Source organism: Anabrus simplex, chromosome 8, assembly GCF_040414725.1.
Source record: "Anabrus simplex isolate iqAnaSimp1 chromosome 8, ASM4041472v1, whole genome shotgun sequence".
NCBI classification, from domain to species: Eukaryota; Metazoa; Arthropoda; class Insecta; order Orthoptera; family Tettigoniidae; genus Anabrus; species Anabrus simplex.
The window spans coordinates 109,841,071-109,985,249 of NC_090272.1; the positions used below are offsets into that span (position 1 = coordinate 109,841,071).

The following is a 144,179-nucleotide window of genomic DNA, read 5'->3' on the forward strand; positions in this document are numbered from 1 at the left end:
AATGGATCATCGGTAATGGCAGCTTCTACTTAGCATTTTCCCGTTCGTACAGATTCCACTTGATAAGCTACTTCATATGCTCAACTGTATCGTCCACGTGCCCTTGTACCCTCCGCACTATCTATATTTATTCTTAGTAATTAAGACAAACGTAGTCGTAAACTGACAGTGTGACCCATATATTTAGTACCATCTGCAGTATTCGTTCATCGCTATGTACGAAAAATGAAGAACGAAGAAAAATGTTTAACTTTTGTGATTTGAGTGTCATCGATGAGCGATGTGGGTTCAGGCTACCACAGACGTGTATAACACGACTAAGGGTGGAATTCATAGACAGCACTTATACATAAGTGCCCCTTATAAGCCAGGTTTCATTTTATATTACCTACTTAAGTGTACCACTTATTGCTATAAGTGGACCTCCCACACACACCTAAGTGACTCACTTATGTTGCAGAAAGATGGAGGATGATTTTGCTGAATATGTTGCATTTCATTCACAGAATACTTTCCGTGCACACCGTAGAGATGGAAAATCCTGTCGAAATGTAATGTGACCAACAATTTAAAGAAGGTTTCGTTTTAGTAAAGTGAGAGTTATGAATATTCTTGTTCTTTGATTCAGATAGTGAACATAACCTCTAGAGGACTCACTATCTCACCATTAATGAAGATTTTGTTTTGAGATTTTATGCCACCTCTTAATTTCAGGTTATTATTATTATTATTATTATTAATAATATCATCACCATCATCATTACCGATATTTCGCTTAATTTACTGGAAATGAGTTACAAGTTGATAAGTTACCAAGACTGTAGGCCTATGGAATAGTAAAGAACTATACTGAGTTATAAGAAAAATGAACGTGTTGCACTACTACCATTTATTTTAAGATTGATTTGTGCTAATTATATCAGGTTGGTTAACCAATCGTTTGCCGGTATATATCAGAAGTTTCTGAAATTATGGCATCGCACATCAAAACATACTAATTACATTTTATTGGGGAAGTAATTAGGCCTATTACAACGTAACGGCTATGGATATATTTGTCAAATCATTAAAAGCGTTGTATGGCTAGATATTATACATTTGGATGAATATTTGTATAGGTTCTAGTGCCTGTATAACTATAAACACATTATATTAAGAAGAAAATTATATCTATCTATCTTAATCTGTTTTCCCTCCAGGGTTGGCTTTTCCCTCGGACTCAGCGAGGGATCCCACCTCTACCGCCTCAAGGGCAGTGTCCTGGAGCTTCAGACTTTTGGTCGCTGGATACAACTGGGGAGAATGACCAGTACCTCGCCCAGGCGGCCTCACCTGCCATGCTGAGCAGGGGCCTTGCGGGGGGATGGGAAGATTGGAAGGGATAGACAAGGAAGAGGAAAGGAAGCGGCCGTGGCCTTAAGTGAGGTACCATACCGGCATTCGCCTGGAGGAGAAGTGGGAAACCACGGAAAACCACTTCCAGGATGGCTGAGGTGGGAATCGAACTCACCTCTACTCAGTTGACCTCCCGAGGCTGAGTGGACCCCGTTCCAGCCCTCGTACCACTTTCCAAATTTCGTGGCAGAGCCGGGAATCGAACCCGGACCTCCGGGGGTGGCAGCTAATCACGCTAACCACTACACCACAGAGGCGGCTTAGAAAATTATATTCTGGGCATTTTCGTAGTTTGCATTGTCCACAACAAGTTTTTCTCACGTCATTCATATTCTGATGAGAAACTGCGTCGGTCTACTTGTTCTATATTACGTGCATGTACTGTACTTCTTGCAGGTGCCATCTCAGCTCGCTGTTTTGTTATCCATTTTATCATCAAATCCAATATAGACGATCTTTTAACCTCAAAAATTTCGCGCGCGTACGCACGATGTCCTTCGATAAACAAAACACGATAGATCATCCCACTATTCGGTAGCCAGAACTGCACGATCCAGGAAGCATGGGCGTAATACACAGCATTGCCATATCTCCGGTGATACTGTATCAATGAGTGTGCTCTATAAATGCTGTCTATGAAATGTAAACTCATGTAAGTAAGTGATCCCTTATTACTTAAGGATTACACTTATATATAAGTGCTGACTATGAATTCGGCCCTGAACGTCCTCTCCATAGAAACTCCAACAATAATGGCGCTTCTCAACATTACTGATAATGACGAACAATGGGACGGCAATCACATCATTCTGCTGCAAAATTGGTTAATGAAATAGACGACTCGACATGTTTCTTTATGAAAGGTGCTGGTGATTATTCTTTTAAGAGGAAGTACAACTGGGCAACCATCCTCTATTATTTATCACTAATCAGAGGGAAAAAATTGGAAGGGATCCACACTTCAAGAATGAAGGTATCGGCAAAAAAAGACGAAGACCATGAAGGGCGTGAAAATGAAAGACTCCTTAGGCCTTTAATGCTCTAATACCGACGGGGTCAGAAAATAACAAGAGTTGACCAAGAGAGGTCGGTTAAGATAGGTGAAAGTTATGAGCCTGGTACATGTAAGTGGAAACAATGCCAGTGCTCAGCTAAGAGCCCTGTGGACCCCAACACACGCTCCTGAAGTGCCGCCGTCTTTATGACATGTTTGTTATATCTCATATAATTTCAGAAATCCTTTACTCACAGTTCTATAGGTGAAATTAATATGTACAGCGACATTGTTTTATCTACGACGGGGATTGTCACTTGCCTAGTCACCAGCGCTGCGAGCTTGTCTCCCGCCAAGCACTTTGCCGTAATGCGCTTCTCGGCGCTGCAAGTTCCCTTTCTTTGCAGTCTGCTGAGAACTTTGTCACCCTAAGGTTCAGTTTATTCAAGTTTTCGCGTGTTTAGTGCTCAATGTGTTTTTTCGATGCCATTTTCATTACGCGAGCGACAATCCCCGTCATAGAAAGAACAATGTCCCTGTAAAATCAGTGATTATTCTTCTTAAAACAAATATCACAAGTACCACCAACCATGAAATGTCTGTTCACGTATTACAGGCCTCTGGGAATCAGTGATTATTCCTTTTAAAACAAATATCATCACAAGTAACACCAACCATGAAATGGCTATCTACACATTACAGGCCTCTGAGTCCGCCTCCGTACCGTAAGGGTTAGTGTTATTAGCTGCCGTCCTCGGAGGCCCGGGTTCGATTACTAGTCCTGCCAGAAATTTAAGAATGGCAGGAGGGCTGGTATGTGGTTAAAATGGCAATGCAGCTCACCTCCATTGGGGGTGTGCCCTAAAAGAGCTGCACCACCTCGGGATGAGGACACGAGGTTTTCTTACAGGCCTATGTAAAATAAGCGGAGTAAAAACATAATGAACGCCAGTATTAACATCCACCATACAAATTCCGTTGACATCACTTCATTGCTGTTTTCGGCATCGAAAGTGTTGGGGTTAAATGTACGTGATCCGAGTGGAAGTTGGTTGAAAGCTTTGAAAATTTCCACGTTGATAAGTTACGGTGTCCGCCTCTGTGGTGTAGTGGTTAGTGTGATTAGCTGCCACCCCCACAGGCCTGGGTTCGATTCCCGGCTCTGCCACGAAATTTGAAAAGTGGTACGAGAGCTGGAACGGGGTCCACTCAGCCTCGTGAGGTCAACTGAGTAGAGGTGGGTTCGATTCCCAACTCAGCCATCCTGGAAGTGGTTTTACGTGGTTTCCCATTTCTCCTCCAGGCAAATGCCGGGATGGCTCCTAACTTATGGCCACGGCCGCTTCCTTCTCTCTTCCTTGTCTATCCCTTCCAATCTTCGCATCACCCGCAAGGCCCCTGTTCAGCATAGCAGGTGAGGCCGCCTGGGCGAGGTACTGGTCATCCTCCCCAGTTGTACCCCAGACCCAGAGTAAGAAGCTCCAGGATACTGCCCTTGAGGTAGTAGAGGTGGGATCCCTCGCTGACTGCGAGGGAAAAACCGACTCTGGAGGGTAAACAGATAAAGAAGAGGAATGAGATGAAGAAGATAAGTTACGGTAGATGAAAATCGGCTCCAAGACTTTGACAAACCTTTCAAATCATCCTGCCTGAAGAACGTAATGAAAATACAACGTATTAAGTACTAAAACATGAGCTCTCACTCCGTCCTTGAATGTGTACGGCGGGCCTCTTAGGCCAAAGAGATCTGGATTGGTGAAGGAGATGTGCTGTGAAGGTAACGGGGTTGACCGTGGCCTGTACTAGGTGCTGTCTCGGCATTCGCCTTAGAACAGGGGAGAGAAAAACCACGTAAAACCATTTTCAGGTCAGCGGACGGTTGGGAGCAGCCCCTCACCGTCTCCCGAATACAGAGGTGTACAGCCATAGTAGATCCGTGGTCACCTCCTGTCTCTGTACCTGCCGACCTTGCCGACTATGTTCCATGATGACGGGTAGATAAGTTGCTTGCTTTAAATGAATGATGAAAATTCATCGTAGGTGTAGAAATGTCATTATAACGTTATATAGTTCTAATCATCAGGTGCTACGTGGGAGGGTAGGAGGTGCGACTTGCATGTGGTGTGTTTGAAATGTGGTTGCGGCTATCAGGAGTTTGAATTACCAAATGATTGGTGCGAGGTTTTAAGAGGATGTGGCTATTGAAAATACACCTGGAAGGAACCTGCCATGCGTACTGTCCCGCTTATTAGGGCCACAAGTGACTTGGTGGAATGTCGGGCGTTAGTATGGGGATGGAGTGTTTGGCGCAGCAGCACGGGTAAACTAGTAATAATAATAATAATCATCATTAGCCTAATAATAATAATAATAATAATAATAATAATAATAATAATAATAATAATAATAATAATAATACCTGTGGATGGCTATAAATACAGCAGATCTCGTGCTTTTTTTCTGGAGACTTCTGGCACTATCCTGCAAAGACATTTCTGTGATCCTTCTTCGAGACAAACATTTGTATCATACTTTGTAGTTTTTTAGGAATAGGCCATGATTTCCCAAATGTGAATGCACTGACCAGAAAGATCTGTTAGTTGCTTCCTATTGTGCATCGCGGAAATTGTCTAGGAATCAAGTTTCATTGCTTCTAACACTTAAATATTACCTACTTGCAATAGTTTAATTTTAAAATGTAAGTACCGGCATGTATAACAAAAGCAAAATGTAGAGCCTAATAGAAGGTTAGGTTTTATAAACTACATTTAGTTGTACACTTTTAGACAGGGGTTTGCTTTTACATTTTGGTGAGAAAAGGCAGCGCATTCTGAACATTAACTCGCCCTAAAAGAACACGTCAGTTCCACGTGGTTAATGATCACATGTTATTTTCATGCGTCTTCTGTATCAACAATAAGACAATTTTACTATAAATCTGTATAACAAGAAGAATGTCAAGAGCAAAACTCACCATCAGCTCGGGAAAATGAGCGAAACATACACCTGTATTCTTCGAACCTAATACATTTTTCGCTTAGGATTTTCGTCTCCCAGAAAAGTATCCTGTCCTCATTCGAAGGAAATGAAAATGTTTGTGTATAGCTGTATTTTCGACGTAGTACGCACAACTTCTTAGCATTGTGGCTTTATTTCCATAAAAACGTGTTATGCGGTAACAGTTCAGTTAATAAATTCCATGGCAAGTACTATGTCCCTTGAAATTACAATACTCATCACTTGAATATAGCATACCTACTAATCTAAATTATGAGGTCTCGTTATCTTAACAACAACAGTTTACGTACATCCTGGTGTGATTAATTACGAGAATAAGCATGCAATATACTTACAAATAAAGGTCTGTCTTCCAATAGTCACAATTATACAAAGAATGCTCCCCATTGTTGTCATTACATTCACAAGTACAGTACAACTCATAACTCTCGCTTAGCTCGCCTTAATCGATCAGCTGATGGGCTTGGCACGCTTTCTGCAGTACGGCCTGTATATTCCGAAGGCAGTGGTTTTGTTTAAGAAATTAAAAAGGAAATGGAATTACAAAGTATAAACTAGCACGTACCGAAAGTATTGGCATTTCCTTTCTTTGGAACGACGAACTGCGAAGACATCTACTTTTCGTTAGTCATGAATGTAATGAAGTACAGCACAGAAATGAAAACACACTTAGGCTACATGAATAGTAAACTAATAGTCAAGTAGGTTATATAGCAATAAAGTTGTTAAGAAACATATTAACTATCAAAAAACACAATGGCAGCTTAAGTTAACTTCACTCCTATTGAACAATGCTTCTGCTCACTTTCTTACAGCTTATACGCCGTTTATTCTTTGATAAATGGGTAAGTGACAAGTGACCATGATTATGTCTGTCAAAACATGTCCAATGAAATAAACTCTGGAATATGAAGCAACAAGTAGGATGGATTAAGGAAATGAGAGAGGATATGGATGGACTAGAAATAACTCTGAACTATTTGCAAAACCAAACAGAAAATGTAAATAAACTTAAAAACATAAAAAGAAAATTAAACCAATAATAGACAAACGACATACAATGAAAATGGTATTTACAAAAATGAAATTGCATATGGCTTTTAGTCCCGGGAGTGCCTTAGGACATGTTCGGTTCGCCAGGTGCAGGTCTTTGAATTTGACACCCGTAGGTGACATGCACGTCTTAATGAAATGATGATGAGGACGACACATATACCCAGCCACCGTGCCACTGAATAATTAACTAATGATGGTTAAAATTCTCGACCCTGCCGGGAATCGAACCCAGGACCCCTGTGACCAAAGGCTAGCACGCTAACCATTTAGCCATGGAGCCGAGCAGGGTATTTACAGATGAGGAACGACATAAAAGATCCGAACGAATGAAAATGATTGAATGAAAGGTCCAATGAGGCCTTAAAAGCAGCAGCAGCAGCAGCAGAATGAGAAGAAGAAGAAAAGAAAAGAAAGAAAGAAAGAAAGAAAGAAAGAAAGAAAGAAAGAAAGAAAGGGCTCGCGCCATTACTGGTATGCTACGATATTCTGACAACACAACACTTAAACATTCTCGACTGCTTGAAAAATAAAACACACACTAACTAGATTGCACTACATTAAATATCATTTCTCAACTTCGTATAAGAGTAAGAAATTACCTTTGTAGATGAGTTGAACATCACACCTCCACAGAGGAGTCATAGTACTTGTGATCAGTTTTATGACCGATGCCAGGTTGGTCATTGTGTTAAACGGGACAGATCACTAATCGAATTCTGCAAAATTTAACTCAACATGTGACATTATGTAGCACCATTGCTACGTTCCTCTCAGTAAAATGGCCATTGCCATAGTAATTAACATACGTATTGTTGGTTTGTGATTGTTCTGTACGTCGCTTGTTGATCTTCAATAGGCTATGCAGATTGTAGAAGCATAACTTAAATACGCACAGTTTTCGCTATAGACTTATACACATTACAGTAAGTTTTGGAGTAAACTCCAAAATTTGGAAGGGTTTCAAGTCGTAAGAACTATGAAGACTGGAAGGGCGAGGGTGGAAAAGCGAAGGTAGCAGATCAGCGAACGTATGAAGGAGTGCTGAAGACAGAGGAAACTCCAGAAAAAGAACACCAAATAAAGTTGAAGGTAATTCTAAGCGGCCAATTCGCAAATAGAAATTTATGCGTTAACTTATGATATTTATGTACAAAGTTGTGAATAGTATCCTTGGTAATTCGTATTTTCTTTCATATTCAACATCCCGCAGGCGAAAACACGAGTTTCACTTACTACAAAAATGGAAAAAAAAAAAAAAAAAAATTAAAAAAAAAATAAGGGCAGGTACAGTAACTCACCACTTCAAAGAATACAGAGCTAGTTGGCCGTGCGGTTAGGGTAGCTCAGCTGTGAACTTGAATTCGGGAGATAGTGGCTTCGAACCCCACTCTCGGCAGCCTTGAAGATGGTTTTCCGTGGTTTCCTATTTTCACACCAGGCAAATGATGGGGCTATACATTAAGTCAGGCTACGGTCGCTTCTTTGCCACTCTTAGCCTTCTCCTATCCCATCGTCGCCATAAGATAAGACCTATCTGTGTCGGTGCGATGTAAAGCAAATTGAACAAAAATCGCTATAGGCCTATACGCACTAAGTGTAATAGCATGACCGTGAGCAGTATGAAAGTATTTTTTTTTCTTTGAAGAAGTGCACTGTATCTCTAGCGGTGGGTCCAGTGAACATGCAGACACTGTCGCAACTGACAGGAAGAGAGACATCGGCGTTGTTATTGATCTAGCAATAAGGTTTGAGAGTAACAGTTCACAGGCCAAAGAAGTTGATTCTGAAAAGAAGAGACTACGAACCCTATTTTAACCCTAGAACTCCTAACGGGAGTCTCTCACCGTAGGCAACGCTCTCACACTCACTTCGTCGTATTCTGTACTGTTTACTCTTTCCTTTTCTTTGCAGGAACTTCTCCTTTTATTTATGCTCATGAATACCGTACCATGTTTTTATAATATAATGGCTTCGTTCATTATTTTATTAGTCATTAATTTCACATTGTTACGTTGACACCCAGGCTGAGTCTAATGAACTGGCAAGTATTGTCTGGCCCATAGCCGACTACTGTCTGGCCCATCTACCTATAGTGTATATCGGCACTATTCTGTTGGCTGTTCTGTTGCGACAATGTGCTAGTTTCTATTGTAACAGTACCCAAGTAATAACTGGCTCTTACAAGTAACCGTTCATTCAAAATGAGTAAGAGGAAGCTGACAGGATCTGAAATCGGTGTGATTTTAGATAGTAAGAGTGGTTCGAATGAAGTTGTTTTCAGTGAAGATGAATCGGACGATACACCAGAAAGTGATGAAAATAGCAGTGAGGAGGAGGGTCATGTCAGTGTAGTGAGTGAAATAAATGATGTGAGTGCAGTTGTTGATACGGATCGTATTGATACTGCCAGTACATTTCAACGAACTGCTTCATTTGGAATGTACACCCTCCAGAACAAATCAAGGTAAGGAAGTATAACATCCTCAAATCTCAGAGTAGAATTTTGTCAAGCTGCCACTTTTGAAAACAATCGTACTCCTATAGACACTTTAGACTTATACTTCACATCGGACATACTTGAAAACATTGTCCTTCACACCAACACAGAAGCTGAGCATGTTTACAGTGAAAGAGGAAATAAAAAATGCTGGAAAAAATGTGACAGTGTTGAACTGAGATCATTGGATGGACTTCTCATCATTGCAGGTCATTTGAAAAGCAACCTGTCTAACATCAGAACATTATGGAGCAAAAAGGATAGAGCACTAGTGTTTCGTACAACAATGAGTCGTCAGAGATTTGAGGAATTGTTGATGTTCTTGAGTTTTGATGACAAGTCTTCAAGAAGTGAAAGAAGAAAGGACAAATTTGCTTCTCTTAGGGACATATGGGAAGCCATAAATCACAATCTTGGGAAATATTACCTTCCAGGCGAGAATCATACAGTGGATGAACAGTTAGTTCCTTTCAGACGACGTTGTAGATTTCGGCATCATATGAGCTCAAAGCCGGATAAATACGGAATCAATTTTTTTGGATTTGAGACTCTAAAAATTTCTATCCATTGAGAGGATTGTCATTCTTGGGAAAAGAAGGGGACAAGAGAAGTACAAATGTTGGTTTTAGTGTTGTCTCATAACTTAGTTCAGGCCTTTTTGGAAGTCACAGGAATATTACACTGGATAATTCTTTACATAAATGGATATGGCAGAATATTTACTCCACAATGGTCCAACAATTGTGGTTACCGTTAGGCAGAACAAGGCCTTCATGCCCAAAGAATGTTTTGCCAAATAAGATTCGGGAGGAAGAAAGTTCCGTGTTTGGATTCACTAATAATCATTCTTTGGTATTATATATACCTAAGAAAGGAAAATGCGTTGTACTTCTTTCAACAATGCATCACACACCAGATGCCTTTATTGAAGAAGATGAAAAGCCTGTCATGATTCTAAACTGTAATGAGACTGAATGGGGCGTGGACTCGCTCGATCAGATGTCACATACATACACGTGCAAGAGAAAAACCCGAAGGTGGCCTCTCGCATTGTTTATGAATTGTATGAATGTGTGTAGAATTGCAGCATATGTACTTTTCTTGGAGAAAAATCTCACCTGTAATATCAAGAAGAAGAAATGCAGACGTCAGGTATTTCTTGCTGAGCTAGCAGAGAATTTTTAATGGAACCCCATATCAGCAGACGGCTGAAATTAGGACTCCGTAAATCTACAATTCATTGCATTCAAAGTATTGCAAATGACACTCAAAGTTAAGTTTCTGTGATGTCAACAGACGCAAAGAAGAAACGATGCCACCTATGTGGCCGAAAACACTGTGTTGCAAATGTGGACGAAATGTATGTGGTGAACATTCAAAGCCCACCACAAAACGTGTCAAATGCATCCACTGGTATTATCTTTTATGCCTGAGATTTTGTCAACTGTAGTGTAAATAGATAAGATTTTCTTATTCTAGGTCTGTATTTCAACACTGATAATGCAAAAATAGGTTTAATTTGAATAAATTCTGTGTTTTGTAGAAGTAACTCTTAGTTATGCTACTGCATGAGCAGTGAAACTGAATTGTACCAATCTTAAAACAATACGAGTCCAAAAGACTCTTCTTAGGAGTTAACATTCATAAAATGGCTAAGGAGTTCTAGGGTTAAGTACTCTGAACTCTGACCGGCCAACCGAGCAGAGGAGAGGTGGATACGGCTCTACCGTGGCTCTACGCCTCTGCATTCGGGAGACGGGACAGGGGCACAGGGCTGGATTTCACGCCTGGCCCCACCCGTTGGCTGTCTTGAGAATGGTTTACCTTTCTCCTGCACTAAGGCGAATGCCGGGACAGTTCGTAGTGTAGGCCACGGCCGACCACCCCCTCACCATCTCCGCACATCTCCTTCACCGTAACACATCTCCCGGCCTGAGAGACGGCTTAACCGTCCAAGAGGCCCGCCTCCCCCTTCAGGGGAGGAATGAAAACGTTTAGTAGTAGTAGAAGTACTTTGAAGAAAAGTATCACATACCCGCCGGTTGGTGGGAGTTAATTAGGTTACTCTTCGGTGCGCGAGGATCTGTCACAAAATTTTCAGTTAATTTTTATCTTCGTTTTGGTATTCCTGTTCCATTTCTAAAAGATATTTGTTTAGATGTTTTACGTGATTCATTGTCAATGGCAAATCATCATTTATACGGTATATGTAATGAAAAATAAAGTTTTCCTGATCGGGGATAGCTGAACAACAGGGGAATTTTAAAAATTCAAGATTTATGCTGGACAAAGCGGAGGTGGGACAGGTTTTTCTTCGGGTACCTACTCCGGTTTTCCCTGTCATATTTAATTCCATCAACACTCTCCAATATCATTTAATTTCACGTGTCATTCATTAATCATTGCCCCAGAGGAGTGCGAAAGGCTTCGGCAGCCGGCACAATTCCTAACCTTGCCGCTAGATGGGGTTTCATTTATTCCATTTCTGACCCAGTCGAAGGACTGGAAACAAGCTGTGGATTTTCATTTTCATAAGCTAATTTTATCCTAATATAAATAGTGCGAAAATTATTATCTATATGATGCTGTTACCGTACGTTACCAGTAGTATAAAGGGACAGTTCTGCCGCCTCCTCCGCCGCCCGCCTCCTCCTCCTCCTCCCTCCTCCTCCTCCCGCGGGAAATTTGAATTTTGGCGCGAGATTTGAATTTGTAAATAAAGCCACGTGCTTTTTGACAGACAACAACGCATCGCTAACCTCACTGCTGCCATCTTGACGGGCCTAAACCTCACTAGTACCAACTTAACCTAACTAGCATGAGGTAAACAAAGCCACGTGTTTTTTGACAGCCACGTGCTTTTTGACAGACAACAACGCATCGCTAACCTCACTGCTGCCATCTTGACGGGCCTAAACCTCAGTAGTGCCAACTTAACCTCACTAGCGCGTGGTAAACAAAGCCACGTGCTTTTTGACAGCCACGTGCTTTTTGACAGACAACAACGCATCGCTAACCTCAGTACTGCCATCTTGACGGGCCTAAACCTTAGTAGTGCCAACTTAACCTAACTAGCGCGAGATAAACAAATCCACGTGCTTTTTGACAGCCACGTGCTTTTTGACAGATTTGTAAACAAAGCCACGTGCTTTTTGACAGACAACAACGCATCGCTAACCTCAGTACTGCCATCTTGACGGGCCTAAACCTCAGTAGTGCCAACTTAACCTAACTAGTGCGAGGTAAACAAAGCCACGTGTTTTTTTTGACAGCCACGTGCTTTTTTTGACAGCTGTCATCCGCCATCTTTAAACCACAAAGCAATGTGCTGCCCTCTTGCGTCACCTGTCATCCGCAGTGCTGCCATCTTGACGGGTCTAAACCTTAGTGCTACCAACTTAACCCAACTAGCGCGAGGTAAACAAGGCCACGTGCAGCTGTCATCCGCCATCTTTAATCACAGTGCTACCCTCTTTAGCTACTTACCTTTGAAATGTGGTGGCGGATAATTTGAAAAATGCTTTTTGACAGCAGCCATCTTTGTGCACCATGCTGCCCTCTTTAGCTAGATACCTGTGGTGGCAGGCAATTCCACATGACAGCAACCATCTTTAATCAAGAGAGCACTGTGCTGCCATCTTTAGCTAGATAGCTTTGAAATGTGGTGGCGGCAAATTGAAAAATTTCACGTGCTCTTGTTTGGAAACAAACTCACGTGCTTTTTTTGACAGCTACCATCCGCCATCTTTAATCAACAGAGCATAGTGCTGCCCTCTATGTGGTGGCGGCAAATTCCACGTGCTCTTGTTTGGAAACAAAGCCATGTGCAGCTGTCATCCGCCATCTTTAATCAACAGAGCACCGTGCTGCGGGCAATTTCGTCAGCTGTCATCCGCCATCTTTAAACACCGTGCTGCCCTCTTTATGGCTACTACCTTAAGCACGTAGAAGCGGGTAATTTGAAAAGTTCTGTTAGCTATCATCCGCCATCTTTGAGCACCGTGCTGCCACCTTTAGCTAGATACCTTTGAAATGTGGTGGCGGCAAATTGAAAAATTTCACGTGCTCTTGTTTGGAAACAAACTCACGTGCTTTTTTTGACAGCTACCATCCGCCATCTTTAATCAACAGAGCATAGTGCTGCCCTCTATGTGGTGGCGGCAAATTCCACGTGCTCTTGTTTGGAAACAAAGCCATGTGCAGCTGTCATCCGCCATCTTTGAGCACCGTGCTGCCCTCTTTAGATGTAAATTCGTCACCTGTCATCCGCAGTGTTGCCATCTTTAGCTAGATACCTTTGAAATGTGGTGGTGGATAATTTAAAAAGAGAAATTCTACAGCAGCCCTCTCTCGACGCTAATTGCGTAAGATGGCGGATATACATGACTCCTTAAGGGTGCTTACGCAAGATGGCTGCTATACACAGACGCCCTTGGGATGCTTGCGCAAGATGGCAGTTATACATGGCTCCTTATGAGATGCCCTAGGGATGCTTGCTCAAGATAGCGACTGCTCTTATGGGACGGCTTAAGTGTCCTTGCACAAGATGGCTTGAGACGCCCTAAGGATGCTTGCGCAAGATGGCGGACACAAGATGGCGGCTATACACAACTCCTTATGAGACGCTTTAAGGGTGCTTGCGCAAGATGGTTGCTACTCTTAGCTTAGAGGCTAACGTGTCGTGCTAGTTCGATTAATTAAATTTAGGGCTTAAATGCGAAATGTTAAATATATCGAAAACGGTGCACCGTAGAGCAAAACGGACAAAATTTTTCTGCCTAATACCTAGGTTCGCAGTATGAGGAACAAGAAAACCATAGTCTAATGATGGGATCAACGGTTCGGTTCCTACTTAGGCCCTTTGATATTTGCTCTGTTTTAGCTTGTATTGAAGCGAGTCTTCGTAACATGATCAGGTCTAACTATGGTAGAGAGTATAACGTACCGTGCTGGTTCGATTCATTAAATTTGGAGGCTTAAATGCAAAATGTTAAATATCTCGAAAACGGTGCATCGTAGAGCAAAACGGACAAAATTTTTCCGCCTAATACGTAGGTTCGTAGTATCAGGAACAAGAAAAAACATAGTCTAATGATGAGATCAACGGTTCGATTCTTACTTAAGCCCTTTGGCATTGGCAGCTATCTATTTCTACAAGATGGTGGCTGCTCTTATGAGACACAAGATGGCTTGAGACGTCCTAGGGATGCTTACGCAAGATGGCGGACACAAAATGGTGACTATACATAGCTCCTTATGAGACAGCCTAGGGGTGCTCGCACAAGATGGCAGCTATCCTTATGAAGAAAGCTAGCTTAGAGGCTACTGCGCAAGATAACAGCTGCTGTTATGCATGTGGTGGAGGGCAATTTGAAATTCTATGTGCTTAATCAACAGAGCACCCTGCTACCCTCTTTAGCTGAAATGTGGTGGTGGATAATTTGAAAAATTCTTTTGACAGCTATCATCTTTAAACATTAAGGCCTTATCATTCTCCTCCTCCTCCTCCTCCTCCTTCTCTACCTCCTCCTCCGCCTCTTATGTCAAGGCATAGCTTTATATCGAACAAGTTTAAACCTGCATCGCGAAGGCAAGCGTGTGCAGCGATAACATTATTATGCATGTTTAGCTGTACTCGATACGACATGTGATCAGAACATTGATTGATGCGTTCAGAAAACAAAATAAGTGATCAAGACTAGAATCGAACACTGTACTCAATACATCATGTGTTTAGAATATGTCAGGGGATACCCTTGTTGTAAGAAGATAAGATTGAAACATAACAAGACTAGAATAGAACACTGTAATCGATGTTGCTAACTTCAACATGTGATCAGAACATTGATTGATGTGTTCAGAACACAAAATAAGTGATCATGACTAGAATCGAACACTGTACTCGATACAACATGTGATCAGAACATTGATCGATGTGTTCAGAACACAAAATAAGTGATCAAGACTAGAATCGAACATTGTACTCAATACAACATGTGTTTAGAACATGTTAGGGGGTACCCTTGTTCTAAGAAGATCAGAATGAAACATAACAAGACTAGAATCGAACACTGTAATCGATGTTGTTAACCTCAACATATGATCAGAACATTGTTTGATGTGTTCAGAGCAAAAGTACAATTTTGATGATTTGCTTAGTGTAAAATCAAAAACTATGGAAACACACTGTGCACATATCGCATAGCTAACTCGCTCAGTAAGCAATATTGCAAAACTACAACTTCAATGATTTACCTAGTGTAAAAATCAAAAACACACTGTACCCATACTGCGCAGCTAACTCGCTCGGTAAACGATATAGCCGAAGTATAACTTCAAATTATTTACCTTCCATCATTCGTCTTGTGTGTGAAAATCAGTCGAACAAGTTATCGCATAAACATGTAACATGAAATATCAGTCAATCTGTTGGCATGGGTTACAAGCATGTAGCTTATGCGGGAAGTAAAATTAAACAGAACGCTAGTGCTATAAGAAATACTCTGCTTACATTTAAGTCCCTAGCTGTTGAACAAGTTATTACATAAATATGTAACATGAAATATCGGTTCGGAAACATATTGTTTCAAGGATGAAAGGACTCTTCCTCCTCCTTACCGCACATTCCTTGTAGGGCTAAGGGGCTAATGGGCTAAAGGGCTAATGGGCAAAAGGGCTAAAGGGCTAATGGGCTAAAGGGCTAAAGGGCTGAAGGAGCAACAACCTCATCGATCGCTATCAGCAAGAACGCTTGTACTTTGTTAAGTGTAGAAAATTAATCTTTATTTGTAAATGGTTTCATGTTCAGAACAAGGAATGGAACCTAGGGGTTACGTCTTACCTAATAAAATCCCCGAGGTGCGATGAGTTACGTTTTTCGAACTAGTGTTTGGAACACTGAACTTTTCAAGATGATAGCAATGTTCTGTTGTTGGATTATAAATTCCGCGCTACAACATGCATAAGGTGGCAGCCTTGAGGTTTACTGCCGTAAAGATGACAAGAGTGAGGTTAACAATGTTCCGTTGCTGGATTTTAAATTCCGCGCTATAACATGCATAAGGTGGCAGCCTTGAGGTTTACCGCCGTAAAGATGGCAGCAGTGAGGTTAGCGACGCTCTATTGTCCTTCAAAGTGAGGTTAGGGTTCGTCAAGAAGACAGCTGTCAAAAAAGCACGTGGCTATGTTTACCAAACAAGAGCACGTGGTCGTGACGTCACGGTCACGTAATCAATCCTTAGCTCGACGTCGTTAAGAGCAGCATTAGGATTAGCTATGCTCAAAAGTCTTGGGGACAGAGCAGCAGTATGAATTGCCATGTTTCAAAGTGTGTACACATCACCTATCGATTTTACATGCATCGACCATCGAACTAAACTTCATCCGCTAGATCGTGCTGCTATCTTAGCATAACCTATACACATAAAATTAAAGTACAATGAATAGCCATGTTTCAAAGCGTGTACACATTACCTATCGATTTTGCACGCATCGACTCTCGTACTAAACTTCCTCCGCTAGATTGTGCTGCTATCTTAGCATAACCTATACCCATGAACTTAAAGTACAATTAATAGTCATGTTTCAAAGCGTGTACACATCAACTATCGAATTTGCATGTATCGACTCTCGTACTAAACTTCTGCAGGTAGATTGTGCTGCTATCTCAGCATAACTAAGACGCATGAACTTAAAGTACAAAGAATAGCTATGTCTCAAAGCGTGTACACATTACCTATCGATTTTGCAAGCATCGACTCTCGTACTAAACTTCTTCCGCTAGATTGTGCTGCTATCTTAGCGTAACCTATACGCATGACCTTAAGGTACAAAGAATAGCCATGTTTCAAAGCGTGTACACATTACCTATCGACTTTGCATACAACAAATATCGTACTAAACTTCTTCCGCTAGGTTGTGCTGCTATCTTAGCATAACTTATACACATGAACTTAAAGTACAAAGAATAGCCATGTTTCAAAGCGTGTACACATTACTTATTGATTTTGTATTCATCGAATCTCGTACTGAACTTCTTCCGCTAGATTGTGCTGGTATCTTAGCATAACTTATACACATGAACTTAAAAGTACAAAGAATAGCCATGTTTCAAAGCGTGTACACATTACCTATCGATTTTGCATGCATTGACTCTCGTACTAAACTCCTTCCGCTAGATTGTGCTGCTATCTTAGCACAACCTATACGCATGACCTTAAAGTACAATGAATAGCCATGTTTCAAAGCGTGTACACATTACCTATCGACTTTGCAACAACAAATATCGTACTAAACTTCTTCCGCTAGGTTGTGCTGCTATCTTAGCATAACTTATACACATGAACTTAAAGTACAAAGAATAGCCATGTTTCAAAGCGTGTACACATTACTTATTGATTTTGCATGCATCAAATATCGTACTAAATTTCTTCCGCTAGATTGTGCTGCTATCTTAGCATAACCTATACCCATGAACTTAAAGTACAATGAATAGTCATGTTTCAAAGCGTGTACACATCAACTATCGATTTTACATGTCTCGTACTAAACTTCTTCCGCTAGATTGTGCAGCTATCTTAGCATAAGCTATACGTATTAACTTACAGTACAAAGAATAGCCATGTTTCAAAGCGTGTACACATTACCTATCGATTTTGCAAGCATCGACTCTCGTACTAAACTTCTTACGCTAGACTGTGCTGCTATCTTAGCCTAACCTATACGCATGAACTTAAAGTACAAAGAATAGCCTTGTTTCAAAGCGTGTACACATTACTTAATGATTATGCATGAAACGACTATCATACTAAACTTTTTCCACTAGATTGTGCTAAAATCGTGTAAGTGTGCTGCTATCTTAGCATAACCTATCGATTTTACATGCATCGACTATCGTACTAGACTTCTTCCGCTAGAGCATGTAGCAATCGCTTTTGTGTATCCCTAACCCATGTGCATGAACTTAAAGCATAAAGAAGAGCTATGTTCTAAAGCGTGTACACATCACCTATCGATAATGTATGTATCGAATATCGTACTAAACTTCTCCTGCCAGAGCGTACGACTATCGCTTGTGTGTGCACGAACTTGAAGCATAAAGAATAGCAATGTATAAAAATCTTGTAAACAAAGCAGCAGCATTAAGTATAGCCATGTTTAAATGCGTGTACACATCATGTATCCATGATGCACGCAGTACTAAACTTATTCCATTAGAATGTACAAAGTTTGCATGTGTTTGTGCTGCTATCTTAGCATAGCCTATGTGCATGAACTTAAAGCATAAAGAATAGTTATGTGTAAAAAATCTTGTGAACATAGCAGAATGTTTACTACGTAGGTGTAGACATTGAACATTGCATGCTAAGGCAGCATACTATGCGACCGTGACGTCACGACCACGTGCTCTTGTTTGGTAAACATAGCCGCGTGCTTTTTTGACAGCTGTCTTCTTGACGAACCCTAACCTCACTTTGAAGGACAATAGAGCGTCGCTAACCTCACTGCTGCCATCTTTACGGCGGTAAACCTCAAGGCTGCCACCTTATGCATGTTATAGCGCGGAATTTAAAATCCAACAACGGAACATTGTTAACCTCACTCTTGTCATCTTTACGGCAGTAAACCTCAAGGCTGCCACCTTATGCATGTTGTAGCGCGGAATTTATAATCCAACAACAGAACATTGCTATCATCTTGAAAAGTTCAGTGTTCCAAACACTAGTTCGAAAAACGTAACTCATCGCACCTCGGGGATTTTATTAGGTAAGACGTAACCCCTAGGTTCCATTCCTTGTTCTGAACATGAAACCATTTACAAATAAAGATTAATTTTCTACACTTAACAAAGTACAAGCGTTCTTGCTGATAGCGATCGATGAGGTTGTTGCTCCTTCAGCCCTTTAGCCCTTTAGCCCATTAGCCCTTTAGCCCTTTTGCCCATTAGCCCTTTAGCCCATTAGCCCCTTAGCCCTACAAGGAATGTGCGGTAAGGAGGAGGAAGAGTCCTTTCATCCTTGAAACAATATGTTTCCGAACCGATATTTCATGTTACATATTTATGTAATAACTTGTTCAACAGCTAGGGACTTAAATGTAAGCAGAGTATTTCTTATAGCACTAGCGTTCTGTTTAATTTTACTTCCCGCATAAGCTACATGCTTGTAACCCATGCCAACAGATTGACTGATATTTCATGTTACATGTTTATGCGATAACTTGTTCGACTGATTTTCACACACAAGACGAATGATGGAAGGTAAATAATTTGAAGTTATACTTCGGCTATATCGTTTACCGAGCGAGTTAGCTGCGCAGTATGGGTACAGTGTGTTTTTGATTTTTACACTAGGTAAATCATTGAAGTTGTAGTTTTGCAATATTGCTTACTGAGCGAGTTAGCTATGCGATATGTGCACAGTGTGTTTCCATAGTTTTTGATTTTACACTAAGCAAATCATCAAAATTGTACTTTTGCTCTGAACACATCAAACAATGTTCTGATCATATGTTGAGGTTAACAACATCGATTACAGTGTTCGATTCTAGTCTTGTTATGTTTCATTCTGATCTTCTTAGAACAAGGGTACCCCCTAACATGTTCTAAACACATGTTGTATTGAGTACAGTGTTCGATTCTAGTCTTGATCACTTATTTTGTGTTCTGAACACATCGATCAATGTTCTGATCACATGTTGTATCGAGTACAGTGTTCGATTCTAGTCATGATCACTTATTTTGTGTTCTGAACACATCAATCAATGTTCTGATCACATGTTGAAGTTAGCAACATCGATTACAGTGTTCTATTCTAGTCTTGTTATGTTTCAATCTTATCTTCTTACAACAAGGGTATCCCCTGACATATTCTAAACACATGATGTATTGAGTACAGTGTTCGATTCTAGTCTTGATCACTTATTTTGTTTTCTGAACGCATCAATCAATGTTCTGATCACATGTCGTATCGAGTACAGCTAAACATGCATAATAATGTTATCGCTGCACACGCTTGCCTTCGCGATGCAGGTTTAAACTTGTTCGATATAAAGCTATGCCTTGACATAAGAGGCGGAGGAGGAGGTAGAGAAGGAGGAGGAGGAGGAGGAGGAGAATGATAAGGCCTTAATGTTTAAAGATGATAGCTGTCAAAAGAATTTTTCAAATTATCCACCACCACATTTCAGCTAAAGAGGGTAGCAGGGTGCTCTGTTGATTAAGCACATAGAATTTCAAATTGCCCTCCACCACATGCATAACAGCAGCTGTTATCTTGCGCAGTAGCCTCTAAGCTAGCTTTCTTCATAAGGATAGCTGCCATCTTGTGCGAGCACCCCTAGGCTGTCTCATAAGGAGCTATGTATAGTCACCATTTTGTGTCCGCCATCTTGCGTAAGCATCCCTAGGACGTCTCAAGCCATCTTGTGTCTCATAAGAGCAGCCACCATCTTGTAGAAATAGATAGCTGCCAATGCCAAAGGGCTTAAGTAAGAATCGAACCGTTGATCTCATCATTAGACTATGTTTTTTCTTGTTCCTGATACTACGAACCTACGTATTAGGCGGAAAAATTTTGTCCGTTTTGCTCTACGATGCACCGTTTTCGAGATATTTAACATTTTGCATTTAAGCCTCCAAATTTAATGAATCGAACCAGCACGGTACGTTATACTCTCTACCATAGTTAGACCTGATCATGTTACGAAGACTCGCTTCAATACAAGCTAAAACAGAGCAAATATCAAAGGGCCTAAGTAGGAACCGAACCGTTGATCCCATCATTAGACTATGGTTTTCTTGTTCCTCATACTGCGAACCTAGGTATTAGGCAGAAAAATTTTGTCCGTTTTGCTCTACGGTGCACCGTTTTCGATATATTTAACATTTCGCATTTAAGCCCTAAATTTAATTAATCGAACTAGCACGACACGTTAGCCTCTAAGCTAAGAGTAGCAACCATCTTGCGCAAGCACCCTTAAAGCGTCTCATAAGGAGTTGTGTATAGCCGCCATCTTGTGTCCGCCATCTTGCGCAAGCATCCTTAGGGCGTCTCAAGCCATCTTGTGCAAGGACACTTAAGCCGTCCCATAAGAGCAGTCGCTATCTTGAGCAAGCATCCCTAGGGCATCTCATAAGGAGCCATGTATAACTGCCATCTTGCGCAAGCATCCCAAGGGCGTCTGTGTATAGCAGCCATCTTGCGTAAGCACCCTTAAGGAGTCATGTATATCCGCCATCTTACGCAATTAGCGTCGAGAGAGGGCTGCTGTAGAATTTCTCTTTTTAAATTATCCACCACCACATTTCAAAGGTATCTAGCTAAAGATGGCAACACTGCGGATGACAGGTGACGAATTTACATCTAAAGAGGGCAGCACGGTGCTCAAAGATGGCGGATGACAGCTGCACATGGCTTTGTTTCCAAACAAGAGCACGTGGAATTTGCCGCCACCACATAGAGGGCAGCACTATGCTCTGTTGATTAAAGATGGCGGATGGTAGCTGTCAAAAAAAGCACGTGAGTTTGTTTCCAAACAAGAGCACGTGAAATTTTTCAATTTGCCGCCACCACATTTCAAAGGTATCTAGCTAAAGATGGCAGCACGGTGCTCAAAGATGGCGGATGATAGCTAACAGAACTTTTCAAATTGCCCGCTACTACGTGCTTAAGGTAGTAGCCATAAAGAGGGCAGCTCGGTGTTTAAAGATGGCGGATGACAGCTGACGAAATTGCCCGCAGCACGGTGCTCTGTTGATTAAAGATGGCGGATGACAGCTGCACATGGCTTTGTTTCCAAACAAGAGCACGTGGAATTTGCCGCCACCACATAGAGGGCAGCACTATGCTCTGTTGATTAAAGATGGCGGATGGTAGCTGTCAAAAAAAGCACGTGAGTTTGTTTCCAAACAAGAGCACGTGAAATTTTTCAATTTGCCGCCACCACATTTCAAAGCTATCTAGCTAAAGATGGCAGCACAGTGCTCTCTTGATTAAAGATGGTTGCTGTCATGTGGAATTGCCTGCCACCACAGGTATCTAGCTAAAGAGGGCAGCATGGTGCACAAAGATGGCTGCTGTCAAAAAGCATTTTTCAAATTATCCGCCACCACATTTCAAAGGTAAGTAGCTAAAGAGGGTAGCACTGTGATTAAAGATGGCGGATGACAGCTGCACGTGGCTTTGTTTACCTCGCGCTAGTTGGGTTAAGTTGGTAGCACTAAGGTTTAGACCCGTCAAGATGGCAGCACTGCGGATGACAGGTGACGCAAGAGGGCAGCACATTGCTTTGTTGTTTAAAGATGGCGGATGACAGCTGTCAAAAAAAGCACGTGGCTGTCAAAAAAAACACGTGGCTTTGTTTACCTCGCACTAGTTAGGTTAAGTTGGCACTACTGAGGTTTAGGCCCGTCAAGATGGCAGTACTGAGGTTAGCGATGCGTTGTTGTCTGTCAAAAAGCACGTGGCTTTGTTTACAAATCTGTCAAAAAGCACGTGGCTGTCAAAAAGCTCGTGGATTTGTTTATCTCGCGCTAGTTAGGTTAAGTTGGCACTACTAAAGTTTAGGCGCGTCAAGATGGCAGTACTGAGGTTAGCGATGCGTTGTTGTCTGTCAAAAAGCACGTGGCTGTCAAAAAGCACGTGGCTTTGTTTACCACGCGCTAGTGAGGTTAAGTTGGCACTACTGAGGTTTAGGCCCGTCAAGATGGCAGCAGTGAGGTTAGCGATGCGTTGTTGTCTGTCAAAAAGCACGTGGCTGTCAAAAAACACGTGGCTTTGTTTACCTCATGCTAGTTAGGTTAAGTTGGTACTAGTGAGGTTTAGGCCCGTCAAGATGGCAGCAGTGAGGTTAGCGATGCGTTGTTGTCTGTCAAAAAGCACGTGGTTTTGTTTACAAATTCAAATCTCGCGCCAAAATTCAAATTTCCCGCGGGTGGAGGAGGAGGAGGGAGGAGTAGGAGGAGGGAGGAGGAGGAGGGAGGAGGAGGAGGAGGAGGCGGGCGGCGGAGGAGGCGGCAGAACTGTCCCATTATACTACTGTTACCCCTTGTTCTAGGCCACTTATCCCTTGTGGATTCCCTCTCTCTCTTTATTTATTTTTTATTTTAACAGTGGTGAAGTTAGGGATCGTGTCATTCTCTTACACTTAACCACGTAAATTACGAGATAATGCATATATAAAAGTAATGTACTATTTTATCATAAAATCAAATATAGCCTAACTAAACTAAATAACAGATTTCGAGAACATATAAATGAAGAAAGGAAATCTCAAAAAATAAAATAAAAATAAATCCGGAGCATAAAAGTTAAAAAGAAAGAAGAAAGTCAGAATGATAATTTTTTTTTACTACTTGCTTTACGTCGCACCGATACAGATAGGTCTTATGGCGACGATGTGACAGGAAAGACCTAGGAGTGAGAAGGAAGTGGCTGTGGCATTTGCCTGGTGTGAAAATGGGAAACCACGGAAAACCATTTTCAGGGCTGCTGACAGTGGGGTTCGAACCCACTGTCTCCCGGATGCAAGCTCACAACTGCGCGTCCCTAACCGCACGGCCAACTCGCCCGGTGATGTCAGAATGCAAAAAGTAACGTTCAAACTGAAGAATATAAGCCAATGCATAAACAGGACACAACACATAATAAGCTAACGGAAATACAAGTATGGCAATAAACAACAATCTATGTACAAGAGTTACAAGCTAGATATTATGCACATTTACACTATAACAATAAAAAAATAATAATAATAACCTAATATTAATTATAAGAAACAACAGTGTTCTTCAGCTGTACAGTAAAATGGCAATGTTACTAGCCTACATATCACAATCACACAACCTCTCATACGTTACCAATCACACGAAACAAGCAGCGGTTATACCTGTGTTCCATTTTACATATTCTTGGTAATATTATATATTATGTTAATGTAACATTTTTATGCATATCTAGGTAATTATTTAAAAAAATATTGTGTCAGGTTGTTTAATTTTCAGACCATAGATAAATAATTGGCGAATTTCATCTTATATAGAACATATTTCAATTGCTAAAGTTGGTTTTAAAATTCCTTTAAAATTAGGATTATTAACCCTTTTTCTGTGAAATACAGTGCGTCCGATTGCCTCAACTACATACAACGGCACTAATCGTTTGTCAAAATCTGGGATGGCTTGTGCCTTTCATTGGTTAGAGTTTCTAACAAACTCCACGCAGTTTTGAAACGAAATCTAGATTAATCAAGCTCTTTATCTGTTTGCAAGATCATTAGCGGCGAACAAGAAGAGCACCCAAAAGACATTTCACCCAGCTAGTTTTATCTTTGAAAATTTGTATCGGATTTATTTATTTATTTATTTATTTATTTATTTATTTATTTATTTATTTATTTATTTATTTATTTATTTATTTATTTATTTATTTACTTATTTATTTATTTATTTATTTATTTATTTATTTATTTATTTATTTATTTATTATCACTAAAAATTAATATATACAATACTTATCCCATAATGAAATTACAAACTAATATCCAGGCCACGAATTGATCCCTCCGTTATAATTAGGAACTCTGTTGGATCGCCAGGGAAAGCTCTCAGAAGACAATCTTGGACTATATGGTGAACAGCCTGCTTTTCAGCGCCACAGTCACAACTTGGAGAACTTATTTTTCTCCACTTGTGCAGGAAATCGGCACACATACCAGTGTTGAATCTTATTCGGTTAAGATCAGTCCTGATTTTGCATGGCAATTCAAAGTCAGGTGGCTTGGTCCATATACACGGCATCATAAGTTCTTCCGTCGTAGCATTAATCTGCCATGTCTACCTCCAGCAGTCATTAATATTAAATCCGTTGTCAACTAACATCACTGCAGTTTCCAGGGGTGGGTGAAGAGAGCAAAGCCTTTCTTTATTGATGGCTGGGATGTCTGCGTGGACAGGGAGGTGAGGATTTTTCTGTATTGTTTTGTATGCTCCTATGTACAAGAGCTCTTTCCCGCCACATAGCAGGAGGTGGTTTGTGACTATAAGTAGGTTTAGGTCTGATTGTGCCAGTTATAAGACGCATGATATGGTTGAGCTGTGTGTCAACAAGTCTTGTGTGAGTACTATTCATCCAAGCTGGAGAGCAATATTCCGCAACAGGGTAAACCAACCCCAGAGCTGAAGTACGCAGTGTCGGTGCAGAGGATCTCCATGATGTGCCACAGAGTTTTTGGAGAATGTTATTTCGAATTTTGATTTTGACAGCTGTTCTTAATAGGTGTTGTTTGTAACTGAGCGTCCTATCAAGCGTGATTCCTAAACATTTCGGATTTGTGTTGTGTCTGATTAGCCTTCCTTCAAAGTAAACCGTGAGTTCTTTGCTTGTTGTTTAGGTGGCATGTGGCCTCCGGAGAGGCCTGGTGCAGGTCTTTCTGATTTGACACCTGTAGGCGACCTGCGCGTAGCAATGAGGATGAAATTATGATGTTGAAGACGACACATACACCCAGTCACAGTGCCAGGGGAATTAACCAATTAACCACCACCACCACCACTACTCCTGGGTACGGCCTTGCAGGCTACGTTTTATCGCTGGTTGCCCTCTGAAATTACGGAGACATATTTATGATCATTTGATTTTCACAAAGGGAAAAGTGGATTGTTTTTATTTGCATTGTAACTAAAGGTTTTTCAATCTCACGTTCCATTTTAGTCGTTGTTCCGCAGTTTATCAGGCTCTTTCTCAGGATTATTCCTCAACCCCGCAACTTTCTTCCTAAATATGGTCCTCACCATTTTAAAAATGCAGCCTTTGTTTTGTCATATATGTACAATCTTGATCATTTGCAAATTCTGTTATGAAAATATTTACACTAGGCTACATTTTTTTTTTCGTCAGAATGTCAATTTGATGACGTAAGATATTTGTTCTCAAAGAGAATCGATGTCTGCAGTTTTGTCGCATTTAGCTGTAGATTTTTTGATTCTTTCGTCTAAAAAACTGCGATATTTATTTATTTTATTCGAATCTTCGAGATGGATATCCACCCTGGCTATATGAAAATCACATGTTTCAGCTTCTTTTTTCAAACAAGATACCAACTTCTTGTAGCGGGGATTAGGTCTTGTTATCAGAGTTCCATCCTTTAATGGCATTGTTTGTTTGGTGTCGTTTTCCATGATAATTCCACAGCTCAAGTGGCATTTGTGGATTGTCTAGTGACTGGTCGTCGAAGCAATCTCAAAATAATAATTTCAAATTGATAGACTTAAAAATTCATCCTCACCGTAGCGAAATACGGGCATCCAGCTAGGAAACTATTTTTAAAGCCCCTGTCACCTCTACAGCTACTTACAGAATGTTCTCGGATATTTTGAGACTCTCATTACCTTATTTATTTCGGCTACATATTTCTTGTGGATGTTTTGATACTGTTGTCTGCCAATTTCAATTTCGGATATTTTGAGACTCGGATAGTTCGAGACTGCGCCATGTAGTTCATACACTACAATTTGTACTCAATGACGGACGTTTCAGTTCAAAGAATATTGAGAAAGTCATTGATTTATGTAGAAAATTAATAGGAAGTTTCAAACATTCCTCAAAAATTTACAAAGATCCTCAGAGTTGTGCACAGGGGCGTAACGTTAGGGCCTGGAGGGCCTGCAATGCAGGCTGGCCCGGGCCTTTAAGGCGCCCCGGAGATTCCTCGCAAATAAATACAAATAATATATATCTAGCCTAACTGCATAGAAATGATCAGGGCGGTTTTGTAGAATCAGGAAAATGTGTGCGTTGAGGAATTGCCACTTGGTTGCACCTAGCAGCAGTGGCGTGTGGTGAACATATTCATTACCCCAGCTGCAATTTTTTTAAAAATATAAACAATCGTAGCCCCGCTACACTCTATAAAGTCAACATTACCATTTTGTAAGGCTGCATTTTTCGTGGAAAGGTCTACCTGAGAATGAGAAAGATATTTCAAGAATATTTTCAACCACACGCTCGCACATACTTCCAAACTGATATTCACGGTAGTGACGACACAATCATAACTTAATCTATAGCAGCTCAGCCGTTAAACCACAGAGGCAATAAAATAAAACGCATTAAACGTTATTTCTTAATAATCTTAACGTAACGAATAATCCCTTTGTTTATATAACTTGACAATATATAGCATTACTTCTACCTGCTGAAATTACATTTATATTAGTTATTCATACGTTTTTACATTTTATTTGAGGGGGGGGGGGGAATTTTAAATTTGGCAGGCGGGCCCGTATCGTACTCGCCCCTGGCATGAGTCATTATGGCGCTGTCATATCCGCGACGACGACTTTTTCCAGGCACAGTTCGTACTGGCGAAACATTACAGGGCATCTTAATTTCTTCCTACTATTCAGAAACAGAGAGTCCTGAGTGATCTGAAGTCCACTTATTTACAGATGTGCACAGTAGCGGCGACTGGGAATTAAAAGTGCGGGGGCAAAAAAATATACAGACAACAAACAGTACCCGGGTTTGTGGGATATAGCGGACGAGGGGGTTTATATGAATCAAAACTGAAAAAAGAAAAGCTTTTTGATGCTCTCTGAGCGAATTCAAATACAGTAGAGATAATACGCGACACTGAGCGAGATATCGAGGGACAGCTACTGGAGCTCACTCTAGCGGATAGACCTGAACAGTACTGATTCTCTCATAAGAGCACGTGTATTTTTGTTTGAAGGTTTTGGTGTTATTTATGCGTTTTCAGTGAGTTGACATAAATAAATAGTAGTGTGTGTCATTCCTTGATATCTCCTCTCAACATGAGGGGAAAGGTATGCGCTGTATTTGGCTGCAGTAATTACGAAGTAGAGAAAAATGCGCGGTCGTTCTTCAGGTTCCCTCGTGACAAGAACATGTAAGTAATATTGTGTTTGCATATATATTCTTCCAGTGAGAGAGATTTTTATAGTATTTCATAATCTTCTGACCTGCTCGACCCATATTTTAACTGGCATAAAATGTAATACGCATATTTTATTCTATAGTGCAGCAGCTAACCTTCAATACCGATTTGTGGTTGTTGGTGTGATCTGTGGGTTTTGAAATGTCACAGAAGCGATTTGGATAAGGTGTACAAGAAAGAAGGGACGTTACGCTTATATAAGAATTATACGATCTGTTCAGATCATTTCCAGGCCAGCGACTTTAGAAATCCTCGACAATACAGCCAAGGGTATGTTACATTTTTGCTCTAATTGTACGTAAATATTCTTTAAAGCACCGCTATCGACAACATTTTCATACTTTTCTTTCTTTATCCCTCTTCTCAGATTAAAGCCGGGATTTTATAGATTATCTTTCTGTTAGTAGGCTTCATGTTAGGAGGAAAATTGTCCAGCTATTAAATGTTAATTCGCCGGGCTGAGTGGCTCAGACGGTTAAGGAGCCGGTCTTCTGACCCCAGCTTGGCAGGTTCGATCCTGGCTCAGTCCGGTGGTATTTGAAGGTGATCAAATACGTCAGCCTCGTGTCGGTAGATTTATTGGCACGTAAAAGAACTCCTGCGGGACTAAATTCCGGCACCTCGGCGTCTCCGAAAACCGTAAAAGAGTAGTTAGTGGGACGTAAAACAAAAAACATTATTATTATTAAATGTTAATTCATTGCATCATATGTGTAAGGAATATCTTTCTGTTAGTAGGCTTCATGTTAAGGGGAAAATTGTCCAGCTATTAAATGTTAATTCATTGCATCATATGTGTAAGGATGTGCCGATATTTTTATTGACAAGTGTTTCAATGTGATGATACAATGTTTTTAAATGAGAAAAAAAGACAAATCCAACCGTAAGAGTTCAGGCAGGAATGCTAAAGCTAAAAAAGTAATGCATAAATGAAAGATCAAGCCATTTCACACCAGTCCATTTCACTTCTTGTTTATATGTCTAATTTCAGTCTTTGAATAATAACCTTTTAAATAATTCTTCATTCATTTATCCAGAATTGCTTTAGCAACTTCGAAGTTAATATCTCAATACCACTTTCTTTCTAGACGTAATTTATTTATCCATTTCCGTATGAACATTTCCATTGATATTTGAATTTAGCGCGATTTGTTCAGGTCAAGTCACTAGGAGCGCCACCGTCGAATTGTCTCCCATTTTAGCAAGGCGAAATCCGTAAGTGTCGCGTATTATCTCTACTGTATTTGGCAAATTTCGACAGAGAGGTAAAGGTTGACAGTTAACGAATTTATGTGCGTCAATAATAGTTTTTTGAGATTTTGATTCAATGCTATACAATAAAACTTTCACCAAATGAACAATATTACACATGAATTACAATGAAATAGAAGTACGGTGTGATTATACAATTAAAATCATTTACTATTTGACTACACACTAAGAGACTAACAGACACTAAAGAGTCCTAAACTGACGAATGCGCGCGGCAAGCTGGTGAACCATACCTCAGTGTCCATGACCTTGGAAGAAAAAGAATACCCTTGTTACCCTTCCTCACAACATATGCAAAGTCTCCACTACTTGCTGTGGCGCTATAGAAATCGGTTAGCCGGGACGAACGGTATTTTGTGCGTATTTCCGCTAATTTTCTTAATAATTAAATAAAATAAAGGAAAAGATTATTCCATAGGGCCTTTAAAAATAGAATCAAAGGCTATATAGCACCGAGCCTGCATTTCAAGAAAATGTACGGAACTCTTGCCCTCAACAATAAAGATAACTGTGAGATCCTTGCTAAGTACTTTGAAGACCTCCTTAACTGTGAATCACCACGGGAAAAATTGGAGATTGAGAAGGACACAATCCAGAATCCAGATTCTGAACCACCAGATGAGGAAGAAGTAAGGGAAGTAATAAACTCCCTAAAGAACAACAAAGCATCTGGTGAAGATTGAGTAATAGCAGAACTGTGGAAGATAGCCAATGACGCCTTTATCACTGAAGTGACAGAACTGTTCCGGAATATTTGGAGAGATGAGAAAATACCAGAAGACTGGCTAGTGGCATTAATACACCCGCTACATAAAAAGGGACCGAAAACAGACGTCAACAACTACCGAGGAATATCACTTTTATCTGTCACGTATAAGATTTTTTCTAAACTCCTATTGAACAGACTGACACCGCAAATTGACCACAAGTTGGGAGAGTATCAGGGTGGCTTCAGGAGAGGGCGCTCTTGTCAGGACCATATCTTGAGTCTAAAAATGATAATCAAATATTACAATGCGCGGCAAAAGAACATCTTCATCTCTTTCGTTGACTTTCAAAAAGCATACGATTCAATAGATAGAGACACATTGATGGAAATTTTGAGAGAATATGGCATCGATCAAAAAACACTCAACTTACTTAGGTTAACACTAACAAACACCATATCCAAAGTGAAATTTCGAGGAGAGATCAGCAAACCCTTCCAGATAAAAACAGGTCCGAGACAGGGTGACAGCTTATCCCTAACACTCTTCAACGTGGTTCTAGATAAGGTCATGAAAACACTGTGGAAACATAATGACTCGGGTGCTATAATAGGTAGTAAAAATAAACATGTCAAACCCAAGTGTTTGGTCTTTGCTGATGATTTGGCACTCTTCGCTGAGACAGAACAGGAAGCAATAACACAGATAAATGAACTACAGGAGATAGCTGAGAAAACAGGTTTAAAAATCTCCTTCACGAAAACAGAGATGATGAGCACGGACAGGAATTATGTGAAGAGAACAATGAAGACGAAATATGGCGAAGTGAAGGTCATAAAGCAGTTTAAATACCTGGGAGAAATTATCAGCAGCAACGGGATGGATAAACAGGCCATGGAAAATAGAAGACTTAAGTTGGAAAGGCTAAACATTGCCACCAAAGCCATTTACAACAAAAAGAATCTTTCCATCAATGCGAAACTAAGACATTATGATGCTGTGGTAAAACCAGTGATTCTGTATGGGGTGGAAACAGCAACACTAACGAACCTGGAAAAACTACTAAAGATTGAAAGGAGAATATTGAGGAGGATTTACGGCCTAAGGGTGGTAGGGGGAAACTACAGATTACGCTCAAATAAGGAGATACGGTATACAAAAGAACAGAAGACCTGGAAACAACAATAAGGAAAAGACGGCTGCGATTCTATGGACACATGGTCAGAATGGATCCAACAAGGTTAAATAAACAAATTTTTAATAAAATATACTACTTGAAGAGCCAGGGGGGATATGCCAAGCAGATGAAGGAAGAACTCAAGAGGTTAGGAATTGCAGATGAAGAATGTCGTGATAGAGACCAATTCAGGAAAAGACTTTCCAACATAAAAGTTCTGGTTGAAGAAAAGAAAGAGCGCAGATGGGGAAGATGGACTGAAGAGAGAAGAGCGCAACATTCTGAAAGAATGAAGGCACTGTGGAGAAAGAGGAAGGAAGAAGGGATGATTAGAAGGAAGTGAAGTGGTATTGGCGTGGTCCTAAGTTTGGCCGGTTCGCAAGAAAGAAAGAAAAAGGAAATAATTATCTGATAAAACAACAGGACTTATACAAATTGCTTTTTTACATCATTCCTAGTTTCAGGCGGCTAAAATGGAATAAAAATGTAATATTTCCTCCAGAAAGTGGGAGGGCGCGAGTGCTCCTCCTCATCGGCGACCCCCCCCCCCCTCCACTCCCACCGCCTAAACCAAGGTTCTTAAACACTACTAAAGGTTGGGCCCAACGCGACCCGAGCTGCTATTGGTTAACGAAATGACGTCACAGTAGGAGCAAAGCAGCCGAGCCCAGAGCGCGCAAATCAGTAGGAATCTCATGTAGTAAACATTACAGTTTCTCAGAACTAATTGCAGACCAGACATAAAGATTAGGCCTACTGCTGTTATAAGATTGAAAAAGAGTACAGCATAGTAACTTTTCATTATTTCCATTACGAATAAGGCGTAAATGTAAAGTGACGGCACACTGACCAACGCTTGAAATTTATTAACATTTCCAAGTTCCTCTATTTAGTTTGAGGAAGGTTACGCGCTTTCAAATCTGTAAACATAAATATTTAGAGATATGAAATCTTTGTCATATTAAATCTTTACAGCAGAAATTCCGTGATGGAACTACCGTATGTTAACATACGATATACTGACTCACTTCCGCAGGTATCGATTTAAAGCTTAACACATATCATAACAGCAGCAGAAGTAAGTTCATATTCGAAACCATGCATAGATAGTCCTGGAAAACCTACAACCTGTTTTCCAGTCTTTGACCGGGTCAGGGATGTAATGAATGAACCATAAATAGGCTATTATTACAACGGGGTAGTCACTCCCAAAGTGATTTATTAATGACTGATAAATGCTATGAAATGATAATGGAGAGTGTTGCTGGAGTTAAAGATGTCAGGGAAAACCGGAGTACCCGGAGAAAAACCTGTCCCGCCTCCGCTTTGACCAGCACAAATCACACATTGAGTGACCGGGATTTGAACCATGGTATCCAGTGGTGAGAAGCCGACGCGTTGCCGTCTGAGCCACGGAGGCTCCGCATAGATAGTCTACTTTTTTAAAAATTAAACAATAAGAAAGAACAGGAAAAACACTTCATTAGAACACAGTCCTACCTGTGAGATTAGATGTCATGAAGTGGTTGCTTTTGAAGATGAAATCCACAGTCGTGCCTTTCGCCGATGAGCTGCTATGGATTTTTCAGTTCTTGTCCGAATGTTCATTTGTCGTATGCGTATAAATATTCTCGTTCTAACATACATTTTTAATATTTCTGGTGGTACAGCGGGAATTTTCTGCTAATTATTTGACACACTTTCATCATCATCATCATCATCTGTTTACCCTCCAGGTTCGGTTTTTCCCTCGGACTTAGCGAGGGATCCCACCTCTACCGCCTCAAGGGCAGTGTCCTGGAGCTTCAGACTCTTGGTCGGGGGATACAACTGGGGAGTATGACCAGTACCTCGCCCAGGCGGCCTCACCTGCTATGCTGAACAGGGGCCTTGTGGAGGGATGGGAAGATTGGAAGGGATAGGCAAGGAAGAGGGAAGGAAGCGGCCGTGGCCTTAAGTTAGGTACCATCCCGGCATTCGCCTGGAGGAGAAGTGGGAAACCACGGAAAACCACTTCCAGGATGGCTGAGGTGGGGATCGAACCCACCTCTACTCAGTTGACCTCCCGAGGCTGAGTGGACCCCGTTCCAGCCCTCGTACCACTTTTAAAATTTCGTGGCAGAGCCGGGAATCGAACCCGGGCCTCCGGGGGTGGCAGCTAATCACGCTAACCACTACACCACAGAGGCGGACTGACACACTTTGCGTATAATATTAGGTATGCGTCACAGTTCAGCACGTCCGCGAGTGTCCCTGAAAATTAACTCAAATTCCTTTATTTGGTTTACCATTCTAACGATGGAACGAGTAGACCTCTCCGAGATAACATTTCTATCCATCCCACAGGGGCTGTACCAGAAGAAATAGAAAGCATTTCTTCAGTGGGACTTCGCATTGACCTGTCATATTTTCTTTTACGGTCGGCGATGTAGCCGGCGAGGTACCGAAATCCCTCTGCTGAACAATCAGGTGTCGCCGTAGATTGCGGTGAATCTTTTTTGCTTTACGTCGCACCGACACAGATAGGCCTTATGGCGACGATGGGACAGGAAAGGCCTAGGAATGGGAAGGAAGCGTCCGTGGCCTTAATTAAGGTATAGCCCCAGCATTTGCCTGGTGTGAAAATGGGAAACTACGGAAAACCATCTTCAGGGCTGCCGACAGTGGGGTTCGAACCCACTATCTCCCGAATACTGGATACTAGCCGCACTTAAGCGACTGCAGCTATCAAGCTCGGTCGGTGAATCATTAACGGCACAGTTTTCTATCGCAATGATACTGTACAATGAAGACATAAATTTTACTCCAGCTACTATTACACTATTCACGCAACTAACGAAAACAAAATAAGTGCACCTCACTGCACGAAACACAGCAACTTAACAGAGATTTATTTCATTTTTTTTTTATTTATTTCATACCACCAACAGAGATGTTTCTCCAATTACAGGTGGCTTAGTCATTATGCATTAATTATTAAAAATAACAATTGTTAGAAAGAACTTAATATCTAAAAATAAAAATATACAACATTATTAACAAGTAGAGTAGCAAACAGAATTTACAGCACATTAATACTTTTTCAAGTTTAAATATACTTACTGTAATATCTAAAAATTAATTTAAAAAGTAGACTTTTTCAGGTTCGAAGTGGACTTATGACCTAAAATACTTAATATCTAAAAATGAATTAAAAATTAGAAAAACAGAAACATAAAATAACTTAGGAATTAGGATCTACAAAAGAAATAACTCCAATCTTAGACTGACTCCAGTTAAAGAAACTGACATACAAAAGAAAATCATAGAAAGTAACGCATGAAATATATGTGTTTGGTGAGAGATGAGTTGTAGCAATAGGTATGAACAGCACATTAAATCTTAAGTGCAAATAGACATTAGTAATGATAATTTGTTTGCAGTTTTCCTTACATTTTCTTCATCTATATAAAATTATATGAATTTAAATAAAATAAAACACAAAAATGAAACACAAATTAACCAAGAAATAAGTATAAATATAGTACATATATACACCTATAGGGTAAACACAAAAACACAAAAATGAAACACAAATTAACCAAGAAATAAGTATAAATATAGTACATATATACACCTATAGGGTAAACCTTCAGAAATAGTGAACTGAACTCAAAGTGCCCAGCATAGTGTGACCATTACTTCAACTGTGTGCCTTCTTCAATAATTTTACATAATAATTGTATCTAACAGCAAAGTCTAGATCAAGATCAGGAAATTTTTGAACTGTGACGTTATAAGTAGTGCACATTCTGAACAGTGGTGAGCTTCTATAAAATACTGTTTTAGGAATCGGAAGAAACAAGAGATGTCTGTGTCTTAAACTTCCTTTCCGGGTATTGAACGAAAATTGTTGTAGAAAGTAACTGTTATCTACCACATTATTGATAACTCTATGGAGGTATTTTTGATCATTTATTATACGTCTGTTTAATAATGAAGTGATGTTAAATTCTTTCAGGAGATCTTTATAGTGAATTATGCCGCTAGGAACAAACCTGTTATATTTTTTAAAGTAAAGATAACGTAAGAAACGTTTTTGAACTTTCTCCACATGGTTTTGATAAGATTTGTAAATGGGAGACCAAATTACCGACGCGTACTCAAGTTTGGACCTCACAAGTGTGTTGAACAAAAGTGTGAGGGCTTGGATATTATTCAGCTCTCTGGTGTGTCGGATTAAGAAGCCCAGTTTTTTGTAGGCATCATTAATTGTGTCATAAATGTGTGAGTTAAACGACAAATTGTTTGTGATGCGTACTCCTAGATCATTAATTGAATTAACCTGCGTCAGTAATTCGTTGTTGATAGAGTACACGTGTTCTTTAGGGAATTTTCCGTGTGTAATTTTCATGAAGCAACATTTCTTTATATTGAAATGTAAATTATTTTCTATACTCCATTCGTATAATTGATTTAAATCGCTTTGAAGTTTGTCGATGTCTCCATCACATTTTATTTCTTTGTAAAGTTTTACATCATCCGCATATAAAAGGCAGTTTGAAAACTTAACCTTAGATGGGAGATCGTTGACATAAACGTTAAACAGCAACGGACCCAGGTTTGAACCCTGTGGAACACCAGAATAGACAGAAAAAATGTCTGAATTACAATTGCGATATGCTACATACTGTTGCCTGTCTCTAAGGTAAGATGAAATCAGTGATAGCATTGGCGAAGTCATTCCAAATTCAGAGAGCTTTTTCAATAAAATATCGTGATCAATTTTGTCAAAGGCTTTCGAAAAATCCAAGTAAATTACATCAACATTTCCCTGCCTATGTAGAACATTAAAAGAATACTGCGCAAAATTAACAAGATTGCTTATTGTTGATCTACCAGGCATAAAGCCATGCTGATATTCACTTATAGCCCTCTTTACATGAGCGAAAATACGACAATATAAAATTTGTTCTAGGATTTTGCACGGAGCGCTTAAAATACAGACAGGTCGATAATTCTCAATCATCTTATTGTCCCCAGATTTAAAGATTGGACAAACTCTCGATATTTTCCAGGCTTTGGGAAATGTCTGCTTCTTAAGTATCAAATTATACAGTCTCAGAAGAGGAATGAGTAACACTTCAGAACATGCTTTTAGGATGTAGGGAGGTATCCCATCAGGGCCACATGATTTTTTGGACTTTAATTTCATAATAGCTGCTTTATATTCACTTGTGGTTATAAATTCTACTCCTAGGGAATCGTTTACCAGTAATCGCGGTGTATCAGGAATAGCGTAAGAAGGTGGAGAAGAAGAGTAAACAGATTTAAAGAACGTTGCAAAACCATTGGAGATACATTGACTATTATCTAGCGTTATATTATTAAGTTTCATACTCTGTAAGGGTGGATCTTTTTGAGTTCGCTTATTTTTAATAAAATTCCAGAATGATTTAGTATCTTTCGTGATGTTGTTTTGAATTTCAGAGATATAACGATTGTACGCTTTGTTGATTAAGGTTTTAACATATTTCCTGAGTTGTTTATATATTTGTTTACTATGATCAGAATTTTTTTGTCGTCTTCTATGCAATTCTTTCAACTTAATATTATGGATTATTTCCGAAGTAAACCAAACCGGGTATTTAGTTCTACAAAAAAATGCTCTTTTGGGGACCGTGGCTTCAAATACAGAATTTACTTTCACGTAAAAATGTTCTACTGCTTCATCTACATCTTCGATTTTTTCCAACTCAGACCAGTCCGTTTCTCGAAACATGTTATATATACCAAGAAAATTTGCTTTCTGAAAATCATACGCTATAGTACGAGTTTGCTTTATTCGATCACGTTCACCTCTTGGTTCCAGAAGAATTGTTAGTGCAGGGTGGTGTGGATCTTCTGGGACTAACGGATATTGCTCTCTACTCACAGTAACACCACTTACATTAGTTAAAACGAGATCAAGAGTTCTATCATTAACATTCAAAACATTATTGAGAGATTTCAATTGATACAGAGACATAAAATTAGCTAGGGACTTGTATGCGATTCCACCATTTAACATATTATAATCTGAACTAACTATTAATGGAAGGTTGAAATCGCCTACAAGTATGATATCCTGGCTTTGAAGTTTTTCATTAGATTCAAATAAATTATAAAATGTTAAGTATGTTTCTAGATCACTGGCAGGTGGAAAATATACAGATACAATGTAGTATGTATGATGGTGCAACACTATTTTAACACATACTGCCTCAATATCCTTAAATTTTACATCTAGTTGCTGTGACATGATCTCCCGATTGACAGCAATAAGTACCCCTCCTCCCCTCTTGGTACCCATTCTATCTCTACGATAAACATTATACCTATTATCCAAGAGTTCACTATTGCTGACGTCACTACTCAACCATGTCTCGGAAATTAACAATATATCATGTTCTGAATCGGTACTATTTACGCAAAATTCATTCAGTTTGGTGTTGAGTCCTCTCACATTCTGATAATAAATAGAAATTATATTAGAGTCCATTATGAGTTTGAGAGATAAGTCATTTTAGTTTAACCTGCTGACGTCTTCAAGTGTTTTCAGATTATACACGTACTGGTCCTCTTCCCGCTTGCGAAGCTTTATGTTGCCTGAAGGATCAACCCACAAATACGCGTAGTTCTTCTCATTCTTCAATCTGCGCGCATGTCCAAGAATCTTCTTACGATAAGGAGTTAAGTTCTGGTTTATGTAGATTATTCCATTACTTGGAAAGCCAAGCTGGGATGCGTTCAGATTCCTCTTCACTTTACGTCTCCGAATAAAGTTTTCTTTATCTGTTCTCCGCACAAACTTCACAATGATTCCCGCTGAAGACTGATGGGGTTGTTTCTTTAATCTGTGGCAGGTGTCGATCATTTCGTTATTCACTTCAATGTCCAATGCTCGACCTAACACCTTCACTAATTCCAGCGTGTCTTCTGTTTTCGTTTCAGGAATTCCATGAATTTCGATGGAATTCCTCCTACCATACTGGTCTAAATCGTCAAGCTGCAATGTTACATTATTAAGCTGCGTTTTAAGTTGAAGGTTCTCCTCTTTCAGTTTGTCAATGTTTTCTAAGCACAGCGCTATTTCTTTTGATTGTTGCTTAATTAGCTCCGCGGCGGTGTCAAGTTTCTCATGAGTTAATTCTAAACTCTTGCCCAGTTCCCGTTCTGTTTCCATGTTCTTTATTTTCACGTTCTCTAGTTCCGTCTTTACACTTTTCATCTCTGTTTTTACTTTTGCTACTTCATTCTTCAACTCAGCTAGTAGTTGGTAGATATCACTAACAGATGGCGCCTGGGCTTTATCACCACAGGCTACAACCTGACATGTCTTACACTTCCATAACCGTCCCTCCGATTCTATAATGTCCACATCCTGTTCTGTTAAATCAACACATTTGCTGTGGTACCAACCCTGACATGCTCTGCACTTAATTTTCTGTGAACTATTCCGTTTGCCAATAGTTTTACCACATTTTACACATGAATTCATAGCGGAGAACTTGCGAAACGGTGAATCGATAGTTCAACGGCGATAGTACTCCCTTAGTTTGATATTGTCTGTTGGTAACAGTGCATTCACTACTCTTTGTTTACATCTAACCTACACAATCCGTACTCACTTTATTTGGAATTTTACTGTTCTTTCAGAATTTCGATGCACACGTATTTATCAGTCTGATAGTAAAATGCTAATTGTTAAACGTACATACCTTTCTAGCTGCATACACAAGGTATAACACACTGAAATTACACAGTTTGAGGGAGCTTCGCCGCCACACAACTACCTACCACCACACCATGACCATCTCACAGAAACGAACTACGACACACACACTACGTAAAATACAGTAGGCCACTATATAAACCAACAACAATATACGGAAAGAAATTACGTATAGTTATTACGTGGAAATCCTTTCTTTATAAGACAGAATATAAACAACGAAATGAGATACACGTGCGGTTGTATGCTACACAGTCACGGTGCTCCTGCGATGACGTCACGAGCAGGACTAAGGCTCTATAAGATGGGTATGCTTAGCCGCCATTTTGGTTCATACATGCGCATTGGGCGATGTGATCAAACTCTAATTTCTCCTACGAGCGCTCGCTTCGTCACATTGAACGTATTGCTTTATTCACCGCGTGCATGGACAGAATAGTGCTATATTCGTGGGGATATTTATTACATAATGGTGGGTGTAGTAGTAGTAGTAGTAGCAGTAGTAGTAGTAGTAGTAGTAGTGTCTCTACTGCGGGATACAGGTTGTTAAGATTCCCTTCTGGTCTGTATTATTCCTCCACTGCCTCTGTTTTACACCTACTTCAGCTGCTGACTTAAACTTGCACCCAGCTCCCATTGACATTACTAGGCCTACACCTCTTTAATTCAGTCACACTGATCATTCAATATTCAGTTCTGCCCCCAAAGTGCGGCAACAGGAGTTCAACATCCAAACACCACAATTACAATAATTGTCAAAACTAACTTCATATAACAAATAATTTGTTTAATGTTGGTGGTACCGTAGTACAAGAAATACATTATTGAAAACCAAGATCTGTGGTAGGCCTATTTGCTGACAGGTTTTAAACTATGAGCTTTCTGAATCAGGCTCTAAAACATTCGTACTTTTTTTTTTTACAAAATTTGGGTAGTCTAAGGAAATTCAATTGAGAAGTTATGACATTAATTTGTAACTGTGAGGTCTTCTATAGGACTATAAGCATTATACAATGCAAAATGGTGCAAATCTTGTAACGGAGAAAATTTTGAATGATAAATCTACCAGTACATGTTCTCCAACGTGCTGCAATTTAAACGAAAAAATGTTAGACACTTCTTCAAAATTTGGTCCTATGCTGACTAACAAGAATGTACGGAAACGAGGTAAAATGCATGGGTATTCTTCGGAAAAGATAAAAATGTAAACAAGGAATGGAATGTTATTGTTTTTTAAATACTGTAATAAAAGGAGACTTTCAATTTGTAAAGTATTACTTAAATACCGTATATTTTTTAAATGTGCTGCCTGAGCAAGTTAACCAATGTTGTAACTCTTTGAAGTTTAATAAGGTGAGTCGTGTTGAAAAATAATACTACTTCTGCTAAAACCAGAGGAATCTCTGTGAAAAAATATACTGCTAACTTTGCCAAAGTCAAAATGATCAATATTTGGGTCACTCCCCTTACAAGTCACTGGTATCTGATTATCAGTGCAATAATTCAGGTTGGGAGAGAAGATTCAGCTATAGAAGTATTTACACTATTCCTATTTTCTTCCCGAATGTAGTTTATAATAATATAACATTTGTTTCATGAAAAAAAAAATGAAATGAAATGGCGTATGGCTTTTAGTGCCGGGAGTGTCCGAGGACAAGTTCGGCTCGCCAGATGCAGGTCTTTTTGTTTTGACACCCGTAGGTGACCTACGCGTCGCGATGAGGATGAAATTATGATGAAAACGACACATACACTCAGCCCCCGTGCCAGCGAAATTAACCAATTATGGTTAAAATTCCCGACCCTGCCGGGAATCGAACCCGGGACCCTGTGACCAAAGGTCAGCATGCCAACCAATTAGCCATGGAGCCGGACTGTTTCATGAATTTTTGGTTGAATAAACTAAAATTCCCTGTTCATTACAACTGCATGAGCAGATGAGATTCATGACACTCACCAAAAATTAAGTTTATTTTGCACATAGAATGTATTTTTTAAATACTACTAAATAAGAGAAGGGACTACATTTTAGAAGACAGGAATAAACTTAAAGAATCCCAGCTACTTGGGTGTGTTCGTCTTCGTACATCACATTTCAGCGTTATTTTTGTTCGAAGAATATTCTTATTATTTCGACAACATTGAAAATAGCGCTGAATCAATTTCACGCAGGTATGAAATACCAACTGAGATCATATGGTATCAAAATATTATATCACAATTTCTATATCTTCGTCACTGACCGATTACCACGTCAAATACCTCGATTTAAGAATGACAGTAGCCTATATCAATACCACGGTGTCCCTAATTTCATTTGACGGTACCGCGGCGCATAGCTTACGAACAACCTATTCTACTTATCAATAATAATATAATAATAATAAAACTGTTTTATTAGTAAGGTTTTTTTCTAATATGTATCCAGTGAGAGTACATGCCTAGTTTATTTATTAAATGGCAAATTATCAACGGCCTTGCTTTTATAATCACCGTCTCGAGTGAAAATTACACAATAATGTACGAAATATACTAATATTTATGTTGAGTAACCGTTTGAGTAATGCTGAGAATGAGTATTTTTACAGTATGTTAGTTTAGCGTTATTTTCTAGCTTGGAGAACAGTAAAAAGGAAGCATATACAAGGTTGGGGCGGTCAACTGCCTTACCAACGTAGCGCAGGAATGAACCATAATGGCGGGCGAGCATACCTAGTCTTTAGAGAGCCCTAAGCAGGACGACGGAAAACTAACATCTACTGCGCAACCAATCTGGGCCACCCGTGGCCTAAACGACGCTACTGGATGTGCCGTTGCTTACGCTATTATACAAGGCTGGGAAATGAGCAATGAGAAGTGGGATCACAGAATTTAGTTTTCAGTTCTCCCGCTAGGATCGCCTTTCTTAGACATAAATGTTGAACGTCTTCTTATGTTCAGCATGAGTCTTGTGACAAGTTATTGTGAAAATTCGCTAATATACAGCTAATTATTATACTTACAGAGAAACCACGTATTCTGAATATTGCTTATCATCTATTTTTGTTGTAGTAGTGCAAATAATCATGAATACGTTTGAAACATATCAAGAAATTTTATGGTTTCATTGAAGCTGTTCCTGGTACCGATTTCTTCTGGGCTTACTTTCTCCAAAATTCTTAGGCCAGCAATTGTGTCTATCATGAATATTACTTTAGCCCTTGCAACATTCATATTTTCCAAATTTGTAGCTATACTACTTTCCTAGTTAATTTCCGCACAGGTGTCACTACTAATCGTTTTTTTCAGGTGATACAGCTTGTTGGCATGTTCTACAGTTACCAGGTTACCATTTACTTTAAAATTCCTGCTCACGTGTTGTGAACTTAAATTTCTTTAAATATGGCCAGGGTCAAAACTGAAAAATATAGGACTGCTGGAATCTAATGGGTGCTGAAGTTGATGTACAAAGTCTGCCTCCTTTCCACGCAAGGAGTGAAACATGGCCACATCCACTTGACAATTTGTCAATTCGGACGATCTGGAGTACACAGTCTTTAACAGCACAAGGTCTCGCGTGTTAGTTTGGCTAGTTGATATGTCAGGCTGTGTAAAAGAATATGACACAGGAATCCCGTAACGTGTGGAAACACCTTTGACCGTAATGCAGCGCAATTTATTAGCAAACTTATCTTCAATAACGACAGCATCTCCCTCTACGTAAGTCATTCCAAGAAGCTTATCCAAATTCCTGTCATAGACCAGCTTTGATTTTATTGCCATCTCATCTATGATGATAGAACCTACCTTTTCATTATAATGCTGTAAGGATTTCTTTTCTGTAATCAGACGAGCTCGTACCAAGGGAGTAATTCCTGTCTCTCCTATGGAATGGCCAATATAAGCTTTTAAAGATTTTGGTGTAGTAGGTGCAAAGTATCTTGAGATCTTAGGAACCGGTAGCCTTTGGTTGCGCTACAGACCTTTACAGTATTCTCTGTGAATTTACACGCTTGTTTACAAAAAGCTTGAATCTGCCCCAAATCACCTTGTTCAGCTAGTTCTGTAATTTTATTTAGTTGACTGTCAAGTCCATGTTGATATTTTTCATTTTTGAGTTGATGCATCCTTTCTTTTAAAGTGGTAATCATATTTTTCTGCTTCGTTACAAGTACTCCTTGTTTCCTACATTTTCTGACTATTCTTTTCAGTTTCAAACCTACTTTAGTGCAGCATAGTTTGCGTTTAATAGAACACTGTGAGCCTGTGGTTTTACTGTATATAGGTCTAATGGTTCAGTGATAATTACAGGTGGAAGGTTATTCTCTTCACTGGCTGCAGATATGGTTGGTTCCAAATGTTCAATGTTCTTAATTTCCGTCTTCTGGGGCCTTCCTCCTATCTGGTATTTCTGTATGTGATTGTTTGTATCGGGGAATATCTTAAAATACGGATGGAATGACGTTCGGAAGTAGAATTTTTATTTCTGTGCTTACACTATAATCTGAGTCCTTAAAATGCCTACTGCAAACAGTGGAATGCACGCTAGGTTTCCAGAGAGATCTGTCTATTTCCTTGACGACAAACTGTCAATCACCATTTAGTTTTAGGTTCTTCGTCTTTCGGAAATTTGTGAAATGAAATGCCACATCATTTTTGAGGTCTTTGATTTACAGTAAGGAACACAGTGGCGTATACTGAGGGCTACCAAGGCTATCAGTGAAGCCCAAACCTCAAATGCGAGCGATGGAAATCTAAAGCACATTATATTGTAAGCATCTGACATATTGTTCCATTTGCAAACCTTGAAAGCAATGAGAAAACACGTCGCACGTATTTCTGAGAACAAGGCTTCGGAGACTGATATTGCAGCCCAGACTCTCGTCCCTTCCCATCGACTCGCCTCACGCGGCTTGCTGCTGTCTGCCCACAGGTGCGGGGACCAGCAGAGGATAGCTGTGCTAGGCTTCGGTCCGTCAGATCGCCACTGCGTTACTCATCGTATATACTTCCTCACCTCATCCTTCTGTCTTAAATATATAGATAACGGAGTGCTGGTATTTCACTCCCGTTTACTTCTACATCCCTGTAGGAAGACACTGCAGGGCTGCTGTTATAGCAGTAATATAGTTTTCTTTTTATTGGTAGATCTGCTAAAATGAAACGCAATATTTCAGGTTTAGTGTTCTCTTTTGTTGGTTGGAATCGAACCCGTGATCATGACTCGGACACCACCACTGATCTTCCGAGGAAGATAATTAACCATTGAACGATGGGTACGACCGCTGTAAAATTCAACATTGTTATTTAACGATTATGATGATGATGTTAATAATAATAATAACGGTGCATGCCATCTGTATAGGCTTGGTGGTGACCTTATAGGGACAACATGAATGGCGGAGACGTCATAAACACCCAGTCCCCAAGCCAGGGGAATTAACAGTATGAGGGGGTTGATTCTGAAAATTGAACCGGGGCCGTCGGACCAAAGGCAAGCATTCTATCCATTTAGCCTCAAAGCTGGACTTCAATTTGCTAAACCGTAGGCTACCAACTCGATTGACTGGCAGAGGCCAGGGCAGTAGCTTGTGAAGCAGCCTTGACAACACAGCGGGCAGCTCCGTTGGTTGTTGGATGCAGCTCAAAATGCTTAAGGCTTGATGTTCCCTAAACCAACTATCGAAAAGGGGTAGCCTAAATCTAGTGGTAGCCCACGTCTTGATACCAGCACACGCCACTGAAGGAACACTACAGTACACCATGTTTTTTTAAGTTTATCCGATGTTCGCATTACGTAAATACGTCGTCAATTTCAGTCACTAAATTATAATCATCTGCACTAGCACAAGAAAGCTCATAAAGTACAAAAATCGTCTCGACATGCTCGTGAATGTTTGAATGAGTACTTCGCCCGCGCAATTTTATGACTAAGAAGAGCGCACCTATCGGCAAAACGACGCGTTTTACGAGCCCGAGCAGAAACCAGTTTCACGACCAGCGAGCCCTTGCATTTCCCAGCCTTGGGATGTGCATTCTCTGCATAACATCCCCCCTGTTCCGTCATGTCGTAGGGATCGCCACGAGTCAAATTCGCGTCTCGTAGTATAGGACTGACTTTTTATTGCATTAAGGCATTTGCCCCTTGCGCCGAGAAGGATTAGATCAGTCGTTATATCAAGGGCGTTTATACAGAGCTCAGTTTCATTCTCTATATTTCTTGTTGGGGAATGTAAGTTTTAAGAACATTTTAACTTACCGCTGTCAATTGGCAGCGCTGTTCGGTTGTCACTTGTCTCGTGAATCAGCTGATGGTTGTATCGTTAATGGTGGCAGTACTGTTTATGTCTCATGCGTAACCTGAGCAATCGTTATCTTATGACTGAAGTAAATGTTGTTTTCTACAGTGGTGCTAATGATGATCATAATTAAATGTTAACCTTGTTAGGTGATGCAACTGGCTAATTGTGTATATGTTGCTGCTGGACGGTATATCTTTGTTATTTTCGATTAAAGTATAATATATCGTTGTTGCTTCGTTAGTCACGTGGTTTATGTTGAGTAAATATTGATCGATTCAAGTGAACCCGGCACCAGTGAGCTATTGAAGCAGCTCCGTGTTGGTCTACGTCTCTACCTGACTATGAGTCATTGATATGTATCTCTGTTTTCTGTTTGAACAACGTGTTTAATGACAACCTGCTGAAGACTGCAGTGATGGAGGGATCCGGAAATGGTATTCCATACAGTAAATCTGGTGACAGAGATCAAGATGAGGTACGTGGTTTCATTCTAATTATGAAATTTGTCACTATAGGAATATTATAAGCATGAAAATATTAGTTGATTTACTTTTATGATACTTGTACGGAAGTTGACAGTGCTAGGAAACCAGCCTTATTGAATCACTACCTTATCACAAAATAAGTAATAAATTACCATATTTCCTTGCTGGAGCAGCAATATATCTTGTGTATGATAGTGGGGCCTCCTCATCTTTCTCATTTACTTGATGCAGCCTACCTAGCCAGACTCTAGGTTTCCAAAATTGATGAGGTTTTCAAAATCCCTTAATCCTTAATCCCTTCACAGCAATAATTCTTTCCTGCATCTACCTCAAGACAAATGATGATACCATTTGTAAAAGATTGGCCTTCAGTAGGCCGGGGCCTATACCTCAGATTAGCAATATTCTTAACTATCACACTCGTTTCATATCAGATAGGATACACGTATATCGTGCTATCTTGTCATACAGAACTACCTTTCCAGCCTCATTTTGGTAATGAACACAAAATAAGAATTAATTACTTATGACATTTGCTCATAAAGACGTCGAACTAGCTCATTCATATTCTGTTATGAAATAGAAGTGAAATTTGCATAATTCCGTAAATACATTAATTCTTCAGATGCCTTGCATTATAAACAATGACTCCATGAACTGTAAAAAAATTAGTGAAACGTAAAGCAAATAACATTATTATTATTATAAAAATTGGCTCCTATGAGTAAATTGTATTTTGTCCACCTATCAATACAGTCAGTAGCCTATTGAGAAAACTTCACTATAAGTAAATAATAATAATAATAGATATGTATTTCACACAATGTGCATGGATAAAGTTACAAGTTATTCAGTACAGAGTCCAGTCAATGTTATCCTCCTTCTTTTGCACTCTTTCGTGTTGTTTCCACATAGTGTGCATATGCAGCTTTCGCCTGGATCATGGAAAGATTTCCTATGGCATAGTTTATAATGGAATCCATGAATTGCGAATTGTGTCTCAGTTCGTACCCTGGCTTTTTCCACTCGGATGTCACCATTGCATCTGTTAGATAAAAGTCTCCCCAGATGTCAGCCTTCTTCGCTCATAGTTCTCGGAGTACGCTCTGATATGGGCGTATAGATGGTAAGCACATTTTTGTTCTTTTCTCCTTGATGCAAAAAGGTTCTCTCGTGAGCTCACATGTTAATCTTGACAGTGCAATCTTTGCAATGCATAGGGTTTTCTTGAGATAGGTGGCTTTGATTTTTTCTATGGCCATTAAGTATTTTTTTGCTCAGGTGCTCACATATGACGTTTATTGCATATATAATGATAAGGTGTAATCTTGATATGAAGTAAGTCTATTGCTGTCGTTATGGAAAGTTGTCATAAGACTTTAATCTCGTCCATCGCCACGATCGCCGCAGTTGTCCTGTCATTGATGTGAGATGCAAAGTTTGTACCAGTCATTTGTAATGTTAACTCCAGGTATTTGAATGTGTTTATTCTGTTTAGATAAAAGTCTCCCCAGATGTCAGCCTTCTTCGCTCATAGTTCTCGGAGTACGCTCTGATATGGGCATATAGATGGTAAGCACATTTTTGTACATGATCATGGTTGACGATGGAATTCTTCCACCTTTTCTGAATATCATGTATACCGTCTTCATTGGGTTCAGTGTCATGTTGTTGGTGTGTGTCCAGCTTACAAGCTTATCAAAAGCTTCTTGCAATTTTTGTTGTGATTGTGATTAAAAGCATTTTTATCACCAGTATGTGTTTGGGTCCTTATTAGACCATCTTCAGCTTGTTAGTCAGATTGACTGGAGACATTATTAAACACTACCAGAAAACTAACTCCTAAGAGTAAATTGTATTTTGCCCACCTATCATTACAGTAAGTAGCCTATTGAGAAAACTTACACTAGGGCCCATAAATAATGAAAAGCATTTTTATCACCAGTATGTGTTTTGGTCCTTATTAGACCATCTTCAGCTGGCTAGTTAAATTGAGAGGAGACATTATTAAATACTACTAGAAAATACATAAAATGATGATGTGAAATTGAAAGTTCATTAAAAATATAGCATGACTGTTTAAAAGTCATCTCATTGCTAGTCTTAATGCTAAATTCACACTGTTCTAAAACAAATATAGAATGGTTACGTCAGTGAAGTCACCTTGTTGCATTCTTTATAACATGTTAAAAGGAATTGTTTGTTATGTTCTGTTTGTGAAATGGACTGAATATGTTACCTTATATGATTGTGGGAATTCTTCTTATTTTAAACTATGGTGGAACCTTTATATTCATAGGATGGAGCCTATGTGATGAAATGTAAGCACAGAAAAATCCCTTGTTCAGATTGACTAGTAGTTCCTATGTTTGTAGGAGTCAAGAAAAGAAAAGAGAAACTATGCAAGTTTGTGAGAAAGAAGAAGACAACTTATCATAAAAATGCTGAAGTTGGTTACTCTCTCCCTTTCCTTCGGTCCTCTCAGTTCTAAATATTATATTGAACAGTGGACAAAATACAATTTTCTCTTAGGAGTCAATTTTTATCATTTGTAAGTCAATACGGAATCGTGAGGTTTATTGTCTGTGGTGCCATGAATCTCATTTTTTTCAATAATATTATCATTTGGTTAGAACCGATTTCCAGGATTTTCTCCTATAAAACAAACAATAAATTGCATGAATGTTGTGGATTGAGAGAACAATTTTTAACTGATTTTGGGGTGTTTAACTTAATATAAGCCTCAATGCTGTAAGAATGAATGAATGAATGAATGAATGTCTTCTAGTTTTGCACTTTACACACTTCTTACAATTTTCATTTCACAAAATGCTGCAATTTTGGAGATTTTGAAGAAACATTTCGTACATTTCACTGAAAACATATTTCTGTGCTTCTTTGAGGCAAATTCTATAACATTAGCAGCGTTAAAGTTGATTTCAACTTCCAGACTTGTATGTATGTATGTATGTATGTCCAGTCTTCAGCCCTAAGGTGGGTTGGATCCTCAACAGCTCTGCCATCAGCTGTCATAGATGCCGTAGGCATCACTGAAGGGGTTAATTACCTGTAATATATCAATTAATGGAATGTTACTGTACATTTTGGATTTCAGTGGGCTTGGTAGACTGATATGTAATAGCAACTTCTGGCTCAGTGAGGAAAGCAACAGGAAACTACCTCACTCCTCATTTCCCTAGTATGCCTCTTCAATGATGCCTAGACCATCTATGACAGCTGATGGCGGTGCTGTTGAAGATCCAACCAACCTTAGGGCTGAGGACTCAACATACATACTGTATATTTAGGCATTTTTTAAAAACTATGTACTGTAGATGTTCAGTTCTCTAACATGTGAATTCAAAATGGTCATTCTTAAACAGAGACATACCTTCCATTACTAATCTGTGCATCAGAGACTTGGATAATGAGGGAGTGGGGGGGTATCCAGAAAACTCATTACAATTTATCATTTACATGTTGGCAGAGAATTAAAATTCATAACAGTTACAATTCGTTACAGTTAAGATTTGTTATACAACTTAGCTTAGCGGATTTACGGGAATTCATAAAAATGTTGCCATATAACGCTCAGTATCAGTTTGCTTATCTTCATAATGTAACTTTTTTGTTTTCACAGTAATGTATTGTGCTTCTATAGTTTCTACAGATATTGGCAACTTTCTAAACCTGAAGTATTTTCACTACTACTTCCACTGTAAGGTCATAGTGTTTTCACAATATGACTGATGAAATTAGATGCACACACCAAAAGATGATGCCAGGAACTTAGATATATATAATGGGTTGATGACAAGAGTATGTCTAGATATGATGTGTATATAAGAAACAGTAAGTACTTCCACAAAACTAATCTCTTCCATTCTTCAAAATAAATTGTGGAGTGTGTCAAGTGAAGAAAGTACCATCATCATCTGGGTATTCTTCCAGTGGGCCGGGTAGGACTTTTGTGGACAATATGCCTCCATTGGTTCCTGTCATTGTAGAGTTCCTCTCCTTTCACATCCTGCAGTGTTGTTCCTTTCTCGATAAGGACTGCATTTATTTGGTTCAGCCACCTTCTTCTGGTATGTCCAACTAGTCTCCTTCCAGGTACAGCCATTTCCAAGTATTGTCTGGGGGTTCTAGTCTCTTCCATCCTTTGCACATTCCCAAACCATTTCAACCGTGCAATGCGTAGTCTTTCATCCATCGTACAGGTCACTTGCATGTCATTTCTAATGCACTCATTTCTAATTCTGTCTCTTTTTTCTTTTTTTCTTTTTTATTTTTATTTTATTCATAGCAGATCGTAAAAATTTCATTTCATATGCTTGTAGTTTGTTGATGTCTCTTTTAAATAACACAGAGGTCTCCAAGCCATATGTCATGATTAGCAGGAGGGAAGATTTGAACATTGTTTGTTTGGCTTTTACGGGAACTGCTTTGTCCCACACTAGATTCCGTACCTGATAGAAGAACGTGGAACCTTTTGTCACTCCGTTCTGCATTTCCAATTTAGCACTCCCGTGGTACGATACAATACTTACAAGATAGCTGAAGCTTTCTACACATTCAATTCTCTCTCTCTATGAAGTTTGAGGTCACATTCGCTGGGTGTTCTACTCAATTTCATTGCTACTGTTCTTTTCTTACATTTAACTTATATTCCTTAAATATGTTGATCCAGCAATCTAATTTCCTTTGGACTTCTTGCTCTATTTCTCCCCAGATGGCAACATCATCTGAAACACTAATGCATTCAAATCTCCAGGTTCTGCAGCTTTAATTTCTTTAATGATTACATCAATGGGTGCAAGTTAAAGTAGTGGAGATAGTGCACTGCCTTGTTGTACTCCTCTCTTTGTTTGGTACCATTCATTTCTACCATTCCCTATTTGTACACTACTTTCACAGTTTTCATATAGCAATTGGATCTTACGAATTAGAGAACTTGGAGCCCCTAGTTTATGCAGACATTCTCATATTTTGCTCCTTGGAACACTGCCACAGGCTTTTTCTATATCCAGGAACACTACTATCAGATCTTTCCCTTTTTCCCAGTTCTTTTCCATTAGTTGTCTAACGGCAAAAATTAGGTCCAAACTATCAAAAGAATCAGCCATTAAAAGAAATTTATTACGTGACTATATAATTAATTATGTTAGAAATTATGGTGGACGGTGAATCACCTGTGACTAATTCAGATGGTGAGTAGTAAATCACCTCTGGCTTCTGTTACAAATTAAATAGGCCTATGACCAGTCATAATGGTGAAGAAATTGTTACAAATTCCCCTAAACCTGGTGATAGGAAGAGATATTAGCAGAGTGCAGGTGAGTGAAATGAAATTCTGAAGCAGAATATGAATTACAAGAAGGGACAGTGTGAAATGAAAATGTGTGTGACGTGCCAATATTACACGGGATCAAATTTACACTGTGACACTGCGCTTGTACTGGGAGAGTAATAATACATACCAATGTGCTAAGTGGCGCACGTTTTCACTTGGAGAATTATAAATACACCAAATAATGGCAGTAATCCGCAGCACATAAGAGACACAATTAAGTACAGACACAGTAACGTTGTAACAAGCGGCACCGAATAAGTATAATTAAGTATAATGGCCCGACGACCAGCTGGGTGACAATCACAACTCAAGCAGAAGTAAGGGCCTCAGTGCACAGGAATTATTCAAGCCCCAAACTTACAGAGTCACTCCACAGACACACAGACATACTGTCATACAAGGGCGGGTTATAATAAAAACATAATCCTGTGAGGTGCCGAGTTGCAAGTTAACTACACACCGTACACTTACACCCACAACACAATTTCCACAGTGGTGTCGTCAAGCACAAGGTAATTTAAACGGCAGTATCAAATAATCATGCAAAAACAACTTACCTCAATGGGTAAATGAGTGGAGAGCGAGCTAGGAGTGGATCTTGCAACGTGACCTTTATATCAGTAGCAACTTACCAAATTCAGAGTATAATTACCAACGTTGTCTCAAAGGATAACACAGTATTAGAAGCATAAAATTTAATAAAGGAATAAGAAGGTTACAAGGTTAAATTATCTGCGTTGTCTTTTTTTGAAAAATATTTGATAAGGAAAGGAACAAGTAATAGGTAAAATTAACAGGGAAATAAGGAGAGAAATTAAACCAGAATAATAATAATAATAATAATAATAATAATGTTATTTGTTTTATGTCCCACTAACTACTCTTTTACGGTTTTCGGAGACGCTGAGGTGCCGGAATTTAGTCCCACAGGAGTTCTTTTACGTGCCAGTAAATCTACCGACACGATGCTGATGTATTTGAGCACCTTCAAATAGCACTGGACTGAGCCAGGATCGAACCTGCCAAGTTGGGGTCAGAAGGCCAGCGCCTTAACTGTCTGAGCCACTCAGCCCGGCCAAATTAAACCAGAACTTTAGTATGGAGTAAATACCTTAAAGTATCACAGGAACTGAAATCCGTACCAGGAAGGGAGGGCGGAATTCCCAAAACTAATTGAAGAGATCCGATGACTAAACAAGGACTGATCATATAGTCATTGACACCAAAGCACAAGGTCATGCGATGAAGTGAAACTCCCAATTACTAAACTACGTATTATTTCAAAATCAGCAGAATCAAAGGCTTGACACAGAAGGTCAACCAGAGAGGTATCCAATAACAACGGTATCACCTTAAAATCACCAGGCCGAAGTTCACAGGGAGTAGAGCACACTCCCTAATTCAGTACTTCCATACGTAGAAGGTAAAGTTTACAACAGAGATTATCGCAGGTAATCTGAAACAAAACTGGGATGAAAATAGTAACAGGTAATTAAATATCAAACCAGAATATGCGGGGTAGATCTCACGTGAAATCGAGACCTACATGTCACACCACCAAAACCAATCAGTCCCAACTTCTTTTTAAAAAAACAAAACATCAAACAATAGTCACCAAGGGGACCCCAGAAAAATATAAAACATGCGGACAAAACATGTGACAAATCACCGCAATAAAGGTGGTTTCATTTTTCTCTTTACATACCGGTATTTCTGTACATTAAGTGATAGTCATTTTCACGGTTAGCTTCCCCAGCTGATGGGTAAAATACATGAAACCCCTTTCAGTATTTAAAGTGAAGGTGAAATAATTCAATCTAAGAAATTGGGCAAGATTTCCCATAAAACATGATATAATACGAGTGGTATCTGACATAAGCAGAATTAAAACCTGCGTAATAAAGGATGCAGAGTTACAATGGTAAGGTACAAGTTTGAAAGCCTCCTAAATGGAAAGGTGTACAGAAAATTACTGACCTTGGTAAAATATTAAATCCACAAACCAGAAGGAAAAGGAGTTTAAAAAAGGGGCCAGTAATGAAAAGTAAGTAAAGAACACATCTTAGAATATGATATATACTAACCGGAATAGGATGGGAGGTTGGAGGAGAATGCAGATCAAACCATAAAAGGATTAAATTTACATACCAGATAGATTAATAACTGTAAAATAAATACATCATAACCAAATTCCCCAAAAGAGGGTGGAAACCGGGATAAACCCCGGAAAAAAAGTACAGAAGACTACATGGCACGTCTGTCTCGTAGAAAGATCAGGCGAAAACTACCAACATGGCTACCCCCAACACTCACCAAGGCCATCCGCATCCACTCAGCTATACCAAGAAGGGGAGGGGATAGAGCCATACGTGCAGAGCACATTACAGAACTACACGGACAAGGGTCCGTACAGTTCTGTTTACATGTTGAGAGGTGCTTGAATTAAGAAATTCATATGTGAAATTATCCTCACAAGTGAAGTGCTGAAGGAGGAACCCTTATGAAAGAGGTAGAGAAATGTCTACTAAGATGGTACAGGCAATTCGAATGAATGGAGGAGTCGAGGATACCCAGAAGACTGAGCGATGGTTAGAGGAAGTGAATGACTTTGCTGAGAAGAGAGGGAACTGAAACAGAGTATCAGCAAAGAACTGGTGTAGGCTAATGACAGGAAACTCTGGAGAGGCTCAAATTCCAAACAGACTTGTCAGTGGCTGGAAACTGTGCTAGATGAGGAAAATTATACCGTACAGACACATACCATTGTAGCTATTTGAAAATTCTAGATCCATCATAGTACACCACTTGTTGTTCATAAGCTGTCAGTTTGTTGTAATAGAATATGAATCTCATGTTAGATCCGCATTGTCGGTAGAACTTCTTACAAAATTGTGTTGATATCCTCCTAGTCAATACCATAATATTTTATGTCCAATTAAGATGTAACTTTACATAGCAACACATCTTGCGCTTCGACTACGGGAGCAAGTCAGTCAAGCACTGGACTACTTTGTCAGAGAACACAGGTGATACAAGTGGGCTACGTAACTTAAGTTAATTTTCGTTCTTCATAACCTGTCTTAATATTTTCCTCTTAGTCACCATTTTTCTACTTTTTAATTTGATTATTAGGCTGATGACCTTAGATGTTAGGCCCCTTTAAACCACAAGCACCATTAATTTGATTATTATCCATTTTACAGACTAAAATCCAGACAGTTCAACTTCAATAACAGCTTACGTATATCAACCCATGTCTGAACATAACAGCTAAGCCAACAGTTTACAGGTAGACCTATTAGTTGAACTACACCAAGAGACAATAAAAACTTTGAAACAAAAAGGCTTCCAGCTCAAGACTGTTTTAACAATCACCATCTTACAGTTTTTAATTTTCATCATGCTTTTTAACTGACATTCCATTTTGGGTGTGTCTGATGTTTTTAATTCATTATATATGTCTTAATGAGGATGAGTCTATTTCGGGTCAAAACATGTCTATGTAAAGTTTCGTCTTAATTGGATGTAAAATATTATAGTATTGACTAGGAGGATGTCAACATAATTTTGTACAGTTTTGTAAGAAGTGTTTGTTTCTTTACAATTTGCTTTATGTCACACCAACACAGTCTTGTAGTGACAATGGGATAGGAAATGCCTAGGAGAAAGGAAGCGGCTGTGGCCTTAAGGTACAGCCCCAGCATTTACCTGGTGTGAAAATGGGAAACTATCTTTAGGGCTGCCGATAGTGGGGTTCGAATCCACTATATCCCAGATGTAAGCTCACAGCTGCATGCCCCTAGCCAACTTGCCTGGTCATTCTTTGGTATCAAGCTTGCATGTGTTTAGGGCTCCTCCACATCAAAGTGAACAGTTGAATGAACCATGTAAGTTAAGCAATATTAAAGTTGTCGGCAACGTTTGAACTTATTAAAATGAAAATTCTGTAACTGAAATCCACTACAATATTAGTTTTAACGCTAAGCATTTCAGAAAGATTTTGAATATTAGGAAAATTATTGTCTTCAGATTCTGTTCTCCATGTGTCTGCGAGGTATTTTGAAAAGATATACCACGCGGATGATCATTTTGAACATAATTTAAAATGATGGTATTAATAAATATAATAATAATCATCATTTAGAAAACCGAGCTCGATAGCTGCAGTTGCTTAAGTGTGGCCAGTATCCAGTATTCGGGAGATAGTGAGTTCGAGCCCCACTATCAGCAGCCAGGCAAGTGTTGGGGCTGTACCTTAATTAAGGCCATGGCCGCTTCCTTCCCACTCCTAGCCCTTTCCTTCTTATCGTCGCCATAAGATCTATCTGTGTCGGTGCGACGTAAAAAAACTTGTTAAAAAAACTCATCTAGAAACTCTGCTATTGTGTGCAGGCATTCTTTTAATAACATTTGGGCTGCCTGCATATAATTTTTGAAGTTACATTTTACTCTACCAGATGACAGAGAAATCTCAGTTGTATTGTGTGATCTTTAACTGAGTTTTAAGCTAATTAATTTAATCATAAACACTTAGGAGTCACCAGAGATCCTTTTTTACTTGCCAACATCATTTGGCATGAATGCTCAATGGACCGGGTTTTTTTCTGTCTCTCGAAACGTGATCTTTAACTGAGTTTTAAGCTAATTATGTAATTAATCATAAACACTTAGGAGTCACCAGAGATCCTTTTTTACTTGCCAACATCATATGGCATGGATGCTGATTGGACCGGGTTTTTTTCTGCCTCTCGAAACGAAGAAATCTGGACTTGAACTGCTATCTTCAGATTTGGAGATTTGAAAATAGAGGCATGCTTGAATATTTTTTATTACTTGCCTGTATGTTGTAGAATTTAACCCTTGGCAAAGGTAAAAATCTTTCATTTTTATTGGTCAGGTCTGCTTGTATTTAGCCTACTTGCAGTAATATTTCATTAATGGGCAGGTTTTCTATCAGTTGTTTAGCTGGTCTTCTCGTTAATGGTTTCAAAGAAGTTGAAAATTGATTTAACATCTACCTTAGCACATTATTCCAATCTGTAATTCCTCTTATGATAAACAAATATTTACCCCAATTTGTCCTCTTGAATTGTAACATTATGTTCATATTATGATCCTTCCTACTTTTAAAAACTCCACTCAGGATTATTTTTCTTCTACTGTAATGTCATTCTACACCATTTCTCCACTGACAGCCTGCACCATATTGCTTAGTTGAGTAGCCCGTCTCCTTATTCCCTACTCTTTCCGGCCCAAATATTTTAACATTTTCATAATAGGCCTACTACTCATTTCATATGTAATAAATTTCATTTTGATCCAAATTGATGATTTATCACTATCAGGGATGAGAAGGTCCACTTTGACATCTGTCTATGGCCACAGAACTACATGACTATGATTTTTCATTACTAAACTCCCACATGCATTGACAAGTTACAGATAAGCTAACTCTGCCAAATGGTGGACATTTTTATGTAAATAGTACTATAAGTTAGGACCTATCACACAAAATTCGATATTTTGTTATATACTGTAGCATTCCTTAATTAAATTAAAACACATGGATTATGCGCCACTATAATTTCTCTCATCATACTTTTTTTTATAAGAAAATTCTCTCAGAGGGATTTGTAAGTTTGTTGTTGAGGTGTTAAACTGTTTTGTTGATAATGATGTAATATTTAACTGAATGCATTGTAAATGAAATTTGAATTATGCTGGTAAATATGTTATTTTGTTTACTTACAGAAGCTTCTCCAACCCTTCAAGTACATTTTGCAAGTTCCTGGCAAGCAGATTCGAGCCAAGTTAGCACATGCATTCAACTACTGGTTGAAAATTCCCTGTGATAAATTGAACGTGGTTGGTGATATTGTACAAATGCTTCATAATGCTAGTCTACTGTAAGTTGCGAGTGTATGTCTTACTGTTTTATGATTTTAATGGATGAGTGGCAAGATTTGTAGATGTATTCGGTTCAGTAATATGTCTGGGTTTAGGGTTTCTTGCTGTGAAATTAGTTGTCACCAGTTGAGAAAAGAAATAACATAGAAGGTCTGAGGGTATACAGTCCAGAATTTTTTGCATAACATTCTATTCTATTCTACTTTACAAATTGCAGTGGATATTGGAATATTTAAATTGCTAAATAACAGATTGCATAGGTTATTAAAGATCACAGTTTGTTCTAATAATAATAATGATATTGGATTTTATATCTCACAACTCACTTTTATGGTTTCGAATATTTTATTTAATGGTGCCAGAAACATAGCATAAATGCCAAAGATAGTACTGAAATAAAATACATCCAAAAATTGGTACTACAAGCATATCATTTCTGGATACAAGGTAATATCACATCACATGGGCCTATACTGCACAAATAAAATTTAAATGTAGTGTGACCAGTATCTAGCCAATTCACACGCTGCCTTGGTGGCATCAATCAGGTTCTGAGGAGAAGACTTGGTTGGGTACAACTTGCAGATAAGGAGATAGTTCATGGTCTGATCTTCACCGCATTTGCATAGTGTGGAATCACAGTTGAATCCCCATTTTCTCATCTTGGTCTTTGATATGCCAACTCCAGTGTGCAGTCTCTTGAGTGCCTTCCATGTTGACCAACATTCCTATCTTATCTTGTAATTTCCACACTTTTATTTTACTATCTCTTATCTCCTTTAATTTTTTTCATTTTCCCCACTCTCATTTTTTGCTATCACAACTGTATCTTCATCAAATGCTTCTCCTGCTAAAGCAGGAATTTCTTCGACGTAGTCTGGGGACAGGGTTTCTTCCTACAAGGGGAGCGCGCAGGTTTTCGAGGAGAAAAACCCGCTGGCGCAGAATCAGACCCTCCAGGTGGAGGGCGTGAGGCCCCATTTGTAGGAGATGTAGAAGAACGTCTAGTAAGGGCGCTCTTCTTCCCCGCCATCGATTCTTGTTTAGACGGGCTGGGAGGTGACTTCCCAGCACTGGTCGACGATGCCGCCTTCGTCGGCTTAGGCACGGCTTTCGCCGACCTTGTGAGGGAAGCAGACGTCTTCTTCCCTTGCTGTGCCAGCATAGGTTTCTTAGCTGGCACAGGCTTTATGGTGGTCGAAGGCCGGGGTGGACCCACCTTCGAGCTCGTTCTCTTTGCGGCGTCATGGAAGGTGTTTCAAGGGAAAATTACGAACCTGAGAGAGACTGTGCTATCATGCTGAAGTCTAATGTCTTGGCATTCAGAGAATTAAACTTACGGTGCGCTTCCTGGTAGGAAAGACCATCGAGGGTCTTGATCTCCTGGATCTTCTTCTCACTCACATATGCTGGACAGTTCCGATCTCGAGGAGAATGAATACCAGAGCAGTTAGTGCATTTGTACAGAGTTGTGCACTCCTCCGCACCGTGAGTTACTTTTCCACATATACCACACACAGACTGATTCAAACGAGATACCATGTGTCCGAATCTCTGGCATTGATAGCATTGCATAGGAAGTGAGATGTACGGCCTTACATCGCAACGATAGGTTGTTACCTTGACTTTCTCTGGCAACAATGACAATTTGAAGGAGACTATGAACGCACCCGTGGCAACATCTTCACCGTTGACTTTGCGTGGGATACGCCGGACGTAGGTCACACCTCGGTGCTTCATGTCTACCATCAGTTCATCGTCAGTGTTCAGAATGAGATCACAGTGGAAAATAACTCCACGAACCAGATTCAAGGTTTTGTGCTTTTCCACTTTGATGGGGACCACAGTGGTCGCACTTAAGCAACTGATCTGCTTGAAGCACAGTGCTCGTCTTTAGAAGCAAACCACCATTACGCATTTTCTTCAGGTCCTCAAGTTCACCGTATACACCTTCAATGTGTCGACTGAAAAGAATTGATTTGAACAGCTTAAAATTGTGCCTATCGGTTCTGGTAGCAACCAGGAACCTAGGGAAGCTGGAACCTAGACTAATACGCTACGCTTGTTCCCAAGGGGTTGCCCCCCTTAGGGAATCAAAAGTTAAAGACTTGGGTAGCGAACTACCCAACGAGACAAGGAAAGGAAGAAGTAATCGGACCATATGGATATGGGAAAAGGAATAAAAGAGGGGATAAACTAGTTGAGTTTTGTGAGAGGAACGGAATGATGGAATGATTGTGGGCAGTATATGGTTTCGGAAAAAAAAAAACAGCAGGAAAATTACAAGATATGGCTAGGGTGACAGAAGAATAAAATCAGTAATTGATTACTTTCTGGAGGAAAGGACAAAATCATACACATCGTTATCTCCATCTTCGGATGGGGATGTGAGTGTAGGTTAGGTAGCATCACGCTGCTTCTAACCTAAACCTCAGAAGTCGTCCTTATGGCACTGTTACAATTCCATTGTAACAGTTATGATCGGCATCTTGCTGAGCTGCGCCAGCTAATTAGCAAGTATTCGGCGAGTATAGTCTGTATTCAGGAAACAAATTTCTGACCAGATCTTCATACGGTCTTGAGAAATTTTCGACTATACTCGACAGAACAACATTATGCTCACCGGGCTTCCGGTGGCGTTGGCATTTTTGTCCATTCTGATACCTACAGCGAAGAGATTCCACTAAGAACTCTGCTGGAGGCTGTAGCACTTCGCGTTCCGCTGCCTGTCATAGCAACAGTGTGTAATGTTTATTTTCCACCAGGCCAGCCTCTTAGCATAAATGATGTCACTGATCTTGTAGGTCAGCTTCCCCATCCCTTCTTCTTATTGGGCAATTTTAACGCCTGTCACCCTATATGGGGCTCTGAGATGCCTTGCCCCCAGCGAAGAGAACCGGAAACATTAGTAACAGAGCTGGATTTATGTATTTTGAACACAGGGGAACCAACTCACTTTAGTGTACGTTACGGCACATATTCTCGCATAGGCGTAAGTCTGTGCAGCCGAACGTTGGTTCCGCTGTTTCGGTGGAATACACACGATGATCTCTGTGACAGTTATCATTTTCCCATCGTCTTTACTTTGTTCAAACAAAAATCTGTCGAGGCTCCTCCTCTGCTGCTGAGGAATTCATTCCATCCTTCTCAGGGACTCCTCATCGAAAACTCGTTCCTTGGTGGAACGAAGTAATTGCAGCAGCTATCAAAAAAACCCGTCACACTCATAAACGTTATCGTAGGCAGCGTACTGTGGTCAATTTGGTAACATTTAAAAAACTCTGTGCTAAGGCGCGAGTTCTTATTCGCCAAAGTAAGAAAGCTTCGTGGGAGAGATATGTGTCTTCAATGACGTCACATACTCCATCATCTCAAGTGTGGACTAAACTTCGGCGTATTTCGGGTATCAAAGGGTCATCTTCTGTACCAGGAATTTCCATTGCAGGGAGTGTCGTCACTGAACCACTCTCGATTGCTAACCATCTAGCTAGTCATTTTGCGGGTGTATCTGGTTCCGGGAATTACCAAAGTGATTTCCTCGCTCATAAACGTTATCGTAGGCAGCCTACTGTGGTCAATTTGCAGGAGGCAGAACGTCATCACCTTAGTTTTGCCACTCAAGCTTCAGAGGACTATAATGTGCCCTTTATGGAGTGGGAACTCCGCAGCGCCTTAGCGCTTTGCAAGGACACGTCTCCTGGACCAGACAATATCCATAACCAGATGTTGAAACACCTTAGTGACGATAGTATATTATATCTCCTTCGTGTGTTCATTCGAATCTGGATAGAGGGTGATTTTCCGTCTCAGTGGTCAGAGGGCATAGTTATTCCTTTCCTCAAGCCTGACAAAGATCCAAAGTATGCAGGAAGTTACAGACCGATTTTGTCTTACAAACTGCCTTTGTAAGCTACTTGAGAGGATTGTAAATCGCTGACTTGTGTGGTGTCTGGAGAAACAAGGACTGTTGTCCGAGTACCAGTGTGGTCTTCAAGCTGCTCGCTCGACCACTGACCACTTGGTACGCCTGGAGAGCTTTATCTAGGATGCGTTTCTTCGCAAACAGCATTTGGTAGCTGTTTTCTTTGACTTAGAAAAGGCCAATGACACCACCTGGCAATATGGTATCCTTTCAGTCCTGCATCAGTGGAGATTCCGAGGTCACTTGCCAGTATTTATTGCGAATTTTTTGTCCCTCCATTTATTCCGTGTCCGAGTAGGGAGGACATATTCGCAATACCACGTTCAGGAAAATGGAGTCCCACAGGGATCGGTTCTTAGTGTCACTCTGTTTGCGATTGCTATAAACGATATTGTTGCTGCTGCTGGTTCAGCAGTCATACCGTCGCTATATGTGGACGACTTTGCTCTGCACTATAGCTCGCGTAATATGGCAGTCGCAGAGTGACGATTACAACAAGCTATTAGGAGAGTGGAGCAGTGGACCTTCGAACATAGCTTTCGGTTTTCCACCACAAAGACCTATGTTGTCCATTTTTGTTGCCAACGTTTTCTTCACCCTCCTCCTGAACTTTATTTAGGAAATGTAGCTAATCCTGTAGTTGACACTTACCGATTTCCTGGGCTCCTTTTTGATAGCAAATTATAGTGGGAGTCACATGTGCGGCAGTTAAAAGTGCAGTGCACTAAGAAGCTGAATGTCATGACGTTTCTTAGCAGCAATAATTGCGGGGGGCTGACCGCACAGTGCTCCTACGATTCTATAGGGCACGTATTTTATCTCAGCCAGACTACGGCAGTGCAGCATATGGCTCAGCAAGACCAAGCATACTTTATCCACGTACAGTACTCTTCCAGCTGTTTTGAAATTGTCAGACCCACTCCATTTTTTTCCTCTCTGCCACCACTCAGTATAGTGTGTATATCGTTTCCCTATTCTCTTTTAACTTTGCTCAACCCCATCATTTCTATACCCTCTTTCTCCATAAAATCCACCACTTCTTCTGCCTTTCTTGTTAGTTATGAGGTTGATTATGACCACTTTCATGTTGTTTATGTTTCAAATATTAACCCGATACTTGGCTTTCTTTTATACAGCAGGAAGAGATCAAAACAATATCAGCAATAATGCAAAAAAGAAAAAGAAATTATATGAAACTACAAAGGGCCACAGAAGGCAAGAAATCAACTGTGTCATGAGAAGCCACTGACAGGGAGAGTCATGCCCACTGATGTGCCTCAGAATCTGGGGAACAACGTAAGGGGTGGACAAAACTCATGCACATGCTAAGTGATTGTCCCATCAATGATGGGTACTACTGCATGTCTTAAATATGATTAACAGTTATTCAGCTGGTGAATAGCATTTATTACATAACTAGCTGTACTTGCTGGTCCCCATGGGTTGAAGTCAGAATTAGAAATGTACACTGTTAGTAACAATGGTGAACAGGTACAGAATTTCTGGTGTCCAGTTATAATGGTTTGCATCTTTCGTAGGTTGATGATTAAGGAATAATTTTTGGTTTATGTAACAAGTTGTTAGTACCGTATTCTTATATTAGACTGCTTTGCAAGTACCACCTGTACAAGTATGGTAATATTCTTGTGAGTCATCAGTATATAGATAGTGTATACAGTGAAGAAGTGGAGAGGAGAGGTTGTTGATATGCAGCATGAATAATAAAGGTTCCAGCACAGATCTTTGAGGGGCGCCAGATAATCTGTTAGCCCATTGGGAAGTAACATTGTTTGCCGAAACACATTGATAACGATTTGTGGGATAAGATATAAAGAAATTGATTGCTATCTTGTCAAAATCAGTAGAGCGCAATTTCAAAAGAAGCCATTTCATGTTGACTATTTCACATACACTACTAAAATCAAGGTGCATGAGTACCTTTATCTGCCGTTTATCCATAACATGCTTAATATCATCTGTTACATCAAGAAGTGCCGTGTTGTGGCCTTTCTTAAAGCCAGATTGGAAAGGATCTAAAATTTAATGAATTGTGAGATATTCAGTAGTTGATAATGTACTAGCCGTTCAAATGCTTTTACAAGCAGGGTTAGTATAGTTATAGGGCAGTAATCTGATGAAAAATTTCATGAGATATTTTTTAACACTGCATTAGTCACGTTTTATCTGAGAGATACATAGTAGTGATTATTTGCTGTAATGAAGCTTGCTTGAGGTTAGAAGCCCATCTCCCCCCTAGCTTCCTGTCTCAGAAGTGGTGACATCCAATAATGTTGTGACCTTCATGCAATACAAATGTCATGAGCTGCTGCCTCGTAGATAAATCATGATGCAAGTAAATTTGTAAAGTATTCATGTTTATCTCTAATGCGTTTGATTTGCTGTGATTTAGCTGATTATTGTTTGTGCTAGTTCTTGCAGCTCAAGGTCTTTTGAAATTGAAAATTAAGATGAAGATGACTTGTAAAACTGTATTGTGTTCAGTGAGTTGTTTGACTAATCAGTAACATCACGATTTCAGGATCCTGAAGACTGTGAAAAGAACAATCAGATAATTAGTTTAATTGTTTCAAATATGCCAGTGTCCTTTCTCAGTATTTTAGGGCATATGTTGTAAATAAACCTTAAAGTGCATTTTATGTTGGTTTCTATCATCCACAAATTATATAGGGGTTGCTGTAGACAGACTGAATATATGTATTTCTCAGATACGACGCAAACACTGATGCTACTTTCAGGACGCGCTCAATGCAGTGTTGATGCTGGAGTTACCGGAGCATCCTTCCAAATGACCAGGAAAGTTATTGTGTTTAGACAGCAATTGGCAAGACCGTGCCAATAACATATTTTATGAAGCATATTGGAATATGATACGATCCTTTCATTTCAGTTTAATGGAATTTAAGGCTTTTTTACTTCATTTATACTGAGAGTACAATGTTAAAAAATTGGTTCCGTATGTAGGTAATTGTCTTCTTCATGTGGTAAAAATCTGGATGGAAATTGAGTTTCTTTTATTTGTTTACCAGTGAAGTGGTAAGTGTGTCAAGCAATAGTGTTTGGGATATGAGGTTCTGTGTTTTTTCCTATGCCTGTTGTATGTAACTGACTCCACGCATTAGCAATATTAAGACTTTTAATTTGATTTTAGATATATTTAAGTTTACCGTTTCTAATAAGTTGTTTTGTTGTGTTCCATAAGAGACTGCTTGCTTTTTTTGTTACCCTGTACCAACAGCACAAAACATTGCATTGGGCCATTGCTACTTTCATCTCACTGTTTAACCACGAGAACCCTTGCCTGTCAAATAGGAACATGCTTGTCTTAGTGTTCTAGTAGTGAGCTAAATCAAGACACATCCGTGTCATATTATAGTTGACATAAGTTTGCATTAGTCATGTCGCTGTCATGTATATGCTTGGGCACCCGCAGTGAGTAACAGAGATAAATGAGATTCTGTGTACGGATACCAGAAACATATACTATATTTGTCTATGCTTGACAGCCTTCTGGGGATCATTTGTCACAGTCAACTATTAAGAGTACGGGTTGAGTTGTGTTACATATGTGTACGTGATTAGTTGCATATAATAAGATAGTCATGTCCATTGATATGAACAACAGTCTGTGGATTCAGTCTGAGTTAGAAGGTTTATGTTGAAATCACTGAAGATTATAATGTGTACATAACATGGTGTAAGTTTCAGCAGGTCCACTTCAATATCTTCTGTATTTCTTAGGTGGCTTATACTGTAAACTACTACTATTAGCACTTTCTGGTGGTTTACATTCACCTCAAGAAATGTATATATTTGGTATATGGGGTGACATCAGGAAAGATATGAATTACTGTAAATGTCAGTTAATTACTACACAAGATTATTTTTCCTTTTTGTTGGTTGCTTTTTATCCTGCCACTACACAGGATTTCCCTTCTGTCTCCATTACAACCTATCTTGCTCACAGATACCTTCTCTCTCTGTTGATGGAGTGTAAACAATATATTATTAGATTTAAACCAAAATTTAAAAAAGAAAAAAACAGAAGGGGGTTCTAAGAAGTTTTATATAACCACAAGGTACCATTTTTTTCTCTGAGTAGCTTTCTTAGTTATTGTTCACTAAATTACTTTTGCAGTATCCTTCAGTATATTGAAAACTATATTTATTGCCTGTTTACATATAATTGTTTTATTATTATACAGTTTATTGAAAGCTTTCTGTTTCCTGTTTTATTTTTTATTGGTACTTATTTTTACAATAATTTATAAAGCATACTTCTTAAGTAGTTGGTCATATGATTCACAGTTTGAAATTTGTTTCCTTTTCAGCACATTTTGAGTGATCTTAATGGGCAATCTGTTGTTATTGTGTGCTCCTTATCCACATCCTTCCTCTGTTGACTGATTGCATCTCCTACCTTTACCTTAATTCTTGGTATGTAATTTAGTGTATTCACTGGCTTTCTAAAAAATATTTCTAAAATCTGAAATTATCAAGAGAAGTCTTGTTTAAACTATTGATCTTTATTCTGTTAGATTATAAGAGTGTACGATGATATGAGATTTTATTGTAGTGGAATATTTCCATTTCCTGTCATGTATGTTGTTGTAAGTTATTGTGTGATGATCTTGAATTGGTACATATAATATTGGAAGCTGCGGCAAGAAATTAGTCAGCTTCTGTAATATATAAATGAATCAGTTTCAGTTAACTTACTTTAGAACTATCATATATAGAGAGACAGGAACACAAAAAGGAACACATAAGAGGATAAACACAATGGCAGATCACTGTGGATAGAGGGGGCAATGGAAAGGGGAGCCAAAGATAAAAATACACTACTGTTTTCAATAGATGGGTTCTCTTTTTATCAATCCCAATTCTTGTACATTCATTTCTTTTCAGCCTCTGGCAAGTTTGTTTCTGTTACCCAGCTTCATTGGGAGGGCAGGCATCTACACTCATTGAGGGGCCATTTTTATTATCAAAGTTTCCTTTTTTTTTAAACTGCCAGATCGACAAAGCATAAACTAAAATATATCTACAAACATACAATTCAAGTAACTAATGTAAAATTACTCTGTAGATTTACAAAGGTTCAAATCCACAAATTAACTCAAATCATATAAAACAAGGTAAAGAAATGTCAAACAAAGCGGGTGCATGGAAACAGCTACGAAGCATGTAAGTGATTATGTAATATATGTACTGACCACTTGAGTGGTCTTCATTCTGTATATGGGAAGTGTAAGATAAGAAGGATGCTAGCTCAAGTCACGGAAAGAGTAGAGGCAGAAAGATAAAGAGCTGAGCTAGTTGACTGTACGGTTAGCGGTGCGCAGCTGTGAGCTTGCATTCAGGAGGTTAGTGGGTTCGAATCTCACTGTCAGCAGCCCCAAAGATGGTTGGTTTTCTGTGGTTTCCCTTTTTTACACCAGGAAAATGCTGGGGCTGTACCTTAATTAAGGCCACGGCCACTTCATTCCCACTCCTATCCCATCATCGCCATAAGACCTATCTGTGTCAGTGCGACGTAAAGCTATCTGTTAAAAAAGATAAATAAATAATGATGAATAATTAAAGATGAGGAACACAGGACAATCACAGAAGGGGAAACGGAACCGAACTAGGCGTAGTCGATATAAGAAAGGAACTAACAAGTGACAAATCAAGTCGTATATATAATGATAGGAACGTGCAAACTAAAAAAGGCTTAATACGATAAACACAATGACAGGTCAGTAAAAAATATGAAACCTTGGGAAAATTGGTAAAAATTAGGCTAACGAACTACTGTATTTCATTTTGAAGGGTAAGTTTTTGAAAACTCACTGGTTTTTTATTTGCTTTCAGTATTGATGATATTCAGGATAACTCAGTCCTTAGAAGAGGAATACCTGTGGCACATTCCATATATGGCGTAGCAAGCGTCATAAATGCAGCAAACTATGTTCTCTTCCTTGCTCTTGAGCGAGTCTTGAGCCTTAATCACCCTGATGGAACAACTGTTTATACTGAACAGTTGCTGGAACTTCATCGTGGGCAAGGCATGGAAATATACTGGAGAGACAACTACACGTGCCCTTCAGAAGAAGAGTATCGTCAGATGACAATACGAAGTAAGACACCTTTCTGCTCCATTTTTGTTTAGTCAAACTTCTTGCTGTTTGATTTGCATATTTTAATCAGGGGCGTATACAAGGGGGGGGGGGGGCAGGGGGCCTGCTAAAATAATGAATATAAAGAAAAAAATAAGTACCGTTATCAGAATTATTTTAATGAATCATGTGCAAAGGGGCTAGGAGAATTTACCTGGTTAGCTTATTCAGAGGAAAAATCTGGACCTTTTTGTAAGTACTGCATGTTATTTTCCCATACTGAAAATGTAAGGAAAGGAGATCACCAAGTAGCAGGGGCATTGGTCACTCATGCTTGTACCAATCTTAAAAAAGCCAGGGAAATGTCTAGCAAACATGAAAACTTTTCCTATCATAAGAAATGTGTTTTGATCACCACTGAAAATACAAAAGTTATAGTTAAGAAAAAGGCTGAAAGTTTTATCAATCAAGTAAATGTCCAAAGAAGACTGGATATTGAGAATAATAGAAAATGGCTAATTCCTATAATACAAACAATATGACTTAGCGGGTGGCAGCAAACAGCTCTAAGGGGTCATCGTGACTGGACGAAGAACCGGACCAAAATGATGGGAATTTTCGATCGTTGTTGAGATACCGAGCCAACAGTGGAGATAATATTAACGACCAGTGGTGGGAAGACAATGTACACAAGTTCTTTCAATCAAAACGAACTTATTAACACATTCGGTCACTTAATGCAATAAAAAATTGTAGAAAATCTCAGAAAGTCTGTTTTGTATTCCATTTTAGCAGGTGAAACCACTAACATCAGCCAAATTGAACATTTTTCTCTCCATGTACGTTACGTAGAAGACCAAACTTTCAAAATCAGAGAAGATTTTCTGACATTCGTCCCCATTTATGACGTCACTGGAGCAGGTTTGGCCAACACAATATTAGAGACCTTGTCAACATTAGGGCTTGACCTAAACAAAATAAGAGGCCAAGGGTATGATGGCGCTGCCACGATGAGCGTCAATTCAGAGGATTACAAGCTTCCATCAGAGAAAAGCTACCGTTGGCCCTGTATACACACTCTAAATTTATATTTGTCAGATGTGAGCAAAATACCTTCTGTAAGAAACTGTATAGGTGTCATAAAAGAAGTCTGTGGATTCTTTCATATGTCAGCCAAAAGAACCAAAATATTGAAATCAATGATTTCTGAATGTTGTCCAGAACAAAAGAAAAAGAAACTTATTTCACTGTGCGAAACCTGATGGGTAGAAAGGCTCGACTCAGTAATTTTATTTAAAGATATTTTGCAGCCTATCTTTCTCTCCCTTTGCAAATTAGAAGAGAAATTAAGTGATTCAGCATCTAAGGCTCACATTCTAAGTAGTGCTATTAGTCAGTTTGCATTTCTTGTTAATCTTTTTGTTTGGAGCTGGATACTATCAACCATGCATAACTTATCTGAGCAGTTTCAAAACAAAAATATAGATCTTCCACAGGCCTTGACTAACTTCACAAGTGTTTTACACCTTCTGTCGAAGGAGAGGGCAAATGCTGATGACTCATTTAAAGCCTTGTATAATCAAGTAAAGTTATTCGCTGCCAAACTTGACATTAAAGAAGAGATTCCAAGAATTTGCCGCCTTCAAACAGCACGTAGCAACGTCCCTTGCACCACAGAAGAAGAATACTATCGAGTAGCTGTTTATGTGCCATATCTGGACAATTTTTATAACTCACTAAAAGAACGCTTTGAATCTCACAAGGAGACAGTTGCATCCTTACAAAACATCCTTCCACAATTGTGTATCATAACAGATTTCGGTTCACTGGAGGCTGCTTTTAGTTTCTACCAAGAAGATCTGTCACATAAAGAGATTGTGCAAAGTGAGTTTATGTTGTGGAAAGAAAAGTGGAGTCAGGAAAATCCTTCAAATCTTCCAAAAATGGCTGTAACTTCTCTAGAAAAATGTGACAAGACTTTCTTCCCCAACATTTATACCCTTCTTAAATTACTCGCAGTTCTTCCTGTTTCTGTCGCAATCGTAGAAAGAACTTTCTCTAGCCTAAGAAGACTTACTTAAGGAACAGCCCATCTGAAAGTAGGCTTTAACAGGCTTGCTTTACTCTCTATCCACGGAGACATTATAGTTAGTGACGAAGTTCTTGATAAGTTTGCAAGTGTACCAAGAAACCTGGACTTTGTTTTGTAATCATTGGTGTACTGTATGTATGTATGTATGTATGTATGAATCAGCCCAAATCAAAGTTTCTTTTTTCCTTTCTAAAGTGTTTGAAATCATCTGACCTCTTAAAATTACTTAACCTAACCTTACATTAATCTTGGCTCCCCTCCAAAAAAATATGTTCTGTATTCGCCACTGACTTTAATTATTATTTTTTTTTTTTTTGTATTGTCATTCTGACTTTTAGTTTGAAGGCTAGTATATTAATTTCACTGTTTAAATATATGTTCCTATAATTGATAAGTCACATTCTTGAATGTTTATTGTAAAATCTTCCTTCTGAATTTGTAAGCCATCCTGGAGCCAGCGAGTACTATATTACACAGATTACTACAGAAAATAAGAAACAACAAAAGGAGAAGGTGCTACATTCTACTTACTTTCACAGTATTCTAGTTCATCATTAGGGTTTGGATGTTCAAAAAATGTCCATGTTTTTCCTGTATTCCATGTTTAGCTATTTGTTGGAATTAAGTATGAATTGGACGTTTCTGAGCATATTTAGCCTTATTTTATAGGGCATGTAAATGCATATTTTACCTTTTTCTAAAATTATTTTTGTTATATTTTGCAGCGGAAAAATATACTTTACCGGTACTTTGAATGTGATATCCGATGACTCCTTGTGTAAATATGTGTGTGTGGCATTGTGACGAAACTTGAAGCTAGGGCCTTAAGGCTGATACTTATTGTATCTCGTCTGCATTTATATTACTAGTTTTAGAATAATTTCCTTTAGGGTAAGACTTGCAGTTTGAGTATTTTTGCCCACTGGAATGTCATCCTTGTTTAGAAAAAGGAAATACCATTAGGAATGCTGTGATCAGTTATTGTAAATGTGTCATGTGTCGTCCATGAATCTCAACCAAAATATTATCCCTTTAATGTTATTGGTGGTGTTGGGATAACTACATTTATTTGCATAGCCAGTCATGTTATATTACATTTGTGCAATTCCACGCATGTAACGATATTTTAACCCGTGCAGTTCTGGACTTTGTGATTCACATCGTATTCATGTTTATGTTATTTTATGACTCAAGATTGACAAGATGCCAATACGCCGTGTCACAAGATTCATAGACCTTTTGTCCACTGATTTTATTGTGTCCTTACCATATTTTCAATGATTTTGTGTATGACTGAAGATGTCCCGAAAAAGGACGAAACTTGTATCACCAATATAATTTAACGTAGTCTTATTAATAAAGACGACTATGGCATTTTATAGGTGGAACATTTGTTGTTAAGATATTCACAAGTTAATACTTTTTGACAATACGGTCTCAAATATGACGTTTATGCAATGTTGATTCCTTTAACAGTGAGGTATTGTATCATTTTTGAATGTTCTGGAAACAGTGAAACTCCTTTCTGTTTTGAGACAGAGGTTAGTCTCCCATAGCATTGAAGTAATGATGTATGAAAGTGGCATAGAAAAACTTTAAGATTGAGTGGTGGTGTATGAAAACTTACAGTTGTAGTTCCCCTGCCTCTGTCTCTCTCTCTCTCTCTCGTGGTTTTTTTCCCCTTTGCTTCTGATATCACGCAAAGCATTTCCAGGGAGATAGTGAGTTTTCTTCATTGGACTTGGTCTCAGGCTGCCTGTAATGATTCTGCAGATCTCACGCAGGGCCACATCAGTCTGCTAAGCATGGGCCAACTTGTGCCATACTGAGTAGGCATATTCTCCAGCGGAGTAACGTAGGGCTAGACGTGTTGTTCTAAACTTTTGAGGATGAATACCCCAGGGTTGTACCTGCCAATTTCCAAAATAGGCTATTTCTAGAAGAGAACTTTTTGTCTTACTATCAAATAGTGCTCCCTCAAGTTTAGTGCATGTTCCAGCATGGCACCACTATATCTTTGGGGGAAGCAGTGGTCGAGCTGAACTCTTTGCTAATAACTGCATGCTTCCTCTTAGTCCGTATTTGTCTTATGTGGAATGCACACACCTGGATCTTACTTGGATAAGGCTTCAGTTGGTTTATTTCGTAATAGATGCCAAGTTGCTCTAATGGATTAGTCAGGTCTTTTTCTGCAACTTCAAAATGATAGGCCTGGATGCCTAGGCCTAAGTCTTTGACAGAAATGAAACTCTTTGGTCCTTTAGGCTGTGGTTGGTCATTGTTATGGACCTAGAAAACCATCGGTGCTAACACATTTCCTTGACTCAGGCTATTCTCTTGGGTTCTCCAACAGCTACATTGTCCTTGAAAGTCTACAAGAAAATGGTGATTCTGCGGGACAGAAGCGATCACGTTTATTATTCCAACATCATTAGTGGGCATAAAATTTGTGCAGCAAGGTACTGTGGTTCATGTTATCATATACAGTCGTGAGATCGATAAAAGCTACTGTACGTCGGTGATATTTCTTTATTTCAAAGCCATCTTCTGTGTGCTGGGTTAAGTGCAGACTTTGGGATGTGTGGTTCCTCCCTGGTCTAAAACCTGCTTGCCGAGGTATAAGAAGTGGTTCAATGACATCTGTTAGGCGATTCAGAATTATCTGTTCTAATATTTTGTACAGATGGCAAAGAATAGAAATTGGTCTGTAGCTTTTGTGATCTGAAGGTTCTTTACCTGGTTTGAGTACTGCAACCACTTATGCAATCTGCCAAATTTTAGGCATCTTGTAGGAAGCTACACACTCATCATATCCCCCCTGTGGGTGGGGAACGCAGACGAAGAATACACCTGAGGTATCCCTTGCCTGTCGTAAGAGGTGACTAAAAGGGGCGACCAAGAGATGATCGAATTAGAACCATTAGATTACTTGTAATTAGTACCATCATGCAGGGGTCGCCTTTACTTGCGAGTAGTACCACTATGTTCGGTACACAATAGGTTTGTATTATTATTTATCGTGTCAGAAGTACAAAGTAAGAGAGACAAAAATTAAACAAGGAAATTTTAAACATTGGTTGACCAAAAATTGGCCACGACAAGCGCATTTGGAGTTGCCCTCATTAGATCTTTAATGGTACAAGTGGCTGGAGAAGATGGACACAGTAGAAGATGCTCGTTAGTCTGCTTAGTACCACACTTGCAGTAAACTGTCTCCACAGGAAGGCCCCATTTCTGTAGGTTGGTCTTGCATCTCGTGGTGCTGGAGCGTAATCGATTGAGAGCCTTCCATGTTGTCCACTGTTCAGAATGTCCAGGAGGAAGTTCTTCCTTTGGAACCATCCATTCTCTCAAATGTTGACATTTTTCCTGCCACATTGAGATTCTTGCTTGTTGTGGTGTTCCTTTAAGAGCTTCAGTGGTTGTCAAGAAGCTCTTTCTTGATTTCAACCTAGGATGTGCTGGTTGACAGGCATACAAAGGATGGGCTTCCGTAGTCATAGCCTTGCTTTTCTCATGCCTAGCAGCAATCTCACGTCGGATTTCGGGTGGTGCTATACCAGCGAGACAGTGGAGTTTATCTATGGAATAGGTTTGTGATTAGTAGCAACAGGGTGAATCATAATGAGGTTTACTGTACCTGTAATTAGTACCACTACATGTGGAACACCACAGGCTTACATTGCCTGTAATTAGTACCATTATGTAAGAAACACCACGGGTCTTGGCATTGCCTGTGGTTAGTACCACTATATGAGTGACACCGTGGGTCGGCGTTTCCTATGATTAGTACCCACTATGTGAGGAACACCATGGGATAGTATGATTCCCTGTGATTAGTACAGCTATGTAAGGAACACCATAGGTTTGCGTTGCCTGTAAGTGGCGCCGCAATGTGAGAAACACTAGGTCTGCATTATGTGTGCATATTACATTACCTGTGAGTAGTACCATAAAGTGTGGAATACCGCAAGTCTACGCTACTTTGATTAGTACCACAACATAACAAGTACCATGGTTGGGCTTTGCTAGCGATACGTACTATTATGAGGGGCTGATGACCTGTACCCCTTTAGACAACAATCATCATTGATTCAGGATTGTGCTTTAAAGGCAGTCCCTTGATCAGTAATACTATTGTTTTGTGATAGTTTCTGGGAATGTGGGGCATTGCAGATCAGATTCACTGATTGTTTTAAATTCATATTCATTCATTCTTCGTAATCACGTTTTGAATTCTGGTCAGCGGATGATTTTTTACTTTTAAATTGTCATTACATTTTGTCTCATTTAGTACCATTAGGGGCCGATGACTTAGATGTTAGGCCCCTTTAAACAACAAGCATCGTCACTCATCATCATCACACTAGCTGTAAAAAGTGAAGAGCCACATCTTTACAAGAAATACGTACATTTCATATTTGGTCTTTGATGTTAATTAGAAGAGTAGTAGTCCACCTTTTCATTACAATCAATATTCAGAAAGAGGATACATTAAAATCATTTACATTTACAGTACATATTTCATTACTATGTGAGGGTCATCCTCAGCTGTTGAAGACAAGTTAACAAGAAATCCAGTGTTTAAAGACACACAGTAAAATTGACCAAACATAAAATAAGCATGCACTTAATGGGAAAAAACTGAAGAACTCTGTAAGTTTATTGTCTGGATCCAATTGTGTGGAAAACATCAATCACTGAAACAGGCCAGTGTAGAATGAAATTGAAGCAGCCCATTAAAAATAGCCCAAATGTCACTAAAAACAAGCGTCCTTTGAATAAATAAATCTAGATTAGGTGACATGTAAGTAAAAAGAAATTCCTTAATCAGCGAGGTATTGCATAATTCTTTTAAAGTTACTGGAAAACAGGGAAGCTCCTCTCTTAATTCGAGACAGATGTGTCTCGCAAAGCATTGAAGTAATGATGCACGAAAATGGCACAGAAAAACTTGAAAATTTACAGTAGGAGTACCCCTGCTGGTGTGTGTGTGTGTGTGTGCAATATGCATGCTTGGCCAAGCGAAGGTTACCGACTGCAATTTCACAACCATAAATAAATCAATCAATACTGATCTGCATTTAGGGCAGTCGCCCAGGTGGCAGATTCCCTATCTGTTTTCCTAGCCTTTTCTTAAATGATTTCAAAGAAATTGGAAATTTATTGAACATCTCCTTTGGTAAGTTATTCCAATCCCTAACTCCCCTTCCTATAAACGAATATTTGCCACAATTTGTCCTCTTGAATTCCAACTTTATCTTCATATTGTGATCTTTCCTACTTTTAAAGACGCCTCTCAAACTTATTCGTCTACTAATGTCATTCCACGCCATCTCTCCGCTGGCAGCTCGGAACATACCACTTAGTCGAGCAGCTCGTCTTCTTTCTTCCAATATTCTTCCCAGCCCAAACTTTACAACATTTTTGTAACGCTACTCTTTTGTTGGAAATCACCCAGAACAAATCTAGCTACTTTTCTTTGGATTTTATCCAGTTCTTGAATAAGGTAATCCTAGTGAGGGTCCCATACACTGGAACCATACTCTAGTGGGGGTCTTACAAGAGACTTATATGCCTTCTTCTTTACATCCTTACTACAACCCCTAAACACCCTCTAAACCATGTGCAGAGATCTGTACCCTTTATTTACAATCCACCGAGCTCGATAGCTGCAGTCGCTTAAGTGCGGCCAGTATCCAGTATTCGGGAGATAGTAGGTTCGAACCCCACTGTCGGCAGCCCTGAAAATGGTTTTCCGTGGTTTCCCATTTTCACACCAGGCAAATGCTGGGGCTGTACCTTAATTAAGGCCATGGCCGCTTCCTTCCCACTCCTAGCCCTTCCCTGTCCCATCGTCGCCATAAGACCTATCTGTGTCGGTGCGACGTAAAGCAACTAGCAAAAAAACAAAAATTTACAATCCCATTTATGTTATTACCCCAATGAAGATCTTTCCGTATATTAACACCTAGATACTTACAATGATTCCCAAAAGGAACTTTCACCCCATCAACGCAGTAATTAAAACTGAGAGGACTTTCCCTATTTGTGAAACTCACAACCTGACTTTTAACCCTGTTTATCAACATACCATTGCCTGCTGTCCATCTCACAACATTATCGAGGTCACGTTGCAGTTGCTCACAATCTTGTAACTTATTTGTTACTCTATACAGAATAACATCATCTGCAAAATCCTCACCTCTGATTCCATTTCTTTACTCATATCATTTATATATATAAAAAAACATAAAGGTCCAGTAATACTGCCTTGAGGAATTCCCGTCTTAATTATTACAGGGTCATATAAAGCTTTGCTACTCTAATTGTCTGAGATCTGTTTTCTAGAAATATAGCAACTCATTCAGTCACTCTTTTATCTAGTCCAATTGCACTCATTTTTGCCAGTAGTCTCCCATGATCCACCCTATCAAATGCTTTAGACAGGTCAATCGCGATACAGTCCATTTGACCTCCTGAATCCAAGATATCTGCTATATCTTGCTGGAATCCGACAAGTTGAGCTTCAGTGGAATAACCTTTCCTAAAACCGAACTGCCTTCTATCGAACCAGTTATTAATTGAATCGTGCAGTCGAGTAAGGAACTAAGTCAGATTTTGCTACTTTTCAGGAGAGCAAAAAAACTGATTTTCTTCGACACGCTTCAATGAATAGTTCCCATTATTTTATATAATATTTAGATCAGTGATAGATATGTAATGGAGGTAACAGGAAAATGTTCAAGAAAAATTTATAAATTTTATGACCGTTTAAACTTTTTTGACTTAGTTCCTTTCTCCAATAATACCGAAAAAAATTTGGAGTTTGGGAATAAATCTCTCATACAAACTACACCAACCTTTGTTATATATTAAACATAGCTTAATGCAATACATAAGCACTGTTTACAGTTTATCCAACAGAAAAAAACAGGGAAAACAAATACAAATGACCTTGAAGCGCCAAATAACTACAGTATTACAACCGAGACTACTAACCTAAGGGGAATTCATTGGCTGCGAAATAATGTCCAAATAAAATGCCAAAGCATCCTCATTCGCAACATATTTCAACAGTTTACGCAAGTCCTTTATTTTCTCAGCTTTTATTGGAACCCCACCCTCTGGATATGCTGCCATTGGTTGCAAGGAAAATGTGCAAAAGTTACCTTTCCCAAGATGAAACGTATGTTTCACAATGCTGTTTATGAAGGGAAGTGCTACAATAACTCCTGGTTTCTCTGCCCTATATCTGTATTCTTTAAACGAAGAAGGAGAAAATGCAATCTTTCCAGCACGAGGAGTATTCTTTGTCGATGTTTCAGCTGATACAGTCACTTTTTTAAAAAACTCAGGCCACCACTTGTCAAAATTAAATACTGCACTTGAGTCTACTAACTTAACTGTAACATTTGCTTTGCTGTTTACAATAATTGCCATATACTCTTCGATAGTATAAACTCTGTCTACTTTTTTAATGTTTTTCTTAAATAGCCCAAAGTCCCTGTCGCATGCTAGGAATGAATGACCCCTCTCGGGAAAGTACTGTCTAATCTCCTTAAATCGATTTGAAGCTGCCAGGCCTAGCATTAGTCTTATGACCGTATGGTTCTTATTTTGGCCTGGAGAACCATCAGAGAAAACGTGTAACTGGTCAACTTTTTCTGACACAAATTCGTCTATATAATCTTTCAGGAAAGAAGCAACTTCATTCGCACCCTTCTTTCCTTGGCCTTCATGATACATATACACAACACACTTGTCCATTGCAAGATCATGAATACAAAACACATTCACCCACAACTGTCTCATGTAAAACACTTCTTGCACCGGTATGTGTGGCAGGGGCAGATTTTGCATAAAGTCAAAGGCAAGGCCTGTCACTTTGTCATTTGTTCAGCATAGTGTTGCAACTTCTTTCAAAGACCTGTAGAATTTCCTGCTTCTTCTTTTATGAACATCATATTCAGCCTGAGCTGCACGCTTTGCTGATTCACAAATATGTGGACTCCTAAGTTTAGCTGTGAACTCCTCACACTTGCTGCAGACATCGATCTGTGGTCGTCCGAATCGGTAGTTGTAATTCTCAACAAAATAAGTCCTGTAGAAGCTGTACTTGACTCCACACTCCGGGTATTTTGTGACAAACATGTTGTGCATTTCTTTAATAGTTAAGCGGGCATCTAAGTAATGCACTTCTTTCCCTCCGTAATGAGTCCGTTTCAGAGGGAATGATTGAATATGATCGGATATCAGTTTAGTGACATCTTCCGGTATCTTTCTGGTATTTGGATTGGTTCCTCTCTTGTCCCTGGGAATTTCTCCATGAAGAAGAAGCATTGTGATACGGAATACTCTTTTCTGAGTGACGGCATGCATGCTCATAAAAGCTGAACGGCATACCTTCTTTCTATTGTTGCCATCCATAACAAAGTAAGTGAAACTTGCTGCTCGCTGCTTTGAATTTTCATTCCTCGGTCTTCTGGTCTTAATTTCATTCTTCTCGATGAGGCGCTGCAAGTGTAAATCTTGTGCATCCTTACTAGGAAGTTGAAGAAACTTGGAAAGAATGGACATGCGAGCCTCTTCGTTTATAAAAGTTTGGTTGCATGTTAGAATATTATTTACTAAACAATCCCTAGTAATACTTCTCAAGCTCCTTACTTACCTGCAGTCAGAACCGGTTTCTTTGCCTTCCACAACTCTCCCACGTTTATTCACATATGCCAGTCCTCTGAGTCTTGCGTGTTTCAGAACACTATGTTTATGGCCCTCAGGCTGTGCCTTCCTTTTCGGAGTCATATTCTCAAACGTAATACATAGATCACTTTGTCATCCACCGAGATACAAACTGAAATACTGTACACTATAACCCACCATGTACCGTACGATTTCTGTTTCCCTCCAGTATGTTGTCCTTTGTGTTGTACCAACGCCGTAAATTGAAATATCCCCTGTTATACCTACATCGCATGCAACGTGCGGCAAAGAATGGAACTAAGTCATGAATAGCAAGTGGTGAAGAAACGCACTAAGTCATCGACTTAGTGCGTTTCTTCACAATGTGCCTGATGTCCATCCACTGTTTCTCCCACAAGGAGAAGGCTGACTTATTTCTTTCCTTTACCAAACGATAGGGCTTGGTTATGTGAGGTAAATGAGGCAATAAAATGAAAATGGCCGATTTTGACTTAGTTCCTTACTCGACTGCACGATTCAATTTCACAAAAATGTCTAATATAATCAGAAAGAATGCCTTCCCAAAGCTTACATGCAACGCATGTCAAACTTACTTGCCTGTAATTTTCAGCTTTATGTCTATCACCCTTTCCTTTATACACAGGGGTTACTATAGCTACTCTCCATTCATTTGGTATAGTTCCTTCAAGCAAACAATAATCAAATAAGTATAGTATGCGAACTTTTTCTTGAGCCCTGAGCTCCATAGTGCTGAATGGGAACTAGGGCTCAAGGAAAGGTTCGTGTACTATACTTCAGATATGGTACTATATCCCAACCCATTATCTTTAGTATATCTCCAGAAATCTTATTAATTCCAGCCGCTTTTCTTAGTTTTCAACTTTTGTATTTTATTGTAAATATCATTGTTATCATATGTAAATTTTAATACTTCTTTAGCATTAGTCTCCTCTATCTGGATATTATCCTTGTAACCAACAATCTTTACATAGTGCTGACTGAATACTTTTGCCTTTTGAATATCCTCACATACACACTCCCCTTGTTCATTAATTATTCCTGGAATGCCCTCCTCGGAACCTGTTTCTGCCTTAAAATACCTGTATATACCCTTCCATTTTTTTACTAAAATTTGTATGACTGCTAATTATGCTTGCCATCATGTTATCCTTAGCTGCCTTCTTTGCTAGATTCAATTTCCTAGTAAGTTCCTTCAATTTCTCCTTACTTCCACAGCCATTTCTAACTCTATTCCTTTCCAATCTGCACCTCCTTCTTAGTCTCTTTATTTCTCTATTATAATAAGGTGGGTCTTTACCATTCCTTACCACCTTTAAAGGTACAAACTTTTTTTCACATTCCTCAAAAATTGCCTTAAACCCATCAAAGAGTTTGTTTACATTTTTATTTACCATTTTCCACCGATCATAGTTACTTTATAAAAACTGCCTCATGCCTGCTTTATCAGCCATATGTTACTGCCTAATGGTCCTACTTTTAAGACTTTCCTTTCTATCACATTTATTTTTAACTACGACAAAAACAGCTTCATGATCACTAATACCATCTATTACTTCAGTTTCTCTATAGTGCTCGTCTGGTTTTACCAGCACCACGTCCAGGATATTTTTCCCTCGAGTTGGTTCCATCACTTTCTGAATCAGCTGTCCTTCCCATATTAGCTTATTTGCCATTTGTTGGTCATGCTTCCTGTTATTCGCATTGACATCTTGTAAATTCAGATCTCCTGCTACAATCACATTCCTTTCCATGTTGTTTCCCACATAGCTGATTATCTTATCAAATAATTCTGAATCCGTGAGAGCGCTACCCCTTCCCGGTCTGTATACTCCAAAGATATCGAGTTGCCTATTATCTTTAGAAATGAGCCTTCCACCTAGAATTTCATGTTTGTCATCTTAAAATTTTTTTTTGTAGCTTACAAATTCTTCTTTCACAAGAATGAATACTCCCCCTCTCACCATTCCTATCCTATCTCTACGATACACACTCCAATTCCATGAGAAAATTTCTACATCCTATATATCATTTCTTAGCCATTATTCAACTCCTGTTATAATATGTGGTAAATATATATCTATTAAATTACTTAGTTCTATTCCTTTCTTTACAATACTTCCACAGTTCAACACTAACATTTTTATGTTATCGCTACTTGATTTCCAGTTCTTTGTTCCCTTATCACTGCTCCCTAGGCCACCCTGTTTCCCTGAATGTACCTCCCTATTACCCTTCCAAACAAATTTCCTAACTTATACGTACCACTGCAGTTTAAGTGAAGGCCATCTGAGCGCTGATCCAATCTCCTACCCATTACGATCTAGAAATTTCACTCCCAGTTTCCCACATACCCACTCCATAGTCTCATTTAAATCCCCAATCACCCTCCAGTCAGTATCCCTCCTACACAGTATTCCACCGATAACAATCTCCGCTTCCTTAAACACATTCATGCTGCATGTGCCAGATCCCATACATCTCCAACTATGTTGGTACTTCTACCTGCTTGCCTTACGTTGTTGGTACCAATGTGAAATACTACCACCTTCTCCTTCCCCTCCTCCTTCTCTTCTACTTTCCTCAACATCTGCCTCAACCTAATTCCTGGATAACACTCTAACCTGGTTCCCTTTCCTCCTCACACTTTCCCCACATGTCTAACAATGGAATCCCCCAAGACCAGAGCCTCAATCCTACCCACCTCATTTGATCCCCTCCCCTCCTGGTCAGCCCTATCTTTCCTGAGAGCTGCAGAAGCTACTTCCTCCTCCCTTTTCTCCTTCCCATGACCCTGTTCCACCTGTCTTTTACTATCCTCTACTCTACATTTCCCTTTCCTACCTTTTCCTTTCCACCTACTTCCACACATTTCAGCAACAGTTCCCTGTTCCTCATCGTCCCTGTGTTGTTCTACCTGGAATGACTCGTACCAATTTCTCACAGACACCTGTCCTGAATTCTGATCCTGAATAGAGCCCTTAGTCTGCAATCTCCTTCCCCTTAGTATATTAGAGTACCTGTCTTCTACAATTTCCCCGTTTCCTTCCCCTCCCTCTTTTACACCTACTGTAACCTGTACATTTTTGGGAGGCCTGTCTTCTGTGAGAATCCTAATTATCTCCCTCAAACTCTCCAACTCCTCCCTCATACTCCTCAATGCCTCGCCACACCCCCAGTTCCTACACTTGCACCCCTTACCCATTCTTTACGGAAAAAAATGAAAAGAAAAGGAAAAATAAAATAACTTACGAGCAAAAAAAAATGAACGGAGGGAAATATTGTCTTGGATAGTACTCAAAGATCACATAATAATAAGGTAACACTAGCCAACATGATTTTGCGGTAAAATAGAAAATATGTAATTCTTATAGAAATCGCTGCCCTGATTCCGAAAATGACGCTATATTTTTCCTGTCACGTCTAGTTTTGATGCAAGTCAGTGTTTTATTATCTGCATGAATTCGTAAGATGTAATGTTGAGAGATGTTCTCGCGCAACTTTTTTTTAGAATACAATTATGTGATTTGATTTGTTATTGTTTGCATTTTATTATAGGTTTATTGCTGTCTAAATTTTCATTTTGTAGTTGGGGGTTTCCTGGTAAATTCATAACAAACTCCCCCAGATACGCAATAGACCGCGAGGTATGTAGGATTGAAGATAAGACAGTTGAGCGTTTGTCTTTCATCTTAGACCACTTGAATGAACAGACGTGTTAAAAGCCCCAGCCCTTATGCAATGTTTATGATGGACTGATAAAGCAGTTTCCTTGCAAAGTTAACAGTCCAAAAGTATTATACTCACAAAAACTTGTATTTTGTATGGATGTTTCAAATCTTCTACGTCAACTGGGAGTGAAAGAGTATGATGCTAGTAACTGGCATGGTTTTATTGACTCTTCCAAAAGAAATTTAAAGGCTGTTTTGCTTCATAATACAAATGTTCTGGCATCCGTGCCACTTGCACACTCCACAAAAATGTCTGAAACATACGAGACCTTAAAGTTGGTGCTTGAAAAAATTAAATATCACGAGCATGGGTGGCAAATTTGCGGTGATTTGAAGATCATTGGATTATTGCTGGAACAACAAAAAGGCTATACAAAATTGCCCTGTTTCCTATGCGAATGGGTTAGCAAGGCATGGGATAAACATTGGGATACAGTGAATTGGCCAGAAAGGAAACAACTACAACCAGGATCCAAAAATGTCTTGAATGTAAGTCTTATTGACCGTGAAAAAATTCTACTTCCACCCTTGCACATCAAATTAGGATTGATGAAACAGTATGTCAAGGCATTAGATAAAAGTAGCCTATGCTTCCAATATTTATCCACTAAATTACCCTCATTATCAGATGCAAAAATCAAAGAAAGCATATTTGATGAACCACAGATTCGTAAACTGATGAAGGAAAAAAAATTCACGGACACGATAACCAAAATCGAGAAAGAGGCATGGAACGCATTCAAAGATGTAGTGACTAAATTCTTTGGCAACATTAAGGACCCTCAATACAAAGAAATTGTAAGGAAAATGTTGGTAATGTTTAAGGAACTCCGTTGTAATATGAGCCTTAAGCTTCATTTCTTAGCTTCGCATCTGGATTATTTCCCTCCAAATTTAGGAGCTGTCAGTGAAGATCAAGGTGAAAGGTTTCACCAGGACCTCAAAGATGCAGAACGACGCTATCAGGGACGTTGGGATGTGAATATGATGGCCGATTACTGTTGGTCGATTGCACGAGACGACCCTTCTAGAGATCATTGAGGAACTTCAAAAACTCGGAAATTCCACGGAAAACGGGAAAAGACGGAGGGGTGAATCTAACCTGCACACAATGTAAGTAAAAAACTATGTATGTTTAACCATGTAATTTTTATTCAAAGCATGGTTATATTAATTTAAAAGAAACTGTACAGCCGAAACTAAAAAGGCGCTTTATGCTTCAGTTTCACGAATTCCAATATACATTAAAGATATAATACAAACCATCTACTTACTTACAAAGCAGCATTTATGTGTATTTAATGCATGCAAAATATGATTACGTTTTGCAAGCTGAAATTTACATTAATACATCAAATTTAATCAATATCAAGTATAAACAATTTTATGTAAGTACAAAATAACATTTTGTAAAATTGCCACTAAACCAGACGTGATACGCCAAAACTAATTTTTTTCTCGAATTCTGCGTTAAGAAATTCATAAAACCCACCTATTTTCGTTTTTACCGCACAAAAAAGTTTTTTTTTTGTGCAGGCTAGTGTAATTAATATAAGACTACACTACAATACTACCGGTACTTAGTCGTACTCTATTTTTATCCTGTAACACCCTAACAGGATAAAAACTGCTGTTCATTACTGAATACCAAAAGGAATACACAAGAATTACACAATTCAAAACTGCATTTAAGCCAATCCTAATTACAACAACAGAATTTTTTCTACGGATACCTCTACTATACTACACAAATATTTTACAATAATAAAATAAGCACGCTAAATTCTAATAAGATATTACTTGTATACTACTGTACAGTACACTGCAATAATTTTAAACTACATTCAGACGTATCCTAATTACAATACCAGTTTCGTATGTCACTACTAAGCACAAACAGCAATGAAAATTGCAAGTTTGAAATTTGCAAGAACTACTCAAAGATTACCAACAAAGCTAATTGCTTAGACAAATTATTATTAGTACAATGCTCAAATAGATCCACACGAATCTAGCAGGTAAGATATGGTATATACCGTATCTACACTACAATTCTCAGCTTATGTGTGGTTATATGAATTTTTACTGCTGGTGGATTACTATTATTTTCCCTATTACGCGGGATGGAGAATAAAAGTGTCCTTAAATGCTGAAAAATAAGAAGTTGTCTACAATAATTTCTGTCAAAACTATGCCGGGGGCTTGAACTGAAATATTATTGGGATATAGAAATTTGATTATTCACCCCTTAACTGGGGAATAGTTTCATGACGTCAACCAGCCAGTGGGTAATTATTCAGCGCAACGTGCACTTTTCGAATGGGTATAGTAGCGTGCGGCTGATATAAATACTCAACAGAAAAATATATTTTACTTGATTTATTTAAATTATTGGTGATATAGTAGAAATTCAATAGCATTACGTTATTACCGTTTTTCTTGTAAACCCGTAAACATGTATATTAATACACAGTGTGTTCATACAAAAGTGAATATAAAAAGTGTTCCTTTCATTATTATGATGACCGAGCTCGATAGCTGCAGTCGCTTAAGTGCGGCCAGTATCCAGTATTCGGGAGATAGTAGGTTCGAATCCCACTGTCGGCAGCTCTGAAAATGGTTTTCCGTGGTTTCCCATTTTCACACCAGGCAAATGCTGGGGCTGTACCTTAATTAAGGCCACGGCCGCTTCCTTCACACTCCTAGCCCTTTCCTGCCCCATCGTCGCCGTAAGACCTATCTGTGTTGGTGCGACGTAAAACAACTAGCAAAAAAAAAAAAATATTATGATGACACTTTTCAAGTTTTTAGATATGCATCAGTAATTTCTACATACTTTCTGGTTCGTAGGTCACTCAGAAATTGCGCACAGTGTGGTAAATACGGAAGCACGGGCAAGTACAAAGTGCCACGTCACATTCCTCACAGCAGTAGACAGTTTCCCATCGCCTCTGGTTTGACAGGCATACAACACAACATTTTCTTGAGTGATTCCTACTTCCGGTCGGCGGATTCTCAGATAATTCAACGTCTTTCCTAACCAAGCCATGTTCACGTTCCATAGAATAGTTTACCACCATATACAGAGCAATTTACAAAAAGTTATCAGAACATGGACAATGGAGTTCACAAAACAACTGTATCATAACAACAACAACTCGCAAATTTAGTAATTTAAATGTACTTATACACAAATAAATTATTTACGAAGAATTTGGCGCAGACCGCACGAAGCAACACGAGACAGCTGTTGGACTGCCGCCTAGGCGCGAACTACCCGACTGGTGTGAGACCGGATAAAAATGAATAGGACAGCAATAATCACCTCTAATATGAATGGAATTAGTTTTAAATTACGATAGTAGATGGGAGAAGTGATTAAGAAAGCCAGACGCCTATAGGTAGCTAACCCTATGTAAGAACACATTTAGAAGTACAAGAACGCCTAAAGGCGTCAGACCCATTATCCTGCGACAGCTGCTACCCAGTTAAGGGGTGAACTTTTCCTTGATGAATAAACGAAGGTGGAAAGTACGAAGTAGGCAGGGAACTTAGACTACAAATTATCGGAATAAAGTAATCAGCTGATTTTTATTTTTTTACAAAACTACCATGTGCATATAGCAACAATCGTCAACAATCCAAAAACTGTTAAGTACCATAATTCTCCAGTGAAATTACCGTGTATACTCTTTAACTTTTTTTAAAAATCGAAGTTTACAGGTGTATCATGTTATTTAATTTAATGAATTATTACCTTCATGATAGTTGAACGGATATCTATACGAAATACCGGAAAAGTTGCGGCGGAAGTTACAATGAGTTACAACTCCTTATGATAATCTGCCTTTGTAAGTATTATACCAATGAACCTACAGATATTTAAAAATATTTTTTCGGAAGTTAATATTATTACCTAAAGTATTTCTTAAACCTAAATTCGAAACAAGATAGGTATACCTAGCTAGCCTACTTAGCCCAGAAAACGTAATCTACTGAACACCAACTGAATTACTTGTTATAAAATTCAAATAAATGTCACTACTCCCAGTTTCTACCAACAACCACTAAACACCAATATATAAATAGCACTAAATGGATCACACACACACAAAATTAAATAATTTCAATGGGTTTTAACTATTTTATCACTACAACTAGCAAGATACCCGTGCTTCGCTACGGTATTATACTGAAATTTATAATTGAATGCTTATTGTTTTATATATAATCAGCCGAAATTCGCGATCTGACTGGTTTTCTGAGAGAATCCGCCAAATTTCACGATCTGACTCGTTTTCTAATAGATTACGGCAAGTTTCCTCCCATTTTTCAATCTTTCATTCCAGGAATCGATTTCGTACTTCCCGGGCTAGGTCCAGGTATTCCACCCAGTCAGTTGGGTCCCTAAATCTTTGCCATCTTTTCCAATAAGCATTTTTAATATGGATCAAATCCTTGAAGAGATCCGGCGTGGTTTCGTCTTGGGTGCCTTGGCGGTACTGAACCCGTGGCCGGACTGCATTCTTAGTCATTACCCGTCCAGGACCCGTTTCCAGTGCGGTCCGCACATTTGGTGACGGTCCAGAACATAATAATAATAATAATAATAATTATTATTATTATTATTATTATTATTATAGATGTTCTGGACCCCATAGCAAGATGCAAGACCGCTACTTGGCAGTAAATTACATCTGCTGCCATTGTCTTTGTTGACATTGTGACCAGCACCATTGTCGCGAGTAGGGAAGTGTGCGGGATTTCTGGCGATACGAATGACATACTTCCGTGTATTATTGACCTTATTATAGAGGTGAACAATTGGTCGGTCAATCTCATTCCTATCGTTTATTTCAAAGGTGTTTAAATTTTTATTTATATGCCAGGAGAATCTACTGTAATCTAAGAACGTTCTCCGAAGAAAAAGATGGCTCTTGAAAACGAACCCAGGAAAGATTAAAAATGATCGGTTTATGATCAGAATAAGTACATCAAAAATCTACAGCCTGTTTCCAGTCATTGGACAGGGTCAGGAATGGAATGAATGAAGCCCCCATCTAGCGGCGACAATTGGAATTGTGCCGGCTGCCGAAGCCTGTCGCACTCCTCTGGGGCAATGGATAATGAATGACAAATGAAATGAAATGATATTGGACAGTGTGCTGGAATGAATGATGACAGGAAAAACCGGAGTATCCGGAGAAAATCTGTTCGCCTCCGTTTTATCCAGCACGAATGTCACGTGGAGTGACCAGGATTTGAACCATGGAACCGAGCTGTGAGAGGCCGGCGCGCTGCCACCTGAGCAACGGAGGCTCCTTATAAGTACATTATGAACAGTAAAATCAACTGGACTCACCTCCTTTTACACCCCACCGCCGTCAAGTTTATTTACCCCCCCACCCCCACCAAAAAATTAAAATAAGGCATGTTTCTTTATGTTTAAAGGAGATTCCAAACACCAATGTTCACGTCTATTACCTTCAGCTTTGGGATATAAGTATCCCCATAAAAATAATTCACTTTATTTCACTCCTTTTCACACTCCTCCCTCCCCCCCCCCCCCAAGTGAATTTTCCAGCAAAAAACTTATTTCTGTAATAGTAAAGGATCTTCTAAATACCAATTATCACGACTCTAACTTCTTCAGTTTTTGATTTCTGTGTCCTCATGAAAGGAATTCAACTCCATTTTACTCCCGCCCCCCAAGATGATTCCCCCCCCCCCCCCCCAAACGCGTTTTTCTTTGTTTTTAAAGGAGATACAAATACCAATTTTCACGTCTGTAACAACTTTAGTTTTTATTAGATGAAAGTATTCTCATACAATTATATCAATTAATTTTTCAATTCTTTCACCTTCCCCCCCCCCCTCCACTTCATTGGATTTTCCGAGAATACGTGTTTCTGTACTTTTAAAGCAGATTCCAAATACTAAATTTCACGTCTGTAACATCTTCATTCTTGGGATATCAGTAGCCTAATTAAAATAATTCAACACCATTTTCAGACACTTCCACCGAAGTGGTATTTCGGAAAACTAAAAATACACGTTTCTTGATTTTTAATAGAGATAAAAAATACCATTTTTCACTTCTGTAACATGTTAAGTTTTTTTAGATATACTGTACAAATTCTCATTTTAAAATTTCACCCCCTTTTTAGTTCCCCTTAAGTGGAGTTTCCAAAAACAAATCACCTATGTTTCTTTACATTTACAGGAGATTCCAAATACCACTTTTTACGTCTGTAACATTTTACATTTCTCAGGTATTCTATAGATATAATCTTTCAAAAAATTCACCTCAATTTGTCACTCCTGTTTAACCGCCATTAATTGGATTTTCCAAAAACAAAAAAACACGTGTTTCTTTATTTTTAAAGAAGATCCCAAACACCAATTTTCAGGGCTGTAATATCTTCAGTTTCTGAGAGATATGTATCCTCATTAAAGGCATTCAACCCGTTTTTCACCCCTTTTCATCCCTCCTATTGGGATTTTCCAAAAACAAAAGAATATGTGTTTCTTTATTTTTAATGAAGAAACTAAATACCAATTTTTACATTTGTAAACTTTCAAAATTTTGAGATATAGATACACTCATTTGAAAAATTAACCCCCCTTTTCACCCTCCCATTAATTGGATTTTCCGAAAACAAAAAAAATATGTGTTTCTTTATTTTTAAAAGAGATCAAAAGTACAAATTTTCAGGTCTGTAATATGTTCAGTTTCTGAGATATGAGTACCGGTATCCTGATTAAAGGCATTCAACCCCTTTTTCACCCCTCCTATTGGGATTTTCTGAAAACAAAAAATACGTATTTCCTTATTTTTAAAGAAGATTCTAAATGCCAATTTTTACATCTGTAAACTTTTAAAGTTTTGTGATATAGATACACTCATTTTAAAATGTCATCCCCCCTTTTCACCCCCTTAGCGACGGAATATCCAAAAATCCTCTCTTAGCGAGCACCTACATGTTAATATGAATGTATCCCCAAAATTTCATTTCTGTATGTCCAGTAGTTTTGGCTCGACGATGATGAATCAGTCAGGACAAGTTACTTTATATATATAGATAATGCAAGAGCTCTCTCAACAGCTGACCGTTCACAAGCGCATCCAACAATGGAAATGATCATGATAATAGTTTTATACATCATAATTTTGGTACGTATTATTAAGCCTTGATTTATGAAGACCCAGTATAATAGTCATCCATATACCAAGTTCCAGGATGTGAAAAAATGGTGTACCTGTTTCAGTGTTCTATTCAAAATAGCAAGGGACTGTGGGAAACTTAATACTAGGCAGATTGTATTGTTACCTTCATTTCCTGAATGTTGATGATCAGAGCAAAGTAATTATATACATTCTTGAAACAATTAACTGACTAGCAGTTTCATGGATGAAATATACAGCTGTGAGTGTCATACTGCATTTTGTTATTGTGGGAACATTGTTCAGTCTTTGGAATGAAATCTATAAGGGAGCAGTTGACTCTGGATGAAAATTGCAGGCTAGAGAGTTGGTTCCAGTCATCATTTTAATTCTGCTGATCCCCTTTATCACTGCCAATGATTATTGGACAGCATTTTTCCTGTACTCTTGGATTAAATATTGTAAGCTTTGTTTAAGTAACAATTTTGAATCAAAAATGAAACAATATTTTTTCAAAAGTGGTTTGCCCATGGTTGTAATAACTTGCTAGTTATTTTTGCTTTATAATGTTATCATGTACCTTTCTCTTCAGAAACTGGGGGCCTCTTCATGCTTGCTATCAGACTGATGCAGTTGTTCAGTGACAATAAGGCTGACTTTACAAAGCTCACAGGAATCCTGGGACTGTACTTCCAGATAAGAGATGATTACTGCAATCTGTGTCTTCAAGAAGTAAGTTGTAAAACATGTTCTTTCATAACTGATAGGCTTTTGAAGAAAACATTTTATCTTGTTATTTTTTTTCTTTTCTTTCAGTACTCCGAAAATAAAAGCTTCTGTGAAGATCTGACTGAGGGCAAATTCAGTTTCCCAATCATTCATGCTATCAAAAGTCAACCTGATGACAATCAGGTCATGCGTATCCTTTCTTACAGTGAAATTTATACTTTATGCTTCTTTGTACTTCTCTAGATCAGGGCCGCTCAGGTTGCATGCACCAGTGTATTGCGCTGTGCACGGTGCAAAAGACGACTTCACTTGGTTGACCAGAGTGCAGACCCCCACTCCTCGATTTGGAGCAATAGCGCTGTCTCTCTCTTTCCCCATGCCTGTCTCGCTCGCTCTGCCTGTCTCCCTCTTCCTCACCTGCCCCATAGCACTCCAAATCTGAGTCGAGTTGAGCCGAGCTTAGCCAAGTAGCCCAGAGACAAAGCATTGGTCCGAGCTGAGCCCAGTGGGACCGATGCACTGTACACAGGAACTCTGAGCCTCAGTTTGCATGCATGAGATTCCGGGCGTTTGAGAGGCCCTGCTCTAGATGGTAAGAATAGGAAATTCTCTTGAACTGTTTACTTGGGTATAGTGTGAAATTTGGATACAAATTACTGTATTTTTAAGGGAATAAACATTTAGATACAATTGGAAATGCAGTCATTATCTGTTGATAGGAACAACTTTTATATCTGAACTAGGCTTGTTTAGTCTAATGTGAAGGGTTCGTTTGTGATATACCGTATTTACGCGAATAATCCCCGCATATGTTAAAAATAATTTTGAGGCATGAGATTGGGGTGGGGTTTTTATTTGCGTCAAGGTTGCCAACACACTCCTGGCTCACCTAGTTTTTGATGCTGAGTTTACAGTTATGCTTTGTGCAACCGTAGATGGAAGAAAACTGTCCCCATATGTCATATTTAAATGGAAAACAATTCAGACTTTTAATTGTAAACTGTCATTACTTTTTAAAAAAATAGTACCATATTTTACAGAGTAATTTAAATTCAAAATTTTTCTGCGTCACGATAGAACGCGTCTTCCGGAGCGTACATGGGTAGCTTTCCACACTTTCACTCACATCGGCGTATCTATATTGTGTTTCATAGTTGAAAATAGAGTGAAATTGTAATTCTTTTGTATTCAGCATTTCAAGGAACGCCACAATATCACGTAGCAGGCAGTACGCGGAAAAGCAGAATCCGCGAAAACTAGCGAGGGTGGCATTTCTGAATTACAAGATGGCTGTTAATTCAAAATCACCAGTCCAATTTCTGTATTGCAAAGGCTTCGAATTAACGAGGTTTTACTGTATCGCAAAACTAACATCAGATTTTGCCGGTGTGTTTATTTCAACTGTCTTACTAATAAAAATACAGTTGTTTAACACTTGTTATAGTTATACAGTGAATAAACCCTTGTATAAGCGTTGTATATTTTTCTTACTAATACGCATTGTATTACTATACAGCACGACTACACTCATTCCAAGCCGTAGGAATCTCTTCCTGCAGTTCACTGATGTATTTCGCACGTTCACCGCCTTTATGGTTGCTTCTGCTGGTTATCTACGAGCAAAACTTTCCGGAAAGTCGTGCAGTAGCACGGCATATCGAAAAGGCAGTGGCAACACAAAGTGAGACAGCTGGAAATTGGCTTATATTGATATAAACATTTCTTCAGCTTGCATGTGTAATGAACGTCATGAAAGAAATGGAAAAGCTTAAGAAAAGATCAAGAGCTCCTAACTGGGATAGTGCAGAAAACAAGCAATTGTAATTGAATCGGTGTGTTGAAAAGGGTACACATTCCAAAATCCTTACTTTTCAGGAGAAAGGAAAAAGTATTTTGTAGCTAAAAGAAGGGTTTGATCAATAAAGTTTCTCTTAGGCATTTATACGTCATATATCTGCGTATTCAACTACAAAGTATGGAAATCATTTTACGTACGGTTTTCAAGTTATACCATTTTTTATCTCAAGGAATATGTCCCTTTTTATACTCATATTTGAGAAAGATCTTTGTAGAGTCAGATAATGTATAATCAACCCGTAATTTCAAAAGTCTGTTAAGCAGTAACACATTATTACACAAAAATACGCCCAACCATAATTTCTTTTATAGTTATTCATTGTCATTCCATATCTTTAAAGTGTTTAAAGTGTTTTACTTTACGAAGATGTCTAGCCTCCATAACCTCTAAATGATGTATGTCTTCTATGTTTAAAATATCGTGAAAATCATCAATGTTATCGTTCATCCCTTCAATGTGTGTTCAATGTTGAATGGATAAGTCGAATATTTCACCACAATTATATTACTGCAGACAGTAAATACCACGAAAATAAACTGCTCACTCGTTTCGTTTTCCGCTACTCGCTACTATACAACGCTTATACAAGGGTCCTGGTCTGTATAAGCAATTCAGTGAATAACTATAACATATTTATACATGGTTTATTAGCAACGAATTCCACATAAACAGTGTATAAACCTTGTATAAAAGTTATACACCATTTATTAGTAAGACGGCAAGTGTTTACATTGCACGAAAAGAATTATCCACCACCGGTCATGTTACTGTCCAGTAAAAAGAGACCACGTGTGAAAAGTGTTTTAGACCTGGAGTGTGACGAACTTGTAAGTAATTTAGGAGAGGATTCTGGTGATGCAAGAGATAATGAATCTTCCGATCTACAGGAAATCGAGCCTATTGCATGTTCAGCCTACTTGCTCATTTTCATGGAAAATATATTCCATAGCAGTGATAATGTATTTTTATCATCTCAGGCAAAGCAGCTATAGAGCGTTCCAACCTTAAATTGCAGTACAGCATAGATGGTGGGCGCTGTTGCGAAATCGACTCGTGAAGATCACTCTCGAGTGTGACTCAAACAGGGCGTCACAGTTCCACATTTTTCGTTTGTAATTTTAAGTTCATTCATAAATTGATATTTGTAGCATGGTAAAATAAATACAACATACCTTAATCACTGCCGTTACTCTGAGATAATGGACGTACACCTTCTATCATTTCTGCAAGGCCTGATATTCCCGCTTTGGATGAACTTGAGGATGATCCGGACGATGAAGAAAGTCTTATTAAAAACTGTTCATCGTCGACATCATCCTGTAATTCGTCTGCTTTCCACAAATCTCTTTCATTTTTCTTTACTTCATTCACTTAATTTGCCCAATTGTCCACTGTAATGTTCTTATACGCAGCGGTTGCGGTTATTAAATTTTCCATATAATTTTTCTTGAATGATACGTTATGATACCGGTTGTAGTTTTTCACCTGGGACCACACCATCTCAATAGGGTTTAATTCGCAGTGATAAGGCGGGAGACATAGACCCTGCCGACCTGCCCCTTTTGCCATTTCATCTATTCTCTGCATATCATACAGAGCCCTATGCTGAGAAGCGATGTGCAACAATTCTCGCTTGAGCATCCCGTCCTCAGAAAGATATTTGCTTTTTACGTAACTATTGTACGATCCCATCTTTTCGCCAAGAAGCCACCGGCAAAGGTTCCAACTTACGGGAATGATAAACAGCATTATCCAGCACGATCACAGCACCTTCGGGAGTGTTTGGCAACAGTTGTTCCGAAAACCACTTCTCGTAAATTTCACCAGTCATTTCCTCGTGGGCGTCCGCTGTATTTTTATGGCATAAAAATGTTAGTTCAGCATTTGGAACAAAACCATGTTCATTACCCGCGTGGACTAAGGTGAATCGCGGTCCTCAGCTTTTCGGTGGCCTAAGTCCCGAACTCACCCCTTCATTGGCGGCCTGCCATGCACTTTTTACTGTCGTATCCTTCCATTCTTTTGTCACTGTCTGCTCAATATTTACCCACGATTCATCTGTGTAAATTATAGCTTTATTTTGTGCCCTCAAATGTTTTATCTCCCTGAGATATCTTTGCCTCCAATTAATAATTTTATCGGTTTCAATGAAAGCTGCTTTATTATCCCGTCTTAAATAGCAGAAGCCTATATCATGTAAGAAGCGATACAACATACTTTTGGAAAATCGTGGCAAAGAATCTTCTCCATTTACCCGACTCAAAATCATGTTCAATGTCGGTGGTATGTTAGGAAATAAAAGAGAGTGAACCACCTGATGCACTCCACTTTGCACAATTTCATCATATTTAATTTTCCTTGCATTTTTCTGCCGTCTTTCTCTTTTTTTTTTTTTGGCGGGAGTTCGCAAAGGACCCTGTGTTTGTTCCTTCCTTTATAGCATAGATTGTTCTTACGGAACAACCTGTAGCTTTGGCTGTTTCACTGACTGCGCTAGTCACATTCATAGTCTTTAAAAAATAATCCAGGATCCTCATAAAATTGCGTTCCTTTCCCCTGAGTTTACCTATGGAACGTTTCTTTTTAATTTGACGATCCATTGTACATCCTTCTGCACTTTTTCTTCGAACTAAGAACCCCCCGCACGAGCGCAAGCACAAACTCACAACTCAACAGACTACACAAACACAATCCACTTGTCCTCAAGAACTATACATTTATCACTGATCTTTATTTAATCAATCTTATAATACTGATTAAATTAACACCACTGCACACGGCTGTCAGTACATTTAAAAGCTCAATGTTTGGGAGATCATTACTGGCCAGCCAGTTGAGTCACTCGTGAAAAGTAAACAAACGAGACGTTCTCCCTGTCATAAATTAAGAGATAACGAGGTAAGGACTTGTGGTATGATTTAAAAATAACTTCCCTATCCGAAGAACGTTTGATTCACTTTAAACACGCCATGATCCTTCTACACTTTTTCTTCGAACTAAGATCCCCACGCACGAGCACGAACTCCCGAACCACACAAACGAAATACACTTTCCCTCAAGAATTGTATATATGTCACTGATATTTTTTTTAAATCACAATTATACACACTACTGACAAATTGAGCACTGCACTGCATGCGACTGTCTGGAAATGTTAAAAGCGCATGTTTGGGAGATCACTACCGGTACTTCAGACAGACAGCCAGCCAGCCGAGTCAGGCGCGAAACCAAAATTCAAGAAGACATTCTTCCTGTCACAAATTAAGAACTAAGCAAGATAAGAACTTTCAATTCAATTCAATTCAATAGGAAAGACGCTGGCCAGCGACTGACTTTTTCGTGTCTGCACATAAAAATCCCTGAACATGACTGAAAATAAATGCATATACTGCATTTTGTTATCATTTAAATTTAAAAATAAACCTATCTACATCGAGCTGAAATGTTTCTTTACAAGCAGTGAAAAAATTAGGAAAATCATGAATATAAAATAGAAGTTATGACATGATAAATTCTATGCAATGAAGATTTTGCATTTGGCGTAACTTTCCATTATATTACCATTTTCACACTCAAATATTTTTTTACATTTTTTTTGTTAACGGCATCAAATGCGCCTTAAAATTCTGTACATAACACGATATTCACCCATTTTAACCGATAACATTCTAATTTACGGATGTTTGGCAAACGCGCTGCATTAGAGTAGTACAGCGCTACCCGCAAAACATGGGAGAAGGAAAGAGACGGAATTATCCCATTACTGCTGTACTGCAATTTAAGGTTGGAGCGCTCTATATATCCGTAAATTTACATGTGCATATTTGCGTAAAGACCACATGGATCTCGCGGAGTGATACGAAGTGTTTGTTTATGCCTACGTTACTCTTTCGGTGGAAGGAATTTTAGTTCTTTTTTTTTTTTTTTTCAAAATGAGCCTTCCTAAAATCAGGGTGCGGGGATTATTCAACGGAGGGGATTATTTGCATAAATACGGTACTTCATTAAATTGATATCTGTTTGACAAGATAGAATTATTCAAAGATATGAGCTTCATTGTTGTTTCCGTATTGAACTGAGATCACAGAGATGAGTTATTTATAAGGTTCAACCTTGTAACGGTTCAAATCCCGTTACAAGATGATATCTGTATTTTTATTATTTTATCTGTATTATTATTATTATTATTATTATTATTATTATTATTATTATGTCCGTATTATTATTATGTTATCTGTGATATTGTTACTATTATTGTAATTATCAGTTTTATTCAATTCGATTTTGCAATGCCTGTTGCTTGCAAGATTGTACTTAGATGTATGCATATATACGTATGTGTAGAATAACACTCAATACCTGTACAGTGAGAATTGTTGTATATACCAGAGATTGGACGTGACGTTGATACATTGTGCAAGATTGGTGGCGATTCTGCCAAGTCATTGCCAAGTCATGGCTCCGTCATCGTATTTATTTAGATATACGCTCAGAGTCGGCCGCCCCTGGCTATTTCACCACTGTATGTAATATTTGCCGCGTTGTGGGAGTATGTCATTGTTATTTCTGGATATTACATAGCTGTGTCAACCAACGTCTATATAAGGTGGATGCATATTGTAGCGTCAGTCATTACTTAAACGGAAGCAGTACAGTGAAGAAGTCTACTAGATCAAGAGGCCTTAGTTGGTCAGTCAACGAGTGTGAACGAGAGATGGTGAAGACTCAGTGAGCCATTAATTATTGGTCATTGAGAGAGTGAGACCAAAAGGTTGGTCGCTCACTCAGTTGAAGACACGGACGCAAGGGCTTACCATGAAGTCAGAGAGGGCAACCCTGGACCTGCCAAGAGGTAATACCATATTGACTTATAAAGAAGTCAGATGATATGGACAAGCAGCAGTCACAAGGATGTATCACCAAGTTAGGCGTGACACATCTACAGTAAACACCAGATCAAAGGAATACGTCGTAATTACACTAAAAGTGTTGAAGGTACAGTCAAGTGAATCAGTGAGGGAAATATTTCGTATAAAGTGTTAAATGTCCGGTCAAGAAGAATTCAAATTCATGCTTAATTTCTTTCAGTTGCAATGTCATAATTTCATATTCTCATCTGTTTTATCGCAACAAGACTCACTATTTTATATATATTAAAGAATATATTTTGTTCTATCAAACGAATTCATAGTTTTATTTCAATAACAGTAAAATATCTTAACCTCAAAATTATTGGGGAAACCGAACGCCAATCTCCTTTTCCCAGAACTTATATGATATGTTGTCAAAAGTAAGCTTATTACCCCACACCCTAGAGATAGTCAAGAATCTCATTCTATTATTGCTGCACTGAGTGGCAGCTGGCGCTCTTCAAATAACGTATGTGTAAGTAAGCAGGTAACAAGTAAGTGTGAGTACAAGGTCCAACGAGTGTGTATTTTATTTAATGAATGTTAATTTTCATAATTTTCATGTTAAATGCAGATATTCATATTTTCAAGTTAAAATGCAGTTTTATCTATGTTTCAAAAGTTATTCAGCGACTCAGGAACATCTCAACCTATTCAATACTAATTACGTGTTGTATAGATGTTATTTACAACATTTATCTAACATGGGACTGGTTTTGACATTTAAATGTCATCATCAGCCATAAACAAATCACAAACAAATGAGCAAGGACATAATAATTAAAACTGGTGTATTGACACATTGAAATATGTACACTCCAAGATTAAGAAAAGTTTCTGAAATGTTATCAAATCACAAAAATCTTTGATTCGTAAGAAAACATTGTACATGTCTCAATGTGTCACTACTCCAATATTAACATAAGGTGTGAATAGGCGTATAAAGACTTTTGTGGTTTGATAACATTTCAGAAACCTTTTCTTAATCTTGGAATGTACATATTTCAATGTGTCACTACACCAGTTTTAATTATTATGTCCTTGCTCATTTGTTTGTGATTTTATTTGTTTATGGCTGATGATGACATTTAAATGTTGAAACCGGTCCCATGTTAGATAAATGTTGTAAATAACATCTATACAACGCGTAATTAGTATTGAATAGGTTGAACCTTATAAATAACTCATCTCTAAGATAGAATTAAGAGTTCAATTATTTTGATACTGAAGCTGAGATACCTCCATGCTCAGAGAAGGAAGGGAGTGATTAATCCATGCCTCTTTTCACTCTTTGCCCCTTCTCTAAGCTCTCCTTGCCAAATTCAGCATTCTTTTATACTCTTTTGCAGCACCATGGATTTTGAATCAGTGAAAGAATACTATTATTGCTTTCAAAATTCTTAAATGCCTTCTTAGCAATTCTTACACTTGTGATCTCAATTTCATGGGTATTTCCATGTTTCTTCATACAGTCTGGAAGATGATTTTTATCTATCACAACCTTACCCCCAGGTTACAGGCAGCTACCAAAGGCATCTGTTCTCAGGTTAGGGTTGTCCTAATACAACTTGGCAGGAGATTTAAAATGCACTTAATACTGTGTGCATTGAAGGTGAAAAGTGATAGATTTTTATTTACATACCACATTTACTCGTGTGTTAGACCCCCCCCTGGCTTTCGAGACGATGAAAATGAAAAAAATAAATCTTGCATATAAGACCCACAACGTAATTCGTCAGAGAAGATCAACGATTCCGCTTCGAAGCAGGTACAATTCCTATTGCAGCTCTGATGACATCGCACAAATTTGTGAATAGTTTAGTCCGTACGATGTACGCAATGAAAACTCGTCGAATCCGTGCAGTACATCTGTGTTTCGTAGTTAAGAAATGTCCACCTCCATAGCGTAGGTCTACTGCAGCTCTGATGACGTCGCACAAATAGGTGAATAGGCCTAGCTTTGTGTCCGACCCGCGCATTGCAAGCATGCAATACCTCCATGTCTGTTTTTTGTAGTTAATAATGTCCGCCAGCGTAATGGTTAGCCCAAACAGTTGCTGTTCTCAGGAGTCTGACTTCGATTCCTGGTACTGTACTGCCAGAGATTTACGAATGGCAGGAATGTTGATATGCGGTAAAAGCGGTACATGTAACTCCCCTCCACTGGAGGTGTGTCTAAAAAGAGCTGTACCACGTCAGGATGAGGAAACGAGTTTACTTTAGTTGAGAAATATTCGTGGTTGTTGCTATTTATACAGCAGTTGAGATCATTAACAAAGTGGTCGTTTAATATCTCTTAACTCGGGCCAATATAGGTGGTATACATTTGGAGAGAAGTAAGTTTAAAACGTGATAAAAGCTACCCAATTAAAACGATTGTTTTACTTGCCAACGTACCTAACAAATAATAATAATAATAATTTTATGTCCCCACGTACTTTAAACAATTTTCGGAGACGCCAAACAAAACGTACTAGGGTATGGATTAATAAAAAAAAAAAGAAACAACAAACGTACGAAAGTAAACATTATAATGATAAAACGCATTACCGCCACACCTGTAGATATCCAATAATGCAGTATATTTTCCTGTTATCTATTTTTATTCTTTCCGTCGAGGAGCTTTTGGCACTATCAGGGCGATAATATACCTAACCTAAATAATGTGGTCTGTCTTATATTATGGACAGCTGTTTACATAAACCCTGATGTGATAAATGTAGAGAACAAGCAGGAAATGTACTTTAAAATAAGGGTCTGAGTTTCAACAGCCGCAGTTATTAAAAGAATGTTTCCAGTCGCTATGTATTACATTCAGAAGTACAACTCGTGACATACACTAGTTATCAGCTGATGGTTTGGCATGCCTTCTACAGCACGGCTTTATTCGGAAGGAGTGGCTTCTGCTACATATACACCAACTGGGAATATCAGAGACCATCTCCAGAAACTATTTGGGAATAGATTTACACTGTTTAGACTCTATATCGGGAACAAAATTATTTTTAAAAGGTTCAAAAAGACGGGACCTTGTATGCTCTCGATTGCAGTGCATGGCTCAAAGAGAATGAAGCATGGCTGACGCAACTGACTAGATGGCAGTGAAGATGACGTCACTTGGAATGCCGACACGCCGGTAAAAGGGCAGGGAAGTTGGCAGCGCAAGGCGATAATTCAAATGAAAGCAGTGATCAGGTTTACTGTGTGGTAGGCCTACTACTGAACTGACAGAGACAAATGACTGGCCATTAAGTTCTTTTGTATCAATATTGATAACACGATACCCTTATCCCTTTTTTCTACGGGGTCAAGTATGAAGTGAGATGAATCTTTGTAGTGAGTTTTTATGGCTGTATGCCCTACCTGACGTCAACCTCACCAGAGGAATTAATGAGATAAAACGAATGACGTGATATGAGTAACTAAAACAGACTTTTATATGTACCGTAGGCCTAAAAGTCGTGTTCACCATTTATTGACTTTTTAGGTTTAGAAATAGTGCCTTCCGACGAAAATAGCCAGTATAACTTAAATACATTCTAAGTTTGTTCAATAATAGTATAGAATGTTTACGCGTACAATTTATAGCTCTTTATAGCCTAGAAGTCATGTGTTCACTGCACAAAATTTTGAGGTTATCGCATATTGGACCCCCCTTTACTATTTTTGGCTGTAAAAGTGGGGGAAAAGGGGTCTAATACGCGAGTAAATATGGTATTTACATTTAGAATTATTCATTAAGTCACGGGGCATATCACTGATAACTCTAAAGAAAGAGCTTAATAACGGTGTGATTTTGCACCACCAGCATAACCCTGTCCAGGAACTGTTCTTTATTTTTCTGAAGTCAGACATTGAAAGTTTTGCACAGGTTCTATGGCCATTTAGTGAGTAATGGTTACAGTGGGTAAGTAATTGGTTCCTCCTACTGCTATTTCTGTAAATTGTGCACTGTTGAGGAGCCAGGTTCAATTCGATGTTCCTACTTAGGGCAAATGCCAAGCACAACAGTGGCTGATCAGCTACAGGCAGTCTGACAACATCGAACATTGCTCCCATTCCTTCGCCATGGCTGACCTATGGCTGCCAGCCCCACACTTTCAGCACTGCATCATGACAAACAATTTAAGAGTACATTTTCACTCGCCAATAGTTTTTCCAATAGAATTGTGTTTTTCAGGTCTCCAGGAGGGTTATCTGAAGGGATTGTAGCACTTTTGGAGTAATGCACTGCACTCTTTACTACCAGCAATATAATGATACTGCGCAAAACACTTAGCGTCACTTCTGTACACACTGCCATGTTTTCTTTCACAAATCGGTGACACTTTTGAAATCAATCATAAAACATACATGTCATTCATGTTTTCCTGGGCCGAAGTCCTAGATGTTAAACCCTCTTAAACAACAAGCAAACATCATGTTCTCATATCCTTTATGATTAATTGGTATTTACTAAATAAATGTAGCAAAGGCTTTTCAGTCTGTCAAACACATAGCAAATACAATGTAAATTAAAACACTAAAAGCATATCTGTAAAACACACACTAACATACAAAGAATGACATGTTTCGTTCTACAAGAACATCCTCAGATACTATCAAATCACTTAAAATAAGCTTATATATGTACAGTATTGTTTACGTAGCGTAAACTTGTCAATGATAGAGAGATGAGTGATAACATGAAACAGTAATGACAAAAAACAAATAGTGTTGTCACCAAACACTATTTCAGGACTGTCCTGAAATAGTGTTTGGTGACAACAGACTTAACATCGGCAGTCTAGATAAATACGTAAGTTTTTCACTATATTATAATTGTATATAATTTATTTTTTGTCATTACTGTTTCATGTTATCACTCATCTCTCTATCATTGACAAGTTTACGCTACGTAAACAATACTGTACATATATAAGCTTATTTTAAGTGATTTGATAGTATCTGAGGATGTTCTTGTAGAACGAAACATGTCATTCTTTGTATGTTAGTGTGTGTTTTACAGATATGCTTTTAGTGTTTTAATTTACATTGTATTTGCTATGTGTTTGACAGACTGAAAAGCCTTTGCTACATTTAACTAAGTCAACACTGGAAAACAGGGCTTCATTTTTAACAAATTTACTAAATATATTTCAGCATTAAATAGCAGAGCTGCCTGTGCAAACTCTGCATATTTGAACTTAATGGCCAACTGCATTGGCGGGCAGTTCAAGGGGACACAAACTTGTTAGTTTAAGTATCCAGAAAAAGAATTTTAAAAAACAGAAATAAAGTTATAGGTGAAAAAAAAATGTTGGTTTGTCATTTTTATCACATTCTGAATAAATTCCTCATTTTATCTCATTTTCTAAATACGTTAAAAAGTCTTTACTGGTCATGAAAAGTGGAATTATGAAAGAACAAGCTTTTGTTAGCATTTCATGTAAAATCACTAGTGCAACGAATTGCCACCTTTTGTGGTGATTTTTCCATACAGGAGTTTTCCCATTTCTCGTGTCAGGAAGTGTTTATTGTTTTTTTCTATCAGACAATTTATGCTGTGTATAAACTTAACTGATACTACAGATATCCTTCGCCAGAGAACACGTGATGTGGAGGTAAAACGTTACTGCATTACACTATTAGATAAGTTTGGTTCCTTTGAATACACCCGTCAGACTTTGGAGCAGTTAGACAAGGATGCCAGAGCTGAAGTTGAACAGCTTGGAGGGAATCCATTTATGGAAGCTGTGATGGATGAATTGCTCAATTGGAAAACAGATGGCAAGGATACAAAGGACGAATTGTAACAAGTGTATTAGATAGTTTTAATTTAGTGGGTTTCTGCGTGGTGTAATATTCCTCAGGATTGTATTGAACTACCTGGTGTAGTTTCCAGTATTGTACTGTTAGATTGTTTTCAGTCATTAGAAGCTCATCTAACTGGAAAGTAGACTTGCTTTGGATGAATAGGATATAGAAATGCTTTATCCTGTGAGTATTTACTGGGTTGTATAATAAACCAGGTGAGCAAGTTGAAATTCAGACTTTAAGAACTAGCAACTTGGTAATTTTATGTGTGAGACGTATAATTCCTTGTTTTTTTAATTAACCTTATTGTTATCTAACCTACTAGATATTTTGAGGTCACAGATATAATTTGGAAAAGGAAAGAGAAACTTTTTTCAAATGTACTGAAGAAATTAAGTATGAGAAAAACAAAGGACATTGTTCTTTAAGATTCTGAGTTCAGGATAGAGTTCTCTGAAAGCATTCCATTCTTACAATTCTGATTTCACCTATTGCTCATTTATGAAATAGTTTGTTACCATTTTGATAAATCTTTTCCTTTTCTATATGACTGTTAAAATAGAACAAGAACTACAATAAGTCACTCTTTTATAGCATGCTATATAGTATAGTAATATTCTGTTCTTGAGCCTTGCTGAATGGTTTGGATGGTAGAGTTCTGGTTTTCTGAGCCCAAGATGGCAGGTTCAAAATCCATTTAGTTTGGTGGTATTTGAAGGTGCTCAAATAAGTCAGCCGTATGTTGATAGATTTTCTGACACTTGAAAGAACCCATGCAAGACAAAATTCTGGCACCGTGATGTCTCTGAAAAAGTTATAAGTTATTATTATTATTATTATTATTATTATTATTATTATTATTATTATTATTATTATTATTATTATTACTTCTTCCATGGGTTCAAATCATCCCTGCAAACAGTAACATGGTTCGGCATTATAAATTCCAAGTGTTCACATTTTACTGTATATGCATATGACTGAACAAATGGTTATCTTAGTGCTTGTGCCAGTTTAAAATATATATATACATACAGGAATTTGCACATGAGTTCAGATTTTAAAACAGTTCTCTGAAGGAGATTCCATTCCATAACTTAAGTATGCTTCATTGTGCATTTTAGTTTCCATAGACTACACCAGGGAACAAAATTTTCTTGCATTTAGACAATTGTTATTACTTAATTTCCGTGTGCTGATTTCATATCTGAAGTTCGATTTTCTCTGTAAGCTACAGTTTTTTTTGCAATGTAACATTTTTTTGTTTTTCATTTTAATGTAAATTTTTCAACATTTTCATCATTCAGTTCAATGTACTGAATTTTGATATCTTGGACACCATCCTGGTGAGAATATTATTAACTTATACACAAAAACATCCAATTGTATCATAAGTCGACAGTTGAATCAGTTCGGCTTGATAGCTGCAGATTTTGAAGTCGGTCATATTTTGACTTATGTAAAATACAAGTAAATAAAACTGAATACTTTTCTTAAAATTAACCTTTATATGTACATATAGGTGGAAGGAAATGATGAAATTTTATGTACATGGTATGCAAAACTCAGTTAGGTCCTAATCAAGGAAGAATTTGTGCTTGTAGCTGTTGCATTTGTGGACTGATCAGGACAATCTCAATTGATGCTCCAGCTGATGGGTTAATGACTGCTTAACCCTGTAATATACCTTTTATTTTTATTTTTGGAAAAAATCTTGCCCTTGCATACCATTTATTTTTTCTGTTATTTCAGGGAAATGCAGGCAGATATATACACGATGTTACACACATATAAACAGCTTTCTTTTCTTTTCATTCCATCCTGCATTTATGGTTTGGAGAAGTCATTTTATGTATAAAACACTAAAATAGTAGGTGTCCACATACAAAGCAACCTCTCATTTGAGGTACTCTTAATGAGGTATCCTTGCAGAGTCCCCACCTTGCACTGCTCTGCATTGCCTGATGGCTAGAATTTCTTCTGAGTTGGAGACATTTTTGATGGGTAGTAGCGAGTATATTGACCTTGAGGTGTCAAGGGTATATTGCCAGTGTGAGGAAACTTTGGTAAATATGCAAGATATTTACAGACATATGCATTGGTTTATTTTGTTACATGATCCCAGAATTATGGGGTTAAAAATTCATTGACCACTTACAGTTCTGTTGGCTTATCTCCTAATCTCCTGTTTACCACAGAGTAAATTTCATAAACTGGCTTACCTGTAATGTCAATAGGTTTATTAGCTTCAAGTTCCCAATTCCAGTAATTTCCGGTCATTACTGATGTTCCTATCTATTAATGTTGTTGCACCTTGTGTAAATCTCGAATTATCAGTTGGCGCTGGTTCTCCGGAAATGGAATCAGATTCACCTTCACCTGTATCATTTGAAGAAGATTTATTTTCACTTCGCACACTTTCATTGGGAATCTCAACATCAGTATTCTCAAGCCAGTCATGAATAACATCATCCGTGCCACTCCAGGCCGATGCTATATTTGTTTACAAATACCACACGGTGAGGTGCGTTTTATTTTTCTTATTCCAGGAGCGAGTTAGCCGTTTATGATATAAAAATGAAGTTCAGGTAGTTCCTGACATCTGTTGGTTACATTTTAAAGCTTATAGAACAAACCTTGCTGGCTCGGTAACCATAAATATGTGTCTGTAGGTAGTCCATGCGCGTGGACGGAAGTGTCCCTCAAAGTGTGTTTGCATCTTTCACTCATTGGATGGAGCATTTCATCAAAGTATGGTATAAGGTTAACATAAGAAGAAGATCCTTCAGATTCTAGTCGTTTCCTAATGTATTTGAAAAGACCCTTGATCACTATGTCCACTGCCTTTGTCCTCAGCAGAGACAAAGTTATGGAAAACTGGATCCAGGAGTGTCTCTGAGTGTGGGATGGCTCGTGTTGCTGAGGAAATACCAGGTTATGAGCTCGTATGCTGGTTTCTTCTAAGAATACCCTTCAGATTGGTCAGGCAGAAATAAGTCACTGTTGTGGTCCTTGGGTTCACAAAAACCATAGGGATATCAAAAGGAATACCTTTTCATTGTCCTTTTCCTCACAAAGATGACGTCTTACAAATGATCAAATATTGCACCTTTGATTTTGAAGTATGTAGCAGTTACATATATAAAACAAAAGGCACTTATGCCCACTTAAAGAGACCATGATCCTGTCTAAAAACAGTAAACAAGGTGTTGTTGTTTTTTTTTGCTATGGACTTTACGTCGCACCGACACAGATAGGTCTTATGGCGACGATGGGATAGGAAAGGCCTAGGAGTGGTCTTAATTAAGGTACAGCCCCAGCATTTGCCTGGTGTGAAAATGGGAAACCACAGAAAACCATTTTCAGGGCTGCCGATAGTGGGATTCGAACCTACTATCTCCCGGATGCAAGCTCACAGCCGCGCGCCTCTACGCGCACGGCCAACTCGCCCGGTAAGGTGTATTTTAATCAGGTAAATTTTTAGATTGAAAAATAATTTAATCATCATCATCATCATCATTTCCTATTATCCAGCTGTAGCCAGGTAGGGGCAAATATGGTTCCTCTCCACTTTCTTCGGTCTTTCCACCACTCCTCCTCCAACACTGTGTCCCAATCCAGGTTTCTTTCTCTAATACTGCATTGGATTGTGTCCTTCCATCTCAATCGTGGTTGTCCGCTGCCTCTCCTTCCTTGCATTTGCATTTCCATCACTTTTTTTGGCATTTTTTCATCACTCGTTCGCTTTATGTTCCCAAACCATCTTAGTCGGCTCTTCTCTATTCTATCATTCATTTTTTCCACTCCAATTTCTTCCTGGATTTTCTCATTCCTTATTTTGTCTCTTCTACTCTTCCTTATCACTTTTATTTTAAATAAAAATAATTTAATATATATAAAAATGGTATTTGTACTATTAATTACCCCATAGTTATCTTTAATTTAAGCATCGTTTGCCTTCTAACTCCAGTGTAAGAACAGCAGATGCCTTTGTTGGCAAAAAATTATAATTGCAAGAAAACTAGAGCATGCACAAGGAAACGTATTTCAAATTTGTAATCAGCGATAAAGAATTACATAAAAACCGTTGGAAAATCCAATGTAATAAAAAATGAAAATAATGTTTCCTGTGTTATATAATTTCTTTAGGTGTCTGTTCTCAAAACTTGAAGTGCTTTAAATGACAATCTGACTCTTTTGAACATGTGGAAATTATGGCTTAATTGGAAGTAGAAGGTGTGGTGAATGGACTGATATTGCAGTGGCAAACTGCATGTATATACATATGAATAGAGGGACATCTCGAGAAGTGCCACGTAGTGTTGAGCTCACGGACCTGAATTAGGTTAATCTGCTGTGGCTAGTTGAATGTAGTGCATGTGAAGACTCGTGTCATAGTGCAATGAAGCCTTGCATAAACAAACATCAAGGTTTCTTACAAATTGGGACAAACTATGACTTGAGTTGCATGCGATGTGGGTGCAAGTGTATGAAACAGAAGCTGTAAGCAGAATGTTTTTACTATGGGTTCATACACTTTCGGGATGGACAGGAAACTCTTGATAGTGCGCCACACTCATTCTGTGTATGGCGTCTGCTCCATACCCTTGCACCAACATCGCATGCGTCTCCGTTGTATTCATCCCAGTTTGTAACTTGATGTTCATATGCTGCTCAATTCACTATGACACAAGTTTTCACTATGATCAACTAGTCGCACACCTGCTTTAACTCCGTGTGTTCAACGATGTGGCGCCTCTCGAGATGTCTCTCTATTCACTTGCGCAGGCATACAGTGTTCCCGCACGTTGCCATTGCGATGTTGATCTATTCACCATACGTTTTAGACACACCTTGTAGTAATGCAGTACACGGTCTGTTATCCCATGAGACTAATCCAATGTTTTTGTCAACTTCATCCATCTATACTTTCTACTTCTGACGATACTTTTAACATTTTGTGTGCATCTTACTATATTTCTTTATTCATTCTTAACTATGCAGGAAACAATTGATTTCTTAGAAAATATTGGCAAGAGTGTTGTGTAGCTTGTATTTATGGAGAAGCAGATATATAATATTATATGTTTTTGTTCTAGTTTGCTTGTTACTTCAGTGTATTATATGAGGCTACACATATTATGTACAGTGATGAGTGGAAATGTGAGAAATTCTGTAGAATCCAAAAATTTAAGTAAGAAATCCACTTATTCAGATTCATAAGTGTTAGGTCACTGGTATATCGCTCATGGTCTGCAATAGTGTCACAGCTCAAAAAATCTAGATCTTAGGTAAATGCGCACAAAGTTTCCCTTAGTAGTGCAGTACAGAAATCATGCAATTAATCTATGGAATAAAGAGCAAGCTCGATAGGAGTTCAGTTAATAAAAATTAGCCATGACTTAGATGTTTTGAGATGTGTTACTATTGGTGCAGTGTTTTTTATATACAGTAAAACCTTGTTAATTCAAAGTCGTTGGGGCGCAAAAATCAGACTTCGAATTACGTGATTTCGAATTAACCGCCAACACATACTTCGGAAATGCCGACCCTTGCAGCGTCACAATATATTCTAAGACCCGTTACTGCATGCAATTAACGAGTCACAGTTTAAAACTCTCAAATGTCATGAAAATTTTTTTTTCCTAAATGTATCCAACCAGGTGCATTTACAGTTTTCAAATAATGCACTTGGATAGCTCACCGGCATACATAACCTCACGCATGGATTCGTCGATAATAATAATAAATACTTAATTCTACTTATTCTACTGTAGATCATTTTGGACTGTCAGGCTGGCTGGGAGTTCCCTGGTCGGCTGATTCACTAGTCGATACAATGATTGCTTAAGGCAATTTAATGGTTAAAAGTGGTACATGTTTCGTATATTATCAACATCTTCAGCCACATAACACTGTTTAGATGAAAAATATATAAATTGTCGCCCTCCCTCAGCCCTAACACACTGATTCAGAGTCCAGTACCAACACTGACTCCACCACGGAGCCCAGCACTCGTTGACTGTCCATGGCTAGCCTCCCTTTTTATAGCTCGGGTGATGGGCACCAGAATATTTGCTAGGCGGCTTGAGGCAGAACAGTCTCATTGAATCTCCAAGAAACTCACAGGTAAGCCAGCTGACGAGAACAATACACGGAAATGCCAGCCATGCCCTTCAGGCTGGCTGGGAGTTCCCTGGTCGGCTGATTCACTAGTCCCTTCCATGAAGTATCGAAAGGGACTAACACAGGGCTGGCACATAACAGTGTATACTGTAAATCTTTGGGTTTTATGCCAGTATTGGTATTGCCATATTTTGAAAGCACTTTATGAATGTTACTTGAAATTCATTTAAAAGTTCAATTTCTGGTCATAGAATTTTTTTCTGAACTTATGATTCGTAATTTCTTTAGAAGTGATGTTAATGACCATTTCCCCAATATGCTGTTAGCCATAGAAATGGGAACAGTGTTACCTCACTACTGTACAAGAATATGTGAGACTATTGTAAATTATTTGTTTCATTTCGCTATAAAGCTATGGTACAAAGTAGTATGGACAAATGTTGTGTGAAATTTCTCCTCCAGAATATAACAGCCCATATATGTATAGATATACGTTGGTTTCAAAGGTTTGGAGACTTGAAGTACAGTTCCTTACCGTGAATACTTGTAAACAGCAGTGCTCAACCATGTTCGAAGTAATCAACTTAAATTATTGTACACTTTTTCCACCATTGGTAAAGCTTCTAAAAGCACTGCCAGAAGTCATCTCTTGCAACCTCTCTTAATGGCTTCTGCGATGCTGCTTTTACCTCATTTGGAGGTGCTAAATGATATCCCTTCAGATGTTGTTGCAGTCATGTTGGACTAATTGCATATGAGGCATTAATAGAGTGGAAACTTCACATTACTCGTTTGTCTTTTTTAAGTTCCGAGTGCTACGCTGTGGAATCAGGACAATAAATGTAATTGTGTAATATTATAATTAGTGAATTTCAAATAAGATTTTGTAATGGTTGTGAACATGTGTGTGATTAATTTTTGTTAAATAATGTCGTAATGATGTGCTATTAGCTGTGTTTCTACTAAAGAATAAATACAATATATCTTTTCAATTTTTGATATTTCACTATTACTTTATAGTAAGTGTCATAATCTGCCACTAAAAACTATATTAGATCATATCTTTCATCATGAAGAGCTTCAGTTAATAGCTGCAAGTATTTTTTGGATGCAAATTTCAATTGTTATGGTATGCTTGAGAAAATGTTTGAGGAATTACACTAGCATCACTATTATCGTTATACAGATAATTACCTTGCTTTTTTGAATGGCTATGCTTAATTCTTTTTAATTATTTATACATAGTGTAGGTTAACATTGAGGAAAATATTTAAGACTACAGTGGATATGTAATTATGGGAAGAATTATTGACACAGAATTTCTACTCGTCCCTGGCATTCATGTATGACACTAGGGGGAAGCATACCTTAAGTCAGAAAAATGTTATTTTTGTTTATTTTATATTATGATGGTACATAATTTTTTCTTGAAAATCAGGTCTCTGTCTGAATTTTATGTTTTCTTGAAAATCAGGTCTCTGTCTTGGAAATTGAGCATTTGCCATAAGTTTAACTGTGTTAGACGAAATTTGCTGAATTTGTTTGTGTGCATAACCTGAATCGAGGGGCTTTTTAGATACCCTGCAATACACTCAGGCAGTTGTTGTGGATGCAACTGTTTTCAGGTTAACAGATGGAAATGAAATTGTAAGATAGACATTTCTTACCACTTCAGTTTTTCATCGTCATGTAAAATCTTGCCACTCAACTTAAAGTATGGTTTGCCCAAGCGTGCCGTGTATACATTACATGTAAAGAGTTTCTAGAAGGAATACTCCCATACTTTTGCATGGTGGCATTGAAATCTAAAGGCTGGTTCTTACTTGATTTGTACAATATTTGTCCCATGGAGAACTTGGTAATAAGTAATAATATAATAGCAACTACAAATGTAACTTAAACAAAATTTTGCACACTTAACATATACATTCATGAAGGAATAACCAGATTTTTTAAATCCTAGTAACTGCCTCAAAATTGTATTTGTATACATTTCACCAAGGGTGGAGATCTGCCAGGATGGCCCCCTCGTAATGAACCTCAGACGCAGAAATGAGAATATAGAATTGGGAAGGATGTGGATAGACCCATCTTTTTGAAGACAGTATTTTATGAAAATGTGGATATTGTCCTTGTGGTCTTGTGTTTTCATGTTTGTTCGAGTCTCCTCTTCTATTGTTCTCTCTTCTTCTGCTGTTGTTTTATTGTGTTTGTCCTGTTACATGTTCCTATTCATGTTCCTGTCTTTGATTTCATTTGACAACCTATGGTTTTGAAAACATTGTACCCTTTTTAGTTAAGGTAACTTATAATTTGTCCCTTTCCTTCGCATTGTCTATCCTGATGAATTTAATGATCAGTTAGGGGGTGCACAGCTGTGAGCTTGCATTCGGGAGATAGTGGGTTTGAACCGGACCCAGTGCTGGTTTTGCACCTTAATTAAGGCCACTTCCTTCCTACTCCTAGCCCTTTCCTATCCCATCGTCGCTGTAAGACGTATCTGTGTTGGTGCAACATAAAGCAACTAGTAAAAAGAAAAAAGAAAAAAAAATTCATGATAGTTGAGTAACATTGTCCCTGGTTTCTCACAAAGGTAGCTGCTGTTTGGCTGTGGGCTTGCATCCCAGAGATAGTGGATTCAAACCCCGCTGTCAGCAGCCCTGAAGATGGTTTTCCATTTTCATACCAGACAAATGCTGGGGCTGTACCTTAATTAAGGCCACGGCCGCTTCCTTCCCACTCCTAGTCCTTTCCTATCCCATTGTCACCATAAGACCTATATTTGCGAGTGCAACGTGAAGCAAATTTGCATCTTGGTCAGTTCACACGAGATTAAACAAAAGCATGTCCCTGTAGTTCCAATTATTTGTAAAACCTGAGGACCCATGGATATGATCAAGATTTCAGCAATCACATTAGCTAGAAATGCCCTCTTCCTTTTTTAAATATTGAATTTATGTTCCTATCCTAAGATGCTGTTAAATTTGAATGTCTTATTTTATTTAGTTTTTAATTTAAAATTTTTTGTTGTTATATTTTCTTTTGATGTTGTTATGTTTACAGTTGATAGTTTTCTTTTGTTATAGAAGAATAATATTTTCTTCTGAATTATCATAAGACCTGGCAAGTTAATAATGTTTGACTGTTATTAATCATAGTGAATCATTATAGTGTATATCGCTCGTCGGTAAGAACAGTGACACAACTCAAAATTTATGATTTTTGGGAAAACTCAATTGTATATTTACAACATAGGATCAAGTATGAAATTAAATATTTTCATTCAAATTTTTGTTTTATGTTACAATATGTAGGTTGACTGCACCACTGAGATTCGGTTTCAAGAAACTGCTTTACGACACAAACATAGAAATAACTGGATTTAATAAAACTATATTAAAATGGTTCCACTGTTTTTGGTGGAAATGTTAGGAGAATTAGTACACTGACTGACAAAGAAAGTGGATCACAGTATAAACATTAACGTATAGGAATGGCTTCCATTTATGGAGGTTTTGCGAGCTAAGAAACTTGTATTATACACTTTTAGAAATAAGAGATCATACATTTCACTCCTTAAGACGCTTTTCAGCCTTAATTGCTAGGTGCTAATTTTATTGCATTTGTGAGCAATAAAAACTTTTAAGTTTTGAAAGCTTGTGTGATATCGTAGCAGAAGCTGTTGATAGATTATAAATGTATGGTATACATTCTGTCATAAGTAAGAAAATTTCTTCAGTTTTTTCCCCCTCATATTTGTTGAGTTAAAGATGCCTCTTAACTGGGGGAGATGCTGCAAAGGTTCTTGCATAAATCGAGGGTGGATGAAGCATTTATTTTGCTGCTACTGTTATTGATAAATTATTTGGAAGTGTCCAGCATGCTCTGAGATGATTTCATGAACTTGGTACCTGTCAGAGATGATGTGGATCAGGCTGTCGGAGGTATACAATTGCCAGGGATGACAGTTTCCTGGTCTTTCAGGTCTTGCAAGATTGCCCCACTACCACAGACCCAGGCCAGAAATCGTCTTGAGGTGGTAAGAAATGTTGCTATAAGGGAGAGGGTGAGAGGAATGACTTCTGGGAGCAAATCTGAGGTCAAAAAAACTCCCCCACTAGTGTGCAGCGAACGCTCCAACATCGAGTAACATGATTAGAACTGGCATGTTAGTACCAGAACTGGACTGTGGACCAGTAGACAGTGGTGCTCTTCACAGATTAATTGCAATTTTCTCTCTGTCACTTGATAGTAGAGAGAGTATGGAGAAGGACTGGGGTTCAATATTCATCCTACAATATCTCCGAGAGGAGGCTGTTTGTAGACGGCTCTATTGTATTTTCAGGTGGTATCACTTTCAGGCATGAGGGATCGTTGTCCATCATTGATGGAGGTTCTTTGATCTGCATTGATACATTGAGGAGGTGTTAACAGAGCATGTGATCCCTTTTACTCCATTTGTCGGCATGAACTTCAGACTGATGCATTTCAGTGCCCGCCCTATGTCACTCATGTGTCAAGATTCCTTTGCAATGTCAGGATGCATACACAGAACTAACCTGCAATTAGCCCAGACCTCAGTCTCAACAAGCACCTTTGTGATGTGCTGCGGGTAATGTCCAGTGCTGAATATTTTGACACCCTAAATGAAATTAGACCACCGAGCTCGATAGTTGCAGTCACTTAAATGCAGCCAGTATCCGGTAATCAGGAGATAGTGGGTTTGAACCCCATTGTCAGCAGCCCTGAAAATGGTTTTTCGTGGTTTCCCATTTTCACACCAGGCAAATGCTGGGGCTGTACCTTAAGGCCATGGCTGCTTCCTTCCCGCTCCAGCCCTCTCCTGTCCCATTGTCGCCATAAACCTACCAGTAGTGGTGCGAAGTAAAGCAACCTGTAAAAAATTAAATTAGACCAGTACTATCACATGGAGTCTGTCATTGTCACTGGGAGGAGTTGAAACACGCATTACTGTTGTGAGGAAAGTGGTCAGTTGACAGCAAGAGTACGTTAATTTGTTGCAAGATCGTGTATTCTGATATGTCAGTGTACCTTTAATTCTACTTATAGAAAATACAAAATTTTGCAAGTTTTTTAAAAATGCCATAAATATGGTAAAAAGAACTTAAACACTGACCTTTGATGTTGAGAATAATGTGTACTGGTCAGCCAGATTTAATATGCTATGTAATCAATTAGAAACAAGTTCTGATTAAATACATCTTTTGAGTTATATAAGCCGGAAGAATCTGGTGTTTTACTTGGTTGGAGATTAAATATGTGTATTTACAACTTACGTGACAAAGGCGAAGCATGTAGGAATATTTATGTTTGTGTATTTCGAGATGCTATTCCCTCTATTGCTCAGTTGTCGGATATTGATGATCAAATTATTGGTTCTAACTTGCTAACTGCTTTGCTGGTTAATGTAATATTACATTCACATAAGTTTTTGTACTTACTTTGTTTATTATCATTAACTTAAATGGCCACATTGGACCACTTGAATCTTCCATGTCGGTGGAATTCTTCTTCAAAATACTTTTCTTGGTCGACTGTCCAAGGTGTCGCCTTGTGTTGAGAATAAATCCTCGAGTTATAATTCTAAATGTTATTCAGAAAGAAGATGGGAGATGAAGGATGATTTTATGAAATTGTGAAGAAGGCTTTCTGCCTTATTTCATCCTAGTTGTTCAGGACTGGGAGTAGGCATTTCCTCCATACCCCGCAAAACGTTATGGTTTTTCCCGCCAATACTCGGATAGCTGATTGCTGTGGTTTCTTGCTGGGTGATGGGGTCACCACATATCTACATCTAAGTTATTTTGTTTATTATTTAAAACACTTCACTTTTTTTAGAACTTATAATAATACAGGATTTCTATTTTAGTTCAGAAGAAATCCCACAATTTTAATTAATTGTTCACTTACCTATTTAGTTTAAACACTGGTATTTTAAACGAGCACTTGAGTTTCTTTTCTTCAGTTCCGTTCAATTTACTTATATTCATTTTTCATCATATATTGTAGTGAACATTAAACTTAACTGTTTTGTTAAAACAAGACATGTTATGTGTAACTTAGTCACAAGTTGCTCAGATTTGAGGTTGGCATGAAATGTATATTTTCTTGGAATGCATTAATGCCATTAGGTCCTTCATTTTATTCCTAGGAATGGTGGAGGTTCATTGTAGGCATGTTCCAATTTATTGCCATCAACAGACATCCTTGTTTCTATTTGCTTCTATTCCTTGGTACTTTACAGCTCCATAAATTTTTTACAGTAACCAGTGTTTGGTTGTTTTCTTCACCACTTTCAAAATGTTATTTTCATTTCAAAACACTAGTTCATTTTCCATATTTCTAGAAAAATGCTTTTCTAATGTTGAAGAAAGTTTCTTTAAGTGACACATATCTTCAGGTAGGAAAAATGTGACAACTAAGATTATTCTTCCCATCATTTTCGTATTCTTTGGTAATGGAACAATTAACTATATGGAACAGTTAACTATATGGAATTATGCAAGAAGTGCTAAGACAACAATTATGTGAGTTTAGTTGATGTACAGAGGCTATTTTTCTGCATCCCATACGGATACTACCTCAAAAATAGCTGTCACTATTCTTGCTGATGAGTGATATGTGGATATGTTCAAATCCCTATTAATGAAGTGAGTATATTGGCTACCAACCTTTCTCTATTTTAGACCATTTCTATTATTTGTTTCCCTTGTGTATAATATACTGATACTGATACTTTTGTTCAGTGCTTGCCTGTCTTAATGTAAATAGTAGAATGAGGCAATGAGTTGGTAAAGTAAAATAACTCTAGAAGTACAAACCGTAGATTTAATTGTACAGTATAGTATTTGTAACAGAAATAACTATAGCTTAAATTTTAATTATCCACATTTGAACAAACTCAAAATATGTGTTATCTGAAAAGTGTGTAATAATTGTTATACAGAGAACTAGCCAGTGAAAACATTGCTAATGGAATTATTTAGCTTGCTTTGGTGCTCGTAGTTTCTCGAAATCATGCTCAGATGCAGTCTTGAATCCGGACTTGCATAAGCTTGTTGCAGTGCTTATTTTGTCTGAAGGTGGAAGAAGAAAAAAAAAAGCTCTCCATTTTTATTTTATTAGCTTTCTGAAAATTATTAAGGCTGCCACAGGGACAAAGCATAACAAGGACACAAAACATGGTTATACAATTGCCGATAAAAAATTGGAAAATAGTAGAAGAGATTGAGGACAATAACACGTAATTATGTAGCATATACGTGATTTCATAAAATTGCAACAGATCCCTTAACTGCCAAGATTGCAAAATATATTATGGTATTATTAGGGATGCCTAGCAGTTTCCATTTCTTTAAGAAAAAGGTTCGGTAACATTCCAGGAGCACCCACCATCAATCCAGTCATCTCAATACATTCAAGGTCGTACTTATTTTTATAGTAGGGCACTTTAGGTTCGTAGATAGACTTCTTCCCGTGGCTGGTCTGAATTCAGTTTGAACTTCACGGTTGGATCTAGTATGTTGACAGTTTTTGAGTCGGCTTTAAAGGCTATGATGTCTATTCACCTTGTGCTCCCTTGTATAGTGATTCCAGAGACTTCCTCATGAGTGGTATGTCCTCTCCCTTGTAGAGTCGGCTAGCATGTGACAAATGGTGTGGTGACGGGCATTGCAAAGTGTTTCACCGTGCGGGCAAAAGCCAAGGATGTGTGGAAGGGTTTTGATCTCGTGGTGCATACCGCCCAGACTCCTCCCTAGCACAGTTCAGTCTGCAGCAACATTACACGTCATTTTGAGGGCATCCTTCCATTTGGAGTAGGAGAGTCCATTGTGATGCCAGATCTGATTATTAGCAGGAGTGTAGTCTTTATAAAGAATAAACCCTTTACTCTTATAAGGTAGTTTACACCACACTTGATATTCCATGTCATGGAGCTCAGTCCCAACTTCCGAGCATCTGTATGATTATCCCTGGTATTTAAAATTTTTCCAGATCTTGCTAATTTCAATTGACATGGACAGATGTCACTTTCCTCATCCAAATTGCATGAGTTGGTGATGTATGGATTTGCAGATGTTTTTAGAGTCCTCAATACATTGAGTTGTTGGAGAACATCTTCCCATTCAGTTCTGAACAAACCCAAGACCTTTGTTTTTGCGATGGGTGGACATCATTGAGTCTGCATTGATAACGAATGCGTGAGGTATTTTTTCCATCTGGGTTATTTGGAATACATGCATTAAAGAGGGACAAATTGATGAGTTGATTATACTAAATTTCTGGTCCAAATGTAACATAGGTGAAGATGTCAACAACTCTAATTTAGTCTATGGTGCAGTAAGAGTGGACTTTGGATCAAAAATGCAGGCATCAGCAAAGTGCACACCGAGTCAATGGATGTATCTGGTTTAGTACTAGTAAACAACTAGAGGTACTTGAATGCCTTTTGACTGAGCACGCTCAGCAGTTGAAAGTAAATTAGGCCTACACATTGCCTATCCTTCCGGAGAAAATCGAGATGATGTTCACCATTTGTTTCGGGACGGACATCACAATCTCTCTAAACATATTTCAACATATCATTCTGCTTCTTGAATGTGGAGTATTTCTTCCCTTAATGTTATTCTGCAATTCCTTGTAAACTTCATCTTTTCCAATCATTAATATATATTTTCCATATACTCCTTTTCAGCTCAGCAGTTAGGAAATACTGCTCTAGTGGTTTGGGTTCTAATTCAGTATGTCTCTCTTGGCTTCTAATTTAAGATCAAGTTACATGAAACTTCAAGTTTGGTTTACCTTCTTCATTACAGTATGTATTTAGCTTATAATGTTTCAGGAATAGTTGAGAATAATCGGAAGTTATTAAGCTTCTATGAAGAGGTACATCAAACAACAATGTAGTGTATTGAAAAGTGATCAGGGTTTGTTTTGGAACTTTGATTCCATTAAGATTCTTTTCCTGATGTTGGAAGTTATGAGTGCAGAGTATCAAATAATAATAAAACTTATGACCGGTAACAGATTTTATTATTTCATAAAATAATGAATTATAATGTATGAAATGTTAACATCCTAGGGGATAGGTTCTTAGAGTAGTAGTGTAGAATCATTCTTTTCCACTTCTGATCACCCTGTGAAAATTAATGAAAGTTTGTGTGTAACAAAAATATGTAAGACACTCCATGTCATTATTTAACACTTCATTGTTAATGCTACAGTTAAAGATCTTCGTCTGAAATTGAAACAGCCGATTTCCCTCCCTTGTCTGACAATACTTTCATAACAGTCAATTTTTATATACCAGTTTCTTCACATTTTGATTGAATTTTTTTTTCTGTAGATGATATCCAAAGACTTGTTTGTGAGAAAAGTTACATTAGATGCTTTGGTAAAGAGTTGATGTATCTTATATACATTATTTCTGCTTTTATTTGGAATAATTATGTGAATTGTAAATGTATGATGTTACAATCACAGTAGTTGATGACAAGTCTTATAGAAATGACTAGAAATCTTTCCTTAAAATATTATAACACTAAAAAGACACTTTTAAATTGTCATAGTGTGGTATTGCTGCATTTTTGGTTCTTCTAAAAATTATACAATTCTTTGTACTTATCAATGACCTAGTAAGACGCATTTGGTGGTCATGGCCTATATTTCTGACTATGACTTTCAACAAGATCCCATTTAACCATTAGTTGATTCATTTGTATAAATAAATATAATTTATTTACAGCCATTGCTGGATTTACTCCATTTTAAAATTGTCATAAACAGATCAAATTATCAATATTTTAAGAATACTTTGTATCTTATAACTATATTTAAATTGAAATATCTTGCAGTTTGATGAACCAAAATATATTCATCATTATTATGTTAATTAAATTCTAACTGTTTTGCTGATGTAGGAAACAGATTCTAACATTTAACTTGCTGCCAAATCTTAGGAAATAATAGTCTTGCAAAGAGTTGAAACTCATAGGTGTTAGTCATTAAATTATTCATTTTATGAACTACTATGAATATTAGAACCTGTGATACAAAGATGTTTTGAGAGTACTGGTGTGTATATATATGTACTCCAAGTGCTTACTACCCATCAATGAAAATATGAAACAATCCTTTTAAATAGTGAATGTTTTAGTGTGAAAGTAAGTTCTTGTAACAAAATAATTGTGTGCATTCCAGAAAATTTTTGGAACAATGGTTCAAAATACTAAATACTGTAAAGTCTAGTCGATGTAATCATATCAAATTAGCTCTTCATGTATGTGCATGGCAGTAACACAACTTTGTTTTAAATTTTGCTTTCTTTTTGATTCATGTTTGTGCCAAATTTTTTTATAAATATTCCAGTCCCAGATTGTATTGTTTGTATAAATTCTTATATTAAATATTTGATTGAAGTGCAATTTTATTTCATGTATTCAAGAAACTTGTAGATGGCTGCTTTTCAGTTCTCATTTACACACTGTTTGAGAAAGTTGTATATTAAGTTTTTTTATAATAAATGTTATAAATGCTGTGCAAAGAATATTATTTTGTATTCATTGTGTTTTTATTAGTTAAGGATGATGAGAGGTTTGTCTGAAATATGAATTCAAATTTTCACATTATCTTGATAAAGGATGTACACTTAACCCCAAAAAATTGGCCAACAAAGAAATATTTAATTTCAAATGTTCTCGGTACACAAGGATATTCGTAAACTGTGGGTAGATGGTGGCCAAAGAGATGATAATTGGCATCCTACCGCCTGCACAATATGTTCATCCTATTTGAAACAGGAGGATTTTGAAAGAAAGTCATCTCCGATGGTCGGTTTTTGTGCAGTTCTGATTTAGTGGATAATAGCTATGAACACTGTTGGGTAAGAAGCTAAATCTTTGTAGCGATCATAGTATTGTTAGTTAAAGTTAGACTTTTACATTGTAAATAGTATAAACCATCAAGTTTTGATCTTCTTCTGTTAAAATATTAAATATATTGATATTCGACTTCCATGCGATAGCTCTTCTCAAGTGTGTATGGGCGACCACTCATCCAGTATCATTTCTTGAAAAATTGGAATCGATGTGGGGAAAATGAAGAAAATGAAGGGGGAAAAAAAGCATAAAGACAGAAGCAAACATATTGAAGTTGTACAGATTCTCACGAGCATGTAAAATTAGATTTTTGTCATAACATCGTACAGGGCATTTGAACGTACTCTAATACTTAAACTGTAATTGTCTAATTTTAACTTTATTATACATTGATTGCCACAAAGAATTAGCTTCTTACCTGACAGTGCTCACATGCTATTTTTAACTAAAATCAGAAGATGCTCATTCTTTATCAAGTTTGTAGGATTTGTCATTTGTAGGATACTGACTGGAGGGTAATCAGGGAATTGAATGAGACTCTAGAGTGAGTATGTGAGAAATTGGGAATATGATTCATAGATCTAGGTTGACCAGATGCAAATAGATTAAAAAAATGAAGAAAAAAAAGAAAAAAGGACAAAACTATTTAAAAAGGAGAACAATGCCAAACAAAACAGGACATAAAATTCTCCATTGACAGTCTGAATTTAAACTCATATTCTAATTTTCACATACATATTGAACAAAATTGATCCATTTCCACATTTTACTGTAAATTCTTACAAAATTTAAACTAAACTAATCTATATGCCTTGCTGGTACTTTTCTGTGGATACAGTTGCCTTTAGGAATTTTGACTTGTCTAATATATGAAAAGATACATATGTAAATTCCTTCAGATTATATGGAACCATTAAGGGGCTTCTTTTCACATATTCTACTTTCAAACAGTTCCTTTATCAGTCCAATGCGCTGAGATCAATAAAACTACTTTTTCTACATTTGCATTGTACCCTGGCATACCAGGGTATTTGCAAATTTTTAATAACTCTGAACTAACTTACTTGAATTGTAATACTTTGCCTATTTGTGACTACAAGGTAACTTATTAAATTCAGGGTCATTACTACTCTTCAGAAATTGTTTGAAATTCCAGAACTGATTAAAAGATTTTACATCATCAGTTTGAAAGGATTTACTTTTTGCCTGCAAATACAGAATACATTTTTCAATATCACTTTTAAGCACCGTCCATTTAAAACAGACAAATTCGTCAAAATGAAGATCCATCGTTTCAAGTTTTCTTAGCATATTCATACAGCAGCATAGCTTCCATATAAACACTAACTTATCAGACCCTTCCTTTCTAGTATTTTCTAACTTCTCTTTAACTTTGAGGTAAATGAACTTCCCTTACAATCTATTTTGAAAGACATTACAAATGGTATACAGGATCGAAACAGACTTTCAACCTATTAGGTCGTGTTACGTACATTTAGTACGTGTTGAAGAGATGTTAAGTACAGAACAAAAATGGCCAAACGGACACCATTCTCATTCAATTTTCACATACATATTGAACAAAATTGATCCATTTCCACATTATACTGTAAATTCTTACAAAATTTAAACTAATCTAATCTGTACTTAACATCTCTTCAACACGTACTACATGTTCGTAACACGACCTAATAGGTTGAAAGTCGGTTTCGATTACAATGTGGTTGTGAAAATTCAATATTCATTGACTTGGCCCTCAACGGGCGACGTAAACGCACTCTACAGTGTGACGGCAGTAGTGCCAGACCTGTAGCTTTGATCCTTTCCAACAGAACAAAGATGTCCTAGGCCACCATAGCTCAATTGGTAGAGCAACCAATCCAAAATCAGGAGGTTGTGGGTTCAGATCCCACTGGTGTCCGGTTGGCCATTTTTGTTCTATACTTAACATCTCTTCAACACGTACTAAATGTACGTAACACGACCTAATAGGTTGAAAGTCGGTTTCGATTACAATGCGGTTGTGAAAATTCAATATTCATTGGTATCCAGGATGTCCATTATTTCAAGAATCAAATTTTCTTCCCTTCTTATTTGCATGATATATGCATGAAACATGGACATCCATCAATGTAAATGTCATAAGTAGGCTTCACCTAATCTATTTTCATAAATGCAACTAATATCTTAGGAGGCCTACACGCAGATAAGAAATAAGCTTTTAATCCAGTATACGTTTCCAACCAAAAGAGATGGCTATCTAGTTTTGCTGTGAGACAGTAACTGCTTGTAATTATTGTCAACAAACTCACAGAAAGAGTGAACAAAGTATAAATAAAGATATTATTATAAATTTCAGCATTAATATTCAATATGAATGGATAAACAGCCGGCTATATGCTGTATTGCATTATGTAATGTATGGGCCGGACAGCCTACACCTGTTAAATTGTCATCATTCAAAAATGTCTTTGAACGGCTATACACATTACTACCTTCCTTACAATTCATACCCCCAAAATTTGTATTTGCATTATTGCCTGTACACGCTATGCACTTGTTCGCGATGCCCAAATTTTTAGGTGTTTCTGTAACATACCTTGCAATCAACTCAGATGTTTCATTTGGGGTTGATTTAAGTTCTACCACTTTTGTTTTAATTCCATCCAGTTTGTAATCAAAACACTGAATAACAATAGGAAATAGTCTTACACATCCATGGTTACTTGCATCAGTAAAAACTCCAAAGCAAGATTACAAGTTTTTTAATACTTTTATTACTGATTAAGAAAACCCATATGATGTGTGACAATAGAAAACATAAACTGTTTTGTCAGTGGCGAATTTCCCATACATGCGATTGATGTGTTACATCCCTTGTATTTTGAACGAAAAATAAATATTCATTGTTCATATTTTAAACGCACGGTTATCAATACTCAGAGATGGATGCAAGGAGTGTAACTGACTAGTGACTGCTACTATTGCCAAACTATTCCAGAGATGGCAGCACGAGCATTGGACATTTATTGGTTGTTGATCTTGACTGCTCCTGGTACTAAATGCCAAACTACTCCAGAGATGGCAGCACAAGCATTGGGCACTTGTTGGTTGTTGATCTCTTTCGTGGGGTTGGAATGCGGAAGGAACAGCCTCATCCGTCAAGAGGGCGGTGCAAGGTGGAATCCTGTAAATTGTCGCATGTGGCCGGGATTTATTTACTATTTTTTGAAATACTGGAGTTCTTGCTTGTGAGTGGTTCTTTTCTTGTGCTTTAAATGACATATGACAAATGTGTGTTGTAATAATATAAATGATTCAGTTTCGTGTTCTTGTAGTGTAAATATCAAACAAAGAAAATTCAGTTTTGAAATGACATCACACCCATCAGAGAGTAGTTCAGTAGGCATGGATGTAAGAGTGCCAGGGTCATGCGTTTCTGCCACACAATCCAAATTGAATTCTAAACATTGTGTATTCGAACGATTATTAAGAGAACCATTTAGTAGACTTTCCTTTACGGAGAAAAGCAGAATTATAAATGAAGGACAACCGTGTCCAACTCGGAATGTAACTACACAAATTAAGTTGTGTGTTCGTCATTTCAGTAGAAATATTTATGAAACAGACCATTGGATTAGTGGATGTGACATCTTAAATAAACTTTTCTGTTGGCGTTGTTTGTTGTTTTCTTGTGAAAAATGTGTTTGGAATGATGGTGGTAACAGTGACTTGAACATTATTTAAAGACCTAGTAAATGGCATAAGGACTCTGCTAATCACATTAAATGTGAAAAGGAACTATTCTCGGGACCACCTTTTGAGCAGAGTAAAGCGGAAGTGAGTGTATAGACCAGGGGATGGCGCGGGTGACAGGGGCAGCGCCTACGGTGTTGCTACAAGGTAGATGAGTGGGTAAGGGGGGCGTGCTACTCAGTGCAAGTTTTGGCAACGGTGCCGTCAATGCGGAGCTGCCATACTTACTCAGTGGATGTCTTGGAAACGTGGGTGCAGTTCCAATCATGGCCTGTTTAAAACAGCGGTGAGAGAATTTTATTAGTTTGCTTCGCTTTTACAAAGAGAATGTATGTGCGTATTGTGTGCTAATTCATCATTCTTGCAGTCTCTTCTACGTTTGCAGGCTTCTTCTTACTCGTTATTGGATATTATTGTGCAATGGATCCGAACAAAAATTCACCAGACTGTTATCAGTTGAAGAAGAAACGCTAGAATTTTGCGTCCGGCGCGATTAGTCTACCTCGCGTGCTGACCCCGACTCTGATTCCGACTTGGGTGTGCAGCCACTCGATTGCGATACAGATTACTTACTGCGGCACAAGGTAAGCTGATGCTGAAACCTCCTGCATGATGATGATGATAATAATAATAATAATAATAATAATAATAATAATAATATGTAACAGTATATATTATAAAATATATTTGTAATAATTAATTTATTGAAATTGTGCTGGACAAAGCGGAAGTGGGACAGGTTTTCGCCTGGATCCTCAACTTCCCCTGTGAGTTTCAAGTTAGTTTCAGTACGAGTACATAGTCATCACTTCTCTCACTTGTTCATCAATCGCCCGTGAGCAGCGTGACAGACCTCTCCAGCAGCTCATTTCAATCAGGAATCAGGCCATATAGTTAGATAATAATAGTGAATAATAAGTAGTAAAATGTTATATATATTGATGATAATAATAGTAATAACAATTTAATTAATGTAGTGCTTACTGTGTATGTCAAAAGAATTCGTTCATATTGCTTTAAGCGTGAAATTGTAGTTAGTACATTAAAAATGTGAAAGCCTCCTTGGCTCAGGCGGCAATGCGTCGGCCTCTCACCGCTGGGTTCTGTGGTTGAAATCTCGGTCACTCCACATCAGATTTGTGCTGGCAAAAGCGGAGGCGGGACAGGTTTTTCTCCGGGTACTCTGGTTTTCCCTGTCATCTTTCATTTGTAACTTTTTTTGATGATAATAATAAATAAAATCATGAATAAAAATATATATAAATAAAATTACTCAAAAACTTAATAAAATTAATAAGCATAATTAACCGAAATGTCCGTAGTATGGGCGCCAGAGTTCACCATAATGGATCCCTCGAATTTAGATAAGAGCATGATAAACTTTATATCCCAGGGCGTGTACATAATGCTGCGTACTGGTACATCTGCTGCAGGCCTTACCTAACCTCCTGAAAACGACTAATTAGGTAGGAACTGCACCTAGGTTCATCAGTAACACTGATTCAAAAATAGCTAACTATATTCTTAACAAATTCCGTGCATGAGCACCTCATTAACATACAACATTATACATATAATACACACATAAAATATAGCTGGAAGACTCCATATTTACAACAACAACAATAATAATGAAAATCGTGGGAAAACGAAAGCGAGAACGAAGCTACCATTTGTAGATGGTCCGATGAACAATGTACATGTATGAAGATAAACACCCTTCACTGTCTCTGTATCAATTCGACTTACCGATTCTCATAATCGGCAGTTATCACATCACACAGATACTGTACCTTGTACTACTGTGTTCACATATTTTAACACTTGTTGTAAAGATATATACACACGTCTGTCGATCCTCAACATATAAATTTATGGAAAGTCTGAGATGGCTTTCACCAACATATAATGCTAGGCCGCCACAAGTGCTACAATACTTAATGCGCAAGCACTCTCCACAATCAGCCACTTTCCACAAACATAACAAGACTACGCTCCACGAACGTTTGAAGTCCAGTCCATTGCAGCCGTGTCACTCCAGTACCGTGTATCAGCACCACTTCCTTCCTGTACAGTGCGTCAGTTGTAGTTGTAGTTATCTTCCTTCTCGTTCCTTTACAATCACCCTTACAATGTTTCTTTACAATGTCCCTGGTTGCCGCCGTATCATCAACCTTTATAGACATCAACATCCCCCTCCTCTCAGATGATACGCCTGGATTGGTGCTTGCCAGCCAATCATGGGTGGTCCTCTTCTCAAGCCCAAGCCCTGAACTACTTCTTCCTCCCAAGACAATAACAAACTCTGGGGTATATTCCATGAATCACCAAACTTTCCTAATACAACAACAAGCTCATCTCATCAGGCTGGGATGTATATATATATGACTCATGGAATTACCCAACACAAGTACATCACAACAGACACTGGGGTAACCAGATGACTCATTCAAATTACCAGAGTTATTAAAGCAATGTTTTCCCACTCGTGCAAAACAAATTACTCATACCTACATATGTGGATATCTTCCAGCTTATAAATATAAATGACAAAACATACAAATGAAACACCGATAATAATAATAATAATAATAATAATAATAATAATAATAATAATAATAATAATAATAATAAATCGAATACTGACAATAATATCTCTACCTTCTACATATAATTCAGGGGTGTGATATATGTACTATCACATAACGCCCCCTTGGTGAATCGATGATATCACACATTATGATTCACCATAAAACAGAACTTCATACATAACCTTATAATGGCATAACTGAACACATAATTTACTGTAATAATGATATATACATTGCGTCTACTGCATTGTATTCGCACACACGAAATACAATTTGTCCAAACAATAATAATAATAATAATAATAATAATATGGCTATATACACACAACTCTGATTGTTTCATATAGCATTGAACACAATCCCTTCTTGCTACAGTACACATACATTAAAATTGATAATATATACATCCAAGGTGCAGATCCTATCTCTTATATCTGCGAAGGCTATAGATATTAAATGTCCCAAGAACCTTATTTTCAGCGGTTAGGAGCCTATAAGCACACTTGCCTATTCAACTGTCCACCGTATACGGACCCTGATACAATTGAAAAAACTTATGCATAGTTTTCTGATCGGCATTCGACAAATGAGGAACTCTGAGAAGCACCTCATCTCCCACCTCAAACTCGTCCTGTACTTTCCCTTTTTGCTGGCGAATTCTCTTATTACCTGCCTTAATTAAATTATCCCTAGCCAGCTGGATACAGATATCCCTGGGTACCGCCTCTCCTGTAGCTAAACCTAGTATTCTAGCGAGTTCGTTGGTAGGCTTCCTACTTAATTGAACCTCAATTGGAGAATGTCCAGTACTGTCGTGCTTAGTGACGTTAAACCACCGCTCAATATCGTCCAGGCGATTAAACCATGAGCTGTGTTTCTCGCTCACATACGACCTGAACATCCTGCCGAGTTCTCTCATGACTCTTTCAGACATATTCCCTTGTGGATATCGTATCGACGAGTAAATATGCTGGATCCCAATTTCCGCCAATTTGGTTCTCCAGATTTTTGAGGAAAATTGTGATCCATGGTCTGATAGTATCCTGAGTGGCTTACCAAACTCAGGCACATACTTGTCAATGATCTGATTGACACACTCTCTCCCTGTGGCTTTCCTCAGGGGATACAACTTGACGTATTTGCTGAAGGCATCTAATACGACAAATATAAACTGGTATCCATACCGAGAAGACACTAATGGTCCATACAGATCCACGCATATAAGCTCTCCAGGCGCCTGCGTCATAACTACCTGTCTAGGACCCTCTAAGTGCCTATTGGGATGCTTGCAGCGCTGACACAAGTCACAAGTCGCTAGAATTTTCCTAACGTCCCTTCCCATGTTCTTCCAAATGAAATTGTACTGAAGAGCACATAAAACCTTGTCCGGACCGAAATGTCCCAACTCCTTATGATAAAACCAAACAATGTCTTTTACCAAAGACTTGGGAACTATCACACACCACACATGGTTATAACACTTCTTAGCCAGTAAATCACCTTGCAGTCGGTACCATGTGTTACCTTTCTGAATCTGTGTATCAGGCTCACTAGCCTCCAATTCACCAATTATCTGAATGAGGTCAACATCCTTCCTCTGTTCCAGATTAATCTTACGCAAACGTAACTTCTCCTCCTTACGATCATAAAATTTAGCAGTACATACTAAAATTCCTCCTGACTGTTCGGCGACAATGTCTTCACGAGATACCTGAGGGTTTCTACTCAAGAAATCTGCTAAGACATTGTCTGCCCCTTTGACATGAGATATGTCAAAGTCGTACTCTTGTAAGGCAAGAATCCAACGGGACATACGATTAGATGTTAACTTACACGTCTGCATAAAAATCAGAGCATTGTGATCAGTCATAATCTTAAATTTAGTTCCTAACACGTACGTTCTAAATTTACCCAAGGAGTACACAATGGCAAGCAACTCTAATTCGGTAACGGTATACCTCTTCTCAGCTAAACTAAGTCCCCTACTAGCTAGAGACACAATCCCAAGGTTACCCTCATCATCCTCTTGAAATAACACCCCCGCAATCCCCTTATCGCTAGCATCAGTCATAACTAAGTATGCACGGTCTGATCTAGGATATTTTAGCATGACAGCTTCTCGAAAACCTAACTTAAGTTGTGTGAAAGCTGTATCATGCTCCGGACCCCAGTTCCACCTAGCATTACTCTTAAGGAGTTCCCTAAATGGCTCTACAAGAAATGAATATCTAATCACAAACCTCCTAAAATAATTGCAAACTCCCAAAAAGGACCGAAGTTGCTTGACGTTACGTGGTGTCCTGGTGTTGAGAATGTGTTCTAATTTCATCTGTTCTGGAGTTACACCCTGCTGCGTGATAGTGTGACCTAGAAATGTTATGTGTTGTGCACAAAATGTAGATTTAATCAATTTCAAGGTGAAACCCCCATCCCTCAACTTACGAAAAACAATTCCTAAGTGTCTCATGTGTTCCTCGAATGTATGTGACGCAACGACCAGGTCATCAACATAACTGGTGGTGAAATCCTCCGTTTCATGTCCCAACACAATGTCTAAAGCCCTGATAAGTGCGGCAGATGATGTTTTTGTGCCAAAAGGGACGCGTGTGAACTGAAATAACTTATTCTTATAAAGAAATGCGGTGAACTGCCGATCTTCCTTCCTTAAGGGAACTTGCCAGAAACTAGAGCTTAAATCTACCGCCGTGAGCCATTTCCTACCATCGAAACGTTGGATTAGGTCTTCGGTAGTCTCAGGTCGTTGTTGATCGGGTGCAATGCGTCTGTTCATCTGTCTGGCATCCAAACACACACGAACACTCCCATCCTTCTTGGCTACAACCACTAAAGGGTTCACATATTGACTACTTGAAGGTTCAATGATCCCATCCTCCAACATTTTCGATATAACTTCATCTACAGCTCTGGCATGAACATGTGGAATAGGGTACCGCGGTCCCACAAAACTCGAGCGATCAGTGATGTCAAACTTATGTTCATAAAGGTGAGTTTTTCCAGGCTTACCACTAAAAACGTCGCTATACTCTACTAACAAAGAAAATAAGCAATCCTTCTGCTCCTGTACTAAATTCGTTCTGTCCACAGCCTCGAGGAACTGATCTTCCTGACCAGTCTCCACAGACATGTGACACAGATTTACCTGTGACTCGCTATCACAAACTTCATTTACTTCGACATCGTAAGCCACCTGGATACAACTCAACTCATGAACAAAAATTCCCTCATCGATCTTGTACTCCAATTTCATCAAATCACGAGAACTACCCCAAAAGAATCGAACCGTCGCACTATCATAATCCAACTTAACACCTCGACTACCCAACCAATCAGCCCAAAAAATCAGCGGATATACTAAATTAGGCACTAATAAACATACCTGAAAAACAGTCTCATTGCCTATCTTAACTGGAATAGCCACTTGACTCTTAATTCTATGTGATTTGCTGCCTACCGCAGACAAGATGAAAGTGTTACTAACAGGAATTTCCTCTATGACATGTCCTTTCCTCTTAGCATCATCATAAAACTTAAGATTAATACAAGACTTCTTACTACCTGAATCTAATAAAGCCTTGACCTTATTCTCCCAAACCTCAACTTCAATCACAGGCGTAATCATAATAGCTTCAGATTCCTCCTGATCACAAAACACTTGGTCATTCAATAATTCCTCTTTCACGTCTAAATCATAACTTACCTGTTTCATCACGTGAGTAGGAATTTCGGTATCGGACTGCCTATCTGACCCAACTAAGAAGTCCGATTCCGGTTTAAATTACTTGACGTGGACTGTTCACTATTATCATGTCTCGGCACTTGATCTGGCGGTCTTTGATCCGTACGCCCCCTACTTTCTGATTCCCCTTGATTAGGTCTTCTGCTAAAATATTCTTGGTGATTAACTCCCTGATTAGACTGTCTGTTTCCCCTTCCGGAATTACCACCCTGATTCCCTTGCCTAGAATGACTGAAATTCTGATTATTCCTATCTCCCCCTAGCTGATTACCTTGTCTCCCATTATCCCCGTAATTCCTACCTTCACTTTGCCTAGTCCTCCCCTGCCCTTCCAAAGCATCAAACCTCTCTAACAGCTGCTCTAATTCCTTGATCGTAACAATATTCTGCATACATGCAGCTAATCCGACCTTCTCAGGAAAATGCCTCAACATCTGGCGGACTGTATCTCTCTCCGATGCTAGACCTTCAATATTCTGGCTGATCAGAACATGCGCCAAGAAATACTCCGTCATAGATACACCTTCCTGAGGTTTATACTTGCCAAATAGCACGCGATCTCTTTCCCTTCCCTGAATAGCTTCACTCCAAAATTTAGAACTAAATTTCTCCCTAAATTCCTCTAAACTCGAAATACCCTGTCTATAAACTTGAAACCAAGATCTCGCTTCTCCAACATATGCAACATCCAACAGCTCATCAACCATACTCCACTCAATCAAACCATCGTCAAGATTCTTGGAAAACCGTTTCTCCACCGTTTTCAAGAATTCCATCGGATTAAACTGCCGACCATTAAACTTGGGTAATTCAGAGTCCTTCGTACAAGATACGTTCCTATTACATATACTGCTACCTACTTGGATTTGACTCATCTCCTGCCTTAACTTTACATGACATGATTCAATTCCTTCTTCCACTACCATTCTGGCATTTCCTTCTACTGACTTGAGGTCTTTCTCCAATTTCTCAGTCTTTTCATCTATTCGCCTCGCTAAAACATTCTGACTGGTTTTAATTCTATCTATTTCTTCGACTTTATCTTCCACTATTTTTATTCTCTTGTCACATTCCTTGCTGTTTTCAACAAATTCCTTCCTAACTACATTAAATCGGCATTCGATTTTCTCAGTCAATTCCAAGCGTTGAGATTCTACCTTATTATTGACTTCCTGAATTTCCCTGCTTTGATGGTCAAACTTTTGGCTTAATTCATCTATTCTGCCATTCACAGCACTGCTTAAACTATCAATTTTACTAGACAATTCAACACTCACTGAATTTAACTTCTTACTCTGATTCTCAATTTTACTGGACAATTCCGTACTAACTGAATTTAATTCACTATTAATATTGTATATTTCATTACTTAAAAAACTCAATTCACTCTTCAACTCTTTGCTCTGACTATCAATCTTACTGGATAATTCAATACTATTATTATCGAGTTTACTGGACAATTCAACATTATTATTATCGATTTTACTGGACAATTCAACATTATTATTATCGATTTTAATGTTAACGGCATTTAATTCAACACTCAATGAATTTAATTCATTACTCTGACTATCCATCTTACTGTACAATTCACCCTTCAACTCTTCGTTCTTACTAAGAAGCAACTGAAGCATACTACGAATGGAAGTCTCCTCTTGATCCCCTACATTCTGAATTTGAGACGGGTTACTCGGTTCCTCACCTATCGTTACCGATTGATCTTTCCTACTATCAGCCATTTCGCTATTCTCACTTAAATTAGATAAACTCGATGTGGTGGAATTCTTTTGATTTCTCTTATCCTGATTCATAGTACCCACAATTTTAACAACCTCTCTATTTCTCAATTTTATAATACTGGACTCGCTACAACATTTCTTCATACTCCAGCATACATATCACGTACATATAAAACACTTCGCTGACATAGTTTGCAGAATTCCAACCACACCTGACAAGTGCACCTACGCTTATAAGCCTAACAGATGTACCAATCATTCAGCCACACATTGGGAAGCCATTTGTAACTTTTTTTGATGATAATAATAAATAAAATCATGAATAAAAATATATATAAATAAAATTACTCAAAAACTTAATTAAATTAATAAGCATAATTAACCGAAATGTCCGTAGTATGGGCGCCAGAGTTCACCATAATGGATCCCTCGAATTTAGATAAGAGCATGATAAACTTTACATCCCAGGGCGTGTACATAATGCTGCGTACTGGTACATCTGCTGCAGGCCTTACCTAACCTCCTGAAAACGACTAATTAGGTAGGAACTGCACCTAGGTTCATCAATAACACTGATTCAAAAATAGCTAACTATATTCTTAACAAATTCCGTGCATGAGCACCTCATTAACATACAACATTATACATATAATACACACATAAAATATAGCTGGAAGACTCCATATTTACAACAACAATAATGAAAATCGTGGGAAAACGAAAGCGAGAACGAAGCTACCATTTGTAGATGGTCCGATGAACAATGTACATGTATGAAGATAAACACCCTTCACTGTCTCTGTATCAATTCGACTTACCGATTCTCATAATCGGCAGTTATCACATCACACAGATACTGTACCTTGTACTACTGTGTTCACATATTTTAACACTTGTTGTAAAGATATATACACACGTCTGTCGATCCTCAACATATAAATTTATGGAAAGTCTGAGATAGCTTTCACCAACATATAATGCTAGGCCGCCACAAGTGCTACAATACTTAATGCGCAAGCACTCTCAACAATCAGCCACTTTCCACAAACATAACAAGACTACGCTCCACGAACGTTTGAAGTCCAGTCCATTGCAGCCGTGTCACTCCAGTACCGTGTATCAGCACCACTTCCTTCCCGTACAGTGCGTCAGTTGTAGTTGTAGTTATCTTCCTTCTCGTTCCTTTACAATCACCCTTACAATGTTTCTTTACAATGTCCCTGGTTGCCGCCGTATCATCAACCTTTATAGACATCAACATCCCCCTCTTCTCAGATGATACGCCTGGATTGGTGCTTGCCAGCCAATCATGGGTGGTCCTCTTCTCAAGCCCAAGCCCTGAACTACTTCTTCCTCCCAAGACAATAACAAACTCTGGGGTATATTCCATGAATCACCAAACTTTCCTAATACAACAACAAGCTCATCTCATCAGGCTGGGATGTATATATATATATGACTCATGGAATTACCCAACACAAGTACATCACAACAGACACTGGGGTAACCAGATGACTCATTCAAATTACCAGAGTTATTAAAGCAATGTTTTCCCACTCGTGCAAAACAAATTACTCATACCTACATATGTGGATATCTTCCAGCTTATAAATATAAATGACAAAACATACAAATGAAATACCGATAATAATAATAATAATAATAATAATAATAATAATAATAAATCGAATACTGACAATAATATCTCTACCTTCTACATATAATTCGGGGGTGTGATATATGTACTATCACACATTCCAGCAACACTCTCCACTATCATTTTATTTCATCTGTCAGTCATTAATCTTTGCTTCAGAGGAGTGCGACAGGCTTCAGCAGCCGGCTCAATTCCTGTCCTCGCCGCAAGATGGGGCTAAATTCATTCCATCCCTGACCCGGTCAATGACTGGAAAATAGATTGTGGGTTTTCACATTTTAAATGTAATTCAGTAAATTAATTGTTTAAAGTTGTAAGCCGTTAAAAGACTGTATGAAATTCTAACACGCATACATTAAATGCACTCGAGGTACAATCCGTGAGCTGTGCCTTTATTATAGTACTGGAGTACAACTTTGAATCGCGCGCCGGTTAATTTGGCAACCACGGCGAGTGTGACGAGACAATGACGTCACTTCCGCTTTAGTCTGTTCAAAAGGTGGGCCGGAGTATACATATGTTTGGTAGAGGGGCAAGGATAGAATTTTGTCTCAGTGAACAGTATAGACTGTCCGTAGAGCAGCATGATCAAAATTTTAGACAGAATTGGGAAATACTTGTTATCTTATTTCTGCAGCATGCTTCCTTGGTAAACACGGCCTAGAATTCAGAGGGCGTGATGAAAGTGCCGTATTTACGCGAATAATCCCCACATATTTTTAAAAAAAATTTTAATCACGAAATTGGGGGTGCGGGTTTTTTTTACGTCAAGGTTGCCAACGTGCTCCTGGCTCACCTAGTTTTCGATGCTGAGTGTACAGTTATGCTTTGTGCAACAGTAGAACGAAGAAAACTGCCCCCATATGTTATATTTAAATGGAAAACAATTCATACTTTTAATTCTAAACTGACTTAATATTTTTTAAAAAATAGTACCGTTTTTTACAGAGGAATTTAAATTCGAAATTTCTCCGCGCCACGATAGAACGTGTCTTCCAGAACGTGCAGGGGTAGCTTTCCGCACTTTCACTCACTTTTATTAGTTTGCTTTGCTTTTACAAAGAGAATGTATGTGCGTATTGTATGCTGATTCATCATTCTTGCAGTCTTGTGCTGGGAAAAGCGGAGGCGGTACAGGTTTTTCTCTGGGTACTCTGGTTTTCCCTGTCATCTTTCATTCCAGCAACACTCTCCACTATCATTTTATTTCATCTGTCAGTCATTAATCTTTGCTTCAGAGGAGTGCGACAGGCTTCAGCAGCCGGCTCAATTCCTATCCTCGCCGCAAGATGGGGCTAAATTCATTCCATCCCTGACCCGGTCAATGACTGGAAAACAGATTGTGGGTTTTCACATTTTAAATGTAATTCAGTAAATTAATTATTACAAATATATATTATAATATATACTGTTACATATTATTATTATTATTATTATTATTATTATTATTATTATTATTATTATTATTATTATTATCATGCAGGAGGTTTCAGCGTCGAAAATAGAGTGAAATCATAATTCTTTTGTATTCATTGTTTTAAGGAACGCCACAATATCACATAGCAGGCAGTACACGGAAAAGCAGATCCGCAAAAACTGGCGAGGGTTGGCATTTCTAAATTACAAGATGGCTGTTAATTCGAAAACATGTAATTGGAAGTCCGATTTCTATATTACAAAGCCTTCGAATTAACGAGGTTTTACTGTATCGCAAAACTAACATCAGATTTTTCCGGTGTGTCTATTTCAAGTGTTTACATTGCACTAAATAAATTATCCACCATCGGTCGTGTTATTGTCCAGTAAAAAGAGACCCTATGTGAGAAGTGTTTTAGACGTGGAGTGTGATGAACTTGTAAGTAATTTAGGAGAGGATTCTAGTGATGCAAGAGACAGCGAATATTCCCATCTACAGGGAATCGAGCCTATTGCAAGTTCAGATTAATGAAATACCTGTCACATAAGTAGGCCTACTTACTCATTTTCATTTTACATGTTCATATTTGCGTAAAGACCACGTGGACCTCGCGGAGTGATACAAAATGTTTGTTTATGCCTACATTACTCTTTCGATGGAAGGAATTTTAGTTCATTTCATTTTTTTCAAAATGAGCCTTCCTAATATGAGGGTGCGGGCATTATTCGACGGCGGGGATTATTTGGGTAAATACGGTAATTGTGGGAAGTACTTGTCATCTTATTTCTGCAACATGCTTCCTTGCTAAACAGGGCCTAGCATTCAGAGGGCACGGTGAAAGTAATTCTAAAAATAAAGGTAATTTTCTAGAATTGTTAAATGAATTTGCCAGGATAGATGGTGCACTCAAGTCACATATGGAAAATTCTACTTTCTTTCGTGGCACGTAGTCTTCTATTCAGAATGATTTGATTTTTTCAATTGGTGAAGTCATTACTGAAAGAAATAAGAAAGAGGTGTCGGAAGCCTCCTTCGTGGCTCTCATTTTAGATGAGAACTGTGAAGTTTCTATGAAATTACATATGGCTACAATTCTGCAGTACACACCTAAAGAAGGATTTGTTGAACAACAATGTTTACATCCTTCAGATATTAGCTCTGATATGTCTACTGATTAAAATTTAAGAATGTCATTTTAAGTCCATATTGAACCAATAATAATATATAAGTAAAATTAAAAATCCTATAATCACTAATATTAAATTAAGTAAGTTATAATATTTACTTGGAACTAATTTCAACGCTGGTGAACTTCATCTTCAGCCAAATACGAGAACAGGCAATTGTAAATAAACATATCATCATTATATTAATGCACATATAAACACTCTGAAAATGAGACTTATGATGCCCCTAAAAGTATCTGGAGAAAACTTCAAATAATCACAATTTCAAAATCTTGAAGTCATTCTTTTCCCTCAAGTTAGAACTTTGAAAGTATTGTGTTCAACTTAAAACTGTAAGATTCTCAAATAAATAAAAAGTCTTAACATAAATGAAATGTTATTCAAAGATCAAACCATATATAGAGTTTCTCTGTAAATATGACAGTCCCAATTAGAATGACACTTTAACATAACATAATTATTTAACTCAAGAGGGAATCTTGAAAGTCTTCAAGATGTAAATCATTCCTATAATCATTAATTATTCCTGGAATGTCCTTCTTGGAACCTGTTTCTGCCTTAAAATACCTATATATACCCTTCCATTTTTCACTAAAATTTGTATGACTGCCAATTATGCTTGCCATCATGTTATTCTTAGCTGCCTTCTTTGCTAGATTCAATTTCCTAGTAAGTTTCTTCAATTTCTCCTTACTTCAATATGTAAATCAAGTTGCTTTTAGCCTAATTTCACTCGAACTTTGATATGGCAACTTTAGCCATAGACCTTCTCGTTATTATGTGGATAAGGACTTGTTTGTCTATGTTATTATTATTATTTTTTTTTGCTAGGGGCTTTACGTCGCACCGACACAGATAGGTCTTATGGCGACGATGGGATAGGAAAGGCCTAGGAGTTGGAAGGAAACGGCCGTGGCCTTAATTAAGGTACAGCCCCAGCATTTGCCTGGTGTGAAAATGGGAAAACACGGAAAACCATCTTCAGGGCTGCCGATAGTGGGATTCGAACCTACTATCTCCCGGATGCAAGCTCACAGCCGCGCGCCTCTACGCGCACAGCCAACTCGCCCGGTGTCTATGTTATAAAATATTTTAAATTACTAGTGTAATATCATACCAACTTCATCCTTTTCTTTGTAAACATTTTAAATGAAATTTCAATTGTAAATTATTATTTAAGATATAATAAAATTCTTCCGGACTGTTATGCCGTGGTCCACTCCTCTCGCTTCTCCCAGACGTTTCGACTACTGCTGCGGTAGTCATCTTCTGTGGCGTCGTGTAGATACGCTCTCCTGTATCCCGCTGGCGACTGCAAAAGTTGTTTGGGAAGCAGCTGTATTTATATGTAAGTGTGTGGCCTCCAATTGGTTCGCGCTGTGCAAACCGACATCTGATTGACTATCTGAAAGCACGACCTCCGATTGGCTCGCGCCGAGCAGCTTGACGTTTGGTTGGCTATCTGAGCACGCGACCTCTGATTGGTTCGCGCCGGGCATGGATTCTGACTGGGTTGCTCCGAGAAGTCTGTCGTCTGATTGGATCTCGGAGTGCACGACCTCCGATTGGGTCGTGCCGAGCAATGGAACCTCTGGTTGGTTGACTGTAATGTCCCTGATCTTAGTAAACTTCGGCCGTACGTTATATAAAGGGGTGTACCAGGCCTTGCTGAGTTTCAGTCCTTCCTCCTTTCTATTAAAGTTATCCGGATGTTTATGTATTTCGATTGCTTCCCTGTAGAGACGGGCATGAAAGTGGGATGTTGTGGCCAGTATGTTAGTATCCTCGTAACGGATCTCATGATTTCTGTCAAGCAGTGCATGCTCCGCTACTGCTGATTTGTCATATTGCCCCAAGCGACAATTCCTTTTGTGCTCCGTCAGGCGAGTATTGACACTTCTGCCAGTCGTGCCAATATAAACAGCTCCACAGCTGCACGGTATCCTATAGACCCCAGCAGATGTTAAAGGGTCACGTGGATCTTTGGCAGAATGTAACATGTTTCGTAGCTGTTGGGTCAGCTGAAAAATGGTTTTAACTTCGTGACGTTCAAGGAGCCTTCCAATACGATCCGTCACATGTTTCGTAGCTGTTGGGTCGGCTGAAAAATGGTTTTAACTTTGTGACGGATCGTATTGGAAGGCTCCTTGAACGTCACAAAGTTAAAACCATTTTTCAGCCGACCCAACAGCTACGAAACATGTTACGTTCTGCCAAAGATCCACGTGACCCTTTAACATCTACTGGGGTCTATAGAATACCATGCAGCTGTGGAGCTGTTTATATTGGCACGACTGGCAGAAGTGTCAATACTCGCCTGACGGAGCACAAAAGGAATTGTCGCTTGGGGCAATACGACAAATCAGCAGTAGCGGAGCATGCACTGCTTGACGGAAATCATGAGATCCGTTACGAGGATACTAACATACTGGCCACAACATCCCACTTTCATGCCCGTCTCTACAGGGAAGCAATCGAAATACATAAACATCCGGATAACTTTAATAGAAAGGAGGAAGGACTGAAACTCAGCAAGGCCTGGTACACCCCTTTATATAACGTACGGCCGAAGTTTACTAAGATCAGGGACATTACAGTCAACCAACCAGAGGTTCCATTGCTCGGCACGACCCAATCGGAGGTCGTGCACTCCGAGATCCAATCAGACGACAGACTTCTCGGAGCAACCCAGTCAGAATCCATGCCCGGCGCGAACCAATCAGAGGTCGCGTGCTCAGATAGCCAACCAAACGTCAAGCTGCTCGGCGCGAGCCAATCGGAGGTCGTGCTTTCAGATAGTCAATCAGATGTCGGTTTGCACAGCGCGAACCAATTGGAGGCCACACACTTACATATAAATACAGCTGCTTCCCAAACAACTTTTGCAGTCGCCAGCGGGATACAGGAGAGCGTATCTACACGATGCCACAGAAGATGACTACCGCAGCAGTAGTCGAAACGTCTGGGAGAAGCGAGAGGAGTGGACCCGGCATAACAGCCCGGAAGAATTTTATTATATTGACACCGGCCGTGAAAGCCTTCATACTTTAATATTATTTAAGAACTCATAACAATTTCTCCATTGTATAATACTCATTTCCAATCTTACAGTATATTCTCATTTTTATATTTTTTACCATGACAATCAGGATCCTGATTTTTATCTTTGAGGTATATGTGTAAAAAGGCTGATGATGCCCTTTAAAGGCCAAAATGTGTCCCTTCAAATTTTAGTGTAATAAGATGTAAATCCTAACTTTGGAAACTCATTTGTATTGAATAGGTTGATCCTAATAAATGTTGGTAATATCTTAAAACTTATGTACATTTCAATACGGACCAAACATGAAATTTGTAACATGTAATGATACATCTGTCTATCGATGCTGAGTCCTTGAGGTTTGATGACTTGCGGAAGGTCACTGAAGTCAGGCAGTGGATCATCTGGAAGGATGGTGTAAGGTACTTTGTCGAAAACTATGGATTTCTTTGTCAACACTACACCAGGGTGCTCTTCATATACACAAAGTGATATATCTGGGCTATTTGTGGAATGTTTTTCATTCCAGCACGGAACTTGTTCTGCCAGTCATAAGTTAGAATTGTTACATTTCCGGATTCTGTGCCAACAGCGACAGGAATAATAGAGCTAGAAATATGACAATTTTACGGGCGACAAAGTTTACATCTTCAATAACTTCACTTTCATTTTTCCGGAATGCTCTCTTGAAATAACCAAAATACAAATCAGGTTGAAATTTCATGTGTCCCACTGGCAAAAATGAAATTTTTCAACTGCTGTTCTTTCCTGTTATAACTCTCCACATGAGGTAGGCCTATCTCATTAAAATGTTTTTATTTTGCCCAACATAGTTACCAGCATGGAATTATAAATGCTCCTCACCTACTGAAAATTTTTCCAAGAAGCGATGTACAAGAGATCAATCAATCAGTCAATACTGATCTGCATTTAGGGACAGTCGCCCAGGTGGCAGATTCCCTATCTGTTGTTTACCTAGCTTTTTCTTAAATGATTTCAAAGAAAATAGAAACTTATTGAACACTCCCTTGGTAAGTTATTCCAATCTCTAACTTCCCTTCCTATAAATGAATATTTGCCCCAATTTGTCCTCTTGTATTCCAACTTTATCTTCATACTTCCTACTTTTAAAGACGCCACTCAAACTTATTCATCTACTAATGTCATTCCACGCCATCTCTCCGCTGACAGCTCGGAACATACCACTTAGTCAAGCAGCTCGTCTTCTTTCTCCCAGTTCTTCCCAGTCCAAACTTTGCAATATTTTTGTAACGCTACTCTTTTGGCAGAAATCACCCAGAACGAATCGAGCTGCAATTCTTTGGATTTTTTCCAGTTCTTGAAACAGGTAATCCTGGTGAGGGTCCCATACACTGGAACCATACTCTAGTTGGGGTCTTACCAGAGACTTATATGTCCTCTCCTTTTCATCCTTATTACAACCCCTCAACACCCTCATAACCATGTGCAGAGATCTGTACCTTCTATTTACAATCCCATTTATGTGATTACCCCAATGAAGATCTTTCCTTATATTATCACCTAGATACTTACAATGATTCCCAAAAGGAACTTTCACCCCATCAACGCACTAATTAAAACTGAGAGGACTTTTCCTATATGTGAAACTCACAACCTGACTTTTAACCCCGTTTATCAACATACCACTGCCGGCTGTCCATCTCACAACATTATTGAGGTCACGTTGCAGTTGCTCACAATCTTGTAACTTATTTATTACTCTATACAGAATAACATCATCTGCAAAAAGCCTTACCTCTGATTCCACTTGTTTACTCATATTATTTATTTATATAAGAAAACATAAAGGTCCAATAATACTGCCTTGAGGAATTCCCCTCTTAATTATTACAGGGTCAGATAATGCTTTGCTTACTCTAATTCTCTGAGATCTATTTTCTACAAATATAGCAACCCATTCAGTCACTCTTTTGTCTATTCTAATTGCACTCATTTTTGCCAGTAGTCTCCCATGATCCACCCTATCAAATGCTTTAGACAGGTCAATTGTGATGCAGTCCATTTGACCTCCTGAATCCAATATATCTGCTACATCTTGCTGGAATCCTACAAGTTCAGCTTCAGTGGAATAACCGTTCCTAAAACTGAAGTGCCTTCTATCGAACCAGTTATTAATTACGCAAACATGTCTAATATAATCAGAAAGAATTCCTTCCCAAAGCTTACGTCAAACTTACTGACCTGTAATTTTCAGCTTTATGTCTATCACCCTTTTCTTTATAGGCCTACACAGGGGCTACTATAGCAACTCTCCATTCATTTGGTATAGCTCCTTCAACCAAACAATAATGAAATAAGTACGTCAGGTATGGTACTGTATCCCAACCCATTGTCTTTAGTATATCCCCAGAAATCTTATCAATTCCAGCCACTTTTCTAGTTTCCAACTTTTGTATCTTATTGTAAATGTCTTTGTTATCATATGTATATTTTAATACTTCTTTAGCATTAGTATCCTCCCCTATCTGGACATTATCCTTGTAACCAACAATCTTTACATACTGCTGACTGAATACTTCTGCCTTTTGAAGATCCTCACATACACACTCCCCTTGTTCATTAATTATTCCTGAAATGTCCTTCTTGGAACCTGTTTCTGCCTTAAAATACCTATACATACCCTTCCATTTTTCACTAAAATTTGTATGACTGCCCATTATGCTTGGCATCATGTTATCCTTAGCTGCCTTCTTTGCTAGATTCAATTTCCTAGTAAGTTCCTTCAATTTCTCCTTACTTCCACAGCCATTTCTAACTATTTCTTTCCAACCTGCACCTCATTCTTAGTCCCTTTATTTCTCTATTATAATAAGGTGGGTCTTTACCATTCCTTACCACCTTTAAAGGTACAAACCTGTTTTCACATTCCTCAACAATTGCTTTAAACCCATCCCAGAGTCTGTTTACATTTTTATTTACCGTTTTCCACCGGTCATATTTACTTTTTAGAAACTGCCTCATGCCTGCTTTATCAGCCATCTGGTACTGCCTAATAGTCCTACTTCTAAGACATTCCTTTCTATCACATTTATTTTTAACTATGACAAATACAGCTTCATGATCACTAATACTATCTATTACTTCAGTTTCTCTAAAGAGCTCATCTGGTTTTACCAGAACCACATCCAGGATATTTTTCCCTCTAGTTGGTTTCATCACTTTCTGAATCAGCTGTCCTTCCCATATTAACTTATTTGCCATTTGCTGGTCATGTTTCCTGTCATTCGCATTTCCTTCCCAATTGACATCTGGTGAATTCTGATCTCCTGCTACAATCACATTCCTTTCCATGTCGTTTCCCACATGGCTGATTAACTTTTCAAATAATTCTGAATCCGTGTCAGTGCTACCCTTTCCCGATCTGTACACTCCAAAGATATCAAGTTGCCTATTATCTTTAGAAATGAGCCTTACAGCTAGAATTTCATATTTTTCAACTTTAACTTTTTGGTAGGTTAAAAATTCTTCTTTCACCAGAATTAATACTCCCCCTCCCACCATTCCTATCCTATCTCTACGATACACACTTCAGTTTCATGAGAAAATTTCTGCATCGATTATATCATTTCTCAGCCATGATTCAACTCCTATTACAATATCTGGTAAATATATACTGTATCTATTAAATTGCTTAATTCTATTCCTTTCCTTACAACACTTCTACAGTTCAACACTAACATTTTTATGTCATCCCTACTTGATTTCAGCTTCCCTGTTCCCTTATCACTGCTCCCTAGGCCACCCCGTTTCTCTGAACGTGCCTGCCTATTACCCTTCCAAACAAATTTTCTAACTTATATGCGCCACTGCAGTTTAAGTGAAGGCCATAAGACAGTATTTACTCCTTTACCCACAATACAAGCTTCTGGAATAATGTACAAAACAAATTTGTTAAGTGGTTCACATGCTACACCAAAGAGACCCACTTTGTAGCCTGTAAGAAAGAAAATGGATTCAACTTGTTGCAGGTCATATGGTAAGTGCACTTGTTGGACAAAATCGAAACTATAATGCATTGTACTTTTGTATGTGTTACAGCTATGTAACCTAAGAGACAAAGGAGTTTCCAGCTGTCTAATTCGTTGTCTACAATTGTCTATGTTGTTTTTTAAGCAGTCCATTCTGCTTGGACATGATTAAGATGTTGTATAGCCTTCTCCATCAGATTTATTTTTTCCTCCTCATCCATAATTGACAGTTTCCCTATTACAGTTTGATTGCTTCTACAAGTCATACAAAGATCAGTCTTGGGTTTCTGAACTACTATATTACTGCAAAATGTATGCCAGGTGGAATACCAAGATGAGAGTGATACAGGAATTCTCTCTATTGATTTACAGCTGTCAGAGTATAATGTATGAATGTACTTCTTAGACATGCTGGTAGGGAGAAGCATGAGATCACTTCTTCGTTTTGTAGGGATCTGGCCTGGTATTACAAGTGCATTTTGTTCACTGAAATTATTCATAAAGTTCACTGCATGTTTATGATCATCAAAAGAAATAGATTTTATCTGAGAAGTCTTTAATACATATTGGTGAATTTTAGGCTGCACCCCTTCTTTCTTGAATTGTTCCTTTACATTTTTTATTCTCATAGAGCCACAAGAGAATACAAATTGAAAAAATGACTGACACACCTTCTGCCCTCTGAAGTGATAAATTGTGTAAGTTTCTTTCCTGTCATAATTTTTTCTCTTAGTAGCTGTCGTCATTGGCTGGTTTCGTACTAATGCATTCATCGCACCCATCATTGATACGTGGTGGTGATTGACATGTTCTCCACAATTGTAATCCAGTTCCTGATATTCTATTCTCGAAGAATGAATGAAGCTTTTGAGAAAAACACCAGTGCAATTTCTTGCACAACCACAACAGTTATTTATAAATTCTTTAACCTCCTCCGTATATTTGTAGGCTGTTTGAACTTTGGGAACATCATATAGAACACATCCACATCAACAGTGTCCTCCTACAACTCGTCTGTTGTGGAAATTTCAAAAGGTTCACTTTCCTCAAAATCACTATCCTCACCAGAATTTTCACTTTCAAACTCGAGGAGTGCACTGAAGTAATCCAAAATAACATTTGATAGTTCTGGCGGCAAGTCACTGTCCGTATATTGTTTTAAAGCTTTCACAATAATATCTGCTGCATCACTAGGCCCTGACATAGTGAGAATTATTACTCCTTATTTTGGAACCTAGTCTATTTTAAAACGTTTTAATAAACTTGAATACACAACTATATGAATAATAAGGAGAACACCACACTTCTCCACAGTATGAAATACACTGAAAGACTGCATCAGTATCAGAAATGTTTGGAGCAGAGAGGTTGTTTATGAAACCTGTTACCTTTATTAAAAGTGCCCAACCAGGGTTTATTTATCATAAGATAAGATATCCGAGTCATCTTATCTTAATGTTCGCGCAACTATGAGCGCGAGCGGGTAAGTGTGTGGACCCTCGCTTACGATGCGAAAAGTGGTCCATTTTCTTATTATTAAATAAACCTCATGTTTCAGCAGTGATTATTGTCAGAGGGATTTTAAATTCACGCAGTGAGTAGATGACGGTCTAAGCAATACATAGGTATCAAAAATGAAAATTCAACATTTTACTCCCTTCGTGAACTGTTGAAGGAGTGGTCTCTTTTCTTGCGCACGCGCACACACACATTTATTGTTTTCTCTTCAAATTTGAGGAAACCATAGCCTTGTATTTCATTTAGTTTGGAACATAGCTCCTTCTGTGGATCAGAGATAGAGGTCTCTGGATCCCAAGGTCATTGGTTAAACCCAGCATAGGTAGTTAGATTTTTGAAAGGTAGGAAAATTTACATTCAAATCTCATATGTTGATATGTAAAAGATCCTTGGTAGTATTTTTGGTGTTTACCCAAAAATATTAATTGGAAGCTCAACTATAGACTGCCAATGCAGATATGGTTTACACTGCCATCTGGTAAAGTAAAATGGAGTGTCATATTTGACATGCAGGTAACCTGGATAGTATCAAATTGAAATGATTGCAAACAGTAGCTGAACACATAGGTTATTGTAGTCAATCAATTAATT

General features: G+C 38.4%; 1 protein-coding gene across 1 annotated transcript; it reads left to right on the top strand.

Annotated features, from left to right (window-relative positions):
- The first annotated feature begins 45,472 nt into the window (after positions 1 to 45,472).
- On the top strand, positions 45,473 to 101,891 carry LOC136879329 (terpene synthase). The gene is made up of 6 exons (XM_067153147.2): positions 45,473 to 45,579; positions 56,694 to 56,848; positions 66,646 to 66,911; positions 89,192 to 89,331; positions 89,416 to 89,518; positions 101,668 to 101,891. The coding sequence occupies exons 1-6, from the start codon at positions 45,520 to 45,522 to the stop codon at positions 101,889 to 101,891; spliced, it is 948 nt and encodes a 315-aa protein (XP_067009248.2). The 5' UTR covers positions 45,473 to 45,519.
- The last annotated feature ends 42,288 nt before the right edge of the window (positions 101,892 to 144,179 follow it).

Coding starts and splice junctions, on each gene's coding strand:
- LOC136879329 (XM_067153147.2), top strand. CDS start 45,520: ATGGAGGGATCCGGAAATGGTATTCCATACAGTAAATCTGGTGACAGA. Junction 45,580..56,693: donor GTGACAGAGATCAAGATGAG/GTACGTGGTTTC, acceptor GTTTACTTACAG/AAGCTTCTCCAACCCTTCAA. Junction 56,849..66,645: donor CTTCATAATGCTAGTCTACT/GTAAGTTGCGAG, acceptor ATTTGCTTTCAG/TATTGATGATATTCAGGATA.